At 38.8% G+C, this 121,896-nt stretch overlaps 8 protein-coding genes across 9 annotated transcripts in view; 5 read left to right on the top strand and 3 right to left on the bottom strand.

Annotated features, from left to right (window-relative positions):
* Nucleotides 1-1,019: 1,019 nt before the first annotated feature.
* Nucleotides 1,020-15,662, top strand: LOC135076718 (cytoplasmic polyadenylation element-binding protein 1-B). The gene is made up of 12 exons (XM_063971139.1): nt 1,020-1,031; nt 4,015-4,142; nt 6,042-6,141; nt 6,767-6,847; nt 7,425-7,497; nt 8,423-8,621; nt 9,909-10,092; nt 11,585-11,750; nt 12,430-12,557; nt 13,287-13,378; nt 14,683-14,840; nt 15,565-15,662. The coding sequence occupies exons 1-12, from the start codon at nt 1,020-1,022 to the stop codon at nt 15,660-15,662; spliced, it is 1,419 nt and encodes a 472-aa protein (XP_063827209.1).
* Nucleotides 15,663-19,750: 4,088 nt separating this feature from the next.
* Nucleotides 19,751-48,961, bottom strand: LOC135076717 (cell division cycle protein 16 homolog). The gene is made up of 14 exons (XM_063971138.1): nt 48,731-48,961; nt 48,417-48,580; nt 47,814-47,946; nt 47,299-47,461; nt 45,499-45,638; nt 45,052-45,067; nt 43,495-43,752; nt 34,914-35,050; nt 33,213-33,341; nt 31,423-31,614; nt 25,073-25,211; nt 22,867-22,926; nt 21,574-21,711; nt 19,751-20,855 (listed from the first exon to the last, which is right to left on the bottom strand). Exons 1-14 carry the CDS (start codon nt 48,815-48,817, stop codon nt 20,734-20,736), a joined length of 1,878 nt encoding a protein of 625 aa, XP_063827208.1. The 5' UTR covers nt 48,818-48,961; the 3' UTR covers nt 19,751-20,733.
* Nucleotides 48,962-49,400: 439 nt separating this feature from the next.
* Nucleotides 49,401-61,619, top strand: LOC135077002 (eukaryotic translation initiation factor 4E type 2). The gene is made up of 4 exons (XM_063971590.1): nt 49,401-49,922; nt 56,260-56,424; nt 57,772-57,894; nt 59,754-61,619. Exons 1-4 carry the CDS (start codon nt 49,674-49,676, stop codon nt 59,961-59,963), a joined length of 747 nt encoding a protein of 248 aa, XP_063827660.1. The 5' UTR covers nt 49,401-49,673; the 3' UTR covers nt 59,964-61,619.
* Nucleotides 61,620-65,619: 4,000 nt separating this feature from the next.
* Nucleotides 65,620-72,353, bottom strand: LOC135076999 (activin receptor type-2A-like). Its single transcript, XM_063971585.1, has 5 exons — nt 72,044-72,353; nt 70,808-71,709; nt 70,160-70,527; nt 68,396-68,546; nt 65,620-67,769 (listed from the first exon to the last, which is right to left on the bottom strand). The coding sequence occupies exons 1-5, from the start codon at nt 72,096-72,098 to the stop codon at nt 67,602-67,604; spliced, it is 1,644 nt and encodes a 547-aa protein (XP_063827655.1). The 5' UTR covers nt 72,099-72,353; the 3' UTR covers nt 65,620-67,601.
* Nucleotides 72,354-81,226: 8,873 nt separating this feature from the next.
* LOC135077000 (fatty acid 2-hydroxylase) lies at nt 81,227-103,626 on the top strand. Its single transcript, XM_063971586.1, has 6 exons — nt 81,227-81,577; nt 89,949-90,171; nt 90,497-90,669; nt 94,182-94,308; nt 102,996-103,115; nt 103,402-103,626. Exons 1-6 carry the CDS (start codon nt 81,290-81,292, stop codon nt 103,485-103,487), a joined length of 1,017 nt encoding a protein of 338 aa, XP_063827656.1. The 5' UTR covers nt 81,227-81,289; the 3' UTR covers nt 103,488-103,626.
* A 6,620-nt stretch (nt 103,627-110,246) lies between these two features.
* Nucleotides 110,247-113,954, top strand: LOC135076579 (peroxidase-like). Its single transcript, XM_063971012.1, has 8 exons — nt 110,247-110,436; nt 110,553-110,754; nt 110,841-111,038; nt 111,180-111,363; nt 112,764-112,991; nt 113,120-113,183; nt 113,280-113,478; nt 113,759-113,954. The coding sequence occupies exons 1-8, from the start codon at nt 110,302-110,304 to the stop codon at nt 113,932-113,934; spliced, it is 1,386 nt and encodes a 461-aa protein (XP_063827082.1). The 5' UTR covers nt 110,247-110,301; the 3' UTR covers nt 113,935-113,954.
* A 475-nt stretch (nt 113,955-114,429) lies between these two features.
* Nucleotides 114,430-119,007, bottom strand: LOC135077001 (leucine-rich melanocyte differentiation-associated protein-like). 2 transcript variants are annotated; one of them, XM_063971587.1, is made up of 6 exons: nt 118,773-119,007; nt 118,192-118,320; nt 117,790-117,930; nt 117,296-117,406; nt 116,784-116,933; nt 114,430-116,286 (listed from the first exon to the last, which is right to left on the bottom strand). In XM_063971587.1, exons 1-6 carry the CDS (start codon nt 118,802-118,804, stop codon nt 116,049-116,051), a joined length of 801 nt encoding a protein of 266 aa, XP_063827657.1. In that variant the 5' UTR covers nt 118,805-119,007; the 3' UTR covers nt 114,430-116,048. The 2 variants fall into 2 exon arrangements, with proteins under 2 accessions (XP_063827657.1, XP_063827659.1); XM_063971589.1 differs by lacking the exon at nt 118,773-119,007 and adding an exon at nt 118,405-118,564.
* A 2,846-nt stretch (nt 119,008-121,853) lies between these two features.
* The window catches only part of LOC135076997 (CDK5 regulatory subunit-associated protein 3), a 9,358-nt gene continuing 9,315 nt past the window's right edge, over nt 121,854-121,896 (top strand). Inside the window, exon 1 of the mRNA XM_063971584.1 lies at nt 121,854-121,896. This exon is cut by the window's right edge and continues 76 nt beyond it. The gene's annotated coding sequence lies outside the window, so the exon portion shown is untranslated.

Here is a 121,896-nt window from a genome sequence, read left to right as displayed (position 1 = left end):
TCTGGAATACATAAATCGGATGCAATTGAAGGTCGTGATTCTGTCGCGTTTACAATCATATCACCGGCTATCAATACAACATTTTAGATGTCTACCTACAGTTTTCTCATTCTACCCACATTTGTGCAATATTGTTCACACCACCTACCTTCCAGGATAATTGCCGCGGAGGCGGCGGCTCCGGTGAGAACCGGCGTTTGCTCGAGGATTTCCTGGGGCTGACCTCTCATCAGGCCGAGCCCGCGCCGCCCGTCGGGACCAACCACCGGCCAAACGTGAGTCAATTTACCCATTTTAAAATGTTTTATCGGAACATGGATCGGTAGGATATTTTTAGAAACCACATGATCTACGCAAAGTTTGTTTTATGTAGGTAGTTGAGCTTTTAAATCGTGGATTGTCGAAGTCGAACGATTTTTTTTTTAATTTTCTTATGAAATCTGTAAGTGCTGGACCAAGACAAATATGTTCGTAAATTACAATCCTGTCCGTTACCATCTTTTTTATTAGGAAAACGGACATTTAAATGGCCACGATAACATGTTGGGCGCCATTATTCTGCACTCTAAAAAGCATTTAAATTTAAAGATATTTTCCTAGACTGCTTTCTTGATAAATTGTAATACCATGAGTGCTGCTTTCCGCATTCAATTGTTTAACATTGCCCGCAACTATTGGCTGCATTCCTAAGAAAATTCCCATTCCATTAAGATTAACTATATTTGTCTCTACTCCACTGGCTCTTGAATTTGTAGTACTCGGGGTAATTTAATTTAGTTTTCTATTGGATAGTATCGTCTGCTTTGACGATGTTTCTTCGTCCTGTTCCATGCATTTGTAAAAATTGCTTGTCCAACGTTCATAAACATTTATGAAATTAAAAATTAGGTTATTCTGCGTTCCTAATTTTCTGCTTGTATAGCAGACGTTGATGCCAGCAGACACATTTTTCAAGTGCAAAGTTTATTTCGCTACATGTTGGGCGCCAACTTTTCTTCGCTGCTTTCTCAATGGAAAAAATGTTTGAGAATGTAAATCAAAACTTAAGCACGTTGTAAGGTTTTATTGTCCGTTCATAACGTAGCATACGACATCCGGTTTGATGGGCGGTGTGGGTGCCAACAGCGCCCGTAATACGCGCGGCGTGCCAAATACTGCCCACTATTGTCGCTCCACTGCTTTTGCATTAGCCGCGCTCTGCCTGCATGGGAATGTTAGTTTAACTGTCTACCAGTTAGCCCGACTTTTGACTATTTGGATAGATTAACTAAATTTTTGATGTTAGAGGTTTGGGCAGGATTTCGTTTCAATGACGTTTTTGCATTGCGATTATGGTCCAGCCATATAAATCGCACACGAGACAAAACTTAAGCAAGATTAGGGTAGTAAAAAAGATTATTTATTCACCGAGACAAGTTAATACAACAAGGTAGATGTTTAAAGTAGTTATAGCTCAGCTTATCTCACCAGCGAAGATAGTGTGTGACCGAGTAAAAACGGGACTCTTTTCACAGAATCAATTCATTGACAACGGTTGCTGAAATCATTTTCCAAAACTGAATGTTCTTACCGCGCGAAGAAAGCGCTCAACCCTGCGTTCTATAGCGCTAAGTTGTGTTCGTTCGTTCGTTTCAGCCAAATGACGTCCACTGCTGGACAAAGGCCTCCCCCAAGTTGTGTATCGTAACGCTAATTTTATGCTTGACGATACAATAGCACTAGATATACTATTTATTATCAGTTTATTCACTTTGATGCGTGCTAGAAAGCGTTGTCAAAGCATCTATAAAGATTTTTATTTTCCACAAATTAAAAGTAAAATAGCAACTCGTATAATTCAGTAAGAATTGCATAGTAAATTGCTCTTTTCCATCTTTGGTTGTATTTTCCTATCTTGTCTTCGCCCCACTGCGTTCACCGTTTTTTCCCGCGCAGAAAGTATTTATTCCACGCGCCCAAGCTCGGCACGTGCTCTAACTCCCATTCACTGTCGTTTGTGACGTTGTGGACGTAACTTTTAATAGGATGTTCTAACACGCTTCACGTTAAAGAGTATTTTGTTAATATTTATACCTAAAACGCCAAGTTCACTTGGTTTAATTCAATAAATCTGCAGATAAATGTGCACTTTGTCGCCGTTTTTATACTGGTTTAATAGCAAATGCATAACAGAAGTTGTCTCGAAAAATCTTCGCCCCTCTAATAAATCTCTCTCGAATTAACTTTAAAGAATATTGCCATATTAATAGCTGTAATAAATAAAGTCGACGACTCTTTTCTTGCCAAGCGACCCTTAAAATCGGGAGATGTCTGAAATCCCTAACATTGTATAGAATAAGTATGCAATCGCACACTTGGCAGGCGTCTGGCCGCGTATTGCCGGCTATTGGCATCGGCCTGGCAATTTAATATTATTTGTGTAGGCCCATGCCAAGGCTGCTTGTACTGTCTGGCTTAATCGCGTCGTCCCGCGAACTGGAAAACTATCTTGGATACAGATGCGGATTTTTGGGGGCCCGTGGATTAACTTGCAACTCTTGCTCGACTAACATTAATCTTTAAACAGTTCCTTATGAAGTTTTAAACCCCTGAAGTCGAGACCTTCTGTTATTTAACTTTTATTCAATTGCATTCATTTTTATTAATAAAACTATAAGACTTCACAAAAATTTTGACAATTCTGCTTACTATTAACACTGTCGTCTACCACTCTACCAAAAGTCTAAGGAAATGAAAATGTCGGTTAAATACAAAATGGAATTTTGTATTTAACCGACATTTTCATTTCCTATCCCAAACTTGACCATGCAAAGTATGTCAAGCGGCATCGCTGTACGGAACCTGTATCGTGGTCATGTCAAACGCAAACTTGGCGTGATTTTCATGCCTCTTGGCTTTCGCATAGGCTCCGCTCGGCTCGTGTGAGCGCGATATGTTTGAAGGCTCGATTATCTGCCGTTGGCTCGCGGCGCACGTTGCCAAATCAAAAATTGATACTTTTAAACGGGACGTTTTAAAGTGGGTGAAGTTTTTTCTATTCTACTGTACTTCCCGAATTGGCTCTCATTACATTGGCTCTCGATATCCTGGTTGCTATTATTTTTTTAATTCCAGGTAGTAGTATGCCTTTATATTACTGTTTAGCACACACATCGCTAAAACTTGGTAAATAAAACGTAGTGAAAGAATGTGCTACATGTTGGGCGCCAATTTATGTATTGATTTTTTGGATTTATTTACCAGGCAAAAAATTATTCACTTAATTTTAATATTTTGGATCTACGATCTTCACGAGTTACCAATTGTGGTAAACGCGTTTGTTGCCAATTTTGGTCTACGTCTCTTAAATTTGGTAGCCATGTTGGGCGCCAGCTCTTGCTATTGTAAATTATAACGTTGACCACGTCTTTAGTATCGGATAATTTAGCTGTTTGTATATTTTAATAATTGTAGTTTTAATGTTTCTGTAGTTTTCTTCTCGGTTTTATTCGATATTTAAATTACTAGCTGTGCTCGCGACTTGTTTACACGTAAACCTTGAAATATTTTTGATGGTATAAAGCCTATAATAGCCTTAAAAATAGCTATGCTATCAGATTTTTTTGATCGGACCAGTAGTTCCTGAGATTAGCGCGTTCAAACTTTAGTTTTATAAAGTACTTGTTTTTCCCGCGGTTTCGCCCGCGTCAATCTCGATCTGTCACAGAATGTCTTTACACATCCATATTCTATAGCCTATGTTCATCAGAGATAATGCAGAATTCTAATGGTGCGTCCAGACTGGGCGCAAGGGGTCGCGCGGCACCCTGGTTATCCTGTTCACCCTGCTCGAGTGAGCAGGATGTTGAGTTTGCCGCGCGAGCCCGTGCGCCCAGTCTGGACGCACCATAAGATAACTGAAAGAATTTTTCAACACGGTCCAGTAGTTTCAGAGCCTATTCAATAAAAACAAATAAAATATTTCCTCTTTATAATATTAGTGTAGATTGTTCGTTAATATTGGTTTGTCCTCAGGATGGCGCGTCGGACAGCGAGTGGCGCTGGGAGGAGCCGGGCAGCCCCGCGGCCGCGCACACGCCGCGCTCCTTCGTGCCCGCCGCCTGCTTCCCCCCGAGGCACCCCCGCGCCTTCGCCAGCTATAGGTAAGCTGGACTATTGTAAGTCTTTAGCCAACATTAAAATGTTATATTAATTTGTCGTTAGCCAAAAACTTGTTTATTATAAATTGCTACAAACTTTTTATAATACATTGTTAGCGATATTACCACAAATATTCGGTCATCTCCAGGGATGTTTCCTGGGTCAAAAAGCAAGTTTTAATTAGTCCGTTAGTTAACTTATCAAAAAATACTCTACACGTATTTTTCACTTTTTCAAACTAATGAAAATTGAGAGATAAAGCGCGCCAAAGTTCATAAGAAGAGGCCCGTGACGTCAATGCGTGCATTAAAAGTGCCGCGCGTTGTGACTTCGTGCGGAACTTCAACGCACCATAACTATGTAATTATTTGTTAGATTGACAAATAAAAATGTGTCCAATATTTTTTGATATTAAACATAACGGACTAAAAAAATTTTTTTAGGAAACTAGCCTATTATTGTCCTCAACTTTATTAGAAAATCTTTAAGTTAAGAAAAAATTTTTTTATGCATCTAAGGGCAGGTATTTGACCACAATCGCACCTGATGTTAAGTGGGATGCATTCTAGGATGGTACATATCTGCCCTGCAAGTGCCTATTTTGTTTTCACTTTTTTCCTTTCTAATTACGACTTGTAGATCTATTACGCTACAGCTTTGATTCGCCGTTGTACCTATACTACTTTGATACTAAATATTTAAAGCTTTATGTCCATCTTACTGCCGAAAGACTGTTATTCTAGGAACTTTTACTTCAGATTGAATTCGCGTTTCGCGCTAAACGATAGCCATTTAGCTTGATCATCAAATCGGGACGCGCTATTTTTCAATAAGAACCTGCCACTTCTATTTTACGGCGTCGGAATATTTCACAAGAGCTATAAAACGGGTGAATGCTCGTATTATTTTTCTTGGGTACTTAATTTTAATAAATGCGATCAAAACCTGTATAATTTTGGTAGGTTAACATTCCATAATTATTTATCTTCCATTGTACCTAAACAAAGATATTTTAAGGTAACTTTCCGATTCCTTGGAAACCTTTTAGTTATTAATCAAATAATCATTTATTTAATTATGAAATGTTTTATAACTTTTGTATTTTACTAAACACACGTTATTAAAATTAGTTACATTGCATTTGTCCTGGCCTAAAAGCTTCACTTGTCTAGTTTTTCTCTAAAGAGCGTCTAAATTGCCTAGCGTAATCACGTAGCATAATTAAGTTAACATTAAAAGCCTGTAGAAAAGTGGCACCTTTTGCCTAAGTAGCGCGCCGTGTACGTTAATGCGCTGTTAGCGTAAGGTCTAGTTGAAAGCACGCGCGAGAGCGGGCCATGTCTAAATCGCTGGTTTTATTACTTTTTTCTAAACCTCAAATGAGACTATCATAACACTTTTCTTATTCAAATATAGAGAACATTGACAAAATCTTTTCTAAGTTCACTTTAGTACTAAAATACTCGTAAAAACTGTTATTCTTGAACTTGAACCATTCTTCAAACCTGTTTTCTAACCAAATACTTAATTTTGTGTTTTTTTTTAAACTCTTAAGATACAAATTAACAATATTTCAGCTTTTTAAGGACTAGATATTATTATACCGAAAACTATTGGGACTTATTCCCATCTGTAACAGTTCAGCTACCAAAACATAAGTTACCGAGTTTATTCCGCCACTTCTCAGCACCAGCCCATGTTGTTCCGAAGTGGTGGTAAGGCATTTTTAGCGACTGTATAACGACGCCTTAGAGTAAAAACCTCGGGAATGCATTATTCTCATATTTATCCATTTTATGCATTTCACTAATAACACTAATAACGTTAACATTCTTGATTGGACCTATGCATGTTCTAACTTCTAATATGTAAACCCTCTTGTCTTGCCACTGTGGACGCAGACGCTCGAGATTTACCGATGCCTCTACTTGCAGCGAGAACGCGCGGCCCGGCGGCTGGGAGGACTCCGGACAAGTCATTATGGACCTTGCCACCTCTTTGGTAAGTCGCATTTTTGTTTAAATTTAATGAACAAATTGAAAACCATAACTTCGGGTTGATATAAAAATTCTTCAGTTAGGTGATTTGTCAGAATTGTTTTGTTCGACAAGTGGCACAGTCTTACCGGTAGTGTGTCAAAAATAACTTTACTAGACTATTTATTATCGAGAAATATTTGTATCACATGTATTGTTGCAAAATTTCAGAATTAAACTGTAAAAGCAATATGTGCGTCTTGTCAGATTTTCTAAGCCTAGATGAATGCATCTGGAAATAATGTCATATCGCCAATATAAGTTTTTAACAGACTGATCTGACATGGGTGTCTAAAGCTCGGTTTCCATCAAAGTGGGAAAGATAAGTTGGAATAACTTTCGTTATTTCCACAACACTTCTACACTCGGCTTCGGTTCAAAAATCTGATTGTTTATTCAAACACATCTCTCTTTTCTGCTTTAGTAGAAAAAGGGCCTAGTATGTTTACATAATAAACATCCTATCGATAGAATCTTGTTTTCGGTAATGTTTTTCTTTTCCTGAAACACAAGTCTAGTGGACAAGTAATGTTGTGGTGGAAAAATAGTTTTTTTTTACAAGTGGGAACATAATTTCGTGTTTGTTTCAGAAGGCCATGGCGATGCCGACCAGCAGCGAGCGTTCGGTGCCGCCGCACACCGCGATCGGCTACGACGCGCTCGACAACACGGTAAGAATTTATTTTCAACAATCTTGTAGCGCTTAGCGTCGTCTAGTACCCATAGTACAAGCTTTGCTTAGTTTGGGACTAGAGGCGCAGTGTAAAATGTCCAAGGATATTTATTTTTTTAAACTAAGTATTCAGGGATTTGTTAATCCAACTTGTTTTTAAGATGTAAGGTGAAGCTCGCTTTCCACCTTCGGCCTGATCATCACTTACCATCAGGTGAGATACAAGCCAAGAGTTTGCTCGTTGTGGATAAAAAAAGATGTATTTTGTCTTGTCTGTTTTCATACTTTGTTTTAGGTAAAATCTGAAACTGCAGAGCTACTCCTTGGCTAACGCCCTTCAATAGTTCAGTGAATCTCTCTCGCTCCTCGCTTCACGCAAGAGGGATGGTTACATTCGAAATTTTGGTTACTTATTGAAGAGTATCCCGCACCTTACGTTCTCGAAGCAACGCTCAAAATTCTAAAGGACGTGAAGTTTACTTTTGTTTTTAATTGCACCATTAAGTTGGTATCCATTGTAAGACATCGGCACTGGATGCACTGCTGAAATTGCCCTAAGAGTCTTATTGTTGCAGGTGGACCCGCCGTGGCCGCCGCGCGCGCCTGCCTCGCGCAACGAGAGAAACCTGCCAAGGCGCGCCTCTTTCTGTGAGCATTTTTTCTTTAGTTGAATGATTTAGGAATGTATATAGCCTGCATCTCACTTAACACAAGATGCGATTGCGGTCAAATACCTGCCTTGTCTAGCATAAAAAAAGTAATTTACACCATTACCAGTAGCTTAGGATCCTAACGTTCGTTTCAGCTAAATGACGTCCACTGCTGGACAAAGGCCTCCCCCAAAGATTTCCATAAAGACCGGTCCTGCGCTGCCCGCATCCAGGCACTTCCCGCGACCATCACCAGATCGTCGGACCACCTAGTGGGTGGCCTGCCCACACTAGGTCGCCTAGGGTTTACAGCCCAACAGTAACGTTTCTGAAGGGCCTCTTTTTGCTCTGAGGACGTATTACTTCTTACTTTTTCTGAATTCAGAAACTGAAATTGACAGTGCACTCTTTGTTTGTGCGCACAATGGATGTAGCAAGAACTTAAATTACTTAGCTAAGAAACTATAGCCCGTATTTACAAACATTACTATGAGGTGTCGCAGTGCACGTGCACGCACAGGGTGACGCACGAACCAATCGCAGAGCTCTATTCAACGCTGTGCGTTCGATTTGCTGCTCTAAGCAAGCATCGTTTGTGAATACGGGTGTATTTCTATTCACAATACTAGTTTAGATTCATCATCATTTCAGCCATAGGTCATAGCCATTCACTGCTGAACATAGGTCCCAATGACTACCACATCGCACGGTTGGTAAAGCGTGGTCGCTGAGCACGTAGAATTTTGTCCATTGACCCCAAGCTACCCATCCTTATCGCTCGCGCGTAATTATATTGCTGTCGCGACAGTGCGACGGGCGCCCGCAGTGAGTGTGCGAGACTATAGCTTGGGGTCATTGGACGAAATTCATTGGTCATTGGACCGGACTTGTTTGATTATGAAGCCATCTACTTTCTTGGTCAGGCGGCGTGTTAGGCGGCTCCGGCGGCGAGCTGGGCGGCGCCAGCGGTGGTGGCAAAGCGGCCCGCTGGGCGGGCCGGCTGCCGGCGCGCTGCACCGACCCCAGCGCCGGTTTCTCGCCCAAGGTCTTCCTGGGCGGGCTGCCCTACGACATCACTGAGCACGCGCTCATGTACGCGCTGAGGCAGTTCCATCCCGTCAGGTGAGTGCCACATTTTGCTCGTCTATGGCCCGGTTTCTACCAAAGCGGAGAAACTGAATAACCAGATTTTGGCTTTTCCATAACACTATACGGGAAACCGGGCCTTGCATGACTATTTATGTTTGCGTCGAGACTTGATTGTCGGTACCCAAATCATTGCTCAATGATTCTGGTACTGGCAGACCGCTGATGCACATTTTCAAATTTAAAATCAAACCAAATGTACGTCTCTTACTAACCTAAAATTTTTAAGTACTTATTTACTAACACTATCATCTGTATGTGGTCGAAATAAATAAATTTATTATTATTTAGTCTCATTCATGTTTTGTTCTGCTCCAATAGGGTCAAGCAGTTTTACACAACTGTCTGGATACTTTGGTCTTTGCAGATGTGCCTTATTCTTAGTTGTTGCTAGATTTTTTTAAAGAAAATTTGTAAATACTTACGTACATGGTAAGCTAAATATTATGCTTGTTAAGAGTACCACCACCACGATAGTGGCAGTGGGGATCAGATTACGCAATTCCTTAGCGCTCTAATGGTCAAAACATTTTTAGGTTTCATTTCAAAATAAGAGCTTTTATTTCTGACTAGCGGCCGCCCGCGACTTCGTACGCGTGGATCCCGTTTTACCCCCTTCATCTATCTTACGCGGTTTAGATTTTTCATACAAATGTTTTTTCCCGCTAACTCCCGTTCCCGTGGGAATTTTGCAATATCCTGTTGTAACTTAGCTTTAAGTTTACTAAGGTACCTGCATGCCGAATTTCAAGCGTCTAACTTAAGCGGTTTAGATTTTTCATACAAAAGGATTTTCCCGCTTATTCCCGTTCCCGTGGGAATTTCGGGAATTCCTTTCTTAGTGGAACTCTACGGTACCTAAGCTCCGTCCCTTCCAAATTTAACCATTAAGGCTGCACACGCGACGGAAGCTTAAAAATGGAGTAACTTCTCCCGTTCTCCCAAAATTTCCCTACACTACTCTGCTCCTAAGTATACTATAACCTGCCCAGGAGTATGAAGAATAATTGTACAAAGTTTCGTTAAAATCCGTCGAGTAGTTTTTGTTTCTATAAGGAACATACAGACAGACAGACAAAAATTTTACTGATTGCATTTTTGGCATCAGTATCGATCACTAATCGCCCCCTGATAGTTATTTTGAAAATGTATTTCATGTACAGAATTGACCTCTCTACAGATTAATTATAAGTATAGATTTAAAAATAAGAGCCTTTATTTCTGCTAATATTTTAGTTTTTTTACTCTAATCTTTTATTCCAGGGTGGAGTGGCCAGGGCGCGAGGGCAGCGGGCCCGGCGGCGGCGCAGGCGGCGGCTCGCCCCGGGGCTTCGCCTACGTCACGCTGGAGAGCGAGCGCCGCGTGCGCGCGTTATTGGAGGCGTCACGCCGCGAAGGCAAGGACTGGTACTACCGCGTCGTCTCGCGCAAGTTCCGGGCCAAAGATGTAAGTAGGCTTGACACGTTAAAATTCAAACTCAACTCAAAACATAGCTAACCTATACAGGGTGATAAGTAAATGGGTATATGAGCCGACACTAGCCCATGTTAACATGGTCATATAAATGGTATGATGAAGTCAGAAATTTGATATCATTTTATTTTTTTTAATTTTCATACAATATAAATTTTATAAAATCGGATTTGTATGAAAATTAAAATGAAGATATCAATTTTCTGACTTCACCATACCATTTATATGACCATGTTAACATGGGCTAGTGTCGGCTCATATACCCATTTACCTAACACCCTGTATATGGTCTGAGCAAAACATTGCGCATATAAACAATTGTACGATTCAAATTGTAAGATTAAACAAGTTCCACGTTGGGTGCAAAACTTGTAGTTCGCAAGTTACGCTGGGCACCAAATTAGTTGCACATTAGGCGCCAAATTAGCAACACGTTGGGCGCCAAATTAGTTACATGTTGGTCGCCAAATTTTATACAACACATTGGCCGCCAGATTTTACACAAAACGTTGAGCGCCAAAGTTACACGCTGTGCGCCAAATAAGTTACATGTTGGGCGCCAAATTAGTTACATGTTGGGCGCCAAATTAGTTACATGTTGGGCGCCAAATTAGTTACATGTTGGGCGCCAAATTAGTTACATGTTGGGCGCCAAATTAGTGACGTGTTGGGTGCCAGATTTTATATAACACGTTGGGCGCCAAATTTCATCCCAACACGCTGGGCGCCAAATTTTACCTAACACGCTGGGCGCCAAATTTTACCTAACACGTTGGGCGCCAAATTTTTTACGTGTGCTACATTTGTCACCGATATTTTATGAGTTAATTTCAGTTGGCGTTCTAAATTAAGCGTTTTGAGCGTCAACAAGTTAAAAATTTCATAACTGCTGTAGTTTGGTACTGTTGTAGCTTAGGATAAAACAATAAAATGGCGGGGTTTCATATTACGGGTCTGTTGCGTAAGAACCTAAATATTGTTAGTCTTCTAGTGCATGTGTTGTTGGTTGTCCTGTTAAATAAATAAATAAAGAATTACATCCTTAAGAATTACATTCATAATAATGTAAACAGCATATTAAGATTATTTTAACTATTACTGTTCTGTCACTTTCTATCAAATGACAGCGTCAAGTAGGAACGAGATAAAACAGTGTAATAGTTAAAATAGGTATACGCTGTTTGTATTATTATGAACTAGCTTTCCGCCCGCGGCTTCGCCCGCGTGTAATTTTGTCTGTCACAGAAAAACTTTATCGCGCGCGTCCGTTTCAAAAACCGGGATAAAAACTATCCTATGTCCTTTCCCGGGAGTCTATCTCTATGCCAAATTTCATCAAAATCGGTTCAGTGGTTTAGGCATGAAAGAGACACAGGCAGACAGACAGACAGTTACTTTCGCATTTATAATATTAGTATAGAAGTATAGATAAGGGTGTTACAATTTAAAATTGCGTTCTGTACAGGTGCAGGTGATCCCGTGGGCGGTGTCGGACGCCAACTGGGTGGAGGGCGGCTCAGTGCGGCTGGAGCCGGCGCGCACAGTGTTCGTGGGTGCACTGCACGGCATGCTCAGTGCGTCCGCGCTCGCTACCATCATGAACGACCTGTTCTCGGGAGTTGTTTATGCTGGTGAGTAGTGTTTTGTTCTTTAGCTACTAGTGGACAAATCTTTGCTTGCTATCTGATTCTAAATCAGGCGGCGAACATTTGGGTATAATATAAAGTTGGCTCAGCTTCTCCGCGCTCGCTACTATTATGAATGATCTGTTCTCGGGAGTTGTTTATGCCGGTGAGTAGTTCTGTTCTTTAGCTGCTGGTCAGTTTTGCCACCAGATTAAAGTTCAAAATCTGGTTCAAAAAATGTTGGCATATACGGTTGGCTCAGTGTCAAGGTTAGGTCATCTCCGCGCTTGCCACCATTATGAACTCTTCTCCTATGTGGATTTATGCCGGCCAATGGTCTGTTTGAAATAACATTTTTAGGGTTACGTGCCTCAAAAGGAAAAAACAGAACCCTTATATTTTTCTTTACCACTTGCAACTGGGATTCGCGCACTTAGTTTCTAGAATTTTATACTCTCACTACGTAATGTATTTTTTTTTTTCTTGAAAGTATCCTTTCATATCAATACCTAGATTAAATGCATTTTCAATCGCTCAAAAATAACAGCACCTATCCATATTATTCATTGCTTCATTTGCAAGCGTGTAATACAAGAATCAAAGAATATTCCCCTCTGGTATTAGATGAAATAGCAGCAAAATACTTCCAATCTTCAGCCCTTTTAACGAAGTTTATTCTCCACAGGTATCGACACGGACAAGAACAAGTACCCGATCGGGTCTGGGCGCGTGACGTTCAACAACGTGCGCTCGTACGTGCGTGCCATATCCGCTGCCTACGTCGAGATCTTCACCGACAAGTTCTCTAAGAAGGTAAGATTTATCACTCCTATAAGGGCTATAGTCTGGTCCGTGAGCACGTAGAATTTTGTCCAATGACCCCAAGCTACCCATCCTTATCGCTCGCGCGTAATTATGTTGCTGTCGCGCTCGCACACTCACTGCGGTCGCCCGTCGCACAGTCGCGACAGCAATATAATTACGCGCGAGTGATAAGGATGGGTAGCTTGGGGCTTTTTGGATTGGGGCGGGCTTTAGGTTAAATGTTTTGAGCAGAACGTCTGCATACTGATTGTTGGCAATTGTCATTTTTATTACCCGACTTTTATGTTATGTTTTTCCGCCATTGCGCTGACAGTGTACAGTATTTATTTATCTTTATTAAAGAAACATACAACCTTGTTTGATACATGCAGGTAGTATTTTTTTTTATGCATAACAAGGCAGGTATTTGACCACAATCGCACCTGATGTTAAGTATTGACCGACGATTGACGTTCAGCTTAAAACTTTTTAAAAAGCCCTTGCATATTGTTTTGTAGACTTATCATAGCACATTTGAGGAATCGTTCCTGTTGTTTTATCTGCATCTTTCGAGACTAACTTTCGTTACTGATTTAGTTTCGTTACGGTTAGGGACTATATTATAGGCTAGATTTTAAACAATGCCTTTTTTCGAATTCTAAAATTTTCTAGTAACATTTTCACAGGTTACAAACTATTTTTGTATTTGTTTTGACGTGTGTCATTTATCGGTTACAGGTGCAAGTGGACCCGTACCTGGAGGACTCGATGTGCTCGGTGTGCAACCTGCAGCAGGGGCCCTACTTCTGCAGGGAGCCCATGTGCTTCAGGTACGTCAAAACATTTTCTTATCCTAGTACCTATAGTTCCAATATACTGAACTGTCCTATCCACGACATTGACAGCGGGGCGCCACCGTCAATACCGAATCGCTGGTTCCGATTTTTGCCATGTTGGAAACCATATACACTCAACATCAAATAAACCGCACCTTCCGCGACGCGAACTTTAAAGATTTTCTTCTGACACAATCATGGTACCCCAACAATATTGGTGTTATTTGAAAGCCCAATAAATATCCTTAAAGAAAAATACATTTCATTTCTAAATAAATGATTAACATATACCATAAATGTGACTTGAAAATAGACCTCACCTCTGGGAACAATTAGACTAATGTTTATGGTTATAAAACCAAATAAAGATCTCACATGCCCTCTTTAACAGATGGATAGCGATTAATCCCAACTTAACAGTTTTATAGTCATAAAAAATGGCTATAGCGTAACTACCTATTTTTTGAAGAAGTGACTCTGGATCCTTGTAAAGACACATTTTTGGGGTAAAAACCTTTCCTTTAATGAAATGAAGTTTAGAACTAGGCTTTCAAATGGTACCAATGTTGGTGGGAAGAGGGGATGCATACGTTTGATAAGTGCTTGTCGCAGGAGGTGCGATTTATTTGATGCCGAGTGTAGTTGAACGATGGTAGCGCCACCCTGTCATTGAGTTTGGTGGGACAGTTCAGCGTGGCCTATGTATTCCTTTTATGTCTAGAACTTGGAGTTAGCTACTGTAATGATATTTTTTTTATATTAGCTGTAATGCAAGTGACATGATCCAAGCTCTGACTATGTCCATAAAATTTAATACTTCAGAATTTCACCGTGTATTGTAATTTAAACTTTTGATAATTTGCTGAACTCGTTACCTCCTATTTAATTTATGGAAACCATTTTTAAAGATAGTCGTCTAAGCTTTTCTAAAGTCTCAATTTTGCAATAGACGAGTGACTGAGTTTCTTGCGCTGTTATTTCTTAGCATTGACCCATTTGTCCCGCAGAAAGTAATAATAAGTCGTTTCATTCGCATGACGTCCATTGGTAGACAAAGGCCCGGCCCGTGGTCGCTATTCGAGAACTGACGAGACGTGGAAGTGCTTTTTAATAATGAATCTCTTGCGTACAAGTTACCTACTGAAAACCAGTGTCTTGGCACTTGGCAGTAAAATGTCAACTGTCAAGATGATACTGAGTGGGTGACCTCTTTGGCAACATTTTTTTTTCTCTTTTCTCTTCATTGTTTTTGTACTTTTTTAGTTGTCAAATAAATATTTTTTCTTTCTTTGTGGCAGATACTTCTGCCGCTCGTGCTGGGTGTGGCAGCACTCGGGCGACGAGCACAAGCCGCTGATGCGCAACTCCAAGGCAGCGCCGCGTGCGCCCGCGCCGTCGCACCACGCGCGCCAGCCCGACTCTGCCTACGGCTGCTCCTACGCGCTGCCTAGCGAGGGTGAGTTAAATCAATCATCATCATCATCATCATCATCATCATCAACAGCCCTTTACAGTCCACTGCTGGACTATGAGCCTTCTCTACTATAGTTGGAGGTTTTGCCATCCCCACGCTTGGCAGGCGGGTTGGAGATCGCAGTTTAAAAGATTGATGTTTTTCAGAGAGCGAGAGTTATATCAATAGTTTTTTTATATTTTAAACATTTTGCTACAAAACACCACTAGTTTTGTTGCAAAAATAACTCTAAATAATTTTATAATCTCGCGGATTTGTAGCGAAATAGCTCTTATATTAGCCACGATAGCCGAACGGTGAATGGGTCGGACTGGCTCGACTCAAGATCCGAGGAACGCGGGTTCGATATCCACCGCTTCTCGACTATAATATTGTGGTGTGAAATTGTAATATTTAAGAAATTTTTTACAACATAGATGCTACAGTTTTTAGCTTGAATATGTTGCTATGATTTACAGATTAAGGTATATTATGTTCAAACCTGTAAAAGTAATTTATTCAACACTGCTTGTACCTTGAAATTAAGAGCTGTTTAGTACCAGACCCAATAATTTAGATTTTCCATTGTGACGTAGTCGGAACTGATCTCATCTTACAACCACAAATATTATTTACTAGCTTTGTTTATTTTTTTGGTATTAATTCAACAGTTGGCTTAATTTAATCGAACAAGCTAGAACTCTTTTAACAAAGATTTTTTCTTTAGGAACCCCGTCCCCTGCAACAAGCGGCACAAGTGGCGCGAGCGAGTTAGACGCCGCGCCTCCAGAAGATTCCACGGACGCTGCCTGGCCTCCGCACTAGTTGCAGAACCGCACTAGTGGCGCCGACGCACTAGTCGCAAGCGTTAGCGCGTGAACTAGGAACTGCAGAGCCTTGTACTGCTAAGGGTTTCTTTGCCTGGAGTAGAGGTAAAGTCGAAAATCTAAATATTCTGGTGGACTTCACTTTTTGTTCTCGACTTTACTTCGTCTCGAGTGAAAGAATCCTTTAACGTGTCCATTTCAATGTGTGCCATAAAAACTGAGTCTGCTCTCGGTCATCCGAACGTTGTTCACTTGCGAGCACCGTTACTGACGTAATTTTGACACGCAATGAAATCTTCGTTTACTTCTGTAATGCTAAGCTTTTATATTCAACGAAGCGAATGCCTTCCCGGAATTTGCTAGTCAACATTATATCTTTCTAAGACAATAGAAAGAGACTAAATGAAACTTTCGTTGATTATAAAACCTGAGCACAAAGGCACATGGCTGCAAAACTAGTTGCTAGTTCAATAGTCGCCAATACGGTGATACTTTAACGGGTATTTTGCCCGAGTGGCTGTCCCCACTAGTCGCACTAGTGCTAGTTACTAGTGCCACTAGTTGAGACGAGAGATTTGTTGTCGAGCCGCTATTAAGTTGGGCGCTCCAGCATTTGCTTAGTCGTAAGGTTGATTTGACCGTCACTGCATCTGCTGCGAACCTGACCAAATTCTAACACATCTTTGGTCTTTACATTGACTAGTAATTTTCTGCCAAGTTAATTTAAATTCATATGAATACTTTATGTTGAGAATCCTTTGAAGGTTCACAGTCGATGTTAGTAACGGTTGTGCCATGTTCTGTCGTTGTGAAGTGTTGTATTTCGTTAGCTAAATTTTAAGTATTATTTTGTATAAGTTTTCACGTCTGTAAGCAAATATTTATAGTAAAAAATTTGGGACGCTAAAAGACTGTAAAAGACGTGATTTTGCGCAATGACAGAATATTGAGCTTTAAATTATTTAGAATATTTTGATTATGAACTCGTGGCTGCTGTCTTAATTATACATTCCATTTTGAACATTACCCCAATGTATAGTCTAATGAAGTAGCGCCACAATCTTGTTTTGTATACGATAATCACTGGAGTAACTTTATTTTTTGCTAATATATTGTAGATCAATAACTATATCAATGATATGCATATTACAATTTATCGATTTTATACGAATATTATCATACGCCTTCCGCGTAGTTGTTCAATAGATAAATTTTACATGTGCCTGTACTAGTTAGGTGATTTTAATCGATTTTTACGGTGCCTGTTAGTAGCCCATCGTAGGCTGTCCATCGCGATACTTTTAAACGTTTTAAAGGGCTTTTAAAATGTATAATCATGGTGATTTTTATAGAATTTTAGGGTTTCATAATACATGAAATGTTGATTTTAATCTCCAAAGCTTGTTTGATTTTAAAATATATTGTAAAGTGTTATTGGAAAAATAAATTATATAAAAAGTAATTGTAATATTAATCGATAATTCCCATTTCCCTTTAACTCGGTAGGTGTTGAGATTTTAGATTCAAACAAAATTAAGTTTATTTACACTATATTTACTTGCTTATACACAAAAAAAAATTGCAATCCAGTGCAATCAAACTAGATATTTACACAATTTACACTTAAACATAAGTAGGTGTAATCAATTTCTTAGGCTACAATCTAAATAATCGGGCAGTAGGTATATCTAGACAAAGTATGTAATATTAGTGTCGGATTAAATTTTGTTGACTTGACAGTTGCAGACCAAGAGCAATAATTTTAGCTAAGCTTGCATAGCTATTCAGTTAGCTGTTCCGTTGCATAGTTAGCAGTTTTCACGATGGAAAACTTTGTATCGCCTTCTTGGAGATCGGGAGTTGATAGAAAGAGGCGTAAGGCCTGGAAGTCCTGGAACGCACTATGCGGCCAGCCGGAATGCGGTCAGCCGTCCGGTTAAAAATATGTATTGAAACAGCCGCATGACATAAGTGCGCCTTCACATTACGAGCAAGCAGCGCGGCAGCGGCGTTTTCATAATGTGAAGGCAGGCATCCGCTGTCACATAGTATGAAATTATCGGCAGCGCGTCTGTCGCGCTGCTATAGTCACGCTGCTGCCGCACTACTTGTGACGTAATGAAGGCGCTCTAAAACTAATTTTCAATACACGTTTTTGACTGCGGTTAACCGGACGGCTGACAGCACTCCGGCCAACCGCGTAGTGCGTTCCTGGCCTAAGGCTGGTTTTAGTGTCACGCGGACTGTCAGTGCGGATCGCTCCGCACAGCCGATCTGTACTTCTAGGGAGCGTTTTAGAGTAATGCGGTCCGGAGGAACCGCTCCGCTCCCTAGCAGTTCATACAGATCGGCTGACGGTCCGCGTGACACTAAAACCAGCCTTAAACTTCTTTAAATTGCCTCGCGTTGACACAAAGAGGTGTATAACCTGCCTTAGTCGAAGCTCATGCTTATATCGGAGTTATTGGCAATGTTACTTTGTCAATGCTCGCCCTTTTATAGAATGCGTGTCGCTTTGAGCCTGTCCAGATGACGCGTTTTTACTCGCGAGTTTCGAATCGCGCGATAGTGAGGTACTAGACGTTCATATATTCTGTCCACATGCAGTCGCGCGATTCACCTAAGAATTACAATCGCGCGATTCAAAACGCGCGTGTAAAAACGCGTCATCTGAAAACTGCCTTTCTTGTGGTGTGGTCACAATCGTGCGTCGATATAGACAGAGTAAATACAAATGAGTAGGTCATCTTCATAGAAACTCACCGAGCGTGGTTTGTATGTGAGCGCGCCAATATACGTATGCGGCGCGCACGCACACACTGACAAAATTTAGCGGGGATTAGCGGGGAGTTGCCCCGAATTTTGTCAGTGTGTGCGTGCGCGCCGCATACGTATTGGCGCGCTCACATATAAACCGCGCCCGTGCGTTTCTATGAAGATGACCTACTCATTTGTATTTACTCTGCCTCTATCGACGCACGATTGTGACCTTGTGTGATATAGAGGTCTAACGGCCGAATACTGAAACACTACTCAAATCTGTCACTCAGCTGACGGGCTCCTAAATTTAAGTATCCTTCAATTTTAAATGGTATTCTCAAACGCTACTCAACGGATTTGAAGCCGTGATCAGCTAAGCAGCTCTCAAATGTTTACATAATGGCAACATTTACCAAAAAAAGTATGTTTTCATTTACACAAATGATAACTTTACGTCTTTTATCCATTACACGCAGCATCGTTTGGTTATGTATTGTCTTTTATGGAAATATACTCAATCAACTTAACATAGAACAGTTTATTTTTAGTTTCTATTATATATAAATCTCTTTTTATCATATTAAAAAATTAATGCTTGCATTTTTATTTAATTAAAAAAATAATTTTAAAGGTGATACTTTTTATTGTTGAAATCTATTAAGTGGCGATCGTGGACCGAAACGTAACCACAATTGACATTTATCATTGTTGACTGACAGAGGCTCTGTCACAGAGCATCAAATTGACAAATCAACAACTCTTGGAAATGCTGCTATGCGATGTCCCCTTAATCCTCAGAAATAGGCATGGTTTATGTAAAGCGATTTCATAGCAGCTATTTTGGTTGTTACTTCGTGCACTATACGATGCACAGTTGGCTGTTAGATGTGGAAGATATCACCTAGTACACGTTCATAACTTCCCGTTGCTTAGAACAGTAGGGTTATAATAAGTATTTGGTCCACTGGTTGTATGGCATTTGGTGAGGGGTTTCAAAGAGCTTCCAAATTATGAATCCAGAAACGACACCGTTTCTTTAGAGACGCGGAACCTCGCTCGAAATTGCATGTCATTATAATAATATTTTTCAATAGCGTTCAGCCTTATTGCGTTCCTGCGATTAGATCTAGGTATTTCCTCGAGGCTCGAAAGAAATGATAACACACGTAACACACATTATTTACCACTATTTAGGTCGATTTAGGTATAAGAATAGGATTTAAGATACCGCGCAAGCACTCTCAAATTTAACAGCTGCTTAAGACGATTTGACAGTTGTTTGAGTAATGCTTAGCGTTGAATGGCGTTTCAGTATGCGAAAATTCATTTGAGTGGCGTTTGAGTGCAACTTAATTTGAGAGGTGCTTAAAAATTGAGAACTGCTCAGATATTGTTTTGAGTATGCGAAATGTAAGTTTAGGAGCTGCTTAACTATTTGAGAAGCCGACAAATATTTAAATGGCGTTTCAGTATTCGGCCGTAAAACTTCTTGAAACTGCCTCGCGTTGATACAAAGAGGTGTATAACCTGCGTTAGTCGAAGCTCATGCTCATATCGGACGTGTTGGTGGCGTCTGCGGGCGCGGGCGTGGCATAAAGGTCGGGGACAGACGAATGTAACGCGATATTTATTTAATCTATCGTGTAAGGCCCGAAACTGTGTTAAGCGGAACCCGCGCGGTTTCATACAAAAGTGGTCCGTCGCCGAGAACCGCGCGGGAGACCGTTGTGGCAGGCGGGCCCCGCGCTCGCGCATTGACAAATATTATTCAATGAAAATATTGTCAGAACATTGTAAACCACTTTTCTTTCACTACTATAAAAAGTTTTTAGCAATTTAATTCACAAAATCAATTGCACACATTTAAAATAAAGTTTGTTTACACTTTGACAAAACGTCATTTTCAGTCGTTGTTCAACGCTCTACGAAACCGAAATTAGCCGATTGTCTCTTTCTAAAGGTCGATGTGCAATATTTATCGCCGGGATTTGTAATAATATATTAGGTTCTCCACAGACGCAACCTGGCACCTCACGTCACATCATTTTACCGAAGTCAGCCCTATAGCTTTGGCGCAGTGCCGATCACTGACGTTTGTCAACAAAATGGTGCTTGACTCTTGAGACAGGCTAAATTACACCATATTGTTAATGACATTGAGCATACATTTTTTTAAATACCTTCGCGAAGTAAAACTTCTGTACGTAGTACTTATTATTATTCTGTGGTAGTACTTATTATTATTCTGTGGTTTCGGGCCTAAAACTTCAAACTGCCTCGCGTTGATACAAAGAGTTGTATAACCTGCGTTAGTCGAAGCTCATGCTCATATCGGACGTGTTGGTGGCGTCTGCGGGCGCGGGCGCGGGCGTGGCGGGCGCGGGCAGCGAGATGTTCACGGCTGGGAACGGGAACTGCTGGATCTCGTCCTCTGGGGGGAGATAGATAGATAGATATATTTGGTTATGGTTTATTTGCAAAACACATATTGACACACAAGAAGCAAAAAGTAAGATTAATAAACACAAGAGTAGCAGGAAAGATATAGTACATTACAAAGAGTAAGAAAGAAAATCCTGCGCTAAGGTATAAGTGTGCAAAAAAGCAGAGAGCTCAGTGTAGACACTGCTCTAAAATGAGCACAACACTGATTTTCAACGATAACATTAGCATTAATATAGACGGCACTGTAGTTTATAACAATGATATACCTAATACACAATAATAATTTTACAATAATGGAAGTCTTCTCTCCTTTTTCGCAGTGCTTGAATGTGTCCTTTACAACGCGAACAAAACGGGAGATGGAATAAAATATTGAAATTGAAAAAAATTACATTTGAAAAATTGGGTATTTTTTTAGTATCGTCTGTATTTATCATTATTACTGTTTTTATTTTATCATGATATACCTCTTAGTTTAAAAGTTATTACGTTTTCTTTACAATAAGTAATTGATAGAAAAAAAATCTATAAAAAATTTCAAAAAAATCTATAAAAAATTTCAAAAAATTCTCAGACATTTTTTGAAAATTTTTCCGTCGATAAAAATAAGTCTAGTTTCACCTATTTTCATATGTGCACTTTATCAAGACACACTGTATTTCATCTCACTCCCCTATGGTTCTCACAACCAGTACCCCACTTACCTAAGTTTTCTGTAGAGAGCGTGTCGACTATAGCATCCAACAAAGCCAGTGCTACCACGTTGTCGGGATCTCTCGCTAGGGCTGCGTGCAGCGCGCTCGACGCGTCGATCTCCTGCCCTTGCAGCGCTAGCGCCAGCCCTGGGAAATTACAGGGCGTCTATAAAAGGCTATTTATTAGCACAGTAGGTTTATTACATTTTAAGATAACACGTGATACGCAAGTGGAAATAATTGAAGCGCTCAAAGCCTTTTAAAAAAAATCATACTTGTTAAAACAGTAGTTGGCTCATGTGCCCCAGTGATCCAGGTCACCCACATACAGCTTTATTTTATGTTTAGTAATTTTCTTTTATTTATTTACTTAAGAAAACATTTTAGTGTATAATAATGACAAGGGAAATGCTTTGAGCATACCCACTGGGAATAAGGACAGCTTATGGGTTTGTGTGACTCTCCCAGCCAGAAGGGCGGGGTCTTACCAACGGTGTCTGTCGGAGCCCAATGAAATAGAGCCGCGAGTTATAGTCCAACTTGGACATTCATCAGTAACTCCGTTTTAGACTAAGGCAGGAATCACATTGATCGGCGCGAGTCGGCGCGCAGCGCAGCGTCCGTTCGGCAAAAAATGCGGTGGAATGCGCGCGTATCCGCTGGAATACGCATGCCCGCGCATCCGTCCGGATTCAGACGCTAAGGCCTCAGCCTCGAGTTTAGCGGGCAGCGGGGCGGGAGCGGCGGCGGCGCGGGAGCGGGGCGGGCAACGCAGACCCGTTCTCGAAACAAGCGGGCAGCTCGCGCGGCGCTTTAGCGGCGAAGTGTTGTGTTCGGGGTTGTGTTGTCGAGATATTTGTTTTTATTCGCAAACGAAATGTCTGAACAACGGCGACAATTTTATTTCGATTCAAATTTATTTCTAACGCTCGATTTATTGTGGGCAAAAGAAGGAATGCGCTGCCCGCTCGTTGCCCGCTGCCGCGCCGCTGTTTTCGAGAACCGGTCTATTTGATTTTACGCATAAGATCCTGCTGCGCCCGCGCCGCCGCCGCTCCCGCCCCGCTGCCCGCTAAACTCGAGGCTGAGGCCTAAGAACTGTTAATAAAATACTATTTTCTTTACGGCCGTGTAAGTGCGCGCCGGTCAATGGGTATCGTCCCTATGGCTCGCTGTCGAAAGAGCCGCTCCAGCTTCGAAGGGACTTCTCCAGTTGTCTATAAAAAATTTCTCCTCGCGGTCCTGGTGAAACAGACTAAAACTCATGGAGGGTTGCCCACAGCCCACTGCTGGGCTACTCACCCAGGCTGGCCAGCGAGGTGCAGCGGGCGGGGCGGGCGCCCGTGCCTCCCGGCGTCGCGGCTAGTAGAGATGAGACGTATTTATTAATCCGTAGTCGTGTATTACGCGCACCGAGTATTTCTCGCTAAGCTTATGTGCGAACGTAAAGATTCACTCCGTCTCTGTCTGACCAAATAAATTTGAACGCGACGAAGCAAACGCACACAATCGTAGTCAAACCATTTATATTTTTATGAAATTGATATTTTTTAAATACGCCAACTTTTAAGTTGACAGTCCTAAGTCTGTTGAAGTATGAAGGGAGGATATCAATCAATCAACAGCCAGCAAAAACATTATTATTCAATTTCAAATTGCATTATTCATACTACGGTTGTATCTTTTCAAAGAAAATTGTATTTTAAAGTCATATTACGTGGATTAGTCCACACTAGCCGCGTCAAGTATGCTAAATTACTACGTAGGGTAAACCACCCAATCATTGGCACTCTACCAATTTATTGGCATGCTCCAGTTTTTTAAGAAAATTAAGGTTTTTTGTAGCCAAACCTTATATTTTTTAGTAGAAATTGTATAGTAATATTATTTATTACTCAACTGGCTACACACGTTTTTTATTTTTTCAAACATCGCGGCGCATCAACCATTTGTTTGACAAACCGGGACTTGTGCGAAAAAAACAATCGAAATATTCGTTTTTCACTAAGGTAAGAGCTATCATAATCTTTTGAAAAAATGCAAATCTATTTTGTTGTCCCTATACATAATCATTTTGTCTTATTATTGAATATATTAACTGCCTTTTTAAAACATTATTTTATAATTTAACCGCCAACTTTTAATTATTTGTAGTGTGCCAACATTTGGTATGCGTAAAATCCGTTTATCCATTTTATTGGCACACATGCCAATAAAAGGGTATTTAAAATAATTTGAGTTTATTAAAAATTATACCTTGTTTGTCTCAAAATTGAGTTTAAATTGCATTTAAAATATTTTTTAACGTTTTGGATACACCAATCCAAATGTTGGCCCACTGCCAATTATATAAAATCCATTTATTGGCACGGGTGTCAAACATTGGTTAAAAAGGTGCCAATAAAAAATATTATCTTTTCAGCCACTTTCAAAGCCTTTCAAAGTCTTATTCCACTAATCCCCGTTGACAATCCCCGTCAACGGGGATTAGTGAACTTTTTGTTCATTAATTATGCTTAAATTTAATTTATTTTGATTATAAAAATAAACAATAAGTGAGTTCTTATCCAATAATAAATAGAAGGTACATGATTCTTACATTAGTATTTTATTTTTTAACTTAGTTTTCTGAATAAAGAAAAATAAAATAAACTAAAAAGTTCATTAATCCCCATTATAAGCTCCATTGGTGTTAGCGGGGATTAATGAATAAAAAGTTCACTAATCCCCGGGATTAGTGGAATAAGCCTTTGAAAGTGGTATCACGGTCTACTATACAATTCAGATTGAAACATCCTGATCATCGCTCTAAGCCCGGTCCGTTCACAATTTTAACTGACGAGGAAGAACAGCTTTTTGTTGACGGGATAAAATAAAAATCAGTAGCAAAAAAGTATTTCCGAAGGGAAAAGAAGATTTGATAAAAGTGTTTATGTAAAGTTTAAAACCATATTTAAATATAGTAAGCGTTTGAACTGATATGGTATGTTCCTATACAAATAAATGTTACTTTTCTTATAACAAAGGATTTTATTTTGTTTATTTCTATCATGAATCTCTTTAAAACCTCCTACATAAGACCTAGCAGCTATTTTTCAGTCTTGCGAGAACAGTGCCAATAATAGGTAATTATCACTGCCAATAAAAGGTTTGGCTATGCCAGGAACTGGTATTTTGAGGTATTTTTTTAAAAGGTACACTATATTGAATAAATGATTTAATTTATTAATGATAAGTACTTTATAATATTCTGCAAAGATTAAAAGACCAATATAAATGTTTTTTTCTTTGATAAAACATATTTTTACATGCAAATTTTACCGGTTTTGTGAAGTAGCTGCTTAAAGTGCCAATAATTGGGTGGTTTACCCTACTAGGTGGAATAGGTATTTGGATCGAGTATTAATAAATACTAGGAATAGGTGCACCTAGTATCAAATTTACCTAGTATAACCCATCTCTAGTGGCTAGGCCCGGCGGCCAGCTTGCCCACTGCTGGGCTACTCACCCAGGCTGGCTAGCGAAGCGCTGCGGGCAGGACGGAGCGCGAGCGCGCGGCCGTGCCAGCTTACGGCGTCGTCGATGCGGCCCAGGCGCCGGCTCGTGTGCCCCAGCGCGTCTAGAGTCGCTGCCCAACGGCTGCTTAGCTGGAAAAAGAACAGACATCGTCACAATTAGGGCTATCGTTTTTATACTTAACAGTTGGCACCCCTGGCGATTGACAGGACCTTACTCTACAGTGGCGCCATCTTGATGAGTGCAAATGCGATAGTCTTCCTACCACTTTCGCGCTCACCAGTTGGTGCCACTGTCTTCGCTACTAGCAAGTGACAGGACCTTACTCTACAGTGGTGCTAACTGGTGAGCGCTAAAACGATAGCCCTCATTATTATTACTGGCTACCATGTACCTAATTTTGAGTTTCCAATATTTCGGCACTGTTGCAACAAGCGCCATGGTCACGGAGTAACTGAAGGAACTTGCGGTAATAATAATCCCACCAAAAACATTCTGTAAAAAACTAGCCAAGTCTCAATGGAGCTGCTTGTTTATCTCTAAAAAGTAATGAAATCTAGACAAAGTCGTGCCAAGTCTATGGTTCTTTACTGCGATTTCTTTTTTATTATAGTTAATGTTGTGTGACTTGGCCGTTGAAGGGTACAAAACCAGGTACTCCATGACACCATTGCACCAATCTGTTGCCAGAACCACTACCCATTGACGATGGAAAATCGCCACTTGGAAAACGTTGATTTAATAACCAGTGAATTGTAGGCTTAATAAAGCTGCGTATTTCAATAATACTTATGCATGATTATTGATTATCTTAATAATAGATTGTTCAACGGCCAAGTCACACAACATATTAACTATAATAAAAAAGAAATCGCAGTAAAGAACCATAGACTTGGCACGACTTTGTCTAGATTTCATTACTTTTTAGAGATAAACAAGCAGCTCCATTGAGACTTGGCTAGTTTTTTACAGAATGTTTTTGGTGGGATTTCACTTCTTTTTGTAGAATGTGGCATAATTATTTAACGTCGTCGTCCTTTAATATTATCGTAATTTTTTTACGATATTAAACACATCTACCTTTAAAATGGACAACGAATTAGAATTGTTTTAATAATAACTTAATGCCTTAGCGAACCTCACGATATAATAAACGAAATCAACCAAATTCAAATTACACAACATTCAACTTAATCGACGGGGGGGGGGGGGGGGTCTAGAGAGGAAAAAAAATCTGGACACCGCGGTGCAGAAAATCGACGCTCAAAGTGCTAGCGCCATCTAGCGGTGAGCGGTACAGGCGAACACCACGGTGCCGGTGTGGCGCTAGTAGTATTGATTATGAATGTGGTGTTACTCCAGATCTTCTATTTTCCTAGTTTTTATAGTTTTCCCTTTATGTGGCCATTAAACCCTAACTCTGTACCAAATTTCAGCTCTCTGAGTTAATGGGAAGTACTAGTTCTATTTTGATGATCATCAGTGAGTGAGTGTCATAAATGCGAAACTTTGCTTTCGCTTAACTTCGGAACTAATTGACCTACAGACTTGAAATTTTGGATTTTAAGTGTGTGATTATAGCTTACTAGACGACGAAAATTTCTGCGTTCTGGTCTTATCTAAAGGTTCTCAAATAGAGGCCTGAAAATGCGGCGAAATGGTTCCAGTAAAGGATGGTACGGCAGTGTTTGCTTCGCGCTCGACTTGGCGGGGGCACTGCCGTGCCCCCAGATTATGATGTTAACCATGAAAGTTTAAAACAAGACATCGTCACACATCTTTCGTTCCAGCCAAATGACGTCTACTGCTGGACAAAGACCTCCCCCAAGGATTTCCACAATGATCGGTCGAGCGCTGTCTGCATCCAGGTTCTTCCCGCGACCTTCACCAGATCGCCGGTCCACCTAGTGGGGGCCGGCACACGCTACGTCTTTGGCTCGTGGTCGCTACTCGAGAACTTCATCTCTATGAGCTATGGGCCCCGCCCACTGTTACTCGATTTTAGCAATTATGCGAGCTTCTTCTTCTTCTTGTCGTGTCGATAACAAACCTACACAGCATCGGCCCAAAACTCCGCCACAAGAATGGCGTTGTCAGTAGCCTTCATTAAATCTTCCCGCGTGCAGTTGTTAGGGCACGCAGGGCACGACATCATGTGCTTCGTCGACTGGGGAACAAAATCACACCTGCACTCCAAGTTTGAGCCATCCAAAAATCCGCACCTGAACAGATTGTCCTTACTACGGCCGACCTGCGTCCGAAGTCTATTTAAAGACTTCTAGCAGGCCTAGGATGCGCGCCGCGATAAGCGGTTATCACGCCGTTTTATCGATTTTGGCCATACAATTTCACGTCGATAAAGTATATCACGGCGCGCATACAAGCCCGGCAGGTAGGCCAGGGGAGCTCATGACATTTTTTTTTTCTATTCGGAAAACCAACAGCAATACAATACAAATAATGAGATCTTAAATTATGTATCTGCTTAGCCATTTATAGGTAATCGCAAATTGAAGTCTACTTTCATCTTGATGCAAATAGACCATACGCCATAGCAGACAAAGAATTTACAAGTGAAAACTTAACAGTCAACAGTACTTTTTAAGCGTCGCTGGAGTGGGAGTCGAAAAAGTTTGAATTGAATAATTTATTTATAGTAGTGGGTTTGGTTCGAAATAATTCTAGATCACTATAATTTTTTGATATATCGTTAAAACATTTACTCGCACGAATAAAAAAAGAGTTGAGGCGATAATTTGTGTTAACTTTGGAAACAGACAAACAAACATTTTGCGAGCTATGTCGGTCACTTTAGACGCGTAGGGCGCGCAGGAACAGCTGGTGGCGGAGTAGTCTCCCGCGGCTCCCTCGGCTCCTGCAGCAGGCGCGCCCAGCTCGCCTCGCTGTCTGCGCGCTAGCAGGCCTGTTCATCTCCGCGAGTTTACATCGAAAACAAAACACGCACGATGGCCCACCTACAGGATACTATTCGACAAGGCCTCACATACGAGCGAACATTGACTCACGCACGCGTATTCTTGTGTATGATGGAAGAAAATAAAGAAAATGGTGTACTAAATACTGTGCAGTATTTAACTGCCTAAATAATAATAAAAACACAGAATGTACTTTTTTAAGTTGCCTCAAGACACTGAGAGGTAAATAAGTAGTTAATATTATTCATGATAATTCATGCTAAATCATGTATTTCCTCCGCCATTTTCCAGTTCCGCAGTTTGGCACCTCACGTCACATCATTTTACCGAAGTCAGCCCTGTAGCTTCGGCGCAGTGCCGATCACTGACGTTTGTCAACAAAATGGTGCTTGACTCTTGAGACAGGCTAAATTACACCATATTGTTAATGTCATTGAGCATACATTTTTTTAAATACCTTCGCGAAGTAAAACTTCTGTACGTAGTACAGTCACGGAATGAAAAGGTTCGTCAGTTTTCAAATTGATTCCTTCAACGAATCGCGAGCACATATTACCTTTTGAAACTATGTTACAGAATAATCTCGAGTTAGAGAAAATAATCTTTAACTGTTCGTCAGTAAAGTTCAAAATTATCCAGATCAAAGTTGTTTGACGATTTATCTTGTCAAGAAGATTATTATGATTGATAAACTAAAACCTTCTTGTTGGTTCAACCTGCCATTATTATTTCTATTAAATAAAAAAAACTATTGTCAATTGGTCAATGTCATCATTGCATTGCACTGATGGGATAGAAAAATAAACAAGCAAAACCTTTTTTGTTAGCAAACGTCATATTTATTTAAATGTTAGCAGCACTGTTTCTTGCACTGTTATGTTGGCAGGTTTGACTTTCACAGTACCTAGTGCAAGCGAAAACCGACACTAAGGTGACGAACCTTTTCATTCTGCGACTGTACTTATTATTATTCTGTGGCGCTAGGCTCACCTGCGCCGGCTCGCGGCCGCCCTGCGCCGCGTGTAGGGCGCGCAGGAACAGCTGGTGGGCGGCGGAGTAGTCTCCCGCGGCTAGCTGGCCTGTTCATCTCCGCGAGTTTACATCGAAAACAAAACACGCACGATGGCCCCACCTACAGGATACTATTCGACAAGGCCTCACATACGAGCGAACATTGACTCACGCACGCGTATTCTTGTGTATGATGGAAGAAAATAAAGAAAATGGTGTACTAAACACTGTGCAGTATTTAACTGCCTAAATAATAATAAAAACACAGAATGTACTTTTTTAAGTTGCCTCAAGACACTGAGAGGTAAATAAGTAGTTTATATTATTCATGATAATTCATGCTAAATCATGTATTTCCTCCGCCATTTTCCAGTTCCGCAGTTTGACACCTCACGTCACATCATTTTACCGAAGTCAGCCCTATAGCTTCGGCGCAGTGCCGATCACTGACGTTTGTCAACAAAATGGTGCTTGACTCTTGAGACAGGCTAAATTACACCATATTGTTAATGTCATTGAGCATACATTTTTTTGAATACCTTCGCGAAGTAAAACTTCTGTACGTAGTACTTATTATTGGGTGTGTAATGTATGATATAACTACATATCATATAATACTTAGAGGATATAACATCAAATTATATAAAATCATTTAATATAATAATTATTTACTATAATAAACGAATAATATAATTTTAAAACGAATAATTTTAAGACAAATAACATTTAACTGATATAAAATGGTTTGATATAATGAATATTTTCTATAAAACTTACAATGTATAAAATTTAAAACAAATAATATTCAAATCATATAAAAATAAAGTGTCGAACAATCAAATGAGATAAAATTCTTTTCCTATAAAACTTAAATCATATAACAATAATAATTGTATATAAAGTTCAATTGTTATAATAAGCATTGCATGCAGCAAGCAAGCAAGCAAACGAGCAAGCAAGCAAGCGAGCAAGCAAGCTAGCATGCAGGCAAGCAAGCAAGCTAGCAAGCAAGCCAGCAAGCAAGCAAGCAAGCAGGCAAGCAAGCAAGCAAGCAAGCAGGCAAGCAAGCAAGCAGGCAAGCAAGCAAGCAAGCAGGCAAGCAAGCAAGCAGGCATGCAGCATGCAAATTTGACTAAAAACTTGAGACTTCTGTCACGGCTCCGGCACTGCGGGGCTCTGGCGGTCCCTCGCGTGCTAATCGTCGCAGATGGCTTTCGCTCGACACCGCGTCTTCGGCTTGCTGGCCGGCTTCGCCGGCCAGCCTCAGCCGCGGCGCCTCGCTTCCAGCCACCTGCTCCTCAGCCCGCGGGCCGCCTCGCCCCTCCGTGCCTACGCGCTTCTAAATTACACTCTAGGGGTAGGGCAGACAAGACTACGTGGAGTCGGTTTTACGGCGATTCGTTTTTGTCACTAAAGTCATTTATAAGTCAAGCTAAAGAAGAACATACTAAAAGTTTTATCTATCAGAAATTATATCAATTAAAGAGTATACCAAATAGTCGTTATAACAAATAATATTTATTTTATGTAATGGTTATATGAAATATTATTTATATCAAACAAAATTACATCAAATGAGTCTTAGATTAAGTAAGGTTTATATCAAATGTCTTTATGCGTTTTGATTGGTATCTGAAATGACATTATTAGAAATGATTTATTATATGAAGTAAACATTATATGTTAAAAAATTATATCAAGTGTTATTATAACATACGTTTATTATACAATATGAACGTTATTGAAATGAATTTATATCATATAAACTTATATAAACTGTCACGCACCCCTTATTATTACCTGCGCCGGCTCGCGGCCGCCCTGCGCCGCGTGTAGGGCGCGCAGGAACAGCTGGTGGGCGGCGGAGTAGTCTCCCGCGGCTAGCAGGCCTGTTCATCTCCGCGAGTTTACATCGAAAACAAAACACGCACGATGGCCCCACCTACAGGATACTATTCGACAAGGCCTCACATACGAGCGAACATTGACTCACGCACGCGTATTCTTGTGTATGATGGAAGAAAATAAAGAAAATGGTGTACTAAATACTGTGCAGTATTTAACTGCCTAAATAATAATAAAAACACAGAATGTACTTTTTTAAGTTGCCTCAAGACACTGAGAGGTAAATAAGTAGTTAATATTATTCATGATAATTCATGCTAAATCATGTATTTCATCCGCCATTTTCCGCAGTTTGGCACCTCACGTCACATCATTTTACCGAAGTCAGCCCTATAGCTTCGGCGCAGTGCCGATCACTGACGTTTGTCAACAAAACGGTGATTGACTCTTGAGACAGGCTAAATTACACCATATTGTTAATGTCATTGAGCATACATTTTTTTAAATAGCTTCGCGAAGTAAAACTTCTGTACGTAGTACTTATTATTACCTGCGCCGGCTCGCGGCCGCCCTGCGCCGCGTGTAGGGCTCGCAGGAACAGCTGGTGGGCGGCGGAGTAGTCTCCCGCGGCGAAGGCGGCGGCGCCCGCCTCGTGCGCCACGTGCGGCTCGTGCGCCAGCGGCACGAGGCGCGCCCAGTGGGCCTTGCCGTCGGAGCGCTCCACCATCTTGTCTAAGGACGCCTGGAAATGTAAGTTGAATTGGAAACTTGTAACAAACAGCATTCTATATTTCTATAACACACACAGAGTTGCCAATTAAACTTTACATTTGCCAAAAGGTAAACTGGTCGAGAATGCTTTAGTGCATTAAGTTCGCCTTATGTACAAATTTATTTTGGCATTATAGTTTAAATCCCAACTAATATTATAAATGCGAAAGTAACTCTGTCTGTCTGTCTGTCTGTCTGTTACGCTTTCCCGCTTAAACCTCGCAACCGATTTTGATGAAATTTGGCATAGAGATAGTTTGAGTCCCGGGAAAGAACATAGGATAGTTTTTATCCCGGTTTTTGAAACAGGGACGCGCGCGATAAAGTTTTTCTGTGACAGACAAAATTCCACGCGGGCGAAGCCGCGGGCGGAAAGCTAGTAAATAAATAAAAAGAGTTTTCACAACTACTTCTTAAGGTGACTAAGACAAAGACTTGTCTGTATCTGTCTCGCTTTCGAACTGTCGTCGCTTATTGTCTAAAGGTAGCATTCGGATCAAGACGACCGCGACGCGAGACCGCGACTCGATACCGCGACCGGCGACCGCGACCCACTGCTTTATATGAATTAATAGGAAGTGCTGACGGATGCAAGCGACCGAGTCGCGCGACGTGTGGGCGTGGCCTGCCGGCTACTTGCGTCGCGCGACTCGGTCGCTCACAAGGCAGTGCCGTGACGCGACAGATGCAAAATGGCCGTGTTTTCTTCGCACGAAGACGAAATTTTAATAGAATTAGTAAGTTTCGTATGGGTCGCACGACTCGTGTCGCGAAGATTCGTAAGTAGCTGTCGCCCTGCGACCTGCGACCGGTTGCCTGTCGCGGTCTCGAGTCGCGGTCTCGCGTCGCGGTCGTCTTGATCCGAATGCTACCTTTAACATTGTCTAAAGTCATTGCATTGTTGCATTGTAACTTTGTTCATAATTGTTATTTTTAAGTGTACATGTTGTAATGTAACAATGTTGGTAGACCTAATAAATAAATAAATAAATAAATAAAGTCAAGTAACGTTCGCGGTCTCTCGTCTCGGTCTCGCGTCTCTTTCTCCTGTCTCTGTCGCGATGCGAACCGCCAACTTTACATAGGCATCGAAAACAAAATACGCGAGACGTGTCGGCGGCTTTATTTCACAAGCGAGCAATAAGTGACGAATGCACGCGTATTCTTCACCCATTGTAAAAATGGAAACAAGAAACATAACGCGTGTGATGCGCTAAATGGTGACACAATTTTGCTAACTATTGAGTAGATTTTTTTTAATTTCGTGGTTTTGCACTGGACTCATGTTTTTACACACATTCTGGTCCTTCGAGCAAGATAAAAGTACTGGTTATGCGGGTCCACTATTCCCAGTGCCGGGAATATACCCGAAATTATATAATTATATGTTCGTTGCAAAAAACATTGTCGACCGAAAATGTTTCTCAACACGTCACATCAGTTCTTGGGGGCACGGCATCAGCTGACTCACCTGGATGTTTCCAGACAAGCAAGATAGTCTCATTAATTTAAACAGGTTTTAACGGGATACACGGATAGGTAAAGCTGGATAGTTCCTGGAACACTTACCTCGGCGTTGCTATGCAGTGCGGCGGCGCGCGCTAGAAAACGCTCACACATGGCGGAGTTGTTGAGTAGTGAACACTCTACCCCCACGTACAACGGCGGCAGGTGGCATCCGCCCATCAATTGACTCGCCTGCAAATACACAGTCAAAGTAAAAAATATTTATTTGTGAAACAAAAGTAACAACAACTAGACTTGCCCACCAACAAGTTTCACTTTTTGATCGAATCGAAAATGAAGTCCGTCAAAACTCCAATGGCAAATAATGTACACTTTGTCTAAAGTCTGGTCTGCGAGCACGTAGAATTTTGTCCACTGACCCCAAGCTACCCATCCTTATCGCTCGCGCGTAATTATGTGGCACGCACACTCACTGCGGGCGCCCGTCGCACAGTCGCGACAGCAATATAACTACGCGCGAGCGATAAGGATGGGTACCTTGGGGTCATTGGACAAAATTCTACGTGCTCACAGACCGGGCTTTAGACCCAGTGGGTCTGTCAGTCAGAGACTTGTAACAAATTGAGTTTTGCTACGCCTCATCTTATTTTATTTTATTTGTTCATTTTCATTTGTGTTTTTGTGTCAAATAAAGGTTTTTCTATTCTATTCTATTCTATACATCTCTCCGAGTAGGCATCGAAAACAAAACACGTGCAGCGACCACGCGGGCATGATTTATCACGAGCGAGCAGTGACTGGTCTCTGAATTGGTTTAGTGTATTTTGAATCGTTTTCTTCTCGAGTAATAAGTGTGAAATTCGCTTGCAGTGAATTTCTCTAGTATGGGACTCTAAACAAAATTTTTGGTGTTCGCACACGTTTCGCTAAAATTACTCGCCACTGGATTAATGCGTATTAAGCTTAACGCGTGGTGACGCACGTGATAAGGGGTGGTTACGAGTGTGGTTTGGGTGATAACGCGCGTGGTAATAGACGGTAACGCGCGTGGTAATGAGCGGTTACACGAGGGGTAAAGGGTGGTAATGGATGGTAACGCGCGTGGTAATGGGTGGTAACGCGCGTGGTAATGGGTGGCAATGTGCGTGGTGATGGGTGGCAACGCGCGTGGTAATGGGTGGTAACCCGCGTGGTAATGGATGGTAACGCGCGTGCTAATGGGTGGTAACGCGCGTGTTAATGGGCGGTAACACGCGTAGTAAGTGTGGTAACGCGCGTGGTAATGGGTGGTAACGCGCGTGGTAATGGGTGGTAACGCGCGTGGTAATGGGTGGTAACGCGCAGGGTAAGACTCCTCGCCCACGGCAACTTTTTTAGTGATGCTGTTTTTAGTGTTGCACGTTTCGTAAACGAACGACAGTGCGCTAGTCGCATTTGCATCGCGCTACAGAAGTGATGCCAATGCGCTACAGCCGCGCGACTGTATCGATACAAACGTGCGACCGTGTCGGAACGACATCGGGGAGAGAACGGAAGAAGGATTACTAAATCACGTTTGCATCGTGACAGAAGCGCGACAGTATTTTATTTATTTATTTATTTAAAACTTATATGCACATAGAAGAGTGTACATAAGGCGGACTTAATGCCTTTCGGCATTTTCTGCCAGTCAACCATCTAAAAATCAGTATCACGTTTGCATTGCGACTGAATCAATGTGAACGCGCGACAGTATCGCTACTACATCGCTGTTTGTGATGTGATGTGATGTGATGAGTGGTATCGCGTCGGTGGCCGACGTACCTTGAAGTATGCGGCCATGGCCTGGTCGTGCTCGGAGTCGGCGGCGAAGGAGTGCCCGTAGGCCAGCCACGCGCAGCCCGCACCCGCCTCGAGCCCTTTCGCCTTGCTCAGGTAGCGACGCGCGAACTCGTTCTTGCCTGCAAGACACAAATAAATACTTCAATGGATCACATATCTAAAGCCCGGTCCGTGAGCACGTAGAATTTTGTCCAATGACCCCTAGCTACCCATCCTTATCGCTCGCGCGTAATTATATTGCTGTCGCGACTGTGCGACTGGCACCCGCAGATAGTGTGCGAGCGCGATAGCAACATAATTACGCGCAAGCGATAAGGATGGGTAGCTTGGGGTCATTGGACAAAATTCTACATGCTCACGGACCAGACTATAGTTGACTGTGGATTGGAGATCTCAAACTTTTTAGTCTCATGAACTACTTCTGGGTTTTGTGGTTTTTAGTAGACCCCCGGATTTAAAGATTGTTATGAGGGTTCTTATGTCATGGAGGGAGGATAGTAAAACTTAGGGGAATTATTCGAAGCTCTTTCCTTGATTAGATACGACGTGTGGACTTTCCCACAGCACCAAGGGTCCAGAGTATCCAGCAGTTTGAGAGAGAATAATTCCAAGCTCTTCTGAACTTCATTATGCAGCCTCCAAAAACTTACCTATAAGATAATAATAGCACCCAACAGCGAACCAAGATATCCAGCTGTTAGGGTATGCATCCACCAGAGTATGTGCGAAGGCAAACAGTTCTGAGCTCTTCTTTAACTCCACTAGGCACGCCGCTCGGACCTCGCCACAGCACCAGGGGTCCACAGTATCCAGAAGCTTGAGAGCGAACTATCCGAGCTATTCTTAGATCTATTAACGCCTAAATCAAACTCTAGTCGTCTAAAAGACACTCACCAATATTATAATAGTAGCATCCGACCGCGAACCAAGATATCCAGCTGTTAGGGTACGCATCCACCAGAGTATGCACAAACGCAAACAATTCTGAACTCTTCTTAAGCTCCACTAGGCACGCCGCTCGGACCTCCCCGCAGCACCAGTGGTCCACAGTATCCAGGAGTTTGAGAGCGAATAATTCCAAGAACTTTTAACGTCCAATATGCTATCATACACACCATACACACCCTTAGAGCCAATATTTCTAGTCTATATAATCCAGTGATGTATTTATATTTATTTATATTTAGCTATCTTTGGCCTATTGTTACCTCAACAAATGATACTCCGAGCTTGAGCTTTTCGAGCTCTTCTTAAGCCTAATTCCTGAGCTATAGTCGCTTCAAAAAGTGACTTACCAATAAGATAATAGTAGCACCCAACAGCAAACCACGATATCCAGCTTTTAGGGTAAGCATTCACCAGAGTATGCGCAAATGCAAACAGTTCCGAGCTTTTCTTAAGTTCCACTAGGCACGCCGCTCGGACCTCCCCGTAGCACCAGGGGTCCACAGTGTCCAACAACTTGAGCTCGTAGCCGGCAGCTAGTAGCCGCGCGCGGCAAATTTCCGCCTCTTTGACCAGGGGTCCACAGTATCCAGTAGTTTGAGAGCGATAATTCCAAGGTCTTCTGAAGCTTTAATCAAGCAATAGCTTGATTTGACCACAATAGTGGTCTCAAAAAAAACCTCACCAATAAGATAATAGTAGCACCCAACAGCGAACCACGATATCCAGCTGTTAGGGTACGCATCCACCAAAGTGTGCGCGAAGGCAAACAGTTCCGAGCTTTTCTTTAACTCCACTAGGCACGCTACTCGAACTTCCCCGCAGCACCAGGGGTCCACAGTATCCAACAACTTGAGGGCCGCGGCCCACTCGCAGCCGGCGGCCAGCCGCCGCGCGCGGCAAATTACCGCCGCCCTTACAAGGGGTTCACAGTATCCAGTAGTTTGAGAGCGAAGAATTCAAAGGTTTATTGAAGCTTTTGTGGTCTCAAAAAAAAACTCACCAATAAGATAATATGTGGGAGATTAATTTATTTTATTAAAAAAATATATCTTAATTTAAATTTAAACAAGGAGTTTACAAACGACTTGTTATTCCAACGACAAAAAGCATTACGTGTTCTCCCCACCTTGCCTTGCCGCTTGTTTGTGTCGTATTATAAAAGCGCCTGCAGCGCGCAGAGCCAGTTAGTTGTTGGCCGACTGCGGGCCCGGACGGAGCTCGTCAGGTAAACTAATTGTATTATGTAATGCAATACCTATTTACTGTTGTTATAATTATAATATTATAATGGCTTGATACATAGAATATTTGGTTGAATAACAAAATGTTATTAAATATAAATATATAAACATCATTTTATATGATTTATAACTATAATAAATAATGTAATTAAATACTTATATGTATTTAAATTTTAAATACAACGTTATTATCAATCACTCTTGCTTTTTATTTTATTTTCTCTCATATCAGAAGTGGGATCTGAACAAAATTAGGGCATCTTGCTCACATATATTCTTGTTTACGAGTTTCAGAGACGCAGCACGATGACGAGTCAACAGCATCAGCCTGAATGATGCAGCCGAGACGCCTGAGTCACCTGACCCAGGACTTCAGCGCCACCGGCCTGCTTCCAGCACGCATGATGCTGGCCGGCCGAAGTGCTGGTTCAAGCACTAGCGATAAGGCGAGCAACCTAGCAGAGTACGTAACTCGCAAATGAAGGCAGTTGGCATGGAGGTGACTGAATCGCATTTGGTGGAAGCCGTAATACCAGGTATGTCAGACTTTCATATTTGATCGGACTTGTTGCGACTGACACCTAAAACCTTATACCTCAAGTATTATTATTGGTTTTTGGGCCTTCATTTGCGCCAGCTCAACCAGGTTTGATCTATTGTGGCAGCCCTTGTCTTTAGAGTTCACTGCTTAGTCTCGTTGAGTCTATCTACCTCAAGTAATACAAAGCCTGAATTCTTACGAACGTAAATAGCCAGTGTCTGATGCGGATCGTGATCATGTTATTCCTTTAAAGAAATGAAATCTGAATATAAATTGCAGCGTTGCAAAACATTGAGCTATTAACTAGAGAAACAAACCTCATTAAAATGTGTTAAAAATGTTGCTACTGAAACGCGATGACATAGCTTGGAACCACTAGAATACCTTTAGCCCACGGCTTTAAATTTAGTCTGCAACGGATCTTCATAAATTATAGTTTATTCTGGGTTATAAACAGTAAAACTGTAAATTTCCCCAGAATCCGTTCAGTAGTTTTTGCGTGAAAGAGAAAAAAATACTTACATGTTAACATCCAAACATCCATACTAACTTTCGCAATTATAATATTACAATACAATGCAATAGAAACAATTAGGTTGAGTGGAACCACCTAACTTTGACCACCGGTGTTTTTGTATGGAGTTTCACAGATATTTTACGTTTGTCAAAGTTAATATCCTTTTTATTTGGTGTAACCTCCCCTTAGACATGTAATGGCGCGATGAGGTTTCCTACCCATGACAAAGTTTACCCAACTTTTTAAGTCATAAAAAAAAAAAGTTTAAAAAGACGTTAAACGTCAAGTGAAATAATTTTATAAATTTCTTATTGAATGTGTATTAGAAGTTTATTCAAATATTTAAGACATTTTCTTTGTGAATATTTTTAATTTTTCTTAGTCTTCTAGTCAATACATTTTTAAAAACGGTGAATTGTGGTGGTTATTTCCTCGTTTGATGCTTTAAAACGGCGATTCAGTTATTGCACCTAGTATCTCTTTTTCGATTTCTACAACATTTAAAACTAGGTTCTTACCTAGTGGAAACACTGAAATTAATATTTAAAAAAAAAAATTCCTCATTTTATTGTGTTTTTACTATGATATAAACACAGATACAATAGACTTACATGTGGAAAGTAATTCCAGATATTTTTGTGATCTTGAATCGCACTCTTTCACTGCGCATTTACCCATTTTTGCTATTTTTCGTCCGCGTCACTCGATCCGCGTCACGTAGAGCACTGAAATGACTTGAGCTACAATTAAGGCTGTGGCCTTTAGTTCAGTGGCAACACCTCGGCGCGGTAATTAGGGAAACGGGTGCTAATGCTGGCACCCATCAGTGATCAGCACTCCGAGATTTTTATGCAAATATTAAGGTTCACTGACTAATAAATAATAAATAAGAAAAAAAAAATGCTAAATGAAGAATTTATTATTTAGTAACAACACAAAATAGTGATAACGAAATAACTGGAAATACCGCGAAAAATATCTTTTCTGTCATGGTGATGCGCTACGTCAAATTTCTCGCGAAATATAATGAAAATTTGTCTAGACAAAGTGCAAATTATAATCGCGAACCAGTCGAAAAGTGGTCGAAAAGCCCCTTATTTGTATGGAGTTTTGACGGATTCGATTTTCGATTCGATCAAAAAGTGCGTTTTGTCTAGGGGGGCTGGATGAGTTAAAAATTTGTTTTTATTTGATACTAGCGACCTCGAGTTTCGATTTTATTTTTTAGAGGTTTTCCGGAAATTATTCGAATTTTTCCGTCTTAAAAACCATCCTTGGACAACAACGATAATTTAAAAAAAAAATGATAAAATTGGTTCATGCGTTGTTGAGTTATGCGCTTACCAACACATTTTGCTATTCATTTTTGATTTAAAATTGGTTGATGTGTTGTTTCTTTTAGTCGATAGGTAAATTTAGTACCGTTTAAAGCAAAATCAGTTATGTTACAACAAGTAGTTGGAAATATGTTTTTAGTGTGGAACCATTGATTATTCCCGGTGTTTCGTTCGAAAGCCTAGTCATTGGCACTACCAATCGTTGTACCTCTTCCCCAACTTATCTAGTGTAACATAATGTTCATCAATGTTTCCAAAGATGTTTTTATCTAAGACATTTTCAAAGGGACTGTCATACTGTTTTAAGTAATAACAATAACTAATAATCATATTCCAAAGGTAAACTGGATGAGAATGCCTTATGGCATTAAGTTCGCCTAATGTTAATATTTTTGGCATTGAAGTATAAATAAATAAATAAATAAATCATATTCCTAGTACTAGTTCCACCACCGCTCAATCTACAAATGGTCAATTGAATGCTGAGTCTCAAAAAAAAAAAAAAGAAGAGGCACACACTCTACCACTTTACTTTTGTAGTTATTATGACAAATTTGAAAATTGCTTTAAGCAACAAAATACGAGTAATAAACAAACTTCTGCAAAATCAGTAAACAATTTTGGTTCTCAATTATAACTACCAATGTCCGAAGAATTTTAAGAATTGCCTTGTTCATTGTACTGTACTCTCTTTTATGACATGTCGCCAATCTCACGGCAGCTGCCATATTGAATAGGGAATATGCAAGGTTTTTGTAATTGTCACATTTTTCTAACCTTGGCATAATGCCAAGTGATCCAGTACTTTTATTTTTAATATTTTTAAAATACCTTTAAACATTGCTACTAGAAATCTCGGACGTCACTCGTCACAACATGCAGCGGCCTGTAGAGTCATAACGATTTTGAAACGTCGAGTGGCAAAAATATATTAAAAAAATATATATAATATTATCTAAGAATTATATTTTTATCACGGTTGTCGAACGTGGCAAAAATGGGAACTAAATCAATAAAGTCTTTGGCGCCCTCCTGTCAATGTATTGCATACGGTTTATTGTCGGACATCTGTACAAAGTTTAATTACGCAGCATCACACACACACACAGGCACAGGAATTGTGAAACTTTTGCCACAATATGGTATATTTGTTTTGTTGTGTTTAATACTGTATCCTGTATCACATGTTGATAGCCCAATAAATAAATAAATAAATATTGAACTTCATTTTATAATAGAAATTAGTGGTGTCAGGCACGCAAACAGCCAAGTCTAAGGTCTTATGAGGGTTCTGACTGCAATGATTGCTTCACGCTTATTTAAAACACCTCGGCAAGGGGCTGGAAAGATGTGGTTACAAAAGTTCCAATGAGCAATAAATAGTTTATTCAATACATTCCAGCCACTTGACGGGTGCCATCGAACACCTCCTGCCACCTCTGCTCTTTTTATTTATTTTGGACGCCTTGATTAAGATGTTTGTAGAGCAATTGGATAAACGTGCATTGAAAAAAAAAACTGTTATTATAAATAACTTGAAAAAAATAATCGAACTGCCTAAGGCGGGAATTGAAATTAGTTTGAGTACTGAAAATTATATTTTTTAAAGTTTCGTGATTTGAGCTCATCGTTTTGTATACTCCTTGAATCCTGGCCAGATGTCTGGATGTATACAGGGTAATGAGCACAAATGTAAATTTTTGGCCGTGCCCTTGTGGCGTTTTTTACCGAGGCCACACATTAAAAAAGAGGCTGTGCCGTACATTCGGCGTTTTTACCGAGGCCCACACATTAAAAAAGAGGCTGTGCCGTACATTCGGCGTTTTTACCGAGGCCCACACATTAAAAAAGAGGCTGTGCCGTACATTCGGCGTTTTTACCGAGGCCCACACATTAAAAAAGAGGCTGTGCCGTACATTCGGCGTTTTTACCGAGGCCCACATCAATGGCTGTGCCGTATGATTCGGCGTTTTTTACCGAGGCCGAACTTTAAGATACATACGATTTAAAAATAATGTGTATGATCACATTTTTGTCAATGATTGTATTATGTTGTTGATTTTCTTTGATATATCAAAATGATTAAATAATTTATTTGCAAAGTGTTATTCGCGAGCCTGACTATGTCGGCTGCTCGTCAGTATGGCCGTGTGGGAGATTAATTTATTTTATTAAAAAAATATATCTTAATTTAAATTTAAACAAGGAGTTTACAAACGACTTGTTATTCCAACGACAAAAAGCATTACGTGTTCTCCCCACCTTGCCTTGCCGCTTGTTTGTGTCGTATTATAAAAGCGCCTGCAGCGCGCAGAGCCAGTTAGTTGTTGGCCGACTGCGGGCCCGGACGGAGCTCGTCAGGTAAACTAATTGTATTATGTAATGCAATACCTATTTACTGTTGTTATAATTATAATATTATAATGGCTTGATACATAGAATATTTGGTTGAATAACAAAATGTTATTAAATATAAATATATAAACATCATTTTATATGATTTATAACTATAATAAATAATGTAATTAAATACTTATATGTATTTAAATTTTAAATACAACGTTATTATCAATCACTCTTGCTTTTTATTTTATTTTCTCTCATAAATAGTAGCATCCGACCGCAAACCACGATATCCAACTATTAGGGTATGCATCCACCAGAGTATGCGCAAATGCCAACAACTCAGAGCTTTTCTTTAACTCCACTAGGCACGCCGCGCGGACCTCTCCACAGCACCAGGGGTCCACAGTATCCAGTAGCTTGAGAGTGAACCATCCGAGCTATTCTTAGAGCTATTAATGCCTAAATCAAACTCTAGTCGTCTAAAAGACACTCACCAATAAGATAATAATAGCAACCGACCGCAAACCACGATATCCAACTATTAGGGTATGCATCCACCAGAGTATGTGCGAAGGCAAACAGTTCTGAACTCTTCTTTAACTCCACTAGGCACGCTGCTCGAACTTCCCCGCAGCACCAGGGGTCCACAGTATCCAGCAGCTTGAGAGCGAACCATCCGAGCTATTCTTAGAGCTATTAATGCCTAAATCAAACTCTAGTCATCTAAAAGACACTCACCAATAAGATAATAATAACAGCCGACTGCAAACCACGATATCCAGCTGTTAGGGTATGCATCCACCAAAGTGTGCGCGAAAGCAAACAGTTCCGAGCTCTTCTTTAACTCCACTAGGCACGCTACTCGAACTTCCCCGCAGCACCAGGGGTCCACAGTATCCAACAACTTGAGAGCCGCGGCCCACTCGCAGCCGGCGGCCAGCCGCCGCGCGCGGCAAATTGCCGCCTCCCTTACAAGGGGTTCACAGTATCCAGTAGTTTGAGAGCGAAGAATTCAAAGGTTTATTGAAGCTTTTGTGGTCTCAAAAAAAAACTCACCAATAAGATAATAGTAGCATCCGACCGCAAACCACGATATCCAACTATTAGGGTATGCATCCACCAAAGTGTGTGCATATGCAAACAGTTCCGAGCTTTTCTTTAACTCCACTAGGCACGCCGCTCGGACCTCTCCACAGCACCAGGGGTCCACATTATCCAACAACTTGAGCTCGTAGCCGGCAGGTAGTCGCCGCGCGCGGCAAATTTCCGCCTCTTTGAACAGGGGTCCACAGTATCCAGTAGTTTGAGAGCGATAATTCCAAGGTCTTCTGAAGCTAAATCAAGCAATAGCTTGATTTGAACACAACAGTGGTCTCAGAAAAAACTCACCAATAAGATAATAGTAGCATCCGACTGCAAACCACGATATCCAGCTGTTAGGGTACGCATCCACCAGAGTATGTGCGAATGCGAACAGTTCCGAGTTTTTCTTTAGCTCCACTAGGCACGCCGCCCGGACCTCCCCGCAGCACCAGGGGTCCACAGTATCCAGAAGCTTGAGAGCGAACCATCCGAGCTATTTTTAGATCTATTAATGCCTAAATCAAACTCTAGCCGTCTAAAAGACACTCACCAATAAGATAATAGTAGCATCCGACTGCAAACCACGATATCCAACTATTAGGGTATGCATCCACCAGAGTATGTGCGAAGGCAAACAGTTCTGAACTCTTCTTTAACTCCACTAGGCACGCCGCCCGGACTTCGCCACAGCACCAGGGGTCCACAGTATCCAGTAACTTGAGGGCCGCGGCCCACTCGCAGCCGGCGGCTAACCGCCGCGCGCGGCAAATTGCCGCCTCAGAGGTACGCAGGCGGCAAGTCTCTACTTCTGACACCATCTATGGGAAATAAAATATTTGTTAGTGGTCCGGCAAATATGTCTGTTTCACTGGTGAACGCTATTTAACAAAGGGGAATTATAAAACGATCGACTAAAAAATAACTTAGCGACTGATGATGGCATACTGTTTTAATAAATTGAGCGGTATGAATTTGAGTAAGCGAAAAATTAACTTAACTAACGATGAATATTGATTAATAATGAAATGCAGAACGAGCTTACAAAAAGTGGGTTATGTTTAATCCATTTTAGATATTAAAATTCTGTCCGTGCGATTACATTACTAAGTGAGCGACTAGAAATACAAAGAGGCAACTTCAATATAAAGATAGATTCGATTTTTTCCAATTGAAGTTATTTCCAACGAACAACTAAAAAGTTCACTTCCAGCAAAGTTTTGTGAGCTGCATTATTAATGATTATTGGTTACTGATATTCTATGTGAGGTCTTATGTTCTTTATTTTGATATGTTTTCTAATGAAGTAACTTCATAAGAGAATTCCTCTGTCGCTATTTCTGTCTGTTGCTACCTATATGGTAGCCCAATAGTCATTAGAATCCTCTACGTTACCTGAGGCACCTAATATTGAGCTTGGACAATGGATATGGATACGTTTTGGATCTAGTAATTCGGCTGAAATTAACAACACTACCACTAGAAGCAAAAATGATTCCCATTGGACAAAAAAGAAAACAAGGTGGGCCTGCTAAGTCCAAGCCAGCACTTATTTGCCAATGACGATGAGTATAATACATAGTAGGGCTCCTTATGCCTATCAATGTTCCATACAATTAATGATATTACTTTTTGTAGTTGACTGAAGTGACTTATTTTGTTTTGTTATTTCGATATAATATGTAAATGCATATTATTATTACTTGTTTCATTTCATTACCTACCCTTAAATTTTAATAATTACTTGGCTAATATAATAGTGTTTCTTCAAATATCATTTTTAATGTGAGCTCATAATACTTTGTTCATTGTAGTATTTTTCAGTGGTTTTTGTATTTGAAACACTTCATTTAAGATAAAATGCCGCTCAGTATAAAAAAAACATTTGCCAAATATTGAAAATAATGCAGGACGTAACGTTGGCGCTCAAACAAATATTAGGTCGCTCAAATATTAAGAAGCATCTCATTGTGTATTTTAAGTACCTCAAATTAATGTTTGTTAGTTGCTGTTCTGTTGATTTCTCATCTTTCGCAGTCAGTCGCTTACTTAGTAATACTATAACCTAAATTAATTATTTTTGACACTTAAAACTTTAATTTGCAGTCACTCGTTTTAATACTACCCTTTAACAAATAAAGGCGGCCGATTTTGTACAAAAAATAGTTTTTATTTTCCAACTGCACTTTTCGGGTACATTTTGAGAAGGATAGAGTTCATAGAGTATACAATTTTGTCCAAATGCACCACCGCTAAAAAAATCTCCAGTCTCGTACTCGTATTCGTACAGTAGGTAAACGACAAACTTATGAAAAAGAAATTACAGAAAACCATTGTCTTTTCAATATGGTTGAGTAGGCATCCATTTTAATGTAATAAAGTTTTCCCGTATAAAAGAGCAGTCCCGACGACAATCCGAACCCAAGACTATTGAGTTGTCATGAGGTCGAAATGTCTCGAGGTCGAGTTGTCCTGAGGTCGAAATGTCTCGGGGTGGAGTTGTCATGAGGTCGAAACGCCTCGGGGTGGAGTTGTCGGTAGTTAAATCAGCACTCACCGGGCAGGTGGGTTCTGGCGACGGCTCAATCGCTGGCGCGGCGTATCTGTTGAGTCGCTCGCGGTACGCGGCCCGTACTAACGCCGCCTCGGGGCCGCTCAGCTGAGACGACAGCGAAAGCGATTCTATCAGCTCTGTTTCTGGAAACAAAGTATAGTTCTTTGTCATCAACGTCATCCCTCTCTAATACCAGAGGTAAATAGAGGATTTGGCATACGCTGACCAGACAAATTGGAAGTAGCATAGAGGCATATTGAATTGGTAACGCGCGTGGTAATGGGTGGTAACGCGCGTGGTAATGGGTGGTAACGCGCTTGGTAATGTGTGGTAATGGGTGGTTTGGTGGTATCGCGCGTGGTAATGGGTGGTAACGTGTCGGTGGCCGCGACGTACTGATTGAATTGGCAGTGGTATTCGTTAACTATACTTAGCTCCAGCGCCGCCCTGCCGCCCGGCCCCGCCCTAGACACTCACCCTGGGCGGGCGGGAGCGCGTGCCGCTCCAGCAGCAGCTCCAGCGCCTCGTAGCACGCACAGTCCGCCCTCAGCGCCGCCCTAGACTAGACACTCACCCTGGGCGGGCGGGAGCGCGTGCCGCTCCAGCAGCAGCTCCAGCGCCTCGTAGCACGTAGTCCGCCCGCAGCGCCGCCCTAGACACTCACCCTGGGCGGGCGGGAGCGCGTGCCGCTCCAGCAGCAGCTCCAGCGCCTCGTAGCACGCGCAGTCCGCCCTCAGCGCCGCCCTAGACTAGACACTCACCCTGGGCGGGCGGGAGCGCGTGCCGCTCCAGCAGCAGCTCCAGCGCCTCGTAGCACGCACAGTCCGCCCTCAGCGCCGCCCTAGACTAGACACTCACCCTGGGCGGGCGGGAGCGCGTGCCGCTCCAGCAGCAGCTCCAGCGCCTCGTAGCACGTAGTCCGCCCGCAGCGCCGCCCTAGACACTCACCCTGGGCGGGCGGGAGCGCGTGCCGCTCCAGCAGCAGCTCCAGCGCCTCGTAGCACGCGCAGTCCGCCCTCAGCGCCGCCCTAGACTAGACACTCACCCTGGGCGGGCGGGAGCGCGTGCCGCTCCAGCAGCAGCTCCAGCGCCTCGTAGCACGTAGTCCGCCCTCAGCGCCGCCCTAGACTAGACACTCACCCTGGGCGGGCGGGAGCGCGTGCCGCTCCAGCAGCAGCTCCAGCGCCTCGTAGCACGTAGTCCGCCCTCAGCGCCGCCCTAGACTAGACACTCACCCTGGGCGGGCGGGAGCGCGTGCCGCTCCAGCAGCAGCTCCAGCGCCTCGTAGCACGTAGTCCGCCCTCAGCGCCGCCCTAGACACTCACCCTGGGCGGGCGGGAGCGCGTGCCGCTCCAGCAGCAGCTCCAGCGCCTCGTAGCACGTAGTCCGCCCTCAGCGCCGCCCTAGACTAGACACTCACCCTGGGCGGGCGGGAGCGCGTGCCGCTCCAGCAGCAGCTCCAGCGCCTCGTAGCACGTAGTCCGCCCTCAGCGCCGCCCTAGACTAGACACTCACCCTGGGCGGGCGGGAGCGCGTGCCGCTCCAGCAGCAGCTCCAGCGCCTCGTAGCACGTAGTCCGCCCTCAGCGCCGCCCTAGACTAGACACTCACCCTGGGCGGGCGGGAGCGCGTGCCGCTCCAGCAGCAGCTCCAGCGCCTCGTAGCACGTAGTCCGCCCTCAGCGCCGCCCTAGACTAGACACTCACCCTGGGCGGGCGGGAGCGCGTGCCGCTCCAGCAGCAGCTCCAGCGCCTCGTAGCACGCGCAGTCCGCCCTGCCGCCCGGCCCCGCCCTAGACACTCACCCTGGGCGGGCGGGAGCGCGTGCCGCTCCAGCAGCAGCTCCAGCGCCTCGTAGCACGCACAGTCCGCCCTCAGCGCCGCGCACAGCGCCGCCGCGCCCGCCTCCCGTCGCTCCAAAGCCCATAATGCACGCGCCTGCCACACTAGTACTCCTGCTAGCGCCCTCTGTAAGAATTATAAATAGGATGTGATGTGACATGAGCTGTATTCACTCTATAGGGACCCTTCCTACTAGCAAAAGGAAGATATCTCCTGTCATAACTTACTAAAGCTAATTTTATAGATGATAATTTACTGGTCAAAATTTTTGATGTGATTTGATTTGAAAAATGAAAACCATGCAGTTTTTGCTAAAATATTGACACAAAAGCGGTTAGAAACCCCTTCCAGAATCATCATAGTTATCAAGACTGAAACCTAGCAAAATCTGGTATCAACAATGCATTTATTGGAAAACAACATACAGTAATTTCATGTGGAATATCCAAGAAAACACACTATCAATAATAAAACTTACATTGTGAGTCTGGTCGGTCGTCCGTGGCTCGAGCAGCGCTGGGTCGCACTCCTCCATCATGGTGAGAGCTGTGGCAGGCTCACGTGCAGAGAGGTACGCTCGCATCGCCACCCCCAGACACAAGAGATGCCTCCTGCAATGTTTAAATGTTGACTTGTACGAGTAGTAGGATATTTTCCTAACAAATTGACACTTTTTGAGCTACAATGTGTTTCAAATAGGCTTTAGGAAATAATCTATCTAACAAATCGAATCAATTGGTTTATTTGCATGTCAAAAACTTATAGAAACTTAACTAGGTGCTAGCTATCAAAACAATTTATTGGATGAATCTATATATATAAAAGAAAGTCGTGTTAGTTACTCCACTTATAACTCAAGAACGGCTGAACCGATTTAGCTGAAAATTGTCAGGGAGGTAGTTTAGAGCCAGGAGAAGAACATAGGATACTTTTTATCCCGTTCGAAATAAAAAAAAAAGTCTGCTTATTTATTGCCATTAAGGCGGAACAAAGTTCGCCGGGTCAGCTAGTTAGTTGATAAAATAATATTGTTGTCACTAATAATATAGTCACTTATTTGTGTCACTCATCACTTAAATACCTGTGTAATTCTCTCGAGGTAACCGCATGTGCAGCTCTGTGCAGTTCTCCTCGGGAGAGCATGACGCTGGCCAGCAGCCAGATATCATCACCGCTGGGAGACCCATTGCCACTGCCCGCTGCTGCCGCTGCATCAGCCCAGAATAATGCACTGGTCCATTGTCCCTAGGCAGGAAAAAATTGTTAATTTTACCCAGAAAACATGACACAGTGCCAGTTTAACTTTATCCTAAAATTAGAGTAAAGTAACGATACAAATACAAAAAATGCAGTACGATATCAAGTTATCTAACATTGTAAACGATAGATACTAACCAATTCTGAGTATTGTTTCACCAAAGACCGCATGAAATCTATGTTCAAGCATTCTATGCTCTGACCCGTTGATTCTGCCTTTGCCATTGCATAAAATAAGCGCTGTTGGTAATTATGTATTTATAAACAAAAAGAAGTAATTATTTGGAGCGAACAAAAACTATAAATGGTTTAAATATTAATTTAAAAACAGGATTTTTTGCATTTTCTTCAAACGATCAAACAACACAATTCGCGCCGTCAATCACAGGTATTATTTGACCGTTTGTTGACTAGACCATAGACTGTCAGTCAGTAATGTCAAACATTTATTTAAAATTCTTTTATAATAAAATTTAGATTTTTATTGGTAATCAACACAACATATAAAAAAGAACAATCAATTCCGTAATTTGTTATTATAGTTTAAATTCTTAGTTTATTAAATCTTCTTTTGAATGTATTGGTAAATAATCCAAATGCAGAGACGTTAAAATAATCATGACAGATTTGTTGAGTTTGGTTTTAGTTTTTTTAAGCAAAAACATTTAAAATCCCCACATTTCTTAATTTAATTCAAGACTCATTTAAATCCCTAAAACATTACTATCCTATTAATTGTTGATAATTACCAAGAAATATAAATATAAACAAAATTGTAAATTGTTTAATAATAATTTAAGTTTTGTTAGCTGTATCGTCATCCATGCCATGCTGTCAACTGACAGTTTGAATTTGATGACGGAAAGAAAAAGGTTATAAACAGAATAGGAGGGTATTTTATAATTCCGCTCAAATAAATGGTATTTATAAATCGTGAATCCTACAAATAGTGAATTTATATTGTATAATAGTGAAAGTGTAAATTATAGTAATTTGTTTTGTGTAGAGTCTGATACCTCAAACGCAACGTGTCCTAGGTTAGGCCGTTAGCGAAACATGTTAGTACAATACTTAGAATAACATGACTGAAAGGAAAATGTGCAAGTTCTACAATTTAAACGTGCCTGAACGACGAATGGGAGAGGGTGGCGTGGGGGGTGGCGCCGCTCAGAATCATGGGAATCACGAAGATGATGATAGGAATCCAGACGACCCAATACCACCTTTTGTGCCTCCACACGAACACAAACTGGAGTACAGCTATTGGATGTGGTTCTCGCGGCGGCCTCCCGCCCGCGAACTCTCCGCCTCCACCACTGGTTATGGGCAGGTTTGTTGACAATCATCTAACTTTGAAACCAACTTGTTGTGTGCATCTATTGCACCTACTGTAAGTATTGAATCGTTGCTGTGAGTCATTGTTTCAATTTATAGTGTATTCTGTATGCTTTAAGTACTTCAGAATATGACAAATTGTTATAGTAAATCATTGTTAAAGAAATTGGGCAAATTGTATTGACTGTAACACAACAAAAATGTCAGTTGTTGGTAGTTTTAATAATATTTTCTAAAACTTTTTACTTTTGATCATTTAACTATCCAGTCTGTTCTTTTCTCTGTTAATATCTAGTATATTTTTATTATTACACCATATTCTTATTAGATAAAGTAAAAGTTTATCAATAAAGTTTCAAAAACATAACCTCCAAGTCGTAACTTAATTCTTCTAAAGACAACTAAATCTTCGCAAAGAGTAAATGAGATTGAGAAAACATTATGTTATTTAGTTTTTACAGACCAGAAGATGAAGAATTTTATGTATCAATTGACCTACTTTTAGTTATGGCTCAGCTATTATTAAAATTACATTTAAACTGTACCAATGTATGAGAGATATAGTTATTTTATTTTTAGTTATATTGTATTACTATTATTTGACAATACTTTTTAATTTGTAGTTGTCTCAATATGAAAATAATGTTTATTATTCGGCATGTGACGATGCACAGCATCTGGTGAGAGATGCGTCTACTTCCGGTGTAGTTTTTTTACCATTTTATACCTTAAATGACGTCATTTCCGCAATTATTTAATAGGAATTGATTTGACTTACTTCCGTTTGCCGCCATTTTAGTCACCTGGGGGCGAGCTTGCTCGGAGTTCTTCATAGCATCTTTAACTTCCGAAGTAGCAACATCTGCAATTGACCACGCGTGTGTGACCGCGAACGACATGTACGTGATGGTGGTTGGTGCCAAAGGGGACGAGTGTCTTCCGGACGACGAGCAGGTGGACCCAGAGCGCCGGATACCGGAGAAACTCTGACCCCGGCGAGATTCAAAACGGATGAAACAAGGTACGTGGGATTCTGATAGTTTTAACACTCTTTTCGATCAAACAAGCATTCTCGCAAATCTCTATATTGTATAAATAGATTGAATAACCTACCCACCACCATCTTATACAATTTTAACGGCGGCCCCGTCAGCCCCAATCGTAAACATTACCAATTAAAATACGTTGTTAGCATCACCACAATCGAACGATAACTCTTTCTGGTACGAGTTTCTTAATAAATACCTACCCCTTTAAAAAGGCTCATTGTGCTCATAAAATAAAGCACCTACAAATGCTTTACGACATCAACAAAGTACTTTAAACTACAACTATTAGTAGACTGGGCGGCCACCCCCAACACTGAGCCACCTTCCAGCTTGAATTATTAAATTCTAATGTTTCTTTTTTTGCAAATGCTGAGTGCATCGAACATGTATACCTCTATTTCGCAACAACATTTAAATTGTAATGAACGTTTTTGAATTTGAATTTGAACATGTCACGAGCGTATCCTGGCTAAAATTCCTAATAAGCACTGTGCGAGGAACACCCTCCCAGTGCTGGATTTTTCACCCTGTGCTAGTACCGGTGATATCTAAAAATTAATCCGACATTGGTTCTCTAGCCGGTCATTTCAAGCAAAATCAAAACGTATCTTTATTTACTTAGACTGATTAAATTAGTTCTTACAAAAAGCCAAGGATTCCAAATAAATCCCTTCAGGTCCCAAGACGATCAATAAATCAATAATTATAAAATTCATTAGAAATGAAGGGCAGGGCAGCGTAATAAGAACAACAAAGTCAAATGACTACCCACTCAGCAAATTCTATGGAGGCTGCCTTTGAGCGTATCTTGGGCAGTGGCATCAGACTGCGGAGGTCAACCTGTTACCTGACAATGGTTCCAGGGATGCTTCTGCCATTCACCTCCAAGCCGGTGCTTGCCCCCGCAACGCCGTGCTTTATTCAGCGTCTCAACACTCTTGACTGTCTAGCGCTGACCAAATAAGAATATCAAAGTCAAGTGACTTTCCACTCGGCAAATTCTATGGAGGCTGCCTTTGAGCGTATCTTGGGCAGTGGCATCAGACTGCGGAGGTCAAACTGTTACCTGACAATGGTTCCAGGGATGCTTCTGCCATTCACCTCCAAGCCGGTGCTTGCCCACGCAACGCCGTGCTTTATTCAGCGTCTCAACACTCTTGACTGTCTAGCGCTGACCAAACAAGAATATCAAAGTCAAGTGACTTTCCACTCAGCAAATTCTATGGAGGCTGCCTTTGAGCGTATCTTGGGCAGTGGCAGGCGTCATCAGACTGCGGAGGTCAACCTGTTACCTGACAATGGTTCCAGGGATGCGTCTGCCATTCACCTCCAAGCCGGTGCTTGCCCCCGCAACGCCGTGCTTTATTCAGCGTCTCAACACTCTTGACTGTCTAACGCTGACCAAATAAACCGAAATCCTGTTAAAACAGGTGCTGAAATTACCAGATAAGGCACCGCTCAGCATGAGCCTGCTCCCCACAATATTCCTTCGCAAGAAGGACAGACCAAACAACCTATTCTATTAAACGTCCTAATCAGTAGGTACAATTATGTAAGTACTGATCCGATCTGAAGTAGTTGAATGCTAAATTCTAAATCTGGATGTAGATACCTATCACAGAGACACCGCCGGCCTCTCCGCATGTCTTGTCAAGGTACCCTAAAATTATCAATCTCTCGTTCTCTACTGCATATCGAAAAACATTAATACAATCACAAACTACTTACTAAACCTCGTCACCTTTGACCAACCAGACGAGACAGCAACTACTAGAACGGAAGGTTTGTGTGTAACATTTTACCTTCTGGAAAACCTTGTCAATTACGTGAACTCAGGTTCAACAAGTCGTCATCTCTAAGGGTTTTGTCGGTAAATACGAAATCTATACGACTCAACAAGTGACTATAACGGTAAGCTTGATCTCCAGTGAGGGCTCACCACAACTCGACCTCACACAACCGATCCAATACACAAGACTCCAGCTCAGCATCTCTTAACAACCTTCTGGATGTCTACAAAATATCAGAAATCATAATCAGCGATAGGGGAGTTCTCATTATTTCATTCATTTCATGTGCGTTCACTAATTTTGCTATCGGACAATAAAACCATAGTCTATACTCGAAACTAAGGGAGGAAGGGGCACATTCAGAGCCTCTATTGGAACTCTCTAACTTTTCAACTTGAAAAACATCACCTCCTTCCGGTTCAGTCGGGTAAAAATTGCTCTGACAGCGCAAAATATTATCTCCCAGGTCGATTCAATCAAATTTATCTGACGATCTAGGTCGATTTACGGGGAAAACAACCTACTTAGTGGCATCTCCTGGGTTCAGATCCAAAGGTAAATATATTCCAAAAGTTCGGGAAACTGGACATCCAGAGACCCCACAGAGATTCACCAGCCCTTTGCAACGACTTCAGCCATTGTGGCTATGGTGGTAAACTAGGCTAAATCTTTGCTACTTAGCACCTCGAAGTGGCCTTTCTGGCTTTTCTTAGCAGGGCTCGAGGCCGACCCATGAAAATACAAAATCTCCACCATGTTCTTACCACATAGTGACCTCCACGTCAGAATCAGGTAACATGTATTTTTTTTAGTATGTTGAGTTGGGGGTAATAAGGTATCGTTCCTAAAATCCACTTTAAAATCTTATAAAATAACCTGGCCTTGGTGGTTAAACTAATGGCCTAAGGAAAACAGTCGTAGCTATATACTTACCTCTTGAAGCTCGACAGCAAGATTTATTTGCAAGACTAAATCGTTTATCTACTCTTCTACTACCTTTATGCCCTGTGGGTCTAGACAAAATTCACTTTAAAATCGCAAACCAGTCGAAAGACTGTCGAAAAGCCTTTTTTTGTCTGTATGAAGTTATAATGTATCCAATTTTCGATTCGATCAAAAAGTGCTACTTGTCTAGGGGGCTGGTATTACTAATCTAAACTATTACTATATTAAAGATAACTTTAATTTTCTTACTAAGCATAAAAGCTTAACCAATTTCACTTCCTGATAAAGACCTTAAACCCAACAGTAGGTATCTAAAAGGTGACCTTTACGAGGCTTCTCGCAGACTAGCTTATGTACCTATATTTTTCTCCTACCATCTACATCAGCTGCTAACATGACAAAACATAGTCTCACCTGAATAATTTCAAGATTAAGTTAATAAACCTTGACCTACGAGTAAGTTCGGCACCGTTACGGTATCATACAAACAACTGGGAAAAATGACATCAAATCCCAAAAAACAACATAGTTATGCCCTTGTTACGGTTGCGTAAGTTACTGGAATCAGGCGAGCAGAGGCGAACAGCAGAATATAATAACACATTTTTTTTTTTTTTTTTTTTCAACACCAAGTGATACTAGGAATCTACATGGATGTTTCTTTCAACACCAAGTGGTACTAGGAATCTACATGGATAAAAACAGTAAAACAGTAAAACAGTGGTTGTTGGCATTAAAACCTCTCTTGGCATTGTTGACTTCGCTGTGGCATCTTTAATTTGGGTTGATATTTAGCCATATATAGATGAAATTCTTTGATGAGAAATTGGCGTAAGCAGAACAATAATAGCAATATTATACGGCAGACATTTTTATTAACTGATCTACGACCGATACGCCAAATAACATATTATTTAATTAATAACTTTCAATCAACAGATCTAAAGCATGTTGGATACTCTTCAATCACATCGTACGCCTGTAATATAAACTTATATTGATGACTCGCATGAATCTCACTGCCATGCGGGCAAATTATGTCAATACACATTCAATCTGCATTTTAATGAGGAAAGAATTTCTGAATTCAGTTCTGTAGCTTTCCAGTTTATTTATTTCAAACATACAAAAGTATAAACCCCTCTACTTTGTGATATCAGTGCTGCTCTCGCTGGGCATTTAGAACAAAACATGTTAATACCCTGAAATTAATCATGTTCTAATCTAGTTCTGTTACAGAAACTCGAAAACTTTCATCACATAGCGCCATTGGTAAGTAGTCACCAGGAGCTAATAAACAAGTCTCTCACCAGATGCTGTGCATCGTCACATGCCGAATAATAGTACAAGTTTTACAAAACAATAAAACTTGTATTATTGAGCAGAGACGATGCACAGCATCCCAAGAAGGCCTCCTGGTGAGCTCTCTATGAAGAACTCCGAGCAAGCTCGCCCCCAGGTGACTAAAATGGCGGCAAACGGAAGTAAGTCAAATCAATTCCTATTAAATAATTGCGGAAATGACGTCATTTAAGGTATAAAATGGTAAAAAAACTACACCGGAAGTAGACGCATCTCTCACCAGATGCTGTGCATCGTCTCTGCTCAATAATACAAGTTTTATTGTTTTGTAAAACTTGTACTATTTTCTGTATTTCTAATTCTGATAGTGCCTCTTTATGTATTGCAATAAGAATAAAAAACTTCTATGTATTTGTTTGTGGGACCAACTGACAAAAATGAACTGGCATGGAAAATGACAAAGGGATAAGGAAAATATTGTATTTTTTTATAACTGAGAAATGTTACTTCAATTTTCTCACTAATAACAGTCAGTATCACTTAAATTTTTAAATTAAGTTGTTAAAACATTACATAGTCTATTTTGTTAGCAAATGGTTTTCAATATGTTCTGTCTCTTTTAAATTATTATTCACCTAACAATTTTAATACTCTAACATTTAAATTGTTAGAAATTTATTTCAGAGTTGTCTACTAATATTATGTGAAACACTTTTACACAAAAACAAAATCCATATTTTGTTCAAGTTTAACTGTATTACTCAAACTTTACTTCATTATACCTAGGTACCGAGTTATTAAATAAAACCATCTTCCATTATTGGCACAAAATTGTTTTCTTTGGGTTGGTTAGGTTAGGCAGCATTTATGGTAATGCTGTACCTTTAGAAACTGTAATGCATTTTGCATAACAATTGACACATCATAATACATATTATGCAATGTAGTATCCCTACAGTGACTTGGCATACAGTAGTCTTAGCTCTTCAGCTCTGTAACAAACTCCCTCTTCACCGCTTAGTCGCTTAGTCATTACACCGTGGGCACCTCTTTATCATTTACCTGGATGTCATGTTTATTATTACTTTTTACAATAATACAACAAGTATTTAACAAGTTTACAATAAGCTTAAAATAAAAAAGTTTTTGTTAATTTCATAAGTTCTTCAATTATTCATGTTATTTTGCTATTCATATTAATGTCATTTGTTACTCCTATTTCTAATTTCATTGCAATGTGTTCCAGGCACTTCGCCTGGTGGGTCGCGTGGGCAGCGTGGAGCAGTGGTGGGGGCTGTATTCGCACCTGGCGCGGCCGGCCGAGCTGCCGCCGTTGTCCGACCTCCACCTGTTCAAGCTCGGCATCAAGCCCATGTGGGAAGACCCAGCTAATGTCAACGGGGGGAAGTGGGTGGGTACTATCGGTTGCAATGAAAAGTAAATGTGAATGTAAAACTGTGAGCTCCGTCAGTTTATAAAATAACGCGTGAGATTGTAAAGTAACAGTGGGTTAGGTTAGATTAATGATGGGCCAACTCGTAAAAAATAAAACTCGATTTAACCCGAGTTAAAATCCACATAACTCGAGTTACGTAACTCGAGTTAACTGGGTGGACAAGTGAATGTTTTTTATTTTTACCAGTTTAATCCCTTAGCTTCGCATTAATACTTAGTTAAAAAAATTAGACCTGAATTTTCCACTATCTGAATGGCTACAAATCTTTTACTATCAAATTAATTAAAGCGTTAATACCAGAAATTTAGCGTTATTTTTTTTGGCACAGTGACGGGTTTGAGTGTGCCTTAACCTTTTTTGAGGAGGCTCAACATCCAATGTGGTTGTCAATACAAGTAACTGCGATGAATCAGTCGAAGTACTCATATTAGGTACTTTCATTGTTGATAATGAACTCTGACTTTCCTCGATGGCAACATTAGGATGCTTTTTTTAATGTGGTTTAATAATGTGGTCGTATTTCCACTATATTTGAATGAATCTGAACACTGTTTACACGCAACGCTGGACGCGTTTCTCTCTGGATCTTTGGCGATTCGAATACGTCCCAAACTAAAGATTTTCTTTTAGGACCCGGCATTTTTCAAAAACAGAACATAAAACACAAAAATCTACAACAATAACCGGCATTTTCTGTCGGTTCCATACAGTTTACGAACTCGAGTCAGAGAGAATTCAACTCGAGTGGGCTCGAGTTACGCCCAACTCGAGTAAACTCGAGTTAGGTACTCGAGTTGACCATCACTAGGTTAGATTGTAATCTAACTACATCAGATTATAATCTGACGGAATTCACAGGTTTACGGTGATATATCTGAGCGTAACTACTCGTACCAGGCGCGGTGCTACACATCGTCTAACGCATTTGCACTCACCAAAATATCACCACTAGTTTAATAAAAACGATAGCCCTCATTAAACTATTTGAGCAGCTCTAGATCCAGAAAAGCTTGTACAGTCCTCACTGATGATGCATTTTCTCTACTCTAAGGCAAGCAATGATCGGAGCGTGACGGAACGTCCTATTTGGACCCTGCTATCAGTCCCGGATTTATATTTTTATAAGTTTAGACCATTTTATTTCCACCATTCTTAAAATTATAATTCAATTTTAACGTTATTCTGTGAAATTGAGTGAGCGCTCTATGAAATCTGCTGCCCCTAGACTGCGGCCTATACGGCCTATTGACAAATCCAAGATTGTCTTCTATAAGACGTTTGATAACGTGTATCCTCTCCCAGGTGGTGAGGCTGCGTAAGGCGCAGACAGGCCGCGCGTGGGAGGACCTGTGCATGGCGATGCTGGGCGAGCAGTTCATGGTGGGCGCCGAGCTTTGCGGCGTCGTGCTGTCCGTGCGCTTCCAGGTAGGAGGGGTTCTGCAGGGGACGACTCGCGTACCAGTGTTAAATGGATGAAGATTTCTGTTGAAAGATTGAGACTAATAGTTAGGGAGGCGAGGTAGCTAAATGGCGTAATTCAACGGCGCCGTCGAGACCTATCAAAATCGAAAGATAAAATAATTTCGAAAAGAAAAGCTCGTATGGCAAAAACCATTTTAGCGGTGGGTTTGGCGTGTACGGTTTTTCAAAAATGTTTAAAAAAAACAGTTACTTGGGCATTCTCGAGCGCGTCAGATATTCATACTACGTATGCCCCGAGTGCCTCTGATAACAACGGTATACTAATCTGCCGGTTTACGTGGTGGGGGTAGGCATATAAAGTAGTCAAAAATGAAAAAAAAAATTACTAGAGCGCGTCAGATTTTCGGAAGGGGTGTTAAGTAGGCCCCAAGGAAGCTCCCTTTAAAAAAACTGACGATTTCGGCGTGACGATAAGTTACGATGAATTTTTGAAAATGCAAAAAAACAAGTTTTTTTGAAATATTCGAGCGCGTCAGATTTTCATAGGGGAGGTTTATCTCGGGTTCCTGAAAGCATATTTTTTTAATCTGACAAAAATGTTGTTGGGTTCTCTTAATCTGACCGAAAAAGGCTTTTGGTTTCTTTTTTTTCCTTTCTTTCTCCTTGATAAAATGGGGAATTTAAGAATGTCAATAAAATTACCTTTTTTGTTTATTTAAACTTTTTTTTTGTAAAATGTATCGTTTGCGACTTATATGCCGTAACGCGTTCTTAGGAAGACGAAATGGCTTCTCCACACTTCCGGTCATGCGGAAACCGGCAGATTTTGTATTTTTAGTAAGTTTTAGATTATATTCTTCAAAATAAAAAAAATAAAAATCGCGCTCGAGAATGCCGGATTAACGTTTTTTTTTACAAGTTCGCGACCCTATAACTCGGCGGCGTCAAGGACTTATCGTCAGATTAGTTAAATTTAGTCTTTAAACACTAAAATCAACCCCCAATATCTTAATCTGACGCGCTCGAGTATTTCAGACTATCCATTTTTTAATATCCTAGGCGCGCGTCACTACATATAGAGCTAAATACTTTACAAGGTTGTTCTATTAGGTCTAAGGTATCTCTCATATCTTAAACTGCCACGCTCGAGTATTGCCGAAAATTCCCCTATTCGCCTCCCTAACTATAACAGCTTTATATTCATTGAGTAATTCTGTCTTGATTTACCCTACACGGTCTATTAAATGAACAAAAGGATAAGTTCCATTGGTTCCCGCAACAATGATTGATTCAGAACAGAATGCCAATGGTATAATAACTAGAAAGACTACACAAGCCTTTGTGTTGTAAATTATCATTATAATAAACACAACCAGGTGTTGTGAAAATCCTTGGAGGAGGCGATTGTTGAGTGAGTTTAATTCTGTTATTCTGGGCCAAGTTGTCAGAATTTATGTCATGCAGTCAAGATAAATATGCCAATGGTCAACATTAAATAAATAAATAAATGATGATTGGAATCAAGTTCATGTTCATGTTTCTCAATATTTAACTGCTATTCTTCATTTCATTTATTCATTCCGGAAAACACAGCGTGGGACGTCCACCCATAAGGTGGACCGACGACATCATAAAGGTAGCAGGAATATGCTGGACGCAGGCCGCTACCAACCGGGCAACATGGAAAGCATTGGGGGAGGCCTATGTTCAGCAGTGGACGTCCTATGGCTGAGATGATGATGATTATTCATTCCAAAAATACATTGTATAAGAAAATTTGTTAGTTTAACATTAAAATTTACATTTTCAATACAGTTAAAATAAAATAAATCTAATCTAACCTTTAATTTGTAATGTTCCAGGAGGACCACCTAGCCGTGTGGCACCGGACGGCGGCCGACACGGCAGCGGCGGGCCGCGTGCGAGACGCGCTCCGCCGCATTCTGCAGCTGCCGCTATCCGTGCCGATCGAATACAAGGCCCACGGCGACTGTCTCCGCGCCACCGCCGACCGCGAGCAAAACTCGCACGCGCCGCTGCATAACTCGCACAACAACCACGAGCGCTCGTAGCGCCACGCCCGGCCCCCCCGCGGCCCCCCGACCCGCGGGTGACCCCCCGTCGCCTTGGTTGCGATTTTTTACCCGCTTCAGACGACTGAGGGCAGTTGACACCGTAACCAATAGTTCTGAAACTTAAGTGGCAAACGTCGGAAGTAATAACCAATTGACAGCGTCCTCCTGTAAATGACATTTCAGTGTTTTCCGACGTGACAAAATTCGGTACTAATAACCCGGTATTGATACTATTGCATTCTTGTCAATGTTACAGCAGTGTTGGACAAGTATACAAAACTTAAAAAAAAACAGTGCATCAAACCCTGAAAAGCGTTTTCAATGCTGTAATATGAATTTTAATTCGCGAACTGCTGACGTCGTAATCAGTTTTGCCATAGATGCGTTTTGGCAGCTTAAAAAAATATTTCAATTGACTAGCGTGTCAACTACCCTATCAGACAACGCCAATCTGTAAACCTAAACATTCTTTGTCTATCCAAAATATCTTTTATGAAAATTCTCATATGAAATCTTTCTTGTTTCTCTTTTCATAAGCGCATTTCAAGACTGTACCTGTGTTATGTGCGAAGTTGTATTAAAACGTTAGTGTTGGTTGTGAATATAGTACGAACAACCGCTAAGACATACCAAGGCGACGTTTAGGGCGCCTTCAATTAGTCGTGAATAAAAACGCTGCAAAAACGCTTAAGACGTGCTTCTTACGGGTCAGTTACGCGATGAATTTTGTTGAAAAAACCTTTACTCGTCTATCAATATTTTTCGCTAGTTGTGACTGCCAGTCGAGCACGTGTATTGCAATAATAGTTTTAAAGCAGCGCTCGGTCACCCCCTAATTTGAAGGCGTCCTTATGTCACGTTACCCGTGTGGTCACCCCATTGCCGTGCCCCTTCCAGTGTGAAACAGGCCGAATGTCAAACCCGACAGATCCTATTTCCCGGTTCGTGCCTCGATTTATTCCGTAATTCCATTCAAGTATTACGTTTGCGAGATATTATTTTAATCTCCCAGGGCAACGGTTTTCTCGAGAAAACTAAGGCCGCTTTTTAAATATGTAGTATAAATTAATGAACTGAATGTAGAAAATGATTAAAAATATACAAATGGGCCCCCGAATAGGGTTCCCGATTTATTTAAAAATGTGTTGTCAAATAATTTCATGTATTCCTTATGTTTTTATTCGCCCCCAATGTACTGCAACGTAATATTTGAAAGGCTGTTGGATCCGAACTCACTACCGACGGTTTTTCATTGTAGATAGTAAAACTTGTTACTGTATGTTGTTAAAGTCACTTGCAGCGAATGATTAAGGGTTAAACATTTATTCTAAAACGAACCGTATTAAAATAGCCCTAAGTTGTAATTTGAGGTAGATACATTCGTGTAATTTTCCTAAAGATGTCGAAGTGTAAATTAGTTTAGGTTTTTTGTCACATCTTCCAGTGCCGTGAGTTGCGTTAGCTAGTCAGGTGGCGGGCCCGGGCCACCCGTCGGTACGTTCGGCGAGTGACGTCACGTCTCACGAGTCGCGGCGCCGCGTTGTACATATATACGTTATACGTCAGCACCGGCCGCCACTGCCGGCAAACATCCCGTCATGTACAGTAAAAGAACTGCATACAAATAAAGAATCAGACTTTGTATACTTTCAATGTGGTTTTCTTTCTTTGATAATATTTGCACCCATGTACAAGTACAGATAAAATTATAAAAACAAGTCACTAGATTTTAATTAGAAGTCAGCCTCCTCTATAAGCCGCTATTGGCCATTGTTCTTATGACATTAGCTGTCAAAACTAATGAACGTACCTATTTGCCTTTTCCACCAGTTGGCGCCACTGGCGACTAAGGCGGATTGCACACTGTACATTATATTCCTGATTGTAATATTGTGTAAATGTGCCTATAAGAAGGGATTAGCTTGATAATTAATGAAACCACACTTTGTCTAGAAAATATATTTTAATACGTACATCAAATTTTCAACAGACATTTTGTTAGGATAAAAAAAGGATAATTGTTTTTTGACTACACACAAAATTCATTGAACGTAAGTTGTGAATTCTAAGGGGACTATTAGCTACAAAATTTAAAGGTCGGCTACAATGTACAGTATAATACAATACAGCTGTGGACACACGAGAGGATCGGCAAACGAATATTAGGCCATAATATTTCATACACTATCTTACGCCTTGCCATCTTGTATAGAGTGCATATTATCTACAATCAAATTGCTTTATTTCCTTTACTCATAAAATCCTTATACACAACAAACCAACTTATACAATGATTCAATATTTCTCATTGTCAACAACACTATGTAAAATCAACAATTTAGTACAATTAACGACTAAAAAAGGCACAATAATATTTGCTGTTTCACTTACTATACTAAAACAAACTCAATCATAAACTTCAAGGCAAACTAAGCGTACTGTGTCGATACAATAAACTTTGTTCTATCTTTAACAATTTCTTATTTCCAAATGTGATCTTGGTTCATGTGTCCACAGCTTAAGACTGACATCCAGACAAAAAGTCCTAATACTAGCTTAATCTAGATTTATTTACATTTGGCAACTTCTTAGTCTATGAAGGGTGATATGCACTCGGCATAGGTAAATCAAGTTCATTCTGATTCCCCATTGATATTCCCAATGTTTGATATAACACTATAGATCACAATGTTCCATTGATATAATAATATGAATTCATTTCAAATGATTTATAGTTTTGATTGTTAATTTTTTCATGAAGCTGGGAATGTTGTCCATCCCATTTAGTAAGATGTAGCTATAGAGATCTTTTTAATGGAAATATGAATGCGACTGATTTAATATGCTAATAGTGAAATACATTTTTTAAACTAGCACATCTTTTTCATTTCACTGTCAAGATGATGCAAAAATGTCTTTTTCTTTACAAAATTCTACCTGAAAGTTATAATATTCTTTTTTTTTTTAAGAATGGAAAGAGTAAGACTGATATCAGTTGATAATGAACCACGGCTTCAGAACCCAAATATAGAACTGGGTCTTATTGATTATGTTATTCACTTAAATGTCTAATTTTCAAAATTTAGACTAGAAACCCCATGAAAGAATCGCCTTATCAACAAGTATTTCTTTAAAGGCGAATATTGAATCTTTAAATAACTTTATCTACATAGAAAAAGTTCGACATGTCGTTTTATTCTTCAAGGTAAAGTTATCCAAAGATAGAAAAGTTGGCCACCTTTGATTCAAATGCATCGTAAGAATAATAACAATAATGTGAAAAGCGATGCATACATAATGTACTTTAAGTTAACATCTTCTGGCTAAAAAAAGCAGCTTTTTTCTTAGTTCACTAGCAGACAGTGCGTTAAGTTTTTTGGATCGCACAGACGAGCGAAAACAATATTTGTATGGTGTTTTAGTATTTTCTCTATAAAATACTTACACGATGTTACAGGGCACCATACATTTTTAACATCGCCTAAGCATGCTAAAAGCTGCACTAGTTTACATTATTTTGATAATATAATCCCTTAAAACATGACATATTACTGGGATTGAGGAAATTTTAAAGCCAAAACATGTGCTGCGTGAACTTACAAATAATTCCATGAGATTGTGGCGGCTGCTCAGATTGTAGATCACATAGTTAGACTATGGCACGGAATTGATTGCCTCGATTACTCTAAAACTATACACAGCCGTAAGATAGAAGAGTGTAGGTATTTACGGGCTTTTTAGTAAATTAACAGGCTTTGATTGTGCCTTTTTTCGTTCATTTCATATAATGCAATTTTGTCTTTACAACGCATTAGTAAAATATGAAAGCAAATTATCCTTATAAGAACTATTGGTTTCATAAACACATAGGTAACTTCCCGTGTTCTCTGAATAAAAGTAATCTGTACGACTCTGTTAAACAGGCACGACAACGTATTTATTACACACATCTATCTCACGGCTGCACAAATCACCGACACTTTACATTAAGCTTAAAGATATCTTAAAAAAGGACAAACATTTACATTACCCTACATTCATTGCTTCAATTTCATCGTTAATTAGCACTTGATTTTTAGAAATAATATAGCAAGAACAGAGTAAAATTAAATTACAAAAACTGGCTTTTCGATGGGTTATTAACTTATTACACCGATTGTGAGAGTTATTGAATAGTACGTAATATTAGAAGTAATATTAAAAGTTCAGTAAGTAGTGACGCTTTAAGACATTGCCCATAATATCAGCAAAATACAACATATTGACATTTCAGCTGAATTATCCCTAATATCAATCTGTCTCTGTCGCTCGTATTTCGGAGTGAGAGGGATTGATAACCGAAAATACAGAAAAAGAGTTAACGAGTTACCCCGCTGCATAAAATATCAAATCGTATGTTTATTAAGTGCATATTTTACAATCGGTGTTCGAAAAGCCAGAGTCGACCAATTAAATTAATGCCAGTCTTCCTAAAGGGTCCTCACTATTGAAACATTTCGGCAAGATAACTATAATGTAAGTATCCCAAAAGGTATTTACAAGATTTTGAATAACATTTGTGAACTAAATAGGACCCCTAATATAAATGAACACTAACAATAACATTAAAATATAACTTAACATTAAGCTGCATTAAGAGCTGCAAAAAATAGTAAATTTTAGTACTTACAGGTAAATACATTATCAAAATATTAATTAATAAAAAATAATTGATTTACGTTATGTAATTGAGAAAAAATACTATTAAAAAATAGCTCAAAATAATTATACTAATTTTATGATACATAAAGGGTAAAGTCAATTTAGTTAAAATATAAAAATGAATTCTTGTTTTAAAAGTATGCAATCAGCTAGAGAAAATAAAAAAAATAAGTTTAAGGTCATATTTTTTGCTTGACAAGTATCATTCCATAGTCTCTAACTGATGTTTCAAAGTTAGAATTCTCGCATCGCTGATTACATACTTTCAATCATACGATTTTATATTCGTCTTGTGTAATAAAAAAAAAACAAATTTTACAGTCAACTATTCACAGAGCGCGTCTTTAATTTATTTCTATACATTTTCTTGTACTTCGGTATACATTCTCCTTTCTAATAAAAGTTGTTTAGCGGGTAAACAGATGAACGGTACTTTCTCTCTTTCTCTCATTTGAAATTTGACAACCGTCAGAAAAAACAAACGACAAACTATTCACATGCCAAACGACAATTTATTAGTCAGGTTTTTATGTAAATAAAATAATATGAAGGCACCGAAATGAGCTCCTTACATTAATATAGGTTTCAAACCATGAAGGCTCGAATCATTTAAAAACTATAGTTATTCAAGATAATCTGTTTATTGTGCTTGAATTTGAATAAACATCTGTTATATTTTGGCTAAATATATTTATATATGTATTTCAATTGTACTCGAATAAGGAGCATCACATGGTGTAACATATTGAAAAATACATTTATGATGACAAACCTCTACGTTTGTCTTTCTCTCTCTATCTTTATATTTAAACTCTTTACGCACACAACCGCGATCTAAATGGTATGAGCATTTTCAGGGATTTTTATTGAACCTATATTATTTTATAGTTTAATAGAAAAGTAATATGATTTTTACATTAATTTTTTATATTTAAGTAGTAATTTCTTTCTATGCTTAAGTCAAAAGTGCATACCTTAAATAAATTATTATGATTGTTATTTTATTAATTATAACGACGAAGGCGCGAAAAATAAATAAATAAATATATTATGGTAGAGACCTTATGGTAGAGACCATTAAAAGTAGAAAATAATGATTTCTGGTATTTAAATTACAGCATCATAAAAATAACGTTTCTTCCTTCAAAGTTACGTTCGACTGGATTATTGTCGCGAATATATTTCATTAAAATTTATAATAATCCACGCCCGAATGAATTTCTTGGCTGAGTGCGCCAGACGGAGTCGGTCAAGCACCTCCACAATTTACTCCGAATCGAAACATGTTTTAACTGCGGCATGCCGTGATAGTTAGCTGTAAAGCTCAGTGCAGCACGAAGCCACATATTTTTTACGGTCATCCACATGAATTTTGTCAGATATCTATTATACTTGGGCAGTAATTTACTTCGAGGCAGGCAATGGATACTAAGAAATTAAAATAACTGATTTAACAATAAAATATGCCCTATTACTTACAAGCTTTCTCGTCTAAGAATATTGTCGGTTATAAAGTACACTCAACATCAAATAAACCGCACCTTCCGCGACGCGAACTTTATAGATTTTCTTCTGACACAATCATGGTACCCCAATAATATTGGTGTTATTTGAAAGCCCAATAAATATCCTTAAAGAAAAACACATTTAATTTCTTAATAAATTATTAACATATACCATAAATGTGACGTGAAAAAAGACCTCACTTTGGGCTCACCTCTGGGATCAATTAGACCAAATTTTATGGTTATAAAACCAAATAATGATCACACGTGTCCTCTTTAACAGATGCATAGCGATTAATCCCAACTTAACAGTTTTATAACCATAAAAGTTGGTTCAAGCGTAACTACCTATTTTTTGAAGAAGTGACTCTGGATCCTTCTAAAGACACATTTTTGGGGTAAAAACGTTTCCTCTAAGCAAATGAAGATTAGAACTAGGCTTTCAAATGGAACCAATGTTGGTGGGAAGTGGGGATGCATACGTTTGAAAAGTGCTTGTTCAGGGAGGTGCGATTTATTTGATGCCGAGTGTAGATGGATTTATCGCTTAATAATGTTCGAACACGATATATTTGCTTTAAATCGTTCATCAATCAAGGTTAGATATGAAAAAGCTCGGCTATAGTTTGCGTGATATTATACTTTACAAAAAGAGTGCCTCATTTATTCCTCTCTCTAATAATATTGGGCGTTTCATTTCATATATTCAGTAGTGCGTGAACTAAACTAACTCTTGCAGACATGTCTATTTCAGAGTTATTTATCGATATTGAGGGTGAAATTGTTTTAAAAAGCTTAATTTTTAGAAATTATTACCCATCACGGATTTTGCTAGAAGTTAAGATAAAAATCCCCAAAAATGCTCAACACGTAGACATACAATAGGAAACTACAGAAGACCCGCTCGTGGAAGCATTTGCGCGAGAAATGAGTGTTGGTTTATTGTCGTATTATTTTAAAAGAGGATAGGTTTGGCTCGAATAAATATAGATTTAATTATGGGAATTGAAGTTCTCTGATGAAATGCAACATAAGGTAGTCTTTGCGCGGATGACATGCAACATAGGGTTGCGTCTGCGTGGGAGATGTGCAACTTAGGATCTCTGCGCGGATGACATTTAAAGTAAGATTGTCTTTGCGCGGGTGACACATACAAATTAGGGTTGTCTCTGCGCAAACATCTTGCAAATGGGGATATCTCTGCGCGGATGACATGAACATAGGTTTGTCTCTGCGCGGGTGACATTTAAAAAAGGATTCTCTGAGCGGATGACATGTAACAATATTTTATCTCTGGGTAAATGACAATATAGGGTTGTCTCTGCGCAGATGATACAAACATAAAACAATCTACGCGGGTATCACGTAACCTAAAGATCTACGTACCGTCCCATCCCTACAGCTCGATGAGCGGCAGGTCGGCGGCCGGTCAGCAGGGCTGCGCGGCGAGGTCGTGGATGAGCAGCGGCGCGGTGTCGGGGCTCCGACGCGACGGCCGCGTGGCGGTCACCCGCTCTACGACGCACGACGCCGATAGCCGGGCTTCGGCGTCGTGGTCCCAGCACTCTTCCATCGTGTCGCATAGGACGGATAGACCCTGGAAACGATGTTGCGGGTCAATGATTGAGCTGGCTATTGTTAGAATCTAACAATAGCCAGCAACAATAGCTAACAGTTAGATCCGGAATTTTTATCTCTGTCTCTGATTACATCACCAGTCAATTGGCATTCTTTTTTGGGGCTGTCAAAATTAAAGTACCAAAAGTAATGACTCATTATCATCGGGTATCGCCTTCACTTCAGGATATGATGGCCTGTCGTACTGGACTAATAACAGAGTAATATAACAGAGTACAATACATATTATGCGACAAGCTTTACTAAGTTTAGGTGATAACACAGCGTAGAAATGTCCAAACGAAAGTATACCTTATGTAAGCGATATAAAGTATCTTATGCCTTACCGGGTGGTCCCGCTAGTACAGCTGTATATGCGGGGGTAGTTTCCTCTGCACTATCTCCTCCAGTGTAGGATGAGAGCCAACCTCTTCTAAAAGCAGCCGGTACTGCGACGAGCCGTCCAAAGGAAAATATACCTTATGTCAACGACATAAGGGCTCGTATGTCTTACCGGTGGTTTAGGACTACGTAAATGGCGCAGCGCAGAAATCTCTAAAGGAAAGTATACCTTACGTAAATGACAAAAGGGTTCATGTGCCTTACCGGGTGGTCCCGCCAGTGCGGCTGTATGTGCGGGCGCAGTTTCCTCTGCACTACTGCCTCTTGCATCTCCTCAAGGGTCGGGTGCGAGCCCACCTCCTCTTCGAGAGGCAGCCGGTACTGCGACGAGCCGTCCGCGCCGCCATCTTTGCATCTATGGGCATTTTGGAGCTAATTAATTTCTAATTTCATAAAGTTGTACCGCTACCTCTTTGTACAGTCAATAGTAAAATTGTAAACTGGTTATACTATTTTGTTGCAAAATCTCACCATTTATTACTACAATATTACTAGATTTGCAGCTGCTGTTTACATAATTTTTTTATTTGCATTTTTTCTTAAATAAATTGTGTCGTTTCATAATACAGGCCGATGTCTACTACACGAGGTTAAAAGTATGAAAAGACAGTTAAGTAATAAAAAAATTATGTCAAATTAGACTGACTTCTAATGTAAAACTAAGTAGGTAATTAATTAAAAATGTTACTCATCACTTTAAAACAGTTATAATTAGCAATAAAATACTATAAATATTTACTTGATTACATTTAAATGAGTTTGGCCTTAATAAACAAACGTAAAAAATCCGCATCATCGAAAATAACTGCATTCGATTCAATGTCAAATCGACGAAACCCGATCAGGCGCCGTCTGCGCAGCCATAATGGGCTCACATCGAGTGGGTTCCCCTATCACGACGCACTAAGGTGCATATTGGTTTTGTAGCAGAATGTCCTTATAAAGGCTAAAGAGTTTGTTTGCATAATATGTAGTATAAGGATAAGGTCTCATTTTGCGATGTGCACTTTTTACGTCAGACCTTGCTTATTTAATAAATGTAAGATTGATCCAACGAAACTGGATTCAATTTATTAATTGAATAACTGAAGCTCTTTTTTGATTGATTGCTTCATTACCAATATTTAGACCAATTATTTTTAGGAGAGCATGATACTTCTTATTAAGTAATCTATTACGTATCGACAAAAACCAAGTTATGGTAACGCTATAGCGATTACACGACAGATAACTATGTAAAACCGTTTATTATCTCCCGCCGTCACACTCGGCGGCGCCGGCGCAACGCGTCGCAATCAAAATTCAGACACGATTTTATATCCATAGAATGGATTTAACTTACTGAATACATTTGAGTTATTGTTATTTCATTTTGTAATTGAATGCGCTATTTAAATCAATACAACACAACTGTTTTATATTGATCACATAGAATAACAGGAAAATAGGTAGTTGACTAATCATAAATTAATTTGCTGTTACAAATACCTATTTTAATGACAAACAACATAATGATAAAATTAAAATTGTAACATAATTAATTAGAATTTAATACAAAACCTGAAGAAATGTAATGTACTCACTTTACCTAGCCTATACATTTTTGAAGCTTGTAAGTTTGTAAAAATACACCCTGAAAAATGATTAGGCGCAATAAACGCTATCAAAACAAGCTTTAAAGTACCTACTTATTATTACTAAACTCAAATTCGCGCCACTCAATGTAGATAAAAATGTATAATCACATCCGAATGATAATATTGTGTAATAATAAATGTTCTGTTTTTGTCTAAATAATAATGACGATGATTTTACTATCTATCTGGATTGTATACTATAATATTTATTTTAATTATTTCATGTTATTTAACGTTGGACTGATAAAAATATTTTTTAATGTGGTGTCGCATTATGTAACCACTGTTTCCTGTCAACCCTTGAAAATGGAAAAAGAAAACTGTTGCTTACCTTGACGCAATCTCCCACAGAACAAGGGCGCATGCATACATGTCTATCCTCAAGAATGCGTCTTTTGTGAAGTTGATTGCACCATCCAAGACCTCAGGGGCCATGTATCTTCTCGTGCCAACTTGTCCATGTGCGTCTCCACAGCCCCTCCCGGCCACAAAGACAAGAGCCAAGCCAAAGTCAGCTATGCAAGCGCTCATGTCAGATTTAAGAAGAACATTCTTGGATTTAAAGTCCCGGTGAGCCACGGCCGGTTTCCCGCCGCCTTCCTCGTGCAAGTGAGACAGCCCGCGCGCCACGCACACAGCCACACGCCAGGCTTCCGCCCATGTGAGCGTGTGGGCTTTCAAGTAATCACAAAGTGAGCCCTGCCAGACAAAATTGTTACTTTGAAACTCCTTCAATGACATGTTTCCTACTACAAGCAACACAGTTTAGATAATAGCTGTCTAGGAAGCCAAGAGGAAATGGGCAATAGAGGTTTTTTTATTTATGGCATTCGTCTTGTTCAGACGCAATAAGGGCCCCGATGTTGAGATGTAATATGCTTCTAAATTGATCTGTTTATCCTATTAGAATAATTTACTTTTGTAAGCAACAATAGGACATTATAAGTAGTATAAGGATGTGTCACACAATGGTACATACCTTCTCATGGAATGCAGTAATGAGCCAATATTCAGCCTGAAGATTATCCCCTTTCTTGTCAACACCAATGAAGTGAAGTATATCAGGATGATCCATGCGTGCCAGTCGGTATATTTCTTGTTCAGCCGACCATGACTGTTTGTCTTGCAATGGAAACACTTTCACTGCCACATCAAGGGGACCTAGCTTCGCTCTCCAGACTGCACCAAAACGTCCACGGGCCCGAACTTCACACAATGACACCTGTCCAACCAATCCCCCACTTTCATTCTCCATGCCACCACCTGCAGAGGGTGGTCTGGATAATGAAGCTTCACCATTAGCGAGCTCAGCAAATGAGCTGCCCTTACGCCGTCTATACAAGAAGTAGCATGCTACTAGTATGGCAAACAGCAAGAATAGTGGTGTCAATGTGTATGCAATGACAGCTTTCGTGTCATCCTCAGGATCTGGTACTGGTGATGCTGGTATTTTCTCAGGTGGAGCATCAGTTTGTGACATGACTACTTCCAGGCCAGGGAATGTAGCGTTTTGATTACACATGTCACCTTCACAGCAGCAATGGAGTAGCGGGAGTTTGGTGTTGTGCAGTCTACAGAGGTGACTTCGGTCGGTACAGGAGACTGTGTCAAGGAAACATCCTTTGAACTTGGGGTAGGCGGTGTTAGTGATGTTGTCATATTGCCATAGAACGAAGCAGTGGCTGCTTTTGTCTGTTTCGGTTGGTTGGCATTCTTCTACAGTGGGAGCAACTGGTGTGCAAGATGAGTCCGTTGATGGGTCACATGGCGGTTTGGTGTCATTGTAAAATTCACAGAACCGTGTGGACACACCACCTTCTTTAGGTCTGGGAGGAAGGTTCTCATCTGTTGGAGGTGCTGCCAATGCTATGCCGATAATACCTTAAAAAAAATTGCATGCATTAAAAAATTTTTTAGCGGATGATGGAGGATAATGTTAACATCACATTTAATGCCTATTGGTATAACTAGAACCTAGGTACCATTATTTAACTCATGAATAAATGTTAATACATTTATTGTAATTTATTTACTAGAAAAAACAGTACAACAACAAATTGTTTTTTATGGAGGTAATGTTATAGAACTACAAGTACTTGTTGAAATCAAGTAAACTGGATTTTAGACATAAAAACTTTCATTATGAATCAGAAACATCCCTATTCAGCAGTTTGATATTCAAAGTAGAGAATGTTTGGCTCCAGAAGTCACTTACCAGCTAAAAACAACAAGTTGTGCAAGCATATCCTCCTGGAAATCACAAAAATCATGGCGCAGGCGAAAGCTTGTTCTTTCGGGATACTTCAATGTTATTTTTATACGCGTTCTCGACATGAAATGCCTATTCTATTTAGGAAATTCCGATATATGTACATGCCAGACAAACAACGCATATACGATATTATCAATAAAAACACAATCTCACAAGCACAACATCACCAAATCACATAGACTAAAGTAATACACAATATAATTCAGTCCAATCCGTTTTAATTACACCAATTTATTTATATTTCTGAAAATAAAAGTCCTTAATCTGTGTTCCCAAGCTTTGATTTTTTTTAGTTTTTGTTTTTTTTTTCCAAGCGAATGTCATGTCCATGAAGCTACAGATAAAAATGGAGGCCACACTCCGAATACCTACTTGAAGCACAAACTAAGTATCACTATCTCGCTCTCTGTGGGCAGACTCGCTCTTTCTAAATAAACAAAAAATATAAAATTGCTCAAATTCAATGAAACCAATGTAAAATCTTCATTTCTTGACATAGGTATCATTAAAAATGATAAGTGTAATTACTGGTAAAACGTTTTAGGAAGAAATTACTGTAAAAAATGTGAAAAATGTTTACAATGATCCAATGTCGGAAATCACGAAATAAACACTTACGCGTGGAATCTTATGTCACTTCCAGGACACCACGTACTACCGCAACCACGCACTACAAAATTTTGCACCAATTCTTGTGATAAAACAATGATTATTTCCTGTAAACAATCTCAAACGAAATTAACTGCTTAATAAACAAAATAGTAAACAACCGCCATGTTGGGCCGGATTGGGCCGATGTTGCCACATGGTACCGATTACCCAGGAATTGGGATTGTAATTCCCTGATTCGCCAACACATTAAGCCTAAATGGCCGACAATTTTGTGATTTTTTATTTAACTAGGTAATCTTAGTTTCAAATATTAATTATTTATTTGTTTAACTTCTGATTTGGTTAGTGAATTGGCTATTTCGAAGAATTTACAAGGAGATTTAAATCAGAAGATAGTAATATTAAAGTTCACACTAAAAAGAGAGGTAGGGCCGCAGAGAGCGAGATAGATATAAGTAGGTATTTGACTCAAGTTTTTGTTCCAACTCTGCCCTCCATTTTTATCTTTAGCTTCATGGTCATGTCAAGCAAGAACAGTGATTTTCTCAAGTATGGCTTGATTTGTTATTTGAACGTCTCAAGATTGTTTTTGTAATCGATTTATCGTCACTGAGGACATCTCCCTTTTTTGTTAGCACTAAAATGCCGCTTGGAAAAAAATATTATGATTTTTCCTTTTACCCTTGATAGGGACTTTTTCAACCCTTCAATGCCAGTTTTGATGAGGAAAGTAAGTATAAAACCATTAAACTGCTTACAAATATATTAGTAACTAGCTGACCCGGCGAACTTTGTTCCGCCTTAATGGCAATAAATAAGCAGACTTTTTTTAAATTTCGAACGGGATAAAAAGTCCTATGTCCTTCTCCTGGCTCTAAACTACCTCCCTGTCAATTTTCAGCTAAATCGGTTCAGCCGTTCTTGAGTTATAAGTGGTGTAACTAACACGACTTTCTTTTATATACAGGGTGACTTTTGTATCAGTATCCAAATTTTAATATAATAATCTATGAAGCGAAAGACAAAACACGTATTTTTTATTTTTGTATCGTCCAGTACAAAAATGTCAAAATAAAGCACCCAGAAACAGTCTGAAAAAACACTTACACCGTGGTCACGGCTCACTCGCTTACGCACGCACACACGTACGCGCCTGCCCGCGCCGCATTTCATTCATTGCGATACGATTTATAAGTTGTCGATTTTCCCTTCATACTTTCACGGGCTTAGGACCGTCAAAATGCAAAAGATTTCAAAGTGGTAATTAGTTTTAATTAAACAGACTTACTAATATTTATGGTAGAAAAATTAAATACCTACGACAATAATTACGCTATCAAAAAGAAAATAAAATCACCGAGAGCGGTAACACTACTTTTCTTGTGTACCTATTCGGGGGTATTTATCGTTATTTTCATGTGCAATAATTGAGATTGCTTACCAAACCTACCTAACCTAACAACAAACTAACAAATTATGAGTAGTTATTTTAATAATTGCCCAAAGTGCATACCATTTTTCTCCAGACAGACTTGCACGCTTTTGTACATTGTCTTTGAGTTTATTTAAAACTACAGTGTCATTTCGCACTTCGCGTCTCGTGTAGGTACTTACCTACTTGCTCGCGGATCTCGCTTCAGTTTGCCGCTAAAATCGTTCACCGGTTTGGCACTGTTGGGTTTAGTCCTTGGTTACGAAGTCGAAGTATTCCTCTGGGCCCGGTTCAAACTCTCTCCACTTAAAATGTAGCACCGAATCATTTCATAACACTCGCGCTGCGAATACATCGTTACGTTGACAGCACGACGGAACGATCGGCGCGCGCAGCGATACGCGCGTCTCGTAATGGGTTGCGCGGGCGACTGATTGAAGCGCCGCGCGCGCGGCCAGGCCGGCCGGTCGAGCGTTGCCACACGTTGCCAGCTCTCCGCTCGACCAGCTCTCCCGCAAAATGTTTACGCGCTAAGCGCGGTAACCACACTACGTGATTAATTGGTTAGGAAAAAAATAGTTGATGTTAAAATTTGACCTACCTATTTTTTATTAAAAATGTCATCTATAAACGATACCTAATGTCAGGAAAAAATTTGGATACTGATACAAAAGTCACCCTGTATATAGATTTTGGTAGTCGCTTGATAACTTTTCAGATATTGATACTGCAATAATTTTAATGTTTCAGCTCATATAATAAGTATTATGTTCATTAGAATACATTCCTTTCATAAGAAATACTTATAATACAGGCTATTTTAACCTTTTCAGCGCCACGGGGCCCGGGGCCCACGGGTCTTCTATAAAAGACAAACTTTTCCGTGCCGTGCGTACCCTCCACTCTACGCCACGTTTTTTTTTTGCAGAAGACAGTAACATCTTATCAAAACATTCCTTGAATAAATACTTTAGACCTTAAAAATGCTTTCATTCCTTTGTGCGTATTTTTACGATTGCCTATAACCCTAAACTTACATACATTTATACTTTGATAGGGGCCTTTATTTTCAAAACAGAAAATAATTTTTCTTACTGTTTCAAGCGCCCATATTCTAGTTTGGCGCCTGGCTTGGGATGAATTGGGATCGCGCCGCTTTTGATATGAGTTGGCGGCTAACAGGTTAATGACCATAACTTTGGCAGGAAGCGGTTGGTCCAACATTAGTTAACTTCTCCATGAATACAGGTAAAGGTGACTCGTTCTTGCGTCATCAAATAAAACGTTCAAATAACAACTGTCAAAATATATTGACATTGACGTTTAGTAGTGCCCACCCACCCACTGCAAAAGTCAAACTATTTTTGTTTATTTTCTTCATTTCAAGATGAAATTGTGATTTTTAGTGAAGAAAATAATTGTTTTGATAATGAAAAATGTCCTTTTTCTATTTGAATGCAGTGAAAGGCGATATACCAGTACATTTATTAGAAGAAATTGCATTGGAAAGATTGCGTTATTTGCAAGCGATTTTGAAGAACGACCAAATAACTTATTACAATGAATATTTGATCGAAGGAAGCATTTACGATAATATAGGACATTTCGTTCTGTGTATTGTTTGTATCATGTGTAAGGAAACCGAGTTTACTCGTTTCCTTTTGAAGTCTGAACAAGAGTTGTTTAGACGTCGTTTATCAGCTATTTCTGCTTATGATTTGCGTAGTTTGTCAAAAAAACTACTCAGGAGTATACGAAAACAAGAGTCTACGCCGGTGTACATAGATGCCCTCAAAAAATTATGTGAACACATGACAGTAAAAGATTTGGCGCAGCATTTTTGTTCACCAACACACAGTGTACAGTGCTCAGTACACAAAATTAGTCTCCCTTTTAGACATTGTCTTTCATTTATAGCTAAAAGACAAGTGGAACTTCAAAATGGCATAGCTTTTATCACTTGTGGAAGATGGAAACAATTTTTGATATTATTATTTTGTACTAATTTAAATGAAAGACTGTTTAAAACTAAGATAGGAGCTCTAGAAATTGATCCAAGAATATCTGAACTAATGTTAAAAGTCAAGAGAGAAATAAAGCCTTTGTTAAGTAGCAAATATGATACAAATGTTTTACTTAGTAAGAACGTTGATAGTGTATCATCACTTTTCCCTCCTTGCATGTTGAACTTGCATCAGTGTTTACGTAAGAAACATAGACTGTCCCACATGCAGAGATTCCACTATAGTTTGTTTTTGAAAGACATTGGAATGCCTATAGATGAAGCTGTAGACTTTTGGAGGTCAGAATACAGGCAGAGTCCAAATGGAAATCATAGTTGCTGCCACAACTGGGAGAAAGATGAGAAGAAATATTTATATGGGATAAGACACATGTATGGTCTGGAAGGCTGTAGAAAGAACTATAACTCAGTCAACTGTCGAATAATACAAAGTGTTGATAATGCTTGTTCTGAAGGAGGCTGCCCATTCAAAGTATTTGAGTCAAGTAGAATGGCCCAGATTTTAGACATTTCGGACCATGATCCTGTGTTAACACAAATAAATGAGCTCAAAAGAAAACAACAATATTCATCTGCTTGTATTCTTTATTTGAAAAACAAGTGTATGAACACATCTGCCAACTGTGATATTCAAAATGCCAGCTTTAACTTTACACCTGTAAAGTATTATAATATTAATGCACTTAATAAAAATAACTGTTTATAACTAACTGTGACTAAAAGTATTTATGAAATATAAACTTGTTAAGTTTTCTATAAGTACCTTGTTTTTATTTCTGCATCATTTATGACAACATGCAAACATAATTGTTTTTATCAAAATGTTTCATAGAGATTTTAATTGCCAATTTACCTACAATAAGTTTTTAAAGCGACGCAATGACGATAAAACGGTGAAAGTGTCGGACTGGCCGACTCGTGATACGAGGAACGCAGGTTCGATTCCCGCCGCCGCTCGACTATCATGGTGAACCTACTCGGAACAAGCATAATATGGAATAGACCCATATGGAAGCTAAATATTAATTAGCTTACCACGAGGGGTTAACGGGATTATTAGTAATCTGTTGATTATTCAAGGAGGTGTGATTTATTTATTGGTTATCAAAGGATCGGTATGTCTTTACGAGATCAAATCAGAAATGAGGAGATCCGCAAACGAACTAAGTCTGACACAGCCCGACGGATTAGCAAGCTGAAGTGGCACTGGGCAGGGCACATAGTACGCAGAACTGACGGCCGATGGGGCAGCAAGGTTCTGGAGTGGAGGCCGCGTACCGGAAAACGCAGCGTGGGACGTCCACCCACAAGGTGGACCGACGACATCATAAAGGTAGCAGGAAGGCACTGGACGCAGGCCGCTACCAACCGGGCAACATGGAAAGCATTGGGGAGGCCTATGTTCACCAGTGGACGTCCTATGGCTGAGATGATGATGATGATGATGATCAAAGGATACTAAAATAATAGTTTAACTGAAGTCCACTTTCATTATCCAGGTCATCTATCCATGGGTGATCAAAGGACACCAAATTACCGCTTGGAGTTCACTTCGATCACCTGGGTGATCAAAGTGGAATGGACCATAAACTTAACCTTTAACCGACGACGTGATTTTTTTGTCACGCCGTCTGCGACGTGCGGTCTGTGGGACCGCTATTACTGTTTACTCAAAAAGTAATATTTTTTCGTATAAAAGTATATTGGTTTTATATTTTTTGAGAACATTATAGTATTACAAATAAACATACGTATAATTTGCAAGGAATCAATGTATTATGTTACGGTTAAAGTGATAAATTGAAAATTATTAATAATAACCGGTTATTATGAATAATTACCGACAGTCGTGGTAAAAGTGATAAATTAATCACATTTAACAGTGATTATTTAATAATTCAACCTTAGTACTAACAAATTTCATAAAAGAGAACAACATCTTGTGTACGTGCTCGTGTACAGCCAAACTTTTGAACGTTTTGATATCATAATATATTAATATAATTTGGCATAATGAGTTTGGAATGTTTCTTGCATAATATTACTTTTCCATGATGCCTATAACATAATGTTTTGATTTAAAGTGAAAAATAGGTTAAGGTGCGGCGGGGGTGGCCCTTGGGCCACCCCTAAGCCGCCTATTTAGTTTTATACACACATAAATGACCTCATATTAATCACATTTACCAAATCATGCGGTAATTATTCATAATAACCGGCGATTATTCATAATTTTCACATTTATCACTTTGACCGTAACATATATTTTTTATTTAAATATGGCTAAAACTTTTTTGACCCTTAATTTCATTGAAATTACACTAGAGCTCAATAATACCTATATAACTTGTAAATTTTAATCAAAACAAGAAAAATTATACTCCTTCCTAAATATAGTGAACATAATGAATAAAATAAAAATAAATGACACGTACATTACATGCACAAAAAAAAAATTGACGTAGGGTAAACATCAGGCAAAATCAGGTCATTTTTTTACTGCATGCCAAGCATTTTCGGAATGCATAGGTAACACCTGTAAGATAATTTCGTTTTCAATTTAGGTGGACTAAAATGTACGTCGTTTTTGCAGCTGGTGCAATGACATCAGGCTGATTTGGCATGTCAGAGCCTAGAATACATGTCACTGTTTGCTTTACCACCCGTTTCGCGGTATATTTTTAAAGCCTACCATCTTTTACATAATGTTATGTTCAAATATCAATATATCATTAGGAAATGTCTTTTCCTAGGTTGTGGTGGCCCAGGATCCATCATTTTTACGAAAAATTAGTCGTCTAAAACAAAAACGCCAGTTTCAGTATGGTACAAAAATGTCACGTAGTCTGCGACGTGCGGTCCCACAGACCGCTGTTGAACTATAAATCGAATTATCTTATTAAAACTGCCCTCGTCGATGTAACCACTACCTGTAATGGCGTTTGGGCAACTAAACTCGAAGGTACTGAGACGCTCAGGACACGGGAGTAAGTAGAACATTGCAATCCAGAAATTTCAAAAACCGGAGCGGTCTGTGAGACCGCACCTCGTCGGTTAAAGGGCAACTGATTTATATTTATTATACATAAACACTGTACAGTGGCGGACGTAATGCCACTGATTGAGATGGCTCTTCGTCAATAAGTCCGCCATTTTAGTGCAGTTCTATACCTACTTATTCAATGAATGTTCGAAACTTACCTAAATCTCTACGTACAAGTAAGTAAGGTTCAAATTTAAGTATCGAAGATAAGTGGTAGGTATGCACCGTAATTTGGTGCAATCAATCTAAACGTTACTAAGGTTTCTACACTAGACACTTATTGCCCCATGCTGAATTATAAATGCCCTGTAATTTAGAACCATATTGACCAGACTTCAATCGATTGATGTATGTGAAGTAACTTCATTTTGAGATATTAAAAATTGTTTACTACTAAGACATCACTTATTTTGATTCGTCGGCGTAGCGTGCGGTGTGTTTACAACGCACGCAGTCAGTCCTAGGTTCGATCGTTTAGGCTGACGCCAAACGAATATAATTTCCGTAGCGTAATAAACGTTCAAGTTCCAACACATTTTGCTTCGTTATGTAGCGCATAGTTACGTAATTACGTGCGTAAACATAAGTGCCATAACCTTTTACGATTGAAGACGCGGTAATTCTTACTTAAATAGGGTACAAAAAATAACTGAAATCTTAATCGTTAACAGCTTTATTTTTCAGTTAAAATTGCTGAAAATTATAACTACTTAAGTATGTAGGACTGGGTCGCGTCGCAGTATCATAAATATTGAGCTATTGAAATTAATTTTAGCTGCTTTAACAACACATTAACTTACCTTATAACAAACATAATAATATATTTTTCATGTTGCTTAGAGACTGCGTAAGCCATACATTATTTATGTAGTAAGTAAGTAACTACACGTAATGTAACATTTTGTCATAATACTGTGAAATCTACGTTATTTAATTTTATACGCCAAAGTCTCAAAAACATTGAACAACAAGACGTGTGACTGTGACATGGCACGACCCTAGTGCATGATGCGTGAATGCGATTATGAACGCTGGCGCAAGGTCAAGATCAAGGCGAAAGAAACTAATTTCGTTTGCAAGGATCACGTGCCAAAGTCCCATCTGATAGGCAATGGGCTTGGGCAATATCGTAAGAGATTAATGACATGATAAATTAAGGAATTATGTGATACAAATTGATTGAACGGTGTCAGTTTAAAAACTAATTTACAATCAAAGAGATGTTTACTCAATTACATCGTAGGTCGTAAAAATATGTTAGAAGTGTTTATTTTATTTACATAGGACAACAAACACACATAAATAACAAATATTCTATCTGATAAAAAGCCACCAAATGCAAATAGGTATATGTTTTCCCAAACAATAGCTGTTAGAAGTAACAACGAACGAAACCATAAAGGTTTTTTCTGATTGCCAAAGCCTCTTGACTCGTACTATTATGTTTGCATTTCGTAGCATAATGACATCTTTGGTATTCGTAGACGGCACTGCTACGACATCTACGACGATCGACGATACCTACTACGAGATAGTTTTCGTAGCAGGACCATAGAGTGGGCCCCGGCTGGCGATAACAAATATTAATGTAATACTTAATGATTAATGTAATTAATTACTAACTTCCTTGTCAATAAAACACATTAATACAAATACAGACGTTAAATCCTGTTAAATTAAATTCGATTAAATTAATTAGCTGGGTCAGCTGTAACACATAGAAATCGATAGTCGTATAGTTATCAAACATTCAATATGAGAAAATATGAACAAGTCCTGCCAGCTTCACGTTAGGACTATGTTTTTTAGTTTTATCAAATAACTAACTAATGTAGAGAAGAGATCTTTTCTGAATCGAAATCCATGTTCTTGTGCATCTCTATTTATGTATGTTTCTGTGTTATTTGTACAAGAAGATATCTACCGAGGCACTTATCACTACCTATACGAGAGTAGTGACACCTCACCGTGAGCCGTAGTTTCGGCAATTCGACTCAGGGCGCGGGCGGGCGCGGCGTAATCGCTATCACTCACTGATAACGGCAGTCGCACCACCGCCGCCCGCCAGCCGCCCGCGCCATGGATCCCACGAAGTTCCCCGTACACTTCGACGGGAAAAATTACGACATCAAACGCTTCCTACGCGACCACCCCGGCGGGGTAAACACCCTAAAAAAATACAAGGGCAAGTCCATAGAGCAGGCCATGAGCGCGTACGGACACAGCACCAGTGCTTACCACATGTTGAATGACTTCGAAGTGAAAGATGTGAATTTGACAGGCAAAGTGAGTGCGAACGGCAGGATCATCACTAAAGAGGAGTCCTCGAGGAATGCTGAGGAGATCGCCATGTTGGAGGAGCTTGAGGTAACTAAATTAGTTACGGTTGAAGATAACTATTCAAATGATAAGACGGAGGTGTTTGAATTTTTATAAGTTAAAACCTACTTAGGTTAAGATAGTAAATAGAGTTCTTCAGTGGTGTGTGGAAGTCCGTAAAACAGAGGGCTAAAACCATTTATTTAGTTTTTATTTACTGACTCTTGCAAAACAAACAACTTTATAATTAAGTAATGTTATTGAGGGCAAACTTAATGCGATCTAAAATAAATGGTGTACGTACCTACAGGTGGAAACTTTCCAATTTAAATGCTGCTCCTTATGAGGAAGTTAATAATGGAAATTAGCGTACTATCGAAGTACCTACATTATTATAATCCTACTATTGTGAATGAAACTGTAACCGAAAATCTACAAATAAACTTACTTTCGAAAGTATAATTTATACCTAAAGTATATTATCACCTGTTTCAATAACCAAGATGCCAGCCATAGTGTTTACCTTGATTTTCTGTCGCCGGTACGTTATGGAAGTAACAGTTTTTAATCAAATGAGTAGATACAGTAGATAGACAGGTAGTAGGTACGTTAAAATTGAACCAAGAATGGCGCTCCCTAAAACGCTGTTACTGTTTTGTCTTGTTTTAAGCTTGTAAATAACGTAATAACATTCGTTATTAATTCGTTCTGTCAACTAAAGAACGTAGTGAAGCGAAAAGTAAAATTGATAAAATAGACAGAGATTTTTTTCATGATTTTCATTTCGATGATTTCAGTTAAGTTCTGAAGAAACTGAATCAATTTTAATATATTTATGGATATTTTTCACGTTTATCAAGTGACTAAACTGAAACTGACTGTAAATACCTACAAAATATTTGTATTCTGGGCAAAGAAAACAATGCAATCCTAAATGGGTAGATCCTCGTAGCTCGTGAGACGTAGTAAACACTAAAATCCAGCAAGTACTAGTATTAGGTAGTCTATTTCAGTCAAAACTAAGATTAACATTCAGGCAAAAACTAGTCTCAAGGCCAGGAACACGATATTTATAAACCCCGGTACTTACCGATAAGACTTTTATATTTAGGTCACAAAAATTAAGGCGAATTCTTATTCCATCGGGGCGACTTCCCAACGCCTTTCGTAGTTTGGTCTGCCTGTTGCTGTCGCTCATGCCAATATGATGAAAAAAGAGAGATAGACAATAGACATGAAAACTTTTTTTAATAGAATATCGAGTCTTAACGGATTCGATTTGTTCAAGTAGAGATTTTCTTTTTACGTTTTATATGGGATCACATCCTTGAAATTTTCTTGCTGTGTGCCATAAATCAGAGTTATATTGTTTTTTACATCGAATTTTTACATCTTACGTAGCATTATGACATGACTCCTACGCTACGACTACTATTATATTTATTTGTTCATTTTGTTAAGTTTGTTCACCTTTTTTTCAATTTATATTTTTTTAACATTGTAGAGTTTTTAACTTTGCTAATTCAGCCACAATACAGTGTGTACCGCGCTTAGAATCGCGTCTGTCTAGTCTAGTACCTACCTAGGTAGACAATGTAGGCATCCCGACTCAGACGGCGCCGGAAAGTAAAGTGACTGAATAAATATTTCAGGGTTCCGTAGGGACGTCAGAGACGTTAAATATTAGCCCCTTAATTAAGGCCTTAATTAAAACGTTGTTAGCAAGTGCATAGTTAACAGTTAGCACACAATGTTGACACCTGGTAGCGGTTAATATGGAAATCATTGGGGGAGGCCTATGTTCAGCAGTGGACGTCCTACGGCTGAAATGATGATGATGATGACACAATGTTGAATTCGCTGAGAAATCAATATTCTTAGGTTTAAAGCATTCAAGTTCATAGATGTACGTGGGATCGATCGTACTCTCTCTCTTTCGGTCTATTGACAAACAAAAAAATACAAAATCGAAACGCACAATTTAGGCGGTCTTATCAATAGAACGTGATCTCTTCGTTCGAAGTTCTAATTCTAATAATTCTAATCCTTCCAGTCCAGACAATCTAGAGACAGGACAGTTTTGAGATAAAATTGGAATGCTAGTGAGTGATTAATTTAAAATACTGTATTAGTACATAATGTAGAGCCCACTTTACGGCTTTTCCATATTTACAGATTTCAGAAATATTTTATATTCATACTCATTCATAAGATTAAGGTCTTAGGAATCCGAAGAAAAATAAGTCATCGCCTATTAACTTACTTTCTGGGAAAGCGATAAGTTAAGTATTTTGATAAGATCTCTTACATTATATTAAAAGGTTATTATTGATTTTAATTTCATTGCCGGTGAGTTATCAGCGATCAAATAATCTATCATTGTAGGAAGTTCGGAGTGACTTGATAAATGAATTACTCATTTGTAAATCGTTCATCAAATTATTCGTCATGACGGTTTTTGACGTCAACTTTTATCGATAAAGGTCAGCGCACACAGAGGCGGGAAACGCGGGAAAACGGTCTATTCGGGAAAAATATTTTTTTTTGAATGTTAGTCTATAGTCTGGTCCGGGAGCACGTAGAATTTTGTCCAATGACACCAAGCGCTCGCACACTCACTGCGGGCGGCCGTCCCACAGTCGCGACAGCAATATAATTACGCGCGAGCAATAAGGATGGGTAGCTTGGGGTCATTGGACAAAATTCTACGTGCTCCCGGACCAGACTACAGTTTGTTTAAAAACAGTCACATAGAAAGCGGACGCCTCCCGGAGCGATAGGCGTCCACCGCCTCGCGCTGTGTGCGCTGACTTTATGGCTGAGTTGCACCACTAACTTTGACCGTAACTTTAACGATAACCGGTGCTTTTTGTATGGATTTTGACAGATTTTTGACGTTAGGCAAAGTTAAAGCACGGTTAAAGTAAGATGGTGCAACCCAGCCTAAAAAAGATAGTCGACAGCACATCAAAGTTACATTTTGTTGCAAAATCGTAGTTTTATTTGCATTAGATGGCATGGCAACGTGTTGACCCTGACGTGCAACATCGTTGGTTTTTCCGTTTAAAGTGAACCAACAATGTGTTATTCTTTGTAAGTTAATAAGTTGTTAACAGCATTTAACATCTGCACTTTATACTAGCTTTCCGCCCGCGGCTTCGCCCGTTTCAAAATTTGTCTGTCACAGAAAAACTTTATAGCGCGCGTCCCTGTTTCAAAAACCGGGATAAAAACTATCCTATGTCTTTTCCCGGGACTCAAACCATCTCTGTGCCAAATTTCATCAGAATCGGTTCAGTGGTTTAGGCGTGAAAGCAAGACAGACAGACTGACAGACAGAGTTATTTTCGCATTTATAATATTAGTATAGATAGTATAGAAGTATAGATTAACTACGTCATGGTATAACCCCTTGGGTCATATAGAGAGTAGGCGTCACGAAAACTTGGTTGTTAGTTTCATTTTCATATTTTAGAGCTTTCCCTACTATGGCCTCGATCGGCCTACACCATTTATCAATTGTACAGCTTCACAATATTCGTGACGGTATCCATCAATCGCATGTTGACCGTAGACAGAGGTCAGGGGGTCATGTAGAAGAAAATAAGCAGACAAACGAAACTAATATAAGGTTACATAGGTACCTATTAAGACACCACCATCATCACCACCGTTTTCACCATCATTCCATAATTTTTAAGTGACCTCTATGTTAACACATAACAGGAATTTTGTTTACATAGGGGTCACCTAAAAATTAAGGATTTATGGTGAAAACGGGGGTTAGTCAACCGATAATTTGGTAGGCTTCCAATTTGTATGAAGAATCGGCCGATACTAAATAGGTGTAATGTGCGCACTTCCATACATGTTCATACTGATTCATACAGCCCGACCCTTGTACCTTCTAGTTACTTCATTATCTTGAATTTTATGACTGGTAAGAATGTTTATTTAACTTTGTCGTTTAAATACACGGCAAATACAGAAACTGGTCAAGTCACCATGCCAATAATGTGTCATCCTTTTGTCGTGATGTGCAGAAGGCTTCGGTGTATTACGTTTACAAGCTGTGTTTACAATGCATCATAATGAGTACCTAATTAAAATAAATTGAATTTAGGCTTAAGTATTTAGTTAGGTAATCCAGCAGAGTGGCAAAATGTGTTATATTTAAAACCTTGCCCTTATGAATAAACTACTTATTTGCACCTGCCTACACACACTTGCTTTTAAATATTTTTCCTAAAGGCAGACATCTTTATCTCATCCTTACACCGAATTTCCCGCTTTTCCAAAACTGGTACGGTACATAAGTAGGTAGGTATAGAGATCAAAACAAACTAAGCGAATCAATTTTTTACACTAATTGTTAATACCGGCCGTGACCGTGAATTGCCGTTGCATTTCCGTAAAAAAACGTAAACAGCGAACCATAATACAAATGTAGTAAGTTGGTTATGTTAACGTCTACAAAAAATGTAGCCTAGAAACTATTTTTAGAGCACTAGAGTTAGGTATAATTTGAATATCAGTGGACTAAAACCTGACCTATTCACGATTTACCCAGAGATAGTTTAGGTTGGATTACACTTGCACTATCTTACGTTAACACAAACGTCAAGCCAGCTAAACTCCATACAAATACACCGGTGAAGGTTATACTTTCGGTTAAAGTGAGGTGGTGCAACTGACGTAAGCACCATAATGTTCAATTGCGTTCTTCAAGGCAATTCGTGGATAATACAAATTCCAATTTTTATCAATCGCGATATAATGATACGTACGTACGACAAGATTTAATCTTATCGTAGGTGTCGATAAGATTAAATATTGTCAAACTTGTCCCACTCGCCTAAAAAAAAAAAAAAAAAAATTGTTTATTATCATTGAGTTATAATGTACTACGTACTAGAGAAGACATGTCAACTAGACTGTTTCTGGCACGTAAATAGGTCCACGGACCGAAATCCAATTAGTATGTGCTCAGCGGTTGCTGTGACAACACGCTTGAGTGCAGTTTTGTTTTTTGAAATATGCCATCCTATAGACGAAAATACTTTTCAAATAACTCCAGATACATATTAAGTAAAAATAAAGGAATGACTTTTTACCATTAAGTTGTACATTTATGCACTTTAAAACACTAATTTAATTTTAATTTGTTAATTACAAGGCGTCACCGCGGCGGCAGCCATTTTACGAAAATTTCAAAGAATAAAAATCGCAGACCTGACACTGACGCATAAATTAGTATACGAAAGGAAGGTTAAATACAGCAATAAAAAGATTTTTTTAAAGATTATAAGCACTTTGTATTGCACAAATTACTAATAGTCCCGTCCAGCCCCTTGTGTTAAGCTAAATAAGCTTGGGTTACGGGTGGGCTCACACAATAGTCGTGCGGCATCATGGATCAAACTTGTTTGAATCTCACTGCTGTTGTTCGTATGCGACTCGTTAGTTAGTAAATCACCCTAATTATTGACACCTAGCTCACGAGATAGGCTAAAATTATAATAATTGTACAGTGTGTCTGGTCACCAGTGTCCGACCCGTTAGGGCGCAGTAATATGATCAATTTAATCGACAAATCCAGTATTAAAAAATTACAGCTATTTTAATTTTTTTAGTTTCTGAGTCCGGATGGATTCATTTATTTACCAAATCTACCGATGTACAGGACCTATGAGTATAAAAGTGATTCGTTCAACAGCTGAAAAAGTAAGCAATACGTTGTCATCAAAAGCTTCCATTTAAATTTCTTAGAAACACTTGGTAAAAAAATGATGCTTCTTTTTAGATTTTTCAATGTTACAAAAATCTAGAAAGTTTTACATTTTTAGATGCACTAAGTCATTACCTAAAAACTGATATACCTTGGCTTTAAATCAACTAGTCTAGGTGCTAGCTACACAGGAGATGCAGCGGTGAAAAGGAGAGGTGGTAACTTCTACCTCACAGCTATTATACGTGTACTCAACCACTGAGATAGTTAACAATAGAGACAATAAAATAACTGAAAGTTTCTGACTTTCAGTTATTTTCTGGAGTGAAGGCGTGGGTCATCCCTAGCTTTGTTCCTACCGTGGCGAGTGGGAATTTTTCCAAAATCTCAAGATGGACTGACTGAAGATAGCAGGAAGACGCTGGGTGCAGGCCATTATCAACTGGGCGATGTAGAAATCATTAGAGGAGGCCTTTGTTCAGCAGTGGACGTCCAGTAGCTAAAATGATGATGACGATGTTTCCTTACAGTATCCAATTCAATAGGCAGAAACTAAACGTAAACGAAGTGTCGCCTCTGTAATGGTATCATTATCTATAACTCATAATATTTCGTGCGCTGTTGGATGACAGTTTTAAACTAGAGATGGGTAATTTTTTAATCGAATTAGAAAATACCAGTTAACGATTCTCAAGGCGATTATCGATTACATTAGATTTTAATCGGGAAGAAAAATAATTAATGGCTTAAGCATCAGTATGAAGCCCATACGCACTTGTAACACAAGTAACACGATTAGCCTCAGTCCCCTCAGTTGTGAATTCGGAATCGCCAGTTGTAATTTTAAAATCGCATCACAGAGTGAAGTAACTAACACCAAAAAACGGCAGAGCGAAGTGATTTCGAATGTTTCAACTGCTACGTTTTGTCACTTGTCTAGGAGGGCTAATTTTAGTCTAAGGGAGGGGAGCTTAGATTACATTACAGGAAATAAAAGAAAATAATGTAAGTAGCTGAACCTTTTTGCTATTGAGCACCATGAAAATTTAACACAATTTAGCCGATTTGTTTATTTTCACAATCGTTTCACAATGTCTATGATGAGGCGACCGCAGGAACGTCACTATTCGTGCAATCCTATCAATGAAGTACGACATTTTCTGGTGCAGATTTTATCGCCATAAATTATGAAACTTGATAGTCATGGATTTGACTGACAGCTGTCCGTCAAATTCCCGCCCCGCACCCCGCACTGTACATATTTTGTTCGCGATGTCTGTTCTATACGTAGTAATATTACTTCAATGTTTATTATTACCAAAATATCATTACATATTTTCACATAATAACGTTGGACTCCACACTAGGCAAGCCTGTGTCGTGGAGGCCAGGAGACAGTTTTACGATGTAGTAGGTACTTAAAACTAACAATCTTCAAATTCTATCAACTTGTAAACAAATATGGACGTAACTTATGACTTTTCATTGAGAATGAGATCGATGAAAATGTCGTTTTCTTCTTCTTTTATTTATGGCCAGTGTGCCTACCATGAGTTTACGTTAGGTGTGCTCGCTAGCGACTGCGTAAAAAAATGACATTTAAATGTATGACATATTGTGCAGCGCCCCTAGCGGCTACTTTCAAGAAATAAAATCTTCATAGAATTTTTTGACGTATTCGCTAGCGAGCTCACCTAACGTAAACTCATGGTAGGCACACAGGTCATAGAGTGATCTTCCCAATGAATTCCGCCAAAGTCACGTCTGTTTATGAACGTCAAGTCGGTAAACGTGGTCGCGCTCTCCTTCAAACCTATCACCCTTTCGTTGGGCTTCAATTATTCAATGGAAGGTAGAATTTTACAAAGGGAATTTTCAGTCTGTTTGGGGTCATTATCTCCGTATTTGAAGTTTGTGTAGAGTAAGCTGTCTTTCTGTCAATGCCGCTTACGAAAACACTTTAGGGTTACCTACAAAATATAAAGACAATTTAAATAGTTATATTTAAATTGTCTTTATACATTGGTAGTCGTGTCTTTATACACAGCTGTGTAATGATGACATTAGTCAGGGTTTTTTAAAAATACGTTTATTTACGAGTGTCATCCCTTATAGTCTAATATAGTCTTAGAAAACGCAATTTAACTTACTTTTAATTAAACTTAAGGCATGGTTGGTGCTGACTTGCTGAGTAATGGTGATAATTATGAGTCAGGAGTTTTATCTGTAATCTTTAATTGTTAATTTGTTATCGAGTCGAAGCAATAAAGCTGTAGCTCAATTATTAAGATTGCACTAATCTCGGCAATAAGACACATTGACACAAAGTCCTTGAAATAAATAATTGTAACGTAAATAATATTTGAGTTGATTTTATAAGGCGAGTTGGTATGATGGCACATTTTCTACGTTTCGGCTGACGCGGACGTACCTACCTACTTACAAAACGCTGGAGATTGTCCTGGAAGTAATGGATCCACTAGCAAAAATGATGACAACTTTTTTATGTTTGTAGTTTGTGACTTGATTCAGTAGCTATTACGAATTCCTGAGTTTCCTGCTTGGCCCAGTATGATCTTAGTTTGCAAGCATTTTTAACAACCTGTACCTACTTAGATCCTATATGAATGCATATTCACGCACCTGATGATGGCTTAGCACTTTAATTCTTTAACAGTCCTTTCTTTCCAGGCACGACTGGACTGGTCCAAGCCAATCGTGTCCCAGCTGGATGCGATAGCACCCCACTACGAGATGTGGGTCAACAGTGCTGTTTACAGAAGATGCAGGCTTTTCCAGAGCCCTATCCTGGAGAGCATGACGTTCACCCCCTGGTATCTGGTGCCGGTGTTCTGGATACCGATCATAATGTACCTGCTAGCAAGGAATTTTCTGGAGCATGTTGCTTGTGGAGGTGAGTCATCTACTTAATTTTTTAACGGGACCCTAAAAGTATACCGTATACTTTATGATTATTGTCCAATGTCCATTCGCCACTATTAAAACATAAGTAAAATTGCCGTGCGCGAATTAGGTATATTATTTTTGGCGCCAGGTTTCATACGCAACTACACGTCTAGCTCCTCGATATTTTTAATTTTACGAAAGGCACTATCTGCCAGTTATCCTACAGGAATACCTAATCGTTTCGTTTCAGCCAAATGACGTCCACTGCTGGACAAAGGTCACTCCCCAAAGATACAACAGGATAATCATCTCAATTTCTCATTTTGTTGCAGACTCCTGCACAGATCCCTTAAATCCGATCCAGTTCCTGGGCCACATGGTGATGGGAGTGTGCATCTGGAGCGCCGTGGAGTACAGCCTGCACCGGTGGGTGTTCCACCTCGACCCTGGGTCCTCGATCACGATGATCAAGCTCCACTTCCTCATACATGGCCTTCACCATAAGGTACAGATTCCACTGTCTTTAAAGGTTTTAAACCTTTGTTTGTCACCTGTCATCCGCTTTGCATTGGAGGGAAGTCGAACCTTAATTTCGACTCCTCCTATGTTCTTCTGATTAATTTCGTTGCGGGTCCAATGACAGTTTAACTTTCCCCCGGGACAAACTTGACCTTCATTGGTTGGGTTTTTGTGGCGGTCAAGCTGTAGATCCTGGCTACACAGGAGTTGCAGTGGTGGGAACGAGAGGTGGGAATAGTCCCGATTCCACTGTCTTTCTTGAGGCACAGAGAGCTCCATATGTTTTTGTTGCAAAATCTCATATTCCGATTAATAGGGTGACGTACAGTCGCGCATTGGTCGGCCAAACCAACGCGTGCAGCCCGCCTAGCGCGCAATCAGTAGGATCGCCATCGCCATCGCGCACGCATGCTGCACGCGTTCATCATTTCAGCCATAGGACGTCCACTGCTGAACATATGCCTCCCCTAATGCTTTCCACGTTGATCGATTGGTAGCGGCCTGCGTCCAGCGCTTCCCTGCTACCTTTACGATGTCGTCGGTCCACCTTGTAGGTGGACGTCCCACGCTGCGTTTTCCGGTACGCGGCCTCCATTCCAGAACCTTGCTGCCCCATCGGCCGTCAGTTCTGCGTATTATGTGCCCTGCCCATTGCCACTTCAGCTTGCTAATCCGTCGGGCTATGTCAGCGACTTCACGCACGCGTTGCTTCAGCCGAACTTTTAGTGATAAGCTTCTTGCGACTTCATCTGTACCAGTCATAAGAAACTTTAACAGTCACTGCTTGCTGCAGAAGCGAATAGAGAAAGAACCTTTCTTTACCTTACGTAACGGGAGATAGCCACGAAGAATTAGTTCACTAAGTAGGTATGTTATTTACAAAATTCTTATTGTTGTTTTTTTATCGTAGTATAAAGTAATTTTCTTCAGGATAATGCCAGCTTCGTCTTGGGAGCGCTTAAGAATCCGCATGAAATTAAATTAAAAGTGAATTAAAATAGTTGTTTGTCAAGAGCACGAACATTAAAACATTAAAAAGTGTTTAACTATGTTTTGTTGTTGTCTCTACACTTTTTATGTAAACTATTTTTTCCATTCTAATTAAATGATTGCTCCTGCCTTAATTTATATTTTGGTTCATTCGATCTCGAGTTTTTAAGCTCTGTATTACGAAATGAATATACTTAGTGGATATTCATAATAGTACTTTTTCTGCAATCAATAAGTTTCAAAACGATTTTCCAAACACCTATCCTGTTCTGCTTAAAAAAATCATAGCCACCAATAAAAACACTTTATAAGTGCACTTAAGTCCCTCGTTGCACTTGATTGTTATGCCCGTTTTCACCATCAATCCCTAATTTTTAAGGGATCCCTATGGTAACACTTAACAGTAACAGGCCTTTTTATAGGGGTCATTTAAAACGGGCATTAGTCTTAAATTGCAATAACTGAGTACAATTTACAATTAATAAACATTCCACTCGATAAATTGTAATTGAATTTGATAAACTACGACTACAATATCTTTATGACACAATTACGGTTTTAAATCGAAAATCCTCGTAAATATTGCGGCTTAGTATTATTATATTATCTGTGGTATTATATCGGCTTGGTAACATTGGGATTTTTTATTTCTATCAGCTCTGCCGTGGCTCTGCTATACTTTTCGTCACTAATCTTCTAACCATGAAATTTAATTTTTTTACACGAGTCATTACTAACTTATTTGCAAAGTATTTTTAGATCTGTCTGCAATAATCGAGCGATGCTTACATAGGTTACATAGTAGGCAGTACTCTACACGTGGTGGGTCAGATAACGTAGGTAGGTACCTACTACCCGTTCGCGCTAAGTTTGCTGGTCCGTTTAATGCGCGTCCAGTCGCGATTAAACGCAAATAATAATTAGTGATTAAACGCAATTGAGTGTTTTATTTTACACAAATACACAATTTTTATCAATATTAATAAATAAAAAATATTTTTAATATAGTTTGCTAAAGTTATAGACGCTTTCCTTCGAGTGACGTCATATCGCCAGCGGCAAACTTATCGCGAACGGATAGTAGACCAGTGTTTCTTAACCTGTGGTCCGCGGACCCCCAGGGGTCCAATCTATGGAACATTTAACAATCATAAGTAAATGCCACCAAAAGTCTCGTAATCGAAATTTATTGCTGCTTTTTTTATTAAGGGGTCCTTAAAATTGTGCTTGATTTCTTCAGGGGTCCGTGGACAAAATAGGTTAAGAAACACTGACGTAGACTATTCGTGTGACGCGGTATATATTTTTTTTTAAGATTATTAGTAATTTGTTATTGCACAAATTACTACCTACCTAATACTCTCGTTAGCCCCTCGTACTAAGCTAAATATGCTTGTATCACGAGTGAGCTCACCACAATAGTAGCAACTTAATGTAAACGCATTGAGATAATGTACCTAGATGAAGAGTGAATTCTAGTGAAAATACCCAAATCCCGCATTAGGTATAACCAACGTGTCATTGAAGCATGCTAATTAGTGTTTAAATATATGAAAATTCAGTATTATTGTGAGCATAGTTCAGATATTACGATTCGTGTGTACTTACCTACGTCTGTAGTGTACACGATATTAGACATGCAGAATAGTTGGTAAATAACTTAGTTGAGTTTTGCAAATTAATTTTTTGCATCCTTTGAAAATTGTTGTGAATACAATTTGCTTACGATAGTTTATTTTATGTTACCATCCAGAGGAACTTTTAAATAGCTATTCGTGGTTTGTGTGAGCTAGTTTCCGATACTATATTTCAAACTTTTAATATTTCGAAATGTAAAATGTAGTAGATACCTGCCTTATCAAAAATATGCAAACTACCCGTATGATATGTGGCTCTACCTACTTAAAATTCTGACAGAAACAGTCGATCACACGTCGGTTACGAAAGTGTTACAACATAAAAAATTAAGAATTTGATAAAACAATATTTCGCCTATCTCTAAAGATAAGTAGATATTTATCTCAAATTGGTAATCACTCAATGTTTTGAAGGCCACCTGCCTAAGCAGTCGAGTGCCCGAGTTCAATGCTAGGTCGTGAGTTCGAATCTCACGGGGAAAAAGTTATTTTGATCTAATAGTCCTACGAGTACGTACTTACAATTACCATAGTAACTAAATATACACCACGGTTTGGTACCAACACTACGATTGTATCTTATATCTAGGTTCCTAATGCCCGTTTTCACCACCAATCCCTAATTTTTAAGTGACCCCTTTGAAAACAAAATGCCTGTTAGGTGTTACCATAGGGGTCACTTAAAAATTAGGTATTGATGGTGAAAACGGGCACAACTCTTTTAAAAACAAAATACTAAAATCGTTGTTATTGCGGTGTTACTTACATACTTTTACCTGTTTGTGGTATCATTTCCCATAACGACTATCTTTCTACAGAAATACGAGTAGGTATTATGTTTTAGATTTATTAAGTTTTGATTATTTTCTAGATGCCGTTCGACGGACTTCGTCAGGTGTTCCCGCCTATCCCAGCGTTGATTCTCGCCGGGATCCTCTACATTCCCTTTTGGATGTGGATCCCGTATCCCGAGGTCAAGTTTGTTGGAGGCCTTATGGGTAAATATAAACTAATTGCTAAAGCAGGGTTACTCCGAAATACGTTATTTAAGTTTCAAATGTTGCCATCTCTCTCACGCAAAGCGAGATGCCAGCATGAGCGACGGTGACAGATAAACCCGAAACTAATAAAAAATAGCGTTGTTTCGGAGTAGTCCTACAGTTATCTTCTCTATTGATAATGAAATCGTAGTTCCAGTTATCTTAAAGCCTGTCAACCGCTTTGCACTGAAGGGACGTTGAACCTTAATTTCGAACTCCTCCAATGTTCTTCTTATTAAGTTCGTAGCGGGTCCAATGACAGTTAACTTTCCTCCGGGACACACTTGACCTTCACTGGTAGGGTGTTTATTAGCGGTCAAGCTGTAGATCCTGGCTACACAGGAGTTGCAGCGGTGGGAACGAGAGGTGGGAATAGTCCCGTTATAGCTATAAAGAAATCTGAGCAAACTGAGCTAAGTATGTCAGACTCAGACGGCTGGCGACTCTGACACCAAGACCTTAGTTGTTTCATACAATACACACGTAAAAACAGGAGCAAAAAAGGAAACAATCTCACTAAAAAGTTATGGCTTCGACCCACGTTGCACGCTGCACTATATTCAACCTTACATTATAATAAATTTACCTACTACAAAAACTTAGTCAAAGCAAAACGCTTTTGGAACAAAAACACTACTTACTTTGTTTTCTACATCATAGCCGCTTTGTCCTTGGATATTAGAACAATTAACGCATTCATTCTCTATCATAAATTCTAATGAATTTTTTTTCAACAGTGACAGGATTGTTAGTCCACTTAAAATTCCAATAAAATAGAGTGTTTATGAGAGCTGATAAAAAATTCAATGCAGCACTGCTAAAGTAGGCACTTTAGAATCATAACGGATATTATAAGAATTTTGGGTTAAGTATTATTTTTTGAGAAAATAGATTAATATGTAGTCAAGTTAATAATTTGAAATAGTACGTCTACTATCTTAAATTGTGTAACTCTTGTACTCGTACTTACGTAGGTACTTCGTTTTGGAATTTATTGTTTGTATTGTCCGTGGTATTGTTATTCAGTTTATTTTAACTTCCTTAAAGATAGTGTTAAATATCTAGAGCTTGCTAATCTTTCCTAGTTAGTTAGAAAACTTTGTGTTTTAACCAAAAATATCATCACAGAGAAGATAAACTATAGACATTTACTATGATTCATTGCATAAATATACGAGTAGTGATAAAACATGATAAGTATTTTGTGATATGTTGTCAAAATACGATGATAATATCGTCAAAAGCTGCTGATTAAAAATCCTATTTAATGCGGGGTGAAGATTATTAGACTTATTCATTAAGGAAGTAATTAATGCTATACTCGTAGTAACTGTTGCCTATAGAAGAATTTTGTAACTATCAAGAAAATAATGGTAGGATTGAATTGAGAAAAGGTAAACAAGATAGGTAAAAAAATATTTGAAAAAAAAATGGATTGACTGCAGTTACAAAAATCCTCATCTACTAAGTAGCGTGGGGAGTGAAAGAAAAACCTTCTTTTTGTCTCTGGAAAATTAAAGATATTATGTTTGTCTTCCTGCAGAGAGATTTATCTAAGATTTTAAACTTTCGCGTTCCATATCGTTCTTTATTTTTATCTTTCTTTTTTAGAGATTTATCTATCAGTGAAGGAAGAGACAGTTCTTGGCACAACGTACTATTCAGTTATTATTTCCGTTTCGGCCCATAACTATTGATATAAATAATATTTAATAGACAGTGAAAGCACGTAGAGCCGACTCAAGGCGTCCATTAACCTTCACGTCAAATTTAATTCACGAGTCCCAATTAATAATATTGTATCAATATAGCGCCGGGAACGTAGCAAGGCCACGAATATCTCCAGACGTAAGCAATTATCGTATTTTACAGATAAATCAATGGTGTGGATTGAAGACGGCAAATGGCCTACTCCCACAATATACACTCAGCGGCACTGAATTTGGCCCAAGCCTAAACACCCAGATATGAGGCCAAATAGGTGTTGTATACCTAAGTTTCGTGTGACATGTTAACAGAACATTTGTTTTTGTTAATTTAAGAGGCTAGATTAATAAAAAATGCGTCTGTTTAACTTTTTTGACTCTAGAAACGCATTTCGTTGTTGGAGCGTAAAGAGTACGGGTAAGTTTAAATTCGATATTAAATGTTGTAAGGGTTTGGCGTTTTGTTTTTTGTTTTTAAATTAATCTTAGGGTTATTCTCGTTTCCACAATTTGAGAATAATGCCCATTACTCCAGCTCAAGTTGCTCAAATAGTGTTGCTTAGAAGTCAAGGGCGTATGCAGCGGGAGATGGCTGAAACTTTCAATTTATGGCGTACAAACTTAAGATACACGTTAAAAAAGCATGACCAGACCGCCTTTTACACAAGAAGACCAAGAAGTGGGGAATTAAGGTGTAAATCAGTGCGCGATGACACGATTATCGTGCTTGCAATATCAAGAAATCGGGTTCTCACTACGTTTGAGATACGCCAGCGTTTACAAACAGCAAGCCCAGCGAATGTCAGTGAGCACACAATAAGAAGAAGGGTGAAGGATCATAACCTGCATACTCGAAGACCAGCTGGAGAACCAGAACTTCTCAGATACCTTCGCGAAGTGCGACTTACGTTTTCTAGAGAACATGCAAATTGGACGCAAGGCTAATGGAGTAAAGTTCTATGGATCGATGATTGTAGAGTCACCTTAAGAACTCCAGACGGCCGTGGAAGTGAATAGAGAAGGTGCGGAGAAGAGTTAATACGCAAACAGACAGTTTGCATAAAGAGTTTACTCCATTAGTCTAACGTCCAATTTGCATGTTCTCTAGAAAACGTAAGTCGCACTTCGCGAAGGTATCGGAGAAGTTCTGGTCCTCGAGCTGGTCTTCGAGTATGCAGGTTATGATCCTCCATGCTTCTTCTTATTGTGTGCTCACTGACATTCACTGAGCTTGCTGTTTGTAAACGCTGGCATATGTCAAACGTAGTGAGAACCCGATTTCTTGATGTTGCAAGCTTGATAATCGGGTTATCGCGCACTGACATACACCTTAATTCCCCACTTCTTGATCTTCTTGTGTAAAAGGCGATCTGGTCATGCCTTTTTAACGTGTATCTTAAGTTTGTACGCCATAAATTGAAAGTTTCAGCCATCTCCCGCTGCATACGCCCTTGACTTCTAAGCAACACTATTTGAGCAACTTGAGCTGGAGTAATGGGCATTATTCTCAAATTGTGGAAACGAGAATAACCCTAAGATTAATTTAAAAACAAAAAACAAAACGCCAAACCCTTACAACATTTAATATCGAATTTAAACTTACCCGTACTCTTTACGCTCCAACAACGAAATGTGTTTCTAGAGTCAAAAAAGTTAAACAGACGCATTTTTTTATTAATCTAGCCTCTTAAATTAACAAAAACAAATGTTCTGTTAACATGTCACACGAAACTTAGGTATACAACACCTATTTGGCCTCATATCTGGGTGTTTAGGCTTGGGCCAAATTCCGTGCCGCTGAGTGTATAAAAGACAACGACGGTCTTGGTAGCTCCTTATTGTCCCAAAATCTAGACCGAATGGATTTAAATAGTTTGGGTATTGGTCACAAGTTTAGACAAAACAACGTTAAATAATGATTTTTCATCAAATGTTACAGTTATTTAATGTGACAGTTCTTTAGATACAACTTTTATTTTTCTCAATTCATTATGATTTACGTTATTCGGCTTAATGTGATGTAGGATAAAACTAAAGATACTAAATAAATATCGTATTTAATTGTGAATTTTCAAGGGAGTCGATGTTTTCGAATTGGATTCGTTATTCGTATGAAGTTCATTCGTTAATACGACTCCCCCCCTGCTCGAATAAGGTAGGTATCATTAGTGCAAGCATGCAAATTTTATATTCAGCAAACCTACTTTAAATTTTTAGTCGACTGTTACAAAACTCATATCGCACACGTTAAGCACACCTAAGTTGCAAATTGTCACATACAACCAGCTACAAAAATTCTTAACACACAAGAAAGTGAACTGAATGTTTGAGGAATGCCAGACGTTTTTCATTTCTACTACTACATTACAAGGTCAGACGTCACTCCGATGACGCCACTCGCCATCGCCATTAATTGTATAGGCAGCGCCTCCTCGACTTGGTGAAATGTTTCCCACTGAACATTTAGAGGTCGATTGAGTTCTTTTACAAAAAAGGCGTGCGTTTATACTAAAAAGTTAATCAAGTTCCTGAGCTGCGGCGATTCCTTATTAGCACGTTAGATGTCTAAACGATGAACTAAAACCAAGATTTGACTGGCACATGAAAATCCCAAAAAAGTGCCAGTTTTAGCAAACTACATTACTACCTGCACATTTTCCGCTGGGATGGTAATCGAGCGATATGATTACCCCATAAAGAAAACACTAACAATTCATTTGTTTTATTGTTGTATTGCCCTAGCGAGAGATTACTCAATTCTTTTGTCCATCTTCCTCACTCCAAACAAAAAGTTAGAATGAGAGACAGTGACAGATACCTGAGGATACGGACCCGGTAGAGTCTCGTGGGTTCGGCTAATAGTATGTTTTGGAGCTATCGACCGTGTTGATTTACCGGAAAAGATAAACAGCAAAACGTTATCTGAAATGGATTAACCTGATTGCTAAGTGAATTATGCCCGTTTTCAACATCAATCCCTAATTTTTAAGTGACCCCTATGAAAACAAAATTCCTGTTATGTTTTACCATAGGGGGTAACACATAACAGGAATTATGTTTCCATAGGGGTCACTTAAAAATTAGGGATTGATGGTGAAAACAGGCATTAATATTCGACGGTGAACGTTTTAACGTTTAATTCACCTAAAAAGTAGACTCTACCATAGATAAAATGTCCGTTTCATATTATTACATAATGTGTACATTACTCTAACTTGAAGGTGCCACAGTTATTATAGGCATAGGTGTTTGATAGCACCTGTTGAAATAACAAAAAATATGGGTCATGTTTATTTTCATACTCATGTAACCATTTTTCATTTCATTTGGAAAATTAATGCCTATCGTGTCGTACCTACTGTAAGTACCAATTCAAATTAATTCAAGCCTAATATTGGTTCATTTTCAATAGATAAATATAAATTCTAATGTAGTTACACGATCGTGGTTTAATATTATGACATACACTAGCTTTTGCCCGCGGCTTCAACCGCGTGAAATTTAATTTGTCACAGATCGTCATAAATTACAGCTTATATGTCATTCTGGGTTATAAACAATAATACTGTAAAGTTTCATCAAAATCCGTTCAGTAGTTTTTGCGTGAAAGAGTAACAAACATCCAGACATCCAAACTTTCGCATTTATAATATTAGTAGGATAGGAAGTAGGATACAGTAGAACAAAGAACCTCCTGTTTATTTGAAGTCGTTTAAAAACCTACGTTCGTTTATCATGGGTTTTTCCAGTCACAATAATTTCCTCCTGTAAGTAATACTACAATTACAAATATAATTATGTATATTTTTAAAGGAATATGAGTAATTTAAGATTTTAAACTTCCGCGTTCCATTGCAACTAAAATAGTAAGACACGGGTCTTAACGCGACGTTTATTAATGAGTTACATTATGTACTCACGGCTTGACGTTTCGGCTGCGATAATAAACGTCGCGTTAAGACCTGTGTCTTACTATTTTATATGAGTAATTTGTCTTTGCACAAATTTCTAATAGTCTCGGATGACGAGTCGGCCAGTCCGGCCCCTTAACTGTTCGACTACGAGTATAATATCTACATAATACCTATGTACTATGTATGTTTAGTTAAATACCATCCTTTATATTTTTTCACGTAACCCTTGTTTATCGAGGAATGATAATACGTTATCATGACAAAGATAACTGTCCCCGCAAATCCATGTTAAATTAGGTACCTATCTGTAAAAGTTACAAAAACATTATCATTTTTGGTCATTCTATAGGTCGGTTAACATGTAACTATGGTTAAATTTTAGTTAATGGACACTTGACTGTGAAAAACTATCTTTTAAATTTACAAAACCCTGAAAACCATGAGGTTGACGCGTATTTCAAGGATTCCCTACTTCTATCATTAATTCAATTATTTGAACTGATATTCCCTTTGTGACTATCGCCACTGTTTGCTAAATTTTATATTTTTGTGAATAAAACATCTACAACTACTTGTAAGTACTCATAAGTAATCTTGTAGTAGATTAGCATATATTATTACCTCGTCTTTATCGACATCACTATTGTCTCTCAATTTATGCTGGTATTGTCGATCAACCAAATCTGTCAACAAAATATCAAAGAGATAAAAAAGATATTCTCTAGAAGATCTATGTCTAAGGTTTTTACGTCAATTCCAATAAGTTTCTAAGTAATTCACCTTTCACTACCCACAGAGTGGACCGACGACCTTACAAAGGTAGTAGGAAGGTGCTGGATGCAGGTCGCTACCAACCGATTATTTATTTATTTTACTGTGGAAATCATTGGGGGAGGCCTATGTTCAGCAGTGGACGCCCTATGGCTGAAATGATGATAATGATGAGTTAGTATGTACTTTGATAAGAATTTCTAAGGGAATCCATTTAACGTTATAAGTAGTAGGTACTCGGAAAGACCTCTTTCCAACAAACGATGATTAATAAACTACACAATGTTGGGTTAGCTATCGTATAGAGCAAATAATCTTTTTCCCTTTAAAGATATCTTACGTAAAATTACAAATACATATTACCTCGTATTTTATCAGTATACGCACGGTTTGAGGTGATAAGCTGAACGGTTACCGATAAATATACTTATTAGGTTACAAAATGTTAGGTAAATAAGAATAAGATTAGTCAGAAAAACTAACACTTAACTGTTATTATTGGTCATTGGTCCGACAGGGCGCTATCTTACTTTCTTGTTGTTATTTTCTTCCCTGGTAGAACATTATTGAAACTGAATGTTTTGCAAATAAATTATTTGGTTTGATTGCAAGTGTAATGTTCTGTCAGTAGAACGACGCCATCCACCTCAAGCTAATATTTGGTTACTTGCAGTAGGTGCTATTTTGCAACATCATGATCATCATTGCAGCATGTTGAACATAGGCCTCCCCCAATGCTATCCATGTTGTTCGATTGGTAGCGGCCTGCATCCACCATGTGGGTGGACGTCCCACGCTGCGTTTTCCGGTACGCGGCCTCCATTCCAGAACCAGCTAATTTGCAATAAAATTGTGTAATCTCTGACGTCTTGTCGACTGTACAATAAAATAATTTAGTTTTAACACATCTCTTCGCATAATGCCAAATAGAAATCAAGATAATATCTATATTGTAGGTACTTCAAGTTCAAGTTCAAACGTTATTTGTGAAAAACAGTAAGAATAGAAAACAAATATTATGTTGAGAGAAAACATGAAATTGACAATGTACTGTCTGCAACCTTTAGTTAAATACGAATTTAAGAAAACAAAGTCTTTCAATGTCACGCCAATAACCTTATTGACTATCAGGTGAAGATGTTAATTCATTAATGAACAGGAAGGTGTTAAGTACTTGCTAATAATATGTGAACACTGAGAACATCATTATGCTTTTCAACCGACTTCAAAAAAAAGGAGGAGGTTCTCAATTCGACCCGTATGTTTTTTTTTTTCTATGTTTGTTACGCGATAACTCCGCCAATTATGAACCGATTTGAACAAATCTTTTTTCGGCGTATAGGTAATACCTCAAGGGTGGTCCCATTTAAATTTAATAATAGAAAAAACAACCCCCAAGGGTGGAAAATTGGGGATGAACTTTTTTATACGCAATATCTCCGCCGATTATAAATCAATTTGAACGATTATTTTTTTGTTGAATAGATATTATCAAAAGGGTGGTTTCATGCGAATTTGAAGAAAATATTTCACCCCCAAGGGTGGAAAATTGGGGATGAACTTTTTTATACGCAATTTTTAGTTTTTTTTTGTGTTCACGCATTTGAAGTCGGTTTTATTTTTTTAAAAAGTTAATTTATTAAATTAAAATAGGTAACATCTCATAACAGCAATGATGGCGCGTCATACTCATATTATTTGATAATTGCCTCTATGGTCTTTTGATTGAAAAGTTGTTTAGTCTCAATCAAGACTGAAGAGGCAATAGGTTAAATTCCTTAGTTGTTAGTCTGGTTAGGACATTGGAGGGTTTAAAAAATCTGCTTTCCCAACAATTTTTTGAGTGTATTTATCAAACACAAAGAAGAACACCGTGGGACGACGGAGTATCGTTTCTTGCAGGCAGGCACTCCTTAAAAAACTTGGATGTAGGGTTAGAACCTGAGTTCTTGACATTTATTTAGAGCGAAAGTGATTCAAACACGTTAGAAGACATACGAGTATATCACATACTCAGTCAAGATTCTAACTGCCTTGCAGATGAAGTAACAGCTGATCAAATACGAAAATTGTGTCAATTGCTCAAGCGTTATTTTGTGCTAGCATAATATGAATCGAATTTTGGGAAAGCGCACAGGCTCTGCTAGAGTCTACAGAGGATGTTTTCCTTTTTAACTGACTTCAAAAAAGGAGGAGGTTATTATTGTGGACAGTCTTCCAACATACTTATTTTATATTTATTTGTTCTGTGCAGGCTACCTGACCTACGACATGATCCATTACTACGTGCACCACGGCTCGCCGCGAGACGGGTCCTACCTGTACGTGATGAAACGGTACCATTCCAACCACCACTTCGTAAACCATGACAAAGGTTGGTATAATTACATATTATTCATAGTTCCTAGTTATGGTTAGGTTCTAGTTGAATTTATTTCTTTACGACGCGATATCTCTATTTTTTGCTCCAACCTGCTAGTCTCACTCATCGCTAAAGAAAGAATTTAAAGCGATAAGTTATAATAAATGTGCCTATATTTACTTACTACTTTTCTCGAATGTTAATTGAGAATTGATGTCCAGTCCAAAAAATCTGTATAAGGACCTTTTAAAATTCTAATATTAGTTAGGTAATTTATTTACATGTTGTTTTGTTCCAGCATTTGGGATCACAAGCAAAGTATGGGACCTCGTATTCCAAACCTACGTGAAAGTCAAGAAACTGGGTTTTAGTTTACAATGGTAGATTTGTAAATAGTAGATTACTTAAAAATAAGGGCCTTGACACTTATCGGTAAATAGGGTTCCGTAGTAGACTACTTACCCAAGGAACCTTAGCATACGATAAAGACAGTTGTCAGTTGTTATTTTATCGAAAAATTACATTTAATAAACATAGTAGTAAAAAGAGTGATAAAAAATTGGAAACGGGTAATTTATGTAGACTGTTTTATCGTTAACTTATCATTATCTACGGAGCCCTAATTGCCTTAAGCCATATGTGATACAAATTGACAAAAAAGACGAAAAAATATTTTGTATTTCAAAAACAATTGTTAAGTTTATTTATCGTTTACAATTAAATAGGCAAATCAATCACAGTCACCTATAGAGCCTGACGAATTTCTGAATGGATTTTTAACTTTAAGTATAGGTACTTTGTTAAAGTACTTTGTAGATTTGTGGAAATCCTTGGGGGAGGCCTTTGTCCAGCAGTGGACGTCTTTCGGCTGAAACGAACGAACTTTGTTATAGGTTTTAAATTGACTTATTGTCTTATATTATCTTTTTGGTAAATTCATTCATGGGCTGTTGACCAATTAAGTATTGTTATGGTGGGTGATTTTATTTGAACGTATCATCTATTCTAACCAAAACCGCATTTAGTATTTTATTTTGTATTTGTGGCCTTAATAATGTGATTAGTTAAGTTAAAATGAGATCATTGAATGAGACTTCTATACCAGTTAAAAATATAAATTAGGTACTTGTAGTTAGTAACCTAAAGTTTCGTAAAGACGTTAAAGTATTTTTCACCAAACAACTAATTAATGTTGTTAGTAGAGTCAAACAAAAATTAATAAATGTCTATAATGATCTTTTTATGAAGCTATTAACCATCATGAAAGGACTTAATTTTGGAGTTATAACATGTTTGTACTAATTTTAAGTATACTGTTGTATTATTATTACGAATATTATTTAGGTAATTAACTTTAAGATAAATGTGAAAGATTAGTTCTAGATTTAGGTATTTATATCAAATCAAATATCTATAATATGGGTATGTAGGCTTTACCAAAGACCAATGAATTACCACGACTGTGATCAAGCACAAATGTATCTTAATATTACATTAAATGAAGTATTTATTCTTAGTAATTTTAATATTCAAAAGTCATAATAGGCTAGTTTCCTAAAAAAATTTTTTTAGTCCGTCATGTTTAATATCAAAAAATATTGGACACATATATTTTTATTTGTCAATCTAATAAGTAATTACATAGTTATGGTGCGTTGAAGTTCCGCACGACGTCACAACGTGCGGCACTTTTATGCAAGCATTGACGTCACGGGCCTCTTCTTATGAACTTTGGCGCGCTTTATCTCTTTAAATTTTCATTATTTTTAAAAAGTGAAAAATACGTGTAGAGTATTTTTTGATAAGTTACTGACGGACTAATTAAAACTCTTGCTTTTTGACCCAGGAAACATCCCTATTCTTTGGTTTTCAAAGGGGAATGATAAGCAGTAGATCTTCTAGACCTTGAGTTAGGAGAGCAAAACATTCAATTAAAAGCCCGGAAGCGATACTTATTGGAATCAATTGGATCAACTGACATTCTAACACATAAATTACTTATTTAGGTGCGATGTACGGTGATAACGAGACGTTGCTATGTAACAAATGACGATTGTAGAGCTCAAGGCCTTGTTGAAAATGCGAGTTGAAAATTCGCGCGTATAGCGCACCATACTACATACGCTCGTGTTTGCGCGAAGACATTCGCGACGAATTCGCCCTCCTGGACAAGGCCTAAAGCGGGTTTTCTACCGCGAGCGAAGCGAGTCCATTATAATTATTAAAGACTCCGTTTAACTCGCAATAAAAAATGCATAAATCTGTTCCTACCAATAGAGTCGAGAGCGAAAATGACAAAGAGGGCAAAAATAGTGGAAAATCTCGCTTATCAAATCAACTCTTTCTTGGTGGAAAAGATATTTTATGTACACGAAGACTCTGCTAGACATTCCTAGTTCATTCCTCTTAGCGGTGGAAAACGGGCTTTAAATGTGTATTTCGTAATAGAAAGCGATTGTGACGTCGAATCTATAAAAGAACTTAACAAAATAATATTTATGACAGATTCGATGTCGAAATCGCTACCTCTAATTTAACACTTTGGCTACAGACGTTTCTATTCTAATTGATAAATAATGTTATTATGGGACTATATAACACAGATATAGCGCTGTGCTTATCTACCTCATTCTGTTTGTTACCCTAAGAAATATGAAATATTGTATTTTATAACCACTAGCCATCGAACACGTCTAGTCCGACATAAGTTCTAGATTAAAAATATTTTTGATATTGTATTTGTTGTCACAAAATGTACATACTTAAGTTTGTCGCTTTGGAATAAACTGTTTTTTGTAATTAGCTTGTTATTTTTTAAACTTTTTATCACAAAACATTTACAGGCTAAAACTGTTTAGTTAACCAGCAGCGTTTATTGTCTGTCATTGAAAAATAGGATCGTACGTGGAAGTAATATACCTACTAATAACCTTGGTACAATAATAAAACTACGTTTTTACTGATAACTTGCCTACATTATAAAATTACTTTTTTTAATGAAACAAGTTACAGAGGAATGTTAATATTATGCAACTTATCCAATAGATAGAGTCACTATTGCATAATGGTAAAGCATGTCCTAACCACTTTTATTTGAATTTCTTCTACTTCGAATCTAATGCAACGAACGTGACATGATAAGCCAGCACCAACTACACAATTTGTTTTTTTATTCAGTTAAGTTTTAATTTTAATCGAGCACGGAGATATTTTTTTTTCCTTTTTGCATGCTGGCCGAAAAACCCTTATTAGTGCATAACAAAAAAAAGTACGAATGAGAACAGCGTCATCTTTAAAAAAAGTTCTTGTCTTTCGCGGGTTTTTCGAAATTAATCCTGCCAGTAAATTCGCTAACCCTTTTCTTGTCTTATGGTGAGAAAAAAAACAGAAATAGAGTTGTAACTAATTATAATTATTTTTGGCGGAAAAGTGAAAACAGTGAAATTTTGTTTTGAGGAGTATGACCTTAGTGCAACATGTGGGTTTCAAACTTTTTCAATGACAATCACAGTGTAGTGTTCATAACAGTTGTTTTTAGTTTAGCCATTAGTGGTACGAGTGGTTGTCTGGGCTGGGACTTTTTAACCGAAGAATTGTTTCCTGCTCTAAGTCCAATTTTAAGTGGTACGACGTCTTTCATTAAGGACTTGTTTACTACGGAGCCCAAAAGTGAGTATGTAGCCTCAAATTCTTTTCAAAGTGGTGTAACAAAGGCTTAAAAAATAAAGGTGTATCAAATATTAGATCTGTTACTAGGCAACCATTTATTTAAGTACTTATCAGAAAATAGCAGCTACTTACATTACATAATTTAATGCAAGCCATTATAATTTATTATCGGTGAATCATAACATTCATTCATGCAGAAAAATACATAGATAACGGTCTCTTACATTTTAATCCTCTAACCTACACAGAAAATGGAGATTACTAAAACCCGAGTAACTTTACTGTACAAAAATAATCTATACTTATAATAAATCTGTAGAGGTCAATTCTGTACATGAAATATATTTTCAAAATAACTATCAGGGGGTGATTAGTGATCGATACTGATGCCAAAAATGCAATCAGTAAAAATTTTGTCTGTCTGTCTGTCTGTCCGTCTGTATGTTCCTTATAGAAACAAAAAGTACTCGATGGATTTTAACGAAACTTGGTACAATTATTCTTCATACTCCTGGGCAGGTTATAGTAAACTTAGGAATTTCCACGGGAACAGGAATTAGCGGGAAAATCCTTTTGTATGAAAAATCTAAACCGCTTAAGTTAGACGCTTGAATTTTGGCATGTAGGTACCTTAATAAACTTAAAGCTTAGTTACAACAAGAAATTCCCACGGGAACGGGAATTAGCGGGAAAATCCTTTTGTAAGAAAAATCTAAACCGCTTAAGTTAGACGCTTGAAATTTGGCATGCAGGTACCTTAGTAAACTTAAAGCTTAGTTACAACAGGATATTGCAAAATTCCCACGGGAACGGGAGTTAGCGGGAAAAAACATTTGTATGAAAAAATCTAAACCGCGTAAGATAGATGAAGGGGGTAAAACGGGATCCACGCGCACGAAGTCGCGGCCGGGCGGCCGCTAGTAGAATAATAAAGATTATTACTGTAATAATACCTACCTATCTTTTTTATTTTATTTATATTTAATCTAATTTATTACATTTTAACACAATGTAATCTTATGTAGTTTTAATAGATACAAAATTTGATACAATGATGTGCTGGCGACTGCACATTCTCTAAAACTTCAAGTCGTTTTAGTTCTGAAATACATCTTTAGCAGACACGCCACGCCACCATGTTCTTCCATTTCTACGTAATTAATAGATTAGATAACTTACGCATTACATTACCAATAAGTAACATTGCAACGTACACACGTAAAAAATTGGGAAATACACGAGGATCGTCAGTCGCCGCTCGTTTTGTAACTAAAATACACTAAGGTAACAATGTGGACACGATAATGAAACAGCCTTTAGATGCTTGTACTTGTAACTAATAATTTCTATCGAAAGAACTAACCACTGATGAGGGAATAAATATTAGAAGATTCTTGGGAAGTCTGCGTCGATATTGTGAGGTCAAGAGATTTATATCCAGCAATGGACTTCTAGAGGCTGATGATGATGATGGTGATACCCAAAGTCCATAAACCTACATCAAATCAAGTTCCTATGTTAATTCTCCGTTCAGAATTAGAATTTTATGTTCACAGAAGAAGACGGTCCAATAACTAAAGAACTAGTAACAGAATGCGTGAAGTGTGGTCGAGACCTGTCCAAATCCACCATTCTACGTGGAAACCAGCTGGTCAAAAATGGCGTCTGCCTTGACCACTGCACTCCGGCGATACACCACTTCTTCTCCGCAAACATTCCTGCTGATGTGAAGAAGGCATCCGAGGCGTCTCAGGAGATATTGATGACTACTAAGATGTTGCAGATCAAGCTGTGTTCAAGGTAATTCTGCTATCCTAAAATTGTAGCTGCCGTAAAAACTGTGATTACCTTACCTGTTTCTAAAGTCTAGGCATGAAAATAGCATACAAAATAGCTGTAATGTTGTTAGCTGCATTCATCAACGCTTTGAATCTTGCCTGCAATAGTCTAACAAATAACTTTTGTCAGTTCTACAGTAACTCCAAACACATTTATGTCGTTCCTCGAGCACCAGGTGATCAGGCACGACGGCATCTCTTGTAAGCCCGTCAGCGTCCGCTGTAGCAAGAGCCGGTACCGCACCATCGATGGGACCTGCAACAACGTGGCTCGACCAGCTTGGGGCAGACGAGGAGCCCCTTTCATCAGGATCGCTACACCACGGTACGCGGACGGTGCGTCTACTTTAGAGATAAGCTATGTCTGTGGAGAACTTCCAACCGTCTGTACATTTAATTTCATTTCTTTTTTATTACCTACTTCAATCACGACATAAATTCTGTACCTATGACATAATCAGAGCAGAGTCTGTCTAACGACTCTACCGTGGGATGAAGTCTACTTGAAGATGCGCTCGCCAACAGGACACGATGGATGTCCTTTTGTGACTTTTTCCTTTAAAGATTCTCGTTTTCTTAGCAAATGCTGAACTTTGAATAATTGTTTTGCAAACCATCCCAGGGCGCTAAAAACCACTAATTGGTAACAGAAATAAGAACTTAATTGCTTCAGTTAATTTCTTAATGGTGCAGGTGCGTCAGAGCTTATGACGAACGTCGACGCTTTTTCTAAGAACACATTATTCATGTACTCCAAGCATGCAACCCGTGGGAAGCGTCAGCTGCAGTCGAGTTGTAAATCTTCCCACCATAAAGCGATCGACCATTATATTCGAGGCGCGCATAGTTTCCTACCTTCCTAGTGTGCAAAACAAAACAGCCTTGACCCATATAATGGCCGCTCGTGTCGATGTTATGGCGTCGTAAGTATTGGTGAGCAATCGATTCGTGCACTTGTTTTAATGACCATAGGTAAACAGGCGGGGTTTTGACACAATCTGGATGAAAGTGGTCGTTCAACGAAATAGGACGGGGCGGGAAGTTACCGGGATAAGGGAACTTTAAAGGGACATGTGACTTATAATAAGTTATAATAGGGTTTACTAACAAATGTTTAATTAAACAAAATTTAACTAACTCTAACTTAATAACAATATTTACTACGCTCAAAGGGATCTCACAATACGATATAACAGAAATTATTCAAGGTCGCTCTATGGCTGAATATGTAAGGCAAAACGCGCGTACGCATGCCATGAATAGTGCTTTTTACAGGAATACACGCTATGCCGGTAGCTAAGAGTGGGAGAGCTCTACCCAACCCGAGGGTCCTGTCCAGTCGCCTGTTCGCAGACGCGGCAATACCAAGCCGCGTGCACAACTATCTGAGCATGCAGTGGGGGCAGTTCATCACGCATGACATATCCTTGCAGATTATGGAGGTCACTGGTAAGTTTTTGTAGCAGAGCAAACTTGACAATTTATTGTACCTAATCATACCACACTTTCCAGAATCTGTTACTGAATATTAGGTTGCTTGTAAAGGTCTACTTTTGCAGAAAATTCAGTTTTCCATGGCTGTCCCAAAAACAGTTCCCAAAAATTACGAAGAATTAAATTTGAATATTCCAGACAATGGAGGCATCCATTGCTGCATAGGGGACGGCGTAGACGTATTGCCACCAGAGTGGATGAACGACAAATGCATTCCTATCACGGTGCCAGAAACCGATGCTTTCTATAGATACTATGGTGTCAAATGCCTGAACTTTGTCAGGAGTATCACAACTCCTAGAGACGACTGTAGCTTGGGATATGCGGAACAGGTAATTATAATTGATGTCACAATAAGTAAGAGAGAGATAGCAATCTCGATGGATTAAGGTGTTTCTTGTGTTCATGTAGTTTAAAAAGATGGAGCAAACATTTTAAATTTCTTCAGATGAACACAGTAACCAGCTTTTTAGATGGTTCCAACATTTACGGCTCGGATAAGAAGTTGGCTTCAAAACTGAGGAGCAAGAGAGGCGGCCGTTTGAAGGAAGGATACAAGGACTACAACAAACGAGGGTTCCTGCCGACTGCAGATGACAAGACGGCTATGTGCGATTTGCGAAATATCTCGGAGCCCTGCTATTTGGCTGGTAATATGAAATTCCTTTAACAATGTATGAAAGCTTTTGTTCCAAACAATACTTGCGAAATACCTACCACAAGCTTTATATTTAAGGTGACGGTAGAATAAACCAAACTCCAACGTTAGCGATGCTACACACGCTCTTCCTTCGGGAACACAACCGTGTGACAGATATCCTCAAAACCCTGAATCCTCTATGGACAGACGAGAAGCTGTACCAAGAGGCAAGGAGGATCGTCATCGCAGAGATCCAGCACATCACCTATCAGGAGTGGCTCCCCTCTAATTTTGGTAAATATCGACGTAATATACCTACTGTTGAAATAGACCCCAACTTATGTACCTAAATATTGTGTCTTATACTGCTTATACGCCTACTACCAGTTTTGTAGACTCAAATGAAACAAGCAATACTTATCTCCCATTCAACAGGTGAAACCTACCTACGGTACTACCATATAACGCCATCTACACTCTATAGTCATGATTACAACGAGGAGGTCAACCCTGGAATCATCAACGGCTTCACTGCAGGCGCATTTAGGTTCCTTCATTCTACAATTCCTGACACCATTATGACTTGCCCTTCAAACTACTATGCTGCTTATGCCCACAGGTAAATTTGATGATTCTGGACCGATTGCCCTGTGATGATCTCTTATGGGGTATACGTTGATATAAAACTGAGTCTAAATAATCTTATGCCCGTTTTCACCATCAACCCCTAATTTTTAAGTGACCCCTGTGGTAAAACAACAGGAATTTTGTTTTCCTAGGGGTCTTGAAACTTGAAACACTTGAAAGTCAGGGATTGATGGTGAAAACGGGCATGAGTTCCTTAAATTATGTGTAGGTTGTGTTTTAAACCTCCACTTATTTATTTGCGAATATGTTACGGTTAATGTGATAAATTGAAAATTATTAATAATAACCGGTTATTATGAATAATTACCGACAGTCGTGGTAAAAGTGATAAATTAATCACATTTAACAGTGATTATTTAATAATTCAACCTTAGTACTAACAAATTTCATAAAAGAGAACAACATTTTGTGTACGTGCTCGTGTACAGCCAAACTTTTGAACGTTTTGATATCATATATTAATATAATTTGGCATAATGAGTTTGGAATGTTTCTTGCATAATATTACTTTTCCATGATGCCTATAACATAATGTTTTGATTTAAAGTGAAAAAATTATAATAAAAAAAAACTTTTTTAAAAACAAGCTTTATTCTGAAATGCAGTTGTACTAAAACGAAAAAAATAATAGTATGCTAGGTTTAAATTAATAATGTCGAAAGCTTGTATCGCGCATGGAATTTATTACTCTTTTTTTCTGTTTGCGCTACAAGCTTTCGAAATTATTAATTTAAACCTAGCATACTATTATTTTTTTCGTTTTAGTACAACTGCATTTCAGAATAAAGCTTGTTTTTAAAAAAGTTTTTTTTTATTATAATTTTATTTTACACTTTTTAGTTGTATCTCAATCTCAGAGCCCTGGAGATCATCTAGCACTGAAGTGCTCAAAAAGACAAATCCAACGAACCCAAACTCGATGAGGTTCCGCCGTTTCGTTTAGGAGTTCCTATGGCCACCACCTGACTCCATCATCAGACCAGCTCAATGGTACCATAACATTGCATTGTCATCGTACTTACATAAGTATGCCAAATTTCAGCTCAATCGGTTGAGGAGAAGAGGTCTTAAATTCAGTTGCAAGATTTGTCCCACACATACTAACAAGTGAAGTCAATATAAAGCTTGTAAAATAGGTTAAGGTGCGGCGGGGGTGGCCCTTGGGCCACCCCTAAGCCGCCTATTTAGTTTTATACACACATAAATGACCTCATATTAATCACATTTACCAAATCATGCGGTAATTATTCATAATAACCGGCGATTATTCATAATTTTCACATTTATCACTTTGACCGTAACAAATACACAAACAGTCATTGACATCTCTATTTATTCTCCCTCTACTGCTTATTACTTTTTCATTTCCAGAATAAGCGACCACTATCAAAACCCAAGTCTTCTAGAATCTTCCACGGAATCTTTCGATGACTTGGTCCGTGGTATTTTGACGCAGAGCGCTGCGGATTCAGACACTTTCTGTTCCTCACAAATCAGCAACTTGTTGTTCAAATCAAGAAACCTCTGGGGTCTGGATTTGGTCGCAATGGATATCCAGAGGGGCAGAGATCATGGCATTGCATCGTATAATGATTACAGGTACTGATAATCTTCTTCTTCTAATACTCTTTACTTTTTGATGTAAAGAGGTTTCAGACGCTCTTCTAGTTTTATTATACTCGTAATTATCTAGGATAAACTCACTGTGTGTCTTTGTATGTCTTCAGAGAGCTATGTGGACTTTGGAGGGCCCGGACTTTTCAAGACTTGAGTGGGGAAATATCTCAAGATGTAAGTACCCTTTCTTTACATCCAAGTATCTTACATGGTTCTTAAATCCCCAAGTATGGTTGTTTTTTAATTCAAGGGAGATGCTATTCTTTCCAGAGAATATACGCCCTTTCCCAAATGTACGAGTGCGTGGATGACGTGGATTTGTTCGTGGGAGGAGCCATGGAGCGCCCGGTCCAGGGTTCGATCCTCGGGCATACCTTCCAATGTATAGTGGGCGAGCAGTTCTACAGGACAAGAGTCGGCGATAGATATTTTTATGACAATAGCGAGATGCCTCATTCTTTTTCACCAGGTAATTTATTAATCATAAGCTTTCACTTTAGTTGAATTGCTATTAGCTGAAATTGGGCGTCAATATAAACGTCCTCATTTTAATATATCAAGTATTTTCTTTGGACAACCAAGACCACGTCGATCGATTTCAGTTAAGTACCTACCTACTAAAGCAGTGGATCGATTGACGCATTTTTTGTTCAATATTTGGACCATTCACTTGAATTTATTGTTAAGAGAAGATTCATTCTAGAGTTTCATTTCAAAATAACGACCTAAATATTTCGATTTTTCGACAGACCAACTCCAAGAGCTGAAGAAAGCGTCTATAGCTCGCATCATCTGCGACAACACGAATGTTCCCTATGTACAAAGACGCGCCTTCGAGTTGGAGACGTCTGGCAACCCTAAGGTCGGCTGCGAAGACATACAGCGGGTCGACCTCACCGCTTGGAAAACTTCGCTTTTCGACTAAGCCACAGAATATTGAAACTTACTGCTAATTAAAATAGTAAGACACGGGTCACCACGGGTCTTAACGCGACTTTTATTAATGAGTTACATTATGTACTTACGGCTTGACGTTTCTTGCTTAAGACCCGTGTCTCACTATTCTAATTGAAATGGAACGCGAAAGTTTAAAATCTTAAACTTACTGCTTTGAACTAACTTTCTGACTAAGTATTAAGACTCAATTCATATTCATATTGTATGCGGACATTTTTTCATTGATTCGTATTCGTTTTTCTTTCGTTATAAGTCCAATTTAAGTTGTTAATTAACTATGTTTTTTAATAAACTCTTAAACCTTCCCTGAGTTTCATTTCGCAGTTTTACTCGACAAACTATTTTCTCTTCGATAGACTTTATCGACAGGTCTTTTAGAGTGATTACTTTTTTAGATCATTTAGATTAGCGAGACAGATTAAGTTTAATATGTTTTAGTCAGACGTGAAAAATAACTCTTGAAAACTTTTAAAATGATTTATTCATATAAACAACTTGATTAGTATAAACTTTAAAAAGGTAATAATTATTTAAACATACAGGGTGAGTTGGTTGGCAGAACAGTGAACTGTTTATATTTTTACCCACCCGTCTCTTACGCTATGTGGTATACTATTATTTAAAAATGCTTAAAATGCTAATATTGTTGTTACAAGGTGGATTTTTGAGATATGGCAGTGGAGTATTATCTTAATCGTTTAGCTGCCAAAAATATAGGTACCTGTATTGTAACGACTCCACTCACACTTTTTTGGATCTAGTAGTTTGTTACCAGTTTCAAAAATTCACCCTGTATAGAGAGCAAGTTTCACATACTAATATTAGAAGTAAGATAGTTAATTTAATATGTATATAAAAAACTTTTATAATATGATATTGTATTGAATAAGAAAAGAGTTATAATCTTCTTACTAAGAACAGTTAGCAATTTTTTGTTTATAAAAATTTTGTTGTATCATAAAATAAATAAAAAATTGTAAATATGGTATCAAATTTAGATAAACTTATATTATAATCAAAAGTTTAGGCTTTCTGTTTTTGTTCTGTTTTAAAGCTGAGGGAATTAATGTTTGGCTAAATATTGCACACAAATTCACCAATCAACAACACATTCACAACCGCTTATAACTAACTAAAATTAATTAATAATATTTTTAAACGTAAGTATACGTAATAAATTCGATTTTAAAGATGACCTACACTGAACTGTCCCACCAAATTCATTGACAGGGGGCGCCACCATCGTTCAACTATATAGTTTCCAACATGGCAAAAATCGGAAACAGCGATCTGGCATTGACGGTGGCGCCCCCCTGTCAATGTCACGGGTAGGACAGTTCAGTATATTGGGTCTATACAAAGAATGGAACAAGTAATTTATTTGTCGAACAGTCTTTTTCGATAGATATTGAAATAGAGTGTATTCAAAGAGTTTAAATATACACAACTAGACAATTATTAATATGTTAAAAACGCTTATAGGTAACTGTATTATTATAAGCCCTATAAAATCTCAGATAACGATAAATATCAAAAGGTCATACTAATGACAAAGTACAGAAAACTAACTCACTGTCTCACTTAGTTTTTGAGGGTCTGTATTTGTACTTCTAGCTAGATAATATCCACGGCCTTTATTAATATACAAGCTTTTATTAAATTATGTTTGATGGTTGGGACTATTTATTATTAGCTATGAATAAAAAGGGTAAATTAAACCCTTTTTGTGTACTAATAAATGGAATTTCAGTAGTCTCAAAATTTATCACAACTTATCTAGAATGCTAAAGATTAGGTATAATATAAGCGTAGATGATTATTATTATTCGTATTACTATTTCATAGGTAAAAATATTTTTAATCTAATATTGAGCGAATTCGAAATCGAATAAAGATGAGGTTAAATAACAGTTCAAAATGTTACCTCAGTTTTTAATTCAGGTCATTAATATTAACATTTGGGTCATAGAAATACAACATCACTTATTCATAACCACTAGAAATAGCTGCCTTTTTGATTAGACACAAACTTTATGACGAATGTCAACTTAATGACTGGAATTAAAAATCTGAGAGTAGCTACTATATCAGCAAGTTTCTATTTTGCCGATCCTTACCCAAAATAGAAGCGAGTTTACCTTGCACATTGCCCCAGGACACTGTGGAGTTGACCAGCTTGTTCAAGCCTCCGGACCCTGGCTTGACCAGTCTCTCCAGAAATGGCCTCTTGTATAAACGTTGAGCTTCGATTTGTTGGTCCTCAGTTACTTTACGATCGTCCAAGTGGTTGAGAGTTGGAAATTGGGAGATGACGAAAAGTCTGAAAGTTAGAAAAAAAATTAAACATGAGTAACCTTTTACGGATCTCCTCATTTCTGATTCGATCTCGCAAGGAAACACCAAGCATAGACCTCTCCATAGCATAGCACGCTGTGCAACTTTGAGCTTCTGTATAAGGCCCATAGTGAGAGGCCACGTTTCTGAGCCATAAGTTATCACTGGTAACACACATTGGTTGTACACTCTAGTCTTCAGGCATTGAGGGGCAGAAAGGTTCTGGAATGAAGAAAGAGGCCGCGTACCGGAAAACGCAGCGTGGAACGTCCACCTACAAGGTGGACCGACGACATCGTAAAGGTAGCAGGGAAGCGCTAGACGCAGACCGCTACCAATCGATCAACATGGAAAGCATTGGGGGAGGCCTATGTTCAGCAGTGGACGTCCTATGGCTGAAATAATGATGATGATGATGAGTAACCTTTTTAATTTAAAACTTAATTTAAAGTTTTTCAATGTTGCTTGAGGATCAATATTTACCTGTATTGTAGATATTCATAGAATGTTCCGCCATTGAGGTAGCTGGGTGCAGCAGGGTTGCCCATCAGACACAGATATTGGAGATTGGGGCATGATTCCTTTAGCTTACCCACCCACGGGTAGAGGGATGCAATTTTGCAGTGGTTTAGCCTAAAAATAGAATATTTGTTAAGTTCAAGTTCAAACGTTTATTTGTAAAAAACAGAAACGTTTACAATATTATAGTAAGAAAGAACATGACGTGTTCAGTCTGCTTGCTTAGATGCAAACATTACAAAAGTCTATTGGAACTTCACATTTTGAGAAAGCTTCCAATTGCTCTATTTTAAAATGTAATTTTCCATTATGTACTACTATACTGTTAAATAATGTAATCTATCGTAGGCGACGTCATATTAAGTAAATAAAAACAAATTAATCATCTACTTAATAACTAGGCTATGCAAATGCAACAAACAAATAATTTGATACTGTTCAGTTTATTCAAATCATTAATTAACACTGAATCTTACCACAACAGCTCTAATTTGGGCAGTGGAGGCAGGAAGCAGTTTTCTGTGATGGGGTTACTGTCGGCAATTAATGACGTCAGATGTTTGAAGTGCACCAGCGCATCCAAGTTCCTGAAAATGTCAACAAAAAATATTATAAAGCTTTATTACTTACTAGCTTTCCGCCCGCGGCTTCGCCCGAGTGGAATTTTGTCTTTATCGCGCATGTCCCTCCGGGATAAAAACTATAGGTCCATTCCCAGGAATCTATCTCTATGACAAATTTCATCAAAATCGGTTCAGTGGTTTAGGCGTGAAAGCAAGACAGACAGACAGACAGAGTTACTTTCGCATTTATAATATTAAGTATAGATACCTACTAGAAAAAACAGTCTGTGTACTGTTTTGAGAATATTAAAGAAAATCCAATAAAGAAATGCTTGAATTTCATTTGCATGAATGAATAATTGTGATCTAAAGACCTAAAAAAAATTCTAACAATAACGTTAACTTACGTAATCTTATTGTGGCTGATGTCCAAATATCTGATATGGTCGGCAAATCGTTCCACAATAGTTCTAGGCAGTTCGTACAAGTTTTCATAGGCTAAAGTAAGTCTTGTTGGATCGTCTTGGTCCATGGCACCTTCTGTAGACCTGGAATTAAATGGATTTAGTTAATATTAGTTTTTAAATCTTCTAATTTGAATTATAATCTATTCCAGTTGGAAAATAATCTGTTACCTACCTAACCTAACCTACCTACATTATGTAAAAGTTGCACAAAAGTATGAAAAAAGAGACAAACCTGGTAATGCTAAGTGCAATAGATTTGTCATTATAAAAATGTGACCTATGTGCATTGCATACAGGTTAGTTCGCCCTGCAAAAAGCAGGGTAGTTAAACAGTTCACTTACATGATCAAATCAGGAGGTATCGAAGAGTCGCACATCTCTCCGATGGAATCTACTAGATCTTCTTTGGAAACGTCTACAGAAATCACTCCCTCATCAGCGTGAACTGTGCCCGACGACGTGCTGGGAAAACTATGGACAGTAAAATTGATATTAAAAATATTGAGAATTAATTATTCAATTTAATTTCTGCCAAAATAAAAACAAGAAACAAACCTGATTCTTTTCTGATATTTTGTCAACACACGTCAGCTTATTATTAAAACAGTAACTAGAGTCATTTGTTTTGATTTTTAAGTCAATATTGATAAATTGAGCCAATTAATTAATTTCTTTGTTTGTTTACACAAATTACAACTTTTTCGAGATAACCTGCTTGACATTTATTATAAGAAAAAAAAATAGTTTTCTTTTTTTCCAGCAGCGCAGGGGCGGGGCGCTATGGTCGCAGGTTTTTCCGGTTCAATTAGTAAAGAATATTCATTTCCATTCGGCTCAGCTAATGTGCAGATTGTAGTCGGCCTTATCATATTTTGTTTAATTAATTAAATGTAATTAAATACAGTTTTTAAATAAGTACTTACTTGCTAAAGTTAGGAGATGAAGATTCAGCCATTGTATTTGTAAACTTATTTATTTAACCCTTTTTTACATTAGGATTTCATAAAGTAACTTTGAATAACACGCCTTTGTAAATCACATTAATAAGCAGGCAGCCTCGACAGATCACGAGGAACATGTGATATCAATAAATACCAATGTCTCGATGTTATTGTAGCACAAGCCAACTTTTATCTGCTGTCTACTATTGACGGCCAAGATAAGAAAATTTAGGTCTATGTGTGAATACCAATATCGTCTAAAAACACCCGCGGCATATTGTTTGTGTATGCGATAACAACTCGTCCATATTTAGGTAAATCAGGGTCAGAGTAGGAACTCAGAAATATTTGGAATATGCAGAATCTGGCCTATTTTAATTTTACCGCTATGTAAAGAGATTTAAGCAGAGACCTCTTTCACCTAATACGGCCCCCTTGATCCTTATATGCCCGGGATTTAAGGATCAAGGGGCCCTTTTCATCTCGTGAAAGGTTTTTTGAGAGCAGACGGGGATTCCCCATACTAAAAAGATTAGCAAATAGAATATTCTAAGCATTAACAGCCTCATCTTAAAAAAAAATTACACAAGTGGTGAATAATTTTGTAATCTACCCTCCAATTTTGTAGATTAAAAAAAAAAAGATTTAAATTGCGTTTCGTTTTACTTTTCTTTCGGTTTCTTTCACAGATATGGATAGATGCAGCATGTGTCAAAAATTGTATGAAGCCGAGCACAGATATGGATTAGAGTAGATACAGCAAGTTGATCGTCAAAGCGTGCCATTCCGATATGTCCAAATGGACATACATGGTCGAGTGATGTTCATGTAATCCGATTACAACAATCGGTTACGATGATTTTACGAGGACAGTAGTACGAACACGGTAGAAAGAAGAAATTTTTACGGATTGAGAATTATAATTAACAGCACAAGTAACAAATAATTAATTAGAATAAAGTAGCAGTAGAAGAAGTATAAAGTAGCATTGTTTTTAATACATATCCTGCGATGTACTCTTAAAGAGTTAAAACCATGGTCCCTGTATGTGGTGCACTCATACCGATCGATCCCAAGGAACCGTACTTACTCATAACAATAAGACACACACTGATGCATGTATTCATGCACTTGACAAATTTATGTCTTGATGAAACGCTGGTAGGGTAAAAAAAATAACGAGATTTGACGATTTGTAAGAATTAATTTATTTTAAAAAGGTAAATAAAGATGTTTTGTATTTAACAAATTATCAGTTTCATCGGAATTAATTAATTTTCGAATCGAGTCACACGATATCATTCGATGACTTTGCAAATGCAGTACGATGATACGATTACTTTTACGTTGCGGCAATCACTAAAATTCGCTAAAATGACACTAATGACGTTTAAAAAGTGGCACGCTCGGCTTCATACAATTTTTGACACATGCTGCATCTATCCATATCTGTGAAGCCGAGCGTGCCACTTTTTAAACGTCATTAGTGTCATTTTAGCGAATTTTAGTGATTGCCGCAACGTAAAAGTAATCGTATCATCGTATTGCATTCGCAAAGTCATCGAAAGATATCGTGTGACACGATTCGAAAATTAATTAATTCCGATAAAACTGATATTTTATCAAATTTATAGCTAGTCTGACTGTGGATTAAAATAATTTTGTAGCGGTAGACGTTATTCTACATTATTAATTTACTTATTAATTTGCAAATAATATTTTTGTTGTGCCTGATGGTTATGAAAGTAATGATCGTTATTCCATTATGTTAAATAGTACTACTAGTAATTCATACTTAATTCCATACTTTTAAATATCCTAGTAAGCACCTGACCTAGTTTCATAAAATAAAGACTATTAACTCAAGCTTTTTATTTTTAGTAAATGTAAAAATGCGTAGTTTTGCCAATACGTTTTGTTTCATAAAGCTAAGTCAGGTACCTAACGACAAAATTCAGTGTGGTAAAAAACGTTCGAAGTAAAATGAAACACAAAAGATTTTTCTTCATAATTATATTAAAAGTGCAATGAATAGTATTGTGCTTTAGACGAGCCCTATAAAATAATCAAAACACATCAAAAGGTTTGAATAAAATTGTTCTCCGCCGTCATTTAAAAAAAAAGGTAATGGCAAAATTATAGAACTTCCTTAGGCAGATGCCTCTACTCTGTCTATTTGAAAAAGTCTGGCACTAGGGGTTTCTCGGGGGCCCGATACAAAACCAAAAACATCTTTTTAAGTTTAAATAAATCATTGGACAATTTCACACAGCGCCAGCTAGCCCCAAAGTAAGCAACTTAATGCTTGTGTTATGGGTGCTAGCTTAACGGATATACTATGTACTTATATACTTTTTTTTTTAAATACATACATAATATACATAGTCACACCCAGACCCGTCACAGAAATTAAAATTCATCATTTCAATTTCTGCCCGGCCGGGAATCGAACCCGGAACCTCTCGGCATAGTAGTCCGTTCTGAACCACTACACCAAACGGCCGACAGATTTATTTATTTACCTTTTTAAATAAATTAATTCTTACAAATGGTCAAATCTCGTTATTTTTTTTACCCTACCAGCGTTTCAAGACAAAAAATTGTCAAGTGCATGAATACATGGATCAGTGTGTGTCTTATTGTTATGAGTAAGTACGGTTCCTTGGGATCGGTATGAGTGCACCACATACAGGGACCATGGTTTTAACTCTTAAGAGTACATCGCAGGATATCTATTAAAAACAATGCTACTTTATATTTCTTCTACTGCTATTTTATTCTAACTAATTATTTGTTACTTGTGCTGTTAATTAAAATTCTCAATCCGTAAATAATTTCTTCTTTCTACCGTGTTCGTACTACTGTCCTCGTAAAATCATCGTAACCGATTGTTGTAATCGGATTACATGAACATCACTCGACCATGTATGTCCATTTGGACATATCGGAATGGCACGCTTTGACGATCAACTTGCTGTATCTACTCTAATCCATATCTGTGGTTTCTTTCACTTTACACGTCACTCACAAACATCAACGTCATTTACTAACGTCAATGTCAAATTGCCAAATCGTCAACATCACAGAAATTGTGTTGTGAAGTAAA

The sequence above is a fragment of the Ostrinia nubilalis genome, chromosome 12, assembly GCF_963855985.1.
Source record: "Ostrinia nubilalis chromosome 12, ilOstNubi1.1, whole genome shotgun sequence".
NCBI lineage: Eukaryota > Metazoa > Arthropoda > Insecta > Lepidoptera > Crambidae > Ostrinia > Ostrinia nubilalis.
This window is presented reverse-complemented; position numbering and strand designations above follow the sequence as displayed.

Excerpts from the sequence above, each read along its gene's own strand:
- LOC135076999 (XM_063971585.1), bottom strand. The coding sequence starts at position 72,098 with ATGATTTTTGTGATTTCCAGGAGGATATGCTTGCACAACTTGTTGTTT. Across the intron at positions 71,710-72,043 it reads CAACTTGTTGTTTTTAGCTG|GTATTATCGGCATAGCATTG; the intron begins GTAAGTGACTTC and ends ATTTTTTTTAAG. Across the intron at positions 67,770-68,395 it reads CGCACTGGCGGGACCACCCG|GGTCTATCCGTCCTATGCGA; the intron begins GTAAGGCACATG and ends CATCGTTTCCAG.
- LOC135077001 (XM_063971587.1), bottom strand. The coding sequence starts at position 118,804 with ATGGCTGAATCTTCATCTCCTAACTTTAGCAA. Across the intron at positions 116,934-117,295 it reads CCCAAATTAGAGCTGTTGTG|GCTAAACCACTGCAAAATTG; the intron begins GTAAGATTCAGT and ends TTCTATTTTTAG. Across the intron at positions 116,287-116,783 it reads TATGAATATCTACAATACAG|ACTTTTCGTCATCTCCCAAT; the intron begins GTAAATATTGAT and ends TCTAACTTTCAG.
- LOC135077000 (XM_063971586.1), top strand. The coding sequence starts at position 81,290 with ATGGATCCCACGAAGTTCCCCGTACACTTCGACGGGAAAAATTACGAC. Across the intron at positions 81,578-89,948 it reads CCATGTTGGAGGAGCTTGAG|GCACGACTGGACTGGTCCAA; the intron begins GTAACTAAATTA and ends CTTTCTTTCCAG. Across the intron at positions 90,172-90,496 it reads GGAGCATGTTGCTTGTGGAG|ACTCCTGCACAGATCCCTTA; the intron begins GTGAGTCATCTA and ends ATTTTGTTGCAG.
- LOC135076717 (XM_063971138.1), bottom strand. The coding sequence starts at position 48,817 with ATGGCAAAGGCAGAATCAACGGGTCAGAGCATAGAATGCTTGAACATA. Across the intron at positions 48,581-48,730 it reads TGAAACAATACTCAGAATTG|GGACAATGGACCAGTGCATT; the intron begins GTTAGTATCTAT and ends TTTCCTGCCTAG. Across the intron at positions 33,342-34,913 it reads CCATGGCCGCATACTTCAAG|GCGAGTCAATTGATGGGCGG; the intron begins GTACGTCGGCCA and ends GTGTATTTGCAG.
- LOC135077002 (XM_063971590.1), top strand. The coding sequence starts at position 49,674 with ATGACTGAAAGGAAAATGTGCAAGTTCTACAATTTAAACGTGCCTGAA. Across the intron at positions 56,425-57,771 it reads ATGTCAACGGGGGGAAGTGG|GTGGTGAGGCTGCGTAAGGC; the intron begins GTGGGTACTATC and ends ATCCTCTCCCAG. Across the intron at positions 57,895-59,753 it reads TGCTGTCCGTGCGCTTCCAG|GAGGACCACCTAGCCGTGTG; the intron begins GTAGGAGGGGTT and ends GTAATGTTCCAG.
- LOC135076579 (XM_063971012.1), top strand. The coding sequence starts at position 110,302 with ATGAACGACAAATGCATTCCTATCACGGTGCCAGAAACCGATGCTTTC. Across the intron at positions 111,039-111,179 it reads GTGGCTCCCCTCTAATTTTG|GTGAAACCTACCTACGGTAC; the intron begins GTAAATATCGAC and ends CCCATTCAACAG. Across the intron at positions 113,479-113,758 it reads GCCTCATTCTTTTTCACCAG|ACCAACTCCAAGAGCTGAAG; the intron begins GTAATTTATTAA and ends ATTTTTCGACAG.
- LOC135076718 (XM_063971139.1), top strand. Across the intron at positions 4,143-6,041 it reads CGCGCCTTCGCCAGCTATAG|ACGCTCGAGATTTACCGATG; the intron begins GTAAGCTGGACT and ends CTGTGGACGCAG. Across the intron at positions 12,558-13,286 it reads CCGACAAGTTCTCTAAGAAG|GTGCAAGTGGACCCGTACCT; the intron begins GTAAGATTTATC and ends TATCGGTTACAG.